This window comes from Podarcis tiliguerta, assembly GCF_965153285.1.
Source record: "Podarcis tiliguerta genome assembly, chromosome: 1".
Taxonomy (NCBI): domain Eukaryota; kingdom Metazoa; phylum Chordata; class Lepidosauria; order Squamata; family Lacertidae; genus Podarcis; species Podarcis tiliguerta.
In genome coordinates this window covers 25,384,194-25,498,570 of record NC_139534.1, presented here as the reverse complement: position 1 = coordinate 25,498,570, position 114,377 = coordinate 25,384,194, and the positions used below count along the sequence as shown (strand labels likewise).

Genomic DNA, 114,377 nt, shown 5'->3' with positions numbered 1-114,377 from the left:
CTAACGGTCAGGGGTCCCTTTACCTTTATATAGAGATGGGGCTCCTTAACCTGGGAAGGTAGCCTATCTAGGAGAACTGTGATCCTAAACCTCCGAGGTCTTGCAGGATATCTTTGGGAGAGGAAAAGGCTAAGGAGTAAACCCTACACAAATTCCTAAGATGGTGGGATGGTGCCTTGTACACCACCTTCCAGCAACTCCTGCAGCCAAGCTGGTGTCAAACTTATTGCTCTGCTTTCCTTTGGGCTACATCAGTGAGTCTGAGAGGGGGGTGTCTTATCATCTCAGCAGCCCAGGACCTTTGCTGTAGCTAGACTGGTGACTGGGAGTGGCCGCCGAGATCATATAACACCAGTCCTGAAAGACCTACATTGGCTCCCAGTACGTTTCCAGGCACAATTCAAAGTGTTGATGCTGACTTTTAAAGCCCTAAACAGTCTTGGCCTGGTATACCTGAAGGAGCATCTCCATCCCCATCGTTCAGCCCGGACACTGAGGTCCAGCACCGAGGGCCTTCTGGAGTTTCCCTCACTGTGAGAAGCAAAGCTACAGGGAAGCAAGCAGAGGACCTTCTTGGTAGTGGCACCCACCCTGTGGAATGCCCTTCCATCAGATGTCAAGGAAACAAGCAACTATCTGACTTTTAGAAGACATCTGAAGGCAGCCCTGTTTAGGGAAGTTTTTCATGTTTGATGTTTTATCGTGTTTTTAATATTCTGTTGGGAGCCGCCCAGAGTGGCTGGAGAAACCCAGCCAGACGGTCAGGGTATAAGTAATAAATTATTATTATTATTATTATTATTATTATTATTATTATTATTATTTATACACATTGCCCCGGGTTGTGCCCCGGGGAGGTCACTTAGGTGCTGCTAATGCAGTGAATTGACTTCAGCCAGGAGACACATTCCCTTGTCTCTCGAGACAGATGTATACCAACAACAATATATTTAAAGCATGCATTGCTTTTGTTGTTGCTGTTGTTTCAGCTGTCATTTAAAGGTGGGCACTCTGCTCAGAGACACCATGTCACAATCCACCCACTTGCCTCTTGACAAGGTGTCACTAGGGTGCAGTGACACCCTAGTCTCCTTGCACCCATATTGCTTACTGGTGTCCAAAACCTGCTCCTGCAACTGTTCTCCCACTCAACACGCACACTAGTACCCCATCAACATCACTTCACAAGGGGTTATTTCTTCAGAAATACTTACGGCCTCCTTTGATAGAGCAAGGAAGGTGGTTAGAAAATGGCAAAAGGATAGACTCCCCCACTGCTGAAAGTTCAATATGCTTCAATGGTGGTTTTTTTTTAATCATTTTTATTTGATTTTACAAATATAAGGTTATAACAATACCAAATACATATCCATATAAAGAGATTTTTCTGAAACTTTCGACTTTCCCCCATCCCTTCCATGGGTCCTAATGTGAACATTTTCACCTCCATATTATTTCATAACCTATATTTTATATTCAGCCATATTATCTATAGTACCTGCTATATTACAAGTGATATTAAAATCCTGCTAATGTTTTCCTCTGCTTACAGTGGTCTCCTAAGTAAATTATAATTTTTTCCCCATTCTTTTAAAAAGTTTTTGTCTTCTTGGTTCCTGAGCTTTCCGGTCAGCTTTGCCATTTCAGCATAGTCCATCAGCTTAGTTTGCCATTCCTCTCTGGTAGGGACTCTTCTTTCCATCTCTGGGCTAGTAGCATCCATGCGACTGTTGTCATGTACATTAAAAGTATTTTCTGTTCCTTTGGTATGTTGGTACCTAAAATTCCTAATAGAGGAGCTTCTGGTTTTTAAACAAAAGTTCTTTTCAACATTTTTTCCAATTCATTATGTATTTCCCAGAAAGCTTTACCACATACGATAAAAGATACCTTCTTTCTCTTTACCAGCTTCCTATGTTTCTATCTTGGTCTGCTTAAAAGCCAGGGCTGGGGAAATCTGTTTATTTCAGTTTCTCTCAGACCCCAGCTGCACTGTACCACATTAAATAGTCACGGCTTCCACCAAAGAATCCTGTAGTTTGTTAAGGGTGCTGAAAGTTGTTTAGAGGCCCCTACTTACCTCACAGAGCTACAATTCCCAGAATTTCCTGCGAAGAGGGATTGACTGCTAAACCACTCTGAGAAATGCATATATATATATTTTGCATGCAACTTTGACTAATATTTTTGCAAGCCGTTTCCCCTAAAATAATGCATTTTTGTAGGAATGCAAAATTATTTTCAGGAATGCACACGTCCTTCTTTGCATCTCCCCAAGATATGCATTTGGGGGGCGGGCCGGGTTGACTATGTTGTGAAATTTAGAGGTGGATCTGAAGAATACTTGTGTCGGTTTGGGAAGAGTGACTTCGGTAGGTTCTCATTAAAATGCAAAACAATTTTATTCCCTATCTATATTTAATGTTGGCTGATTCCTACCTGATTGACGCCTACATCTGCTCTCCTCCAGTGAGCTCTGTGTTTACAAAGTTAATCACAAATCGTTTGTGGGATGCTTTTACAGCCCGAGAAGTTGCTTTTCTAGAGAGGCAAAAAAGAGAGAGGCCGCTTCCAATCCCAATCCAAAGGCTTGTTGTATGTAATTTAGAAGGAATTAAAAGGGGATTAGAAAATTCATGGAGGGCAAAGCTATTAAAGGCATCACTACCTCCAGAATTCAATGAGGCAGGTTTCTGAATACTGGTCATTTGGGGGCTGGGAGTGACAATGGGAGCAGGCTATTGCCCTTGTGTCTGCTTGCTGGTTTCCAAGAGGCATGTGGTTGGCAACTACAGCAAACATGTTGCTGGCCAAGAGAGGCCATTGGTCTTGCAAGGCACTTCTTATGTTTAAGCACAAAATATTGGAGGATTTTCGAGGAGAGGAAAGAAGAGTTTTGCTGGGACATTCCTGCACTCAGCATTGCTCGCCATAGCTGCCAACTCCTTGGGGGCCTGAGCACCCACAAAATTCTGCATGAAGGGTCTGGGCACCCACAAATTTCGTTTCCAGGGCCATGCACGCTGCATGGCACCCATGGCCCTGGGCACCCACAGCCACAAGACAAAGCTGGTTGCCCACTCATTGTTGGCAAGTAGGGTCATTCTGGTGGCAGCAGAACTGGTGAGATGGCGGTGTCTCAGGGGGAAATGTTGCAAGTCTATTAGAAACCACGTGAAGACTTGTGATTTAAATTTAGTACAACAACAAAAGCCAGACTGTTTGTTTTTTTAAAGATTGTCCTTGTTTAGCAGTTGTACCTTGATCTTCCTTTTTGCAGCTCTTCATTTGCTTGACTTGTGTCATTATATTTCACCTGAGTTTGATAAATCAGGCATCCATCAATAGATTTCACTTTAAGGAGTAGGATGTGTGCCAGAGCCAGGGGTGGATTTCAGAGGGCAGGGAGGATAGAGAAAGGAAAAGAAGCATGGCCAGGTGTGTCTGCATGCCTGCCTGCCTGTTTATCTATGTCTAGATATCTAGCTATACCTAGAAACAGGCAGATATTCCTTAATATAAAAGTGCAAAAATTAAATATCCATCCTTCCATCAAACTAAGCAAATCATGGCAATTCTCCTTATATGCAATCCCCTCTTGCACACAAGACCAGCTTCCTCCTTGCACCTTTTCCACCCTGCACCCAGTTATAAAGCCACCATCCCCTCTGATTCTGCAGCCCCTTTTGTACCCACGCTTTCATCTTCATCTTTCTGGTCCAAATGGCATCCCAAAATCCATCCCTAGCAACCGCTTTCAGCATTGAGGTTCCTCAAATGAAGCAGGGGTAGCTGTGGTGCCCTTCAGATGTTGATGGACTTCCAAGTCCCATCAACCCCAGCCAGCAGGGCCAAAGGGCAAGGTTGATGGGACGTCTTTTGGAATACATGTGGACTACAGCATCAGGAGGGCACAATGCTGACTATCCCTAAAGTTGAGGCACAACAAAGAACTGAAAAGAGCCTTTCCTTTCCTTTCCCGGCGAGAAGCCCCAGCTTGGCCTCGGAGTTAAAAGGCAATTTTTCAAGACTGAAGACCCTGAGAAGCTCTAATGGCCTTCACAATCTGTACTGCACATGTAACTTTAAATTAAAAAATTGGTTTCTCTTGATACTTTACCCATGAGAGAGGCAATATGTAAACATTTGATTTACAGATAGGCATTTCTTTCTGCTCTTCGTAGAAATTGCAAAGCCTGCTTATAGGAAATGAGATAGATTAAAGATGCATAACCTTATTATAAATTGCAAACACTGCTGTCTTCTCAAAGCTACATACGGTTCAATAGAAGAGATAAATGTTTGGCTAGCTAACACCCAGTTCATAAACACGATTACATGGAAGGAAGCTCAATTGATTTCATTGAGCTTAGATCAGAATTCTGCTCTAGTGTATTTAATCAGGAAATCAAGTATTTAGGGCTGTTGCAATGATTGAAAATCAGTTGAGTTTCCAGGAACCTGCATTTGTGATATGAAGATTAAGCAACATTAAAAAGAATAATAATGTGGGTCATCTTTTTGTCAGACATGGTGTAAAAAATAACCATTTAAAAGAATAATAATGAGGATAGAAATTGACTTTTAAACTATATTAATTTTGCAGGAATATTTATAAAGGATTTACAAATACAACAAGAAATGAAAAGTTAGCATTTCCTGCACCTTAACAGCATGTTTTTTAAAAATGAGCTTTGAGTTTATAATAAATAGAAATGACAGAATCTCTTTTTAGATTGGGAAAAAGAGCAATTGTTTCAAAATATTCGGATCCTCGATTTAAATGTGCTTAATTCTGAGCTCAGCAGTGTGACAGCATTTTTATTCAACTTTTTCAATACTAAAAAATAAAATAAGGCAAACATTAACCCTACCTCCCAAACATTGCACGAGTACCACTACTCTTTTAGTGTGGGAAGTAGAAAAGTACAGAATCATACAGATTAAAATTGGATAAAGTATTAGTAATTGATCATAAAATATTAAAGACACTTAAAAGTGTCAAGTGGAAAAACAAAAGTGAAGACGAGAACCCATATTCCAATCCAGGCTTAAAAAATTTACATGTGAAATACAAAAGTTGTTAAGAAAGTGATTATTGACAAAGATACGTAAAGGTAAAGGGACCCCTGACCATTAGGTCCAGTCGTGGCTGACTCTGGGGTTGTGGTGCTCATTTTGCTTTATTGGCCAAGGGAGCCGGCGTACAGCTTCTGGGTCATGTGGCCAGCATGACTAAGCCGCTTCTGGCGAACCAGAGCAGCGCACGGAAATTCCATTTACCTTCCCGCTGGAGCGGTACCTATTTATCTACTTGCACTTTGATGTGCTTTTGAACTGCTAGGTTGGCAGGAGCAGGGACCGAGGAACGGGAGCTCACCCCGTCACGGGGATTCGAACCACCGACCTTCTGATCGGCAAGTCCTAGGCTCTGTGGTTTCACCCACAGTGCCTCCCGCGTCCCTATTTACAAAGATAGAGTGGCTTAAAACAGACGTCACTTGGCAACTTCAGTAAAGATACTAAAATTTCCAGAGGCCACCTACTACTTCCCGTGTTTCAATAATAGTTCTAAGTAGTGTCCATGTCTATGAACATGGTTTAGAAAACGGCAAAACATGTAGCTCAGGAGTGATGACCCTGTTGCCTTCTAAAAGTTGGCCTGTAACTCCCATCATTTCTGAACGTTGGCAATGCAGGCTGATGGGAGTGAGAAATATTTGAGCTATTTTTACGGCAACCGAAATGGGTTGCCAGATGTTTGGATTTCCCTGGACGTTTCAGCATTTTCTGCCCAGACACTGCTTCCGACTGCCGTATTCTGGAAATTCCGGACATATGGCAACCCTACCCTAGGGTCTCTGGCGGCGGTGTAGATGAGCAAAACTTGGTATCTAGAACAAGTGACGCTGTTTTATTCACTACTGGAGAACATAAAAGCTCTTTTGGAAAGACACAATGAGACCGTGAAGAATTAAAGAGACACATTGCACAGAAGGCCGCTGTTTGAATCCCATGTAGGCATGTACAATTAGTCGCGTGGTGCTTGGGATCCCAGCCAGCGAGCCCAATAAATTGCTTGCATTCATCGCCATCATAATGTCAGCCTGAAGGATTGTTTGTGTAGGTGTCATCCTCCTCAGTGCAATGAAAGCCATTTTTAAGGCCAGTTTGAGCAGGTTTGCTTCAGTGATGGTTGTTGCATGTGGCAGGAAGCTGCAAAAAAAACCAACAACAACCCTATACTATATGGGGGGGGGGGAATCATGTTATTTCCTATATACATGGACAACTTCTGGATCTATGCATCAACCAAATTACCGGTACACTCGAGGCTATGTTAATTAGCCAGGAGCATGGAGTCATAACTGTGGTGACAGTGAGTTGCTATGGACATGGGTATCGCCAGTGGCATAGCGTGGGGGGTGCAGGGGGGGCCGGCCGCAACATCGGGGGGGGGGGCGCGCTCGCACTCGCAGCTCTCTGCCCCTACCTGGCTCACTCTCTCTCACTGCAGTGCTGGTTGTGCGAATCCGATCCGAGCCGCCGGGTCGCTGCCCACTGTGGAGGGGAGGGTGCCAGGCGTGCGGTGCGGTGCGGAGCGAGAGCGAGGGACTATCTGGGGGAGGGACAGTGCAGCGGGGGGGGGGGGGCGCAAATTACTTGCCTTGCCCCGGGTGCTGACAACCCACGCTATGCCACTGGGTATCGCTGTGGTCTAAACCACTGAGCCTCTTGGGCTTGCCAATCAGAAGGTTGGTGGTTCGAATCCCCCTGACGGGGTGAGCTCTCATTGCTCTGTCCCAGCTAGCAGTTGAAAAGCACACCAGTGCAAGTAGATAAATAGGTACCACTGCGGTGGGAAGGTAAATGGCGTTTCTGTGTGCTCTGGCTTCCATGACGGTGTTGTGCCAGAAGCAGTTTAGTCATGCTGGCCACATGACCCGGAAAGCTGTCTGTGGAGAAACGGCGGCTCCTTCAGCCTGAAAAGCGAGATGAACACTGCAACCCCATAGTTGCCTTTGACTGGACGTAACCAGTCCAAGGGTCCTTTACCTTTACCTTTTATGTAGGTTTTGAAATGGTAGCAAGAAACCAGGAAGAGTCTGTTCCTTTAACACTAAACAGTAATCTATAGGTAAATAAGAACAGAAGAATAGCTTTGCTAGATCAGATCAAAGGTCCATCTAACCCAGACGTGTTCTCACACTAGCTAACTAGATACCTACAAGAAGCTCTTAAGCAAGACATAAGCTCAATAGCTCCCTTCAGCAGCAAATTCCTTGAATCCAGCCTTTTCTTTAGGTCAGGTATAGGGAACATTTGGCCCCACAGATGATTAATGAACTAAAACTCCCATAATCTCTGGTCTGAAGGAGCGTCTCCACCCCCATTGTTCAGCCCAGACACTGAGATCCAGATCTGAGGGCCTTCTGGCGGTTCCCTCATTGTGAGAGGTGAGCTTACAGGGAACGAGGCAAAGGGCCTTTTTGGTAGTGGCGCCTACCCTGTGGAACACCCTCCCAGCAGATGTCAAACAGCTATGTGATTTTTAAAAGACATGTGAAGGCTGTCTTGTTCAGGGAAGTTTTTAGTGTGTGATATTGTGCCCCCCCCCCCAATTTTTTGTTGGGAGCCATCCAGAGTGGCTGAGGCAACCAGGCTAGATGGGCAGCGTTGTAGCAAAAAGTCACTTTTTTTGCAGGGGTCAGTAGGGGGTAACAGATTTGTTGCGCAAGAGCTCCAGATCAACTTCAGTTGCACAACCTGAATGATTGGACATGGCTTGTGTGTCTCTTGTAATGTAAAGGAACATTCATACACGACACACACAAACACACACCCCACCTATCACCTGAGGTGGTTCAGTCCATTATACCACCTCAAGGTTCTAATATCTCATTTTGCTGCATGTATAAACCAGGATTAATATGCAAGCTGAATTCTTCTCTCAAATGCCTATGTAAGGATCTATTCACATAACTCTCCCAGCCCAGCCAGAAGACTCCAGTGTCTGAAAAGCAATGAAAATAACGAGTTCGAAACACTTGTAGGCAAAATAAATATTTTATTGGCATAACAGCCCCTTTTAATATGAAAGCCCTTATGTCCATTCCAAATGCGCTTTGACAGACTTTTCTCATAAAAGATAGTTATAGTTTTACTAGTTTTGATTATGTATTCAACACAATCTTGATTTTATTAGTTGAAAACATATTTAAAAAGCAAAAAACAAAACCACAGAAACATAAGGAATCCCAGTGGCAATAATCCAGACATTATTAAACTTTGACTGTCTAGCATCCCATTGACAAAAAAAACATGCAAAAGAAACAAAAAACCCTGGCAACATACAATGTCATCTGTTCTGATACATGCCATTTTCCCTGGGCCATAGTAAAACTTCAGAAAAAGGGGGAACAATTCCTTCCGATTCCCCCATAACATTATCCACTTAGAAAAACCCTCTAGTGTTTCATAGACTTTATTAAAAGGAGAAAAAGGCTGCCTCCTGATACCATTGAGAAGTCATTAATATATATTAAGGATTTTTAAAACAATACAAAGCACACCCCCAAGGAGAAAGATAAAAGAAGCAGAATTTTTTATTTATTTTTAAAAGGTGTCTACTGCTCAAAGATAAGGCTCTCGGTGTAAGTAGTTTTACATAAGTTCATTTAGCTCTCTAAACTCTTTGCAAAGAACAGCTTCTCCCAAGAATTACAGCATTTTAAAACAACAACAACAACAACACAACGGGTTACTCTCCTCTTTTGAAGTGGCACTTGGTAACAGCAGTGAAAATAGTTACGATAGTTGTTTCAAGCTCTCAGAGTGAATCAGTTATTGCACAGTTAAATACCTCACAGAGGTCAGTGGGTTTTTACACAGATATATAAAATAACAATGACAATCCTAGGCTATTTATAACTGGGGTAGATCAAGGAAGTCTTCAAGTTTTACGAGGAACACCTCTACACAGAAATAATTATAATTATAATAATAATAATAGCAAGGCACTATGCACAAATGAACCGTAGGAATGTACAAATAAATATTAAGGCTTGAAAGATGGTTCATGGGCAGTAGTAAGATGTAGAGTGTCCCAATCGTAGCAGAGGGAGCAGAAGTGGAACATTAAGCAGCACAAAACTACGGACTGTATACAGTAGCCTTCACTTCTGTCCTCCTGAGTGCAGGCAGACACATCCATCCAGCCTTCCAAAAGGAGAATTCCACAGTGTCCCTGGACCACATGCCAACCTGTTGTTATGGGAGGGGAGAGAGAGAGTAATTGCATGATTGTTTTTTCAAATCAAAAACAAATATATTTATTCGGTGAAAGCAGCAACATGCATCTCAACACCCGGGACTCACAACCTGCAGACTGAACACACATAGAATAAGAGAACAAGAAGAACAGACGTTTAAAGAAGATTGGAAAAAGTCTATTGAATATATGGGAAATAATTGTGTATAACTGAAAACGCTGGCAGCATTGAGATAAATTCAACAGTGTGAATAAGTTTTGATGGGTGCAATAATGGGATACTGAATGGTATAGTTTTTGTAAAATATGCAGGGATATATGATACATAAAATGAACTATGGAAAGAGAAGAAGGGAAGTCATTTATATTTTAAGGATGTAAAATGAGTATTTGAAATTGTAAAACAGAAAATTTAAGGGGGAAAAAATATTATATATAACACATGCATCTCAACACCCCAGGGCTAATGGTTTGGAATCCACCCACTGGTGGCGAAGCATTGTTGCTAGAGTCAACTTTGAGAAAGTGCACACAGTAATGCAATTCTGTAATATTCAGCCCCTAATCTTAATGGCATTCTTTTCTGATGTAATTTGCATGGTCTTTCCCCACCCTCCTGCTAGCACTTACTGGCATGCAGCAATACTGAAATATTTACCTGTAGTACCGATTCACGGTTGCGTTTCTTGCTTAGCGTTAGCAGATCTGCTAGGGGAAGAGACAGCTGCTAACAGTCCACTTACAATTTCCCGTCTGATTTCACCGACGATAGATTCTTTGATCTGAAAAGAAGACATTTCAGGTTTGCCTACATTTACCATACTTCCACTATATTTGTAGCTCACTGAAGCCGAAGCACAACTGCATAGGTTGGGCCAATCCCATTCATTCTTTCCTTGTGGAATTGGGGAAATGTGGCAGTAGGCAGTTTTCCAGGGTTATATTGCCGACAAAGGTCCGTATAGTTAAAGCTATGGTTTTCCCAGTAGTGATGTATGGAAGTGAGAGCTGGACCATAAAGAAGGCTGATCGCCGAAGAATTGATGCTTTTGAATTATGGTGCATGGACTGCAAGAAGATCAAACCTATCCATTCTTAAGGAAATCAGCCCTGAGTGCTCACTGGAAGAACAGATCCTGAAGCTGAGGCTCCAGTACTTTGGCCACCTCATGAGAAGAGAAGACTCCCTGGAAAAGACCCTGATGTTGGGAAAGATGGAGGGCACAAGGAGAAGGGGACGACAGAGGACGAGATGGTTGGAAAGTGTTCTCGAGGCTACCAGCATGAGTTTGACTAAACTGCGGGAGGCAGTGGAAGACAGATGTGCCTGGCGTGCTCTGGTCCATGGGGTCACGAAAAGTCGGACACGATTAAATGACTAAACAACAACAACTAATCTGCAACACCATACATTTGAAGCATATGGCTTTCCCCCAACTTATCCTGGGAACTGTAGTTTAAGGATGCTGGGAACTGTAGCTCTGTGAGGGGGTAAACTACAGTTTCCAGCTTTATTAGTGGGGAAGCCATGTGCTTTATTAAAAGTACGGAGTGGATGTGTCCTAAGTTCTGTACTGTGCTTTTAATCCTACAAGAATATTGTTGGAGGTCAACACTGAAGGAGGGGGGGGGGGTCAATACTGAGAAACACACCCACGAGTTCATGGGGCAGAATAACCTAGGAGCCAAAGATGAGGAATAAATTGGCAGATACCCAAGCCAGGATGACCATTGTTGTCCAAAAACTCAGCTCTAACAGAAAGCCTTTTATCGTCCTTCCTGTCTATGAGGACCCAATGGGCAGCAAGGGGCAGGAGGGGTGTGGTTGGAGAGTGAGCCAGTCTAGTGCTTATTTAATGCCCAGGAAATTGCTCCAAACTGCAGCCCTGGTTGTTGACCACCAGCAGCTGCGCTGTGCAGAGAACCAAGGGTTCTGCGTTCCAGTGCTGGTGGGATTGCCACTTAAGGGACGAATGCTATTCACCCAAGAATACAAAGCCTATAAATAAATTGGTTGCATTCCGAAACGAAGTGACAAAGGCTTCCCAAATTAGCGGAGCTAATGGATGAGCAAGGCAGAGAAAGGATCCATCTGTGTGGAAAGGAACAGGCAACTTGTGTTCTATTCCTGGCTTGGCTACAGCCAGGCTTCCTGTGTGACCTTGGGCAGGATGCTGTCTCTGCGTCCAAGTTTCCTCGCTGCAGTAAGGGATGTTTGCAAAGAATCCAACTTTGCATCTAGAAAGTGGCACACAAGAAAGAATACCAATGGACCTGCAATCAGTCTGATTTTAAAAAAATGTTTTACAGCTAAGTGGAAGACCTGCCACTCTTTCTAGAGAAGCTTCTTCATAACAGAGGGTGATGTCCAATGATTTCAATGGGTCTGTGCTGAGAATGATTAATGTTGCCTATCACCCAAAGGTGCCTTGAAATGCTCACACAACTTGCCCCTCACCAACGCATTAGTGAGACTTTGCAAAAGTGCACCGGTGTCTTGAAAAGCTAAAATGGAAAGACGATTCAAATCAAGTATTCCTGAAACAATTTGATTCAAGATACTATTCCCCAATAACCAGATTTCTTTTAAGTAGAGAACACTAGCTCCATTCTCATTTTATTTTATATTTTGCATTTATATTCCCTAAATAAGAAAGCAATCTGCATTTTCTTCAAAGCAAGAGAGAACAAAGTTAAGTATCTTGGCATTTTTGTTGTTTTCTTCTGTGGGAGTATAGAGAAAAGGATAGCGGGTTCCTTTTCATTCCAGTAAAAAGATACAGGTCAAAAGCTCACACACATTACAGTCTATTCTGGCATGCTCTGGAACACTGAATGCTGTTTATGCTGTTTTCTCCAACAAGCCAAGATAATTCATGTATACAGAGGGAGAGGAATTGTTCAGAATGCCATGAGTTTAACATTTGTGAAGAAATATCAAGAATGCATATTAATGAATTTCCCTGCAATGGATTCATTCTGCTTTGGGAAGCAAACAATGCAAGACAGATACTTTTGGTATTTATGAGATGCAAAGGAATATACTAAACAAAGTGGGTGCCAGCATTAAACAAACCCACTCTGTAACATACACACAATGTGTGATTTGGCAAACTTCTGTGTTTAAGGGACTAGCGACACAATGGGACTTACATCTGAGCAAACATGAGAAGAATTGAATAACCTTTATGGCATTAGTCCTTAGACCATAACAGCACCAGACTTTCTGCAAAGCCCAGCATTGAATATGAGACTCTCAGGGAAAGATCACATCCTCTGTATGCAGGAGGTCTCAGTTCAACCCCTGACATCTCTTGATAGTGTTGGGAAAGATCTGAACTAAGGCTGGGCCAAAAGAAGAAAGAAAGCTTTCCAACTGCTGCAAACAGCAACCTGATGGCTTCCCTCAAAGAATCTTGGAAACTATAGTTTGTTAAGGTTGCCAAGAGTTGTTAGGAGATCCCTATTACCCTCACAGAGTTACATTTCCCCATTTCCTGGGAAGAGGGATTGATCATTAAACTACCCTGGGGATTGGAGTTCGGTGAGGTCAATCGAATCTTCTTAGCCACATTAAGAAGAAAACATTGAGATCAAACGCTCCTGTCAAAAAAATGCTAGCCAGCCTGCTGCTCACCTCTCGTATGACTTGCTGCAGTTCATCATTCTCCACACTTCTGTGAATTTCTTCAACCGCAGGCACAAGAGGGATCTTTTCAAGTTTCTGCTCCACTTCCGATCTGGACGTTGTGGGTCCCTCAGAGCTTTCAGGAGGCTGCCCTGTTCCTGCTCTTGCCGGTGGAGAGGGCATCAAGGCCACACATGCTCGGTACATTTTTTTGCTTTGGGGCTTGGCCTTCCCCATCATCTCAGATGAGTGTGCACTGTCTTTTCTGCTGGCTTGGCTGGAACACACTGAAGAGGAGTCAGAATGTCCGTGATCAAAGGCACATTCTGAGCCGTCGGCCGGCGGAATCTCCATTCCAAATTCTCCCAGGCCCAACCTCAGCTCAGACTTCAGAAATGACTGTTCTCGAATGAGTTCAGAGACCTACGGAATTATGGGAGGTGGGGGAGGAAGACAAGACAACTGCTTTACTCACTGTCTTGTGAGACAGGCAAAACCCCAAATGTATGCTGGAACAGGAGCACAAAAATTACGCCTCATCCTTGGGCTACAAACGCACTGCATCTCAGAATAGCCAAAGGCCTAGCATGAATTTGACAGCATCCCCAATATCTCATATGTTCTGTATATACATTTATTCCATTCCATTCCATGCATGTATCACTGCCAATGAAACATCTCAATGTGACTGGAAAATACACTGCCTTCACTTCCAGCCTTTGTCTTGGTTACTTACCGGCTCCATCACATTCAGTGAAGAAGGGCACGACAAGTTATCAGTGCTTCTGCTCCCATACATGCCCTGGAAGAAAAAGAAAACACAGAAATTAGGGGTATTAACATTTTTGGGGGCTCTCAAAACTGCTTCATGGCCTGTGCCACACCGCCAACTTTCTGAGAAAATAAGGACCCAGAGAGCCTTTTATGCTACCTCTGCATTTATGATTCCAGGACATAGTAAGGAAGAAAAATATTTAAAGAGCTGTAAGAGTTTAAAGTTGATGGACCCTGTGAGTCAGGACTCAGAGACAACCAAATGAAATCAGTGGACTTAAGTAGCTTAAGTTCATCAATTTCAGTGGATCTATTTGGCACAACTTACTTGGTTCCTATTTTTAGTCCCCCCCCCCCCCAAAACACAAACACAAACACACACACACACCACACACCATATTTCCTTTCCCTCCTCAGACCCATCCCTGGGTCTTCCAAACCATCAATCTCGGCTCCCCTCTTGCCACGGACTTGAAAATTTGCTTAGCATGTCTGATATTGAATTCCATTAGCCTCTGGAACATGGATCCACATGAAAAAACACTCTGCCCCAAAACAAAAATGCTTAATGCAGCTGTTCTAATGCTTGGTGGCATAACAAAGCTCTGGGCGTTGGGGGAATAACTCACCCCATAGAAGCACCCAGTGCTTCTACAGCCCTTGCAGAGATATATCTGCACAGACGGACTGTGACAAAAGACATACCATGGGTGTTTGTTGCCTGTAAGGTGAAGACACGTGAATATTCCTAAGCTGCTCTTCGAGAGTAAGAAGGCGCTCCTCTAACTGCATTTCTAATTCCTGAAGCTCCATGCGGACAGATTTCCTCAGGGTCTGGAGCTGATCAGCTTCGTATCTAAATCAGAAGCAAACAAAATGGAAAGGGGAATGTACAATCCTGTTGGCAGAGCACAAATAGGCATATCGCCCAAAGCAGCGGAGGGAATGATAACATATCAGTCCAGTGTTATGCAGATATATGCACTTTGACATGAAAATATATAGCAACCAAGAAAAGGGAACAGAGGAAAGAGGGAAAGAAGGAATGTGTGTATTCCACAGGAGTGCATGGGGCTTTACTTTTGGTTTTGCAAACTAATGAGGAAAATCCACTGGAGATGAAATTAGTAAAAAAAACCAACTAATCCCTTAGGGCGGGGAACAAGACTTCCAGAGCTTAACTAGTATGTATTTAGCAAATCTGTAAATTAAATGCTATATATAGGTTTGGATGTGGTCCAGGTATTTATTGGGAGCAGTGTATTATATAAGCAAGGGAGAGAGCTGGCCGTGCAGATGGATGGGAGAGTGAAGCAACCCTTTTCTTTCCTTACAGAATCTACAGTGAAAACGAAACAGGATTTCAGTGGAACTAGTCTGGCTTGAAGGGCTACCACGCATGTAGCAAACATCAGACAAGGAACTCATGATCAGAGCCTTAGGCTAGTCCTGGGAAGACACACACTCAAATCTTCACTCACTTATGACTGACCTTGAGCTCAGTCACTATTTCTCAAGCAAACCTTTACCACAAGCATATTGAAAGACTAAGATGGGGTGGGGAGAAGAAACTCAGGGCACATTTATCTCTTTAGGAGGATGGCAGATATGTCTGTGTGTGTGTGTGTGTGTGTGTGTGTGTGTGTGTGTGTGTGTAATAAAATGTGTATCTTCAGAAACAAATAGTTCTACAGAACCTCACCACAAGGTGGCTATAAGAGTGACTGGTATGATCTGGAGGGAAATCCTGAGACCACCCCAGTGTGGTGAAGTGGTCCGAGTGTTGGACTAAGGTAAAAATAAAATAAAAGGGAAAGGACCCCCGGACGGGTAAGTCCAGTCAAAGGTGGCTATGGGGTGCAGCACTCATCTCACTTTCAGGCCAAGGGATCCAGCGTTTGTCCGCACACAGCTTTCTGGGTCATGTGACCAGCATGACTAAACTGCTTCTGGTGCAACGGAACACCGTGATGGAATCCAGAGTGCATGGAAACACCATTTACCTTCCCACCACAGTGGTACCTATTTATCTACTTGCACTGGCATGCTTTCGAATTGCTAGGTTGGCAAAAGCTGGGAAAGAGCAACGGGAGCTCACCCTGTCACAGGGATTCAAATCACTGACCTTCCAATCACCAAGCCTAAGAGGCTCAGAGGTTTAGACCACAGCACCACCCACATCCCATAGTGTTAGACTAGGACCTGAGAAACCAAGGTCTAAATCCCCACTCAGTCATTAAGTTCACTGGGTGATCTTGGGCCAGCCACAGTCTTGCAGTCTTAACCTATTGCTTCACAGGGTTGCTACGAGGGAAAAAATTGAAGGGTTGAGAAGCATGCCACCTTGAACTCCCTGAGGAATAAATAAAATGAAAAGCCATCCCTTTCAAAACATCTAAATGTCCTACGGAATAGGACCCTTGAAGTTAATGCCCAAATGAAATGAAACCCAAACATCAAAAAGGATCTTACCAAGAGAGCAGAGCAAAAGGGACGAAAGGTTGGTCTTGACAGAAGCACTCTGAAGAGAGTGGAGAAGAGGTGGCAGAACAGAAAGACCGGCATGGAGAAAGTTGCAGCAATCTAACTGTGAGTGATGATCAGAAGCAAAGTGGCAGAGTCAGAATGCAAAAGGCCAGTTCTAAATGCACAGAAGAGGAAGGAGAAGGAGCGTGCTTTAGGATTAACTGTAGGCTGCGCACCTAGAGGAAAAACAGTGCTTTTGAGAAAGAAAGAGAACAGATGCAAAAGGTTTTAGTAGAAATATAAAAGGAACCTGCATGTGAGCACAGATATAGTAAACAGGTCGCTTAGGTGAGAACAACCCCCTACCCCACTCACCTCTCTTCCTCTGTCATGTGCTGATAAACAGTGGTTTGCTGGCGCAACATGGACAATTCCAAATCCATCATTTGTGTTCTAAACAGGTTTAGGTTCCTTCTCACGGCTTGAAGATCTTGGAATGTATTCTAGACACATACAGTGAAGTATTTATGTTCAGAACTCTGCGTAAATACATAACAAGAGCTCTGCCAGATCAGACTAAAGGCCCCTCTAGGACAGCACCCTGTCGTCACAGTAGCCAAGCAGATGGCGACGATAGTGATGATTCACTTATATACTGCTTATGTCAAAATGCCTTCTATGCAGTTTACAACTACAGTTCCCCAAGTGTAAAAACCAATGCATAACTAAAAGAGACAAAAACCATTCCGTTGGGGCACTAAAACAACCTCAAAAATTAAAATATGCAATAAAACAAAAGAGATGTCCACAAACAGGACATGAGCTCTCTTCTCACTTACAATTCCCAGAAATTGGTATTCAGAGGCATACTGCCCTCTTGACACTGGAGGGAATAAAGAGCCACTATGGCTGGTATCTATAGCCTTGTCTTCCATGAATTCCATGAGCCCAATCTGCCAATGGAATGTCTTCATGGAGACAATCTGGGCTCTGGGCTGGGGCTCAGCAACTTACAGCCGATTGGTGGAGTCAGCCATTTCAGCACCACACCTGCGGCATTCCCATGACCCCCCTGTCCTTTGCCCTTGAAAACCACCCAGAGGGAGGGAGGGAGGGAGAGGGCCGGATACATGGAGTAGAGAACTGCTCCATCTCTTTCTTCGTCCCCATCTTCTAGAGATGGGAGGGGGAAACCCAGATGAAAGGACATTCCCATTTTATACATATATTTAGGTGCAACTTTATCTCAAACACAGAACATGGATGAAGAGAGAGAGAAATGCCATTTACTTCATAGAGAGGTAGAATAGAAGATCTCTGAGTACTGTAAGGGGCTGTAGTGAGGTCAGGGCTTCTCATCATAGCATTCTAGAAAGGGAAGAGATCAAAACAAATATACATTTTAACAACTTGGTGCATAAGACCAATAAGCAATAACATGTCAGTACAACAGTCATGAACACAACAAACTTTTCACGCTATTGCACCAAAAACGCCCAACAAATTTTGATTTTTACCTCTTGAAATATGGCAACCCTAACTCTGGGGAACTTCCGCAAAAGCTCAGCAACTTCGGCCAACTTCTCTGACCACCACTGATGTTTCAATATATGGTACTAAATATACCAGTACTTTGAATATTTAAGAAAAATCAAAGATGTTCTGTTTTATGTTTAAAATATTGATCTCTTAATTTTGAGGTTGTCTTATACATTGGGGCATCTTATACAAGAAAAAAATACTGTAGGTCATTTGCATTTGCCCTGTTTGCTCTGCTTTAACAACTTTGTGAGTAAATGGGCTGGCACTTCAAGCAAGGCCAAACTTTGGCTCTCATCCTCAACTCTGGGCCCAGCTCCCTCACACCTAAATGACAGCCACCTGTGTTTCAGCCAGTGTTTCTGGCAGTGATACCCCTGCCACCCCTCAGATATGGAAACACTGAAGCCCCAAACAATATCTAAAATCTGAGACTGGTCAGATTTGTTGCACCTCTTCAATTCTGCTGGGTATTCAAACCAGCAAGGCCCCAGAAGCCTTGCAAGGTTGTATAGTCCTATGGACGGCGGTATCATGTGTGCCATCTGAATTAGCTCTGTGCACCTGTGTGAAGAGCAAATTCCAACTAAGGAGAGGAATGGATTTAGATTCAAAAATCCAATTTGGCAGTGAAATTTCTGCAATTTGTGCAAGGCAAAACTTCCCACCTGCGATTTTTGTCCTTCTCCCAAAGGACTAAGAGCAGCCCATAGGAGACTGTCTACTCTGCAAAATAGACTGAGACCAAATGCCTTCTTCAAGGCCACTTAGTAAACTTCACAATTAAGCAGGGATTTGAAGCATAGTCAATGCAGTCTAAGTCCAATGCCGTAACCCCTGCACAAACTGGCTCATAATATTCTGGTTAAGATACAAGTACCAAATCAAAACTGTGCTATGATGATAATGATACGTGCTGCATGACAGACAAAGGAGCTTTTCCTCAGACTTAAAAAAGTATTTAAGAAGTTAGTGTGCAAGTAGCAAGGCTTCAGATAGCATTATCTACACAAACCCAAATATGTCAAAACAGAAACACACGGAGGCAATACCGCCAAACTCCTAAAGTATGGGGAAGTGTAGCAAGTCCAGTGTAGGTCTAGGAATTTTATTAACTATGGACACCATGGAAAAGAATGCATTTTACAAAATGGAATGAGTAAAGCTGTGTCAGATCCCTGGGAAACTCCTGACTGGAAAAACAACTATATTCATTCCAAACTTTCATATGATAAAATGAGGCTTCCGATTGTGAAAGCCTCTTCAGAAAAAAGGTGAACTTTCCCCAGCTCCAGAACGGAGTTTATTGCATCTGGCAAGCATTTTAGAACATGACAGGGCTGTTAAGTACCAAGTGGGGGGAAATCTTGGGATTCGTTCTAGGAGGAGGTTGCGAAAAGGAAGTTACTTAATCAAAATTTATTGCACAGCATTAAAATAGTCTGAGCTTTCAAATTAGCAGTTTTGCACATGAAACACATGGCTGCAAAACTTAAGCCGCCTAGCCTAGCTCTCAGGCTTCATGAAGGCTCTGCAGAAATATGTATGGCATTCAAATATTGTTGTTTCATTCTAATTTGTGTGTGTGAACGGGGCTTGGCTCTTATGCATACTACTCATTTCACACTTGCCTAAACCAGGCTGGCCCTCAATATAATGACATCTGAGAAATGGGAGACGGCTCAGATTCATAATCCTGCTCAAGGACTCCCTAGATGAGAGGAGGATAACTTGTGACCCTCCAGACAGCCCTTTGTTGTAACTCCCAATAAGCCCTAGCGATAATGGCCAATTATCAGGGACAATGGGAATTGTGATGCAACATCTCCACACAGCTGTACACGGCATGCATTAGACAATTAGTGGAGAGCAAACTTGCCCTTCTGCAAAGTTTACCTCCCATTACTTATCTTGTCCTTGAGGGGATTCTGTCAAGCTCCTGACCTGAGCAATGCCAACATTCCCCAGGGTACAGAATACCAATGGCTTACACTTCATCAGATGCACTAACAGAACAGAAATATCTTCTCAAGCCTCAATTTAATAATAATAATAAAAAGCAAGGCCTTTAAAACGTTTGCATATAAAAGATCCCGAGTAGGAAGAAATCTAATTCATGCTTCACAGAACTGAGTTTTTGTATGTCGGCTTTGCCATGACTGTATTGAAAGGCAACGTGACCCAGTTGATAAGAGCATCAAACTTAGATCTGGGGAGTCAAACCCCAACATAGTCAGGGACTCAATGGAATGTTTGGGCAGCGGCATCCAATGTGGTGCCTTCTAGCTGTGGTGGACTACAACTCGTATCAGCACGGCCAGGGGTCATGGATGATGGAAATTGCCATCCATAACACCTAGAGGGCCCCCTGTTCACAAAACCAGTCTTTGACAAGCTTTTCCCGTTTGCCAGCAAAATCAATTACATGTGGAAACACTAAATGCCACGGGGAATCCTAAATTTAAACAAACCACCGCACAACGGTTGTGCATGCTGTCTTTCTTTTTAGCAACCAAAATATGCATCCTCCAGACAGACACACCGGGGGGGGGGGGTATACAGACTGCAGCCATGAGCTAATTTACCTGCGAAAGGTTTTGCAAAGAGTTCCTGATGTCGTGCAAGACTCTCCTCAGCTGCATTTCGACCGTGGAGGGCGAATGCATGGCATGAGTTTGGCGCCGGTGCCCAGCGTGCCTCAGCGAGTAAGGGCAGCTGAACGGGGAAGGCAAACCACTGCAAGACGACCCAGGGGTGCTTGGGATGCTGTGTGTACTAAATGTTCTCATATGCGCGCATAAGGGCCTGTCTGGATAGTCAAACTGAAGGGAATGTAGCGAGCACGACGACTGAGACATAGGAGCCGGGAGGTGCAAAGGGCAGCTCTGTATTCTGCTCCGACACGGTTCGTCCGCCGCCTTGTTCAATGCAGGCTGGGAACCTTCTTTCCTAAGGGATGACGGTGCAATGAAAAGTGTGGATTTGCACCTGGGGGGACTGTGGTCTCTCTCCTCAGGGGGCTTCTCTTCCGTGTGCTCCTCCTTCCCCTCCTGTTCAGGAGTGTCGTACTTGTAAGTAAAAGACGGGGGGCTACAAAATGTCTGTTTTCCTGGAGTGAGCTGGACATTCACGGAGGAGACGACTTTCACCGGGTTCAGTAGTGCAGATGGGAGAGACTGGGAGCGCCTCAATGGATAGTCCAACTCAGAGATCCGATGCCTTTGCTTGAAAAGAAAGTCTTTCGACTTGAGCAGCGAGCGACCGGCTCTGGAATCAGACGAGCCACTTATCCTCCTCTGGGCTCTTTGCAAAGCAATGCTAACCCGCTCAGTGGACGAAGGAGATGAACTGCTGCTTTCTAGAGAAGACATCGATTTAAGAATGTGGTGCGTTTTATAGTGAGGAAATTCGTACTCGCTGCTTTTATCTGCGTCGCTCTCTTCACTGCCTTCCTCCAGCACTTCAGACTCGCCCTCCTGTGCAAGAGCATCTTCAGCTTTTCTAATATATCCTCCTTGGCCAAACTCTGTATCTCCTCCGGTCTCAGCCTGCCCAGTTTCGCCTTCTAGAACTTTCCAACCTTCTCTGGCGTCGCTCCCAGAAACCGCCTCCCTCTTCTGCTGCTCCACTTCTGTGCGGAGGAATTTCTCCTCATCAAGCTCATTAAAATAGGACTGCTCATCTATTGGGGTTTTGAGTTCTTCACTGTAAGATGTCACCGTTGTCTCACTGTCGCAGCTGTCAGCGCTGCTTCCCATGGCCTGCAACGACTCGTGTCCCTGTCAGGAACACAATGAGAACAGGGTGGTGAAGAGACAACAAAAATACCAAAAGATTGGAGAAATAAGCATTCATGAGAAAATAAAGCAAGGCTGCTCAGATCTTTAATCCACTGAATTCTCTATTATACAACACAATGAGGTCCAGTGTGGTGTAGTGATCACAGTGTCACATAAGGATAGATGAAGAAAAGGTAAATGTAAAGTGACCCCTGACCATTAGGTCCAGTCGTGACTGACTGGGGTTGTGGTGCTCATCTCGCTTTATTGGCCGAGTGAGCCGGCGTACAGCTTCCGGATCATGTGGCCAGCATGACTAAGCCACTTCTGGCGAACCAGAGCAGCGCACGGAAACACCGTTTACCTTCCCGCCGGAGCGGTACCTGTTTATCTACTTGCACTTTGATGTGCTTTCGAACTGCTAGGTTGGCAGGAGCAGGGACCGAGCAACGGGAACTCACCCCATTGTGGGGATTTGAACCGCTGACCTTCTGATCGGCAAGTCCTAGGCTCTGTGGTTTAACCCACAGCACCACCCGCGTCCCTTAGGATAGATGAAACCCAGGTTCAAATCTGCACCTAGTTATGAAGCTCCGTGCTGGGTGAGCTTGGGCCAGCCAGCTTAACCTACCTTGTTCAGACTGTACCAGGAATCTACCCAGCGCTCAGGGGAAAATGCAGCATGATCTCAAATGAAACTTTAACAGATGGCATGACAAAAGTCTGTAATTTTATCAAGACAAGTTATTTGTTGTTTACTGTTGTGATAATTGTTTTCTCAAAAATTATCTTCTTTACCATGAAAATAAATGAAGAAGGTATTATTTTTTAAAAATGGGGAGGGAAAGAGAATCATGTTTGCTGTCTTGAGCTCACTGGAGAAAAGGCAGGATGTAAACATGGACAATATATTTTCTGAAACTTAAAAAAGAAGAAGAAAAATACCAAACATCAGTGGCGTAGCGTGGGGGGTGCAGGGGGGCCCGGCCACACCGGGCGCAACATCTGGGGGGGGCACTCGCACTCGCAGCTCTCTGCCTCTACCTGGTTAGGGGGCGCAAATTACTTGCCTTGCCCCGGGTGCTGACAACCCACGCTACGCCACTGCCAAACATTATTCTACTCCTTAAAGAAAAATCTGCTTAACAGCAGAGGGCACTAATTTATAATATTTTGAGGTAAGTCATCTTTGGCAATTCAGTCTGGATCCCTTTCCATTTCTTACAGAGAAGCTTGTTGCTCAAGCCAGCAGAAAGGGCTGGAAGTGCACAGGAAGAGACCGGACAGGCAGTCTTTTAAAAACTTCATGGCACAAGCAAAGCTTGCTTTGCTCAAGCTAACATTACAAGTTTCCTGCCTTTCAATGCCTTCATTTACACAAGCAGAATGTAACTCATGACATTACAGCATTTTATTGCTTGTGAACATAGTCATATTTCTACAAAATACCATATTTTTGCCCAGATCAACACCAACTACTGTGGGGAGGGGGAGGGGTCTTGCACATCGATGTGATTTTATCCTGCAAGGCAGATGAGCCCTAATACTTATTTTATAAGCAGGTCAAAGCCTAAAACATGGACTTTGAGTTCATCTTCGGGCTGATTCCATTTCTTGATGCACGCAACAGGGACCAAAATATACATTTGCAACAAGGACTGAAGTAAACATTTGCAGCGATTCTTAGAAAGTTTTATGCTCACTAAAAGAAATACACCTACATATAACCAGCGTAGCATCAGGATAAAAATAATTTAAAAAATGTAGTCAAAAAGAAACAAATAGAATTGTGTAGGGATTTACACAAAATTGTGTAAATGGTGAAATAGGGTTGCCATGTGCCCTCTTTTTCAGGAGTAAAATTTATGTCCAGGTGGATTTTTTAAATTTGCCAAAATGTCTCTGGCTACTCTTTCTGGATGAGACATAGGCATAACTGGTGACTGAAGACTGGCTTTCCTCTTCTTTTCTCCTGCCCCCCCCCCCAGCAATATATCACAGCTTCTATAGCCTACATATAGTAGGGGTATTGAAAATGAGAGTCGTCATAGCATCTTCTTTTTTGCTCTTCAAAATACAGCAACCCTACAAGCAGCATTGCTATTTTCTAGAAGAAAAGGTGCCAGAACTCACCATGAACACCTCCTTTGTTCTCTTTAGAATGGCAATGGCACCCACCTGAGAGGGGCCGGAACTGAGTTCAGCTGAGTTTTGGCTGAAGGAAAAGCCCTGATTTGTGGCAATAAAATGAAAAAAGCTTCATGGCTGTAACATTACTGTTACTCAGTCACCAAGAGTCAATAAAAAACTTTAAAATATGCCTAGGACTTTATATATCCCACCCCCCAAACATGTACACATTGGGGTTTTTTGGTAAAAAATAAGGTTTGTACCTGCAACTGATTCAGCAAGAAGCAGTCTGTGGAAGAATCCTCGGCAAAACCACTGCTGTCAGAATGCTGACTTGCCGATCGTAAGAGCTGGTCTGCAAAAGCGAGAGAAACCAAGAGGTTCAAACAAACTTGTCTGCAGCAGATATTGTGAACCAACACAGACACAAATCTGCATTTAGCTATAAAGAGCAGAACTGTGATGTTTGGCCTGTTCCATCCCAAAGGTTGTGATTGGAAACCGTTTCCCCAAATCACACTGCCAGAATGAGAACTCAAAAGAATTTCTACGGTAGTATGAGAGGAGCCATCTTTTGTGTGAATTCCAGGACAGGCATTGTATAGTTTAGGTAGACGCTAATAACCCTCTGGGTTCCCCCTTCCCCTTCCTTCCTGGAAAAGCAGTAACTCTCCAGTCATAGCCTATATAGACTTAGAAAATTCTGATCCATGCACAGGTCTACACTATTTGTGACCAATGAAGCCAACAAAGTCAACCAGCTACATGGGGTCTCCCATCAGCAATTCAACCAATGTTTGCTGTCTGGGATACAGAAGCAGGGACTGCCAAACATTGGGCAGGCACAATATACATGGCTGGAGGCTGCTTTCAGCTTGGTACAACACAAGTGGTGCTGACCTGGTCTAGTAGGAAGAGCTTACGGATTTCTGCTGATTTTCTATATTTCCATTGGCTTCAGTGTGATTTGCTCAGTTTAAACAGGCCTACTTAAGTCATTTGCAGATCTGTGTGCCAGGTCAAGTGTCTTTCAAAACTGGACACATCTTGAAATTGAATTCAGCAGACAAATAAATAAAGCAGTCCAAAATATCCTGCTAAAATGATGAATTAAACCTGCTTCTTCCCCACGAGTGACTCCAACCATTAAGAACGTTATCTGTGCAGCCCCCTCCATGTTCTTAAGTCATTCTGGTGTATAATATAATGTTGAGATCGGCTTTTGCATTTATTTCCTCATACTTTTCCTCCCAATGGGAGCATGGGGCAACTAAACACGATACAAGATATCACAATCATAACAAGCAACAAAATACTGTTTGAAAACACATACATCAAATCCTGCGAAACAAAACAGCAAAAACAATCAGCAAAACTAGGGTTGCCATATCCCCAAAAGTGAAAATCCCAAAAAAGTAAAAATTTGGGGGCTTTTTTTTTGGGGGGGGGGGGTGTTAAGCTTTCTTTTTATCGCCCTACTTGCCACATATCTGAGTTTTCCCGGACATTTTGCTGATACATCAAAAATCCACCTGGATGCCATTTTTTGACACCCAATTCCCAGATGTGTCCAGGAAAAATTCCCAGATGTGTCCAGATATATGGCAGCCCTAGCAAACTACTGGTCTGTAGACAGGCGTCCCAAACTGAAATTCTTCTTGCAAAACTAAACAAAACTTTCATTGTTTTTAAAACTGCTAGACACACTGCATTCAGTGCAGGCTGCCATGCTCCCAACCATCTCTTAGCTTACGTAGAGTTTCAGCCATCAAGGAGGCAGTATGCTGAGTACCACTACCTACTTAGTGCAGACTGGCATTTAACATGCAAATGCCCAATTACATCTGGATGCAGTGGAGGACATCACAGAAATCGAAGGAAGCTCAGCATCCTTCCTTGGGAAAGTGCTGTAGCATCTGCTTTGCATGCAAAAAACCCTCAGGTTTAACCCCTGGCATCTCCAAGTAAGGCTGGTAATGACTCCTGCCCAAAACCCTGGAGAGCCATTGAGAGTTAGTATAGACCAGTGTTGTTGGACTACAACTCCATCATACCTAACTAGCAGGGCCAGTGGTCAGGGGTGGTGGGAGTTGTGGTCCAACAACATCCAAGTTTGAGAAACAATGGTATAGACAATAAGGAGCTAGGTGGACAGTCTGGCTTGATATAGGCAAGCCTCCTATGTTCAGATGCTGGCAATGGTCACATATAACTGCGTCAATGGATGTCGCAGGATTTAGTAGGTGTCCTTGCAGGCAGGCTGTGTACTGCACGGGGCAGACCTTTAAACATTTCACAAAGTTCTGTTATAAATAAAATAAGCCACAAAGAGGCATTTTACAACACAGGTCTCAGGATTCTATGGGGAATTAAAGTGCACAGTTAGAGTAAACATTTTGGCAGGATCCAACTGGAACTCCTCTTTCCCCCTCCCCACCTAAATCGCTTTAAGAAACTGTATAATTTATAAGGAATGGCTGAAAAACGGAGCAGCGCAGTTTCTTAAAAGGTTGATGAAAGGTTTTTAAAGGTTCCGTGGAGCTGACAGTCAGTACATTTCTTACAAAGTTGCACATGAAAGAAATAATAACAATTAATCCATCAGGAGCTCTCAAGAGTCTTACAGAGCAGATTAAGTCAAGAAAGCCTTTTAACATTTAAAGGGGGTTCAGCTTGCTGCTCATGAGTGTTAATAATTTGATGACTTCACACAAACGTCGTTCAGAGCAGCGGCTACTTTTAGGGGCAAGCTTTCCAGCTGAATCGGCTCTCCTGCTAGAAGGTGTTTTAAATTGACAATGCCAGCAAGTGACTGGACTTGGGAACTTAACTCACAAAAGAGATGCCTTATCACCAAGCTATGGCTCCTCCACAATAGACAATGGTTACCAAAGTATTTGGTGGTGTTTATTTTTAATTTTTAGAATGCTTATTTGCAGATATAACAAAAAGAAAGGGAGAAGGGGGGTATTTAAAATCTTTTTTCCCACCAGCCTCAATTTAAACGTTTAGATTAATATAAGCAGTCCATATGTCTGAATAGGTATCTAAATGAGATTGATTATTATAAGCCCTGTGCTCAAATGTAGAAAGGGCAATGAAATCTTCAGACCATTGAGTAATAGATGTTGGCCTTGCAAAGTAGTAATTGCAAGTTTTTATTAGGCTGGCCTTTGTGAACAACCAAATAATTTTTTTAAAAAGCATTAAGAACAGTAAAACTAATACCTGCTTTATACCTGAGGGCCCTTTGTGAGCAATGTTCAGAAACAAATAGTCAAAACATTTTCAAAAGAGAGAGAAATGCTCTTATTGGCTGCTTTAAAGGGCACACGAACTCAAAAACACACTGAAACTCAATCCAACAAATTCACATCAGCAAATTCCCCTTTGTAATAATTCTTATCATACATTCCTATCGACTAAACAAACTGGCTTGAACCTGTTACGCCTTAGTCAATTTTGCATTCTGCAGACTCAGATCTAACCCTGAAACCAGAAAAACAGGAGTGCGTTAACGGCATGACAGTGTCCTACTTGACCCTTAACTTGGTTAGCGGTGGAGGAGCAGGGTCTTCATTTGCAATTTGTTTCAGCCCCTGAGGAAACCCTTGGCCTCCAAGTGTTGGTGGAATCCAGAGTCCATCATCCCTAACTGCTGGCTGAGGCTGATGGGAGCTGGAGGGCCACAGGTCCCTCATCTTTGTACGTAAGGCTTTTGGCAAGTTGGCTCTTCTCCACTGCTCAACTAAAGAGAGCTATATAACGTTGACAATCATATAGACATTGTCTTCCAAAACGCCTCAGGGAAGCAGAGGGGAACAGCTGGTGGGCTCAGGAGGAAAGAGTGGTGGGTTGCTACTGCTGTACCCCAGTATCTGCTGGTTAGCAGGGTCAACTCTGATGGCATCCTCTAGCTGAGAGGTTCTCAGATATCTAGGCCATGAAGAACTGCTGGCCCTGCGTATTGACCTGTTTGTGTACTGAGGTCTGCACACATATCTCTAACTTTTGTATTAACTACCTCCCAAAATGGGAAGCAACTGCTAAAAATAAAGAAGCAACACCTCCTGCAAAACTGAAATAATGGTCAACAACAACAAATTGTGGCAATGAATTATTTCACATTTCCAGTGGACACACGCAAAACTTTTATCTCCTCAGCTGAAAAACACTTGTAAATCCATCCCGGAAGCTGAATACTGGTATAGTAGAAACCCAATGTAGTGTATGGTTAGGACTTGGGAGACAAGGGTTCATATCCCCATCCAGTCATGGGCTCATTTGGTGACCATCAACCAGTCCCCATCTCTCAGCCAAACATACCTCAGAGGGTTGTTGTGATAATGAGATGAGGAGGGGAGAACCACGTATACCATGACCTTGAGCAAATTAGTGGCAAGGCAAGATACAAATGTAGAAGGAGTACTAGTAATATCAACAGGTAGGTAGCCGTGTTGGTCTGCCGTAGTCGAAACAAAATAAAATAACTAAAATAAAATAAATAAATTCTTTCCAGTAGCACCTTAGAGACCAACTATTGGTATGTGCTATAGTGTCAAAAGCTCATACCAATAACTAACTTAGTTGATCTCTAAGGTAATACTGGAAGGATTTTTTTTTTTTTAAAAAATACAATTTTATTTATTGTATTTTGTTAGTAATATCAACATAAACCCTTTAAATGGATAGATAAAATAGGTGATGCTGGGCAAATGTCTTATCACAGGACGACTGGATTCAGTATAAGGCAAGTTCATATGATTGCATTTGACTTCTGAGCTTTCAAGACACTTGGGTGTTCAACTTCTCTCTCAATCTGCCAGAGACCTGAGAGCTGGGGTTCCAGAAAGAACAAACCAACTGTTACTTAAGGTTTGTTAAACCCACCCTCTTCTTCAGTGTCGTGCTCACGGTTCCCCCCAACCATTTTATCCCTACGACAACTCTGTGAGGTGGGTTAAACTGAAATGCAGCAACACTGGCGGCCCATGGTCACCTAGTGAGCTTCATGGCCAAGAGGGGATTTAAACCTTGAGCTCTGAAGCCTTACTCCAGTGATGACCAAACTTGGCCTTCCAGCTGTTTGGGGACTACAGTTCCCATCATCCCTGACCACTGGTCCTGTTAGCTAGGGATGATGGGAGTTGTAGTCCCAAAACAGCTGGAGGGCCAAGTTTGGCCATCACTGTCTTACTCCAACACTGGCACACTAGCCCCGCTAATACTCATGTTGCTCCAAGGTCAAGCCATCACAGAAGAAAGGGGTGAGGGGCAGGAAAGTGGTGCCTTCCCTGAAATGAGCTTCCTCCAATTAACTAGCATTGCACACGCTGGACATTTCAGCGGCACTTTCATTTTTATAGTGCAGAGCAAAGGTATCTTTTTGTTCCAGTCATAGGAAAGAAATCCAGAAAGCAAAGCATATCTCCATTCGGGTTACGTAATAACAAATGCCGGTGCTGAACACACCAGATAAACTCATTTGGGTAAAATGCATTACCTAAAAAGTACATCATATCATATGTACAGGAAGATTGTTCTGCAATATTGTTTTTTCAGCCAACAGAAGATTATGAAAAATGATTACATTAAGCTTTTTTCTTTTTAAGCACAATTCATCAAGAGGGCAGTGACATTTTTTTAAAAGCTTGCATTTAAAAGCTTGCATTACAACAGTAGTTGTAAAATGCAGCAGTGTTTAACATAAAAATCCTAAGAATGGGTTGCCCCCATGCTTGTAAAAAAAAAAAAAAAGACAAAGAGTATAAAAACAATCAGATATTGTACGTTTTACTGCTTGCCTGCTAAACATGTTTTTCAGACCGCAGTAAGTTACAAAAAGCACCAGTGACCTTCTCCTTGGAGGCACAATGCCACCCAAAATGTATTACAAGCGCATAACATTCTGTGCTGAAGAGCATAACACTGGTATGGGTATCAAAGCAGCCGTGTAAGAGTCACAAGCTACAAATATGAAAGGTGCATCTGGACTCCTGTTTTGTTATTAACGGGCTTTGGAAACAGGCAGTGGAAAACAGGTTAATGGAAGTGAGATAGCATCTTGCAATGCAAGGCTAGGGCTTTCATGTGAGCCTGAACCAAGGTTGAAGGACTTAAGGACTCGGAGAATTAATAAACAAAACCTAGGTCTGATAATAAGCTGATTTATTACTAAACAGGAGCATAGGGCTCTCAACTCAAAGTGCACACACTCACACAAGCATGTATGTACCTAAATTCTATTGTCAGCTGCACATGCACATGGCATCAGTGTTTTTTCCCCAAAACTTTTGAGATCAGTAGCAAAATGTTTTCTGTATTGAAACTGGAAGCACAATTCACTCTATATGTCTATTTTATTTATTTTGCATAGCAACTTCTAAAGTACATTCAAAAGTTACATGCATGCAATGAACAATGCATTTTCTTGATCAGCTCCCTGAATGGTGGGCAGATATCTTTGCTACACTGCACAATAACCCAGTTAATTTGGCCTCCCAGGATCCCACCCCTTTTTCTTGCTCAGACAAGGCTCAGGAATCAAATGGTGCTTTCCTGTGATGCATTCTGGGATTTCTTCATGTCCATCAGCTGTATAGTGCAGGCTGGGAATCCTACACTGCCCTTGCTTTCATCCTTTGGGCAATAGCGTTGCCCATACATTGGCAGAGAAGGTAAAGGTAAAGGGACCCCTGGCCATTAGGTCCAGTCGTGACCGACTCTGGGGTTGTGGCGCTCATCTCACTTTATTGGCCGAGGGAGCCGGCGTACAGCTTCCGGGTCATGTGGCCAGCATGACTAAGCCGCTTCTGGTGAACCAGAGCAGCACACGGAAACACCGTTTATCTTCCTGCCTGAGCGGTAACTTATTTATCTACTTGCACTGCGTGCTTTCAAACTGCTAGGTTGGCAGGAGTAGGGACCGAGCAATGGGAGCTCACCCCGTCATGGGGATTCGAACCGCCGACCTTCTGATTTCCAAGTCCTAGGCTCTGTGGTTTAACCCACAGCACCACCCACATCCCTTATTGGCAGAGAAAGAGGGGAATAAATGCTGCACCCTGAAAACAGACTTACTAGGGAAGAATCCCCCTTGGAAACAGTGGAACTTAACATGTGCAGAGGACTGCAGTGGAAGACAATCTGTGTGGTCAAAAGTACGAGGCTTCTGTACAGTCAGCAGTCTGAAGGGCAGTAAAATGCTGCATGTACCACACAATTCTGGTTGAAAGAGTTTGTAATTTTAAGGTTTAAAATTGTCATTTCAAATGACAGGGCTCCGTTATAAAAAAACAAAGCAAAACACAACCTTTCAGTTTCTCCGACACAGAGAAGCAGAACCATTCATTGAGGTTAGAAACGTGATTCATCCTCTCTCATTTGAAGTGCCACTTCACAAGGGGAACACTATGATTTGAAAGCTGGCAGAGAAGCAGACAAGGATCTTTTGGGTGGGCTGCAATTTAAGAAGCTCCCAAGTACTTGCATCAACATGTCAATGGGCACTGTCAGAAATAAATGGGGCTGTGCCAGAGCCGTTTCAGAGGGGGCCAAAAAGAAAGAGGAGAGAAACCTACTCACCTTTTTTAGTTTTGGCTAAAGCCAGCTGGCTCATGTTAAGAGCATGTGGAATCTCTCCTTCTGTACTTTGAATCTGCAGTAGGAATAAAATCAAAGCATTTTTTGAGTCATGCCCAACAGACAGTTATGCCCACTGATCAACATAACTAGCTACTTAGCTGATTCACAATCCAACGCAATCAAATTTGGCAATCCAAAGTAAACATTCATTGCTGTTTATCACTAGTATATCCCTTTCAGACTTCCTGCAGCAGAAAATAAGTACTTAAGCTGGAACATGCAGAACATGATATATGTGGAATAAAAAAGACACCATATCAGTATTCCAGGGGCAATTAAGGTTTTGGGTTTTTTTAAAAAAAGAGATATGTTGTATAGAAAACACAATCATCTCCAAAAGAGCTTTTTGTTTTTAGGCAAGAATGTTTAAAAAGAAAACATACAAACAACAACAACAACAGGTAGCTGTGCTGGTTTATTGATGCAGTAACACAATATCATTATTTAGACCAAACAAAAATAATAAAGTTAATGACAGCTAGCTTGTGAATTTCACTAAAGTCTTCCCCAAACGCTGTGTTTAAAAGGGTGGAGGGAAAGGGCGTAAAGGGCGTTGTAGAGGCCCCAGCGGCAAATCTTCTGATCTTAAAACCACTAACATGTTTCAGAGGTTTCTACCATGCCTCTAAGTCTGCAAGCTACCTCCTTCTCTCTCTCTCCCCCAGTCCAAACCACGTTAATACTGATCCTCAGAACAGTTCTGTGAAAGCTGAAAACTATCCCATTGCTTTAGGATATTAGCAGATCCTAACTAATCTCCCCTTGATACAATTCCATATGTAGACTTTTTAATATTATTTGTACAGGTTCATAGATGAAGAATTGAGTATTCACACATAGCTCAGTGTGTTAGAGCAGGGGTCAGCAAACTTTTTCAGTCCACTGTCCCTTAAGTTCCCTTCCAGCTCTATGGTTTTATGATTCTATAACACCACATGGTAGGTTTATTACCAAAGTAATTAACACCACAGACAAGGCCTGACATCACCTCAAAACACCATCCAATGTCAGCTGTCAAATCATGACTAGTCTGGCCAGTAGATTCAACCCAAAACATTTAAATAGGCAGCACTACAGGTTTCACAGCTCACATTTCCCTCTATAAAGTTCTATTTAGTGTCAGAGACTATGTTGCAAGGCAGGCTGGCCTGCTAGCAGGAATGGGGAGATGTAGCACAAAGCAGCTCCTTTGTTTAAACAGCATGAAAGCTGCTCTAAATTAATTGCTAAATAAGCAGTTCTCATGCAACTTCCCACCACCCAGCAACAAAGAGAAACTAGACAGGAAAGGTTTTGTTCAAGGGGGGGAAATGTCTCTTTTCTTGTTGCACAAAGCAAGAGAGCCACCTCATCAATAAAATTATATATAAAACCATCCCGGATGTAAGAATCAAATTAAAATTTCAAAATTAAGTAAAAAAGAAACCACACCACCAGTTGCAATCAATCTAAAAGATGAATGTGACTACTATTTATTAGCATTCAACAGGTTTTGCAGGTGAAGTTAGCTTTGCCCCAAGGTAGGATGAGACTGCAGTCACCTCTGTTTAAATTCCCCTAGTTCTAGTGAGTTATTGCTAGCCATTGTTTGGAGAAAGCCTTGTAACCAGCTACAACACAGCTGCCAACTTTTTGGTGTGGCAACTGAGGGAATAATTGTGCCTTTAAGCAAACACATCCTCCCCAACCCAAACAAGGAAGGAAGACATCCCACAAGCTAATCTAATCACCCCACACAAAGTGGCAATTGCCTCGATTGCAATAAGATTATTAATGTGCTCAACTGATTGGGAGATGCGTATCATCACCAATGTGGTATACATCACAATTCTTGTTTAATTCATATAAGAATAGGATAGTCAAGAGTGTGACCTAGGAACGACACACTGAGTGTCAGCCTCATTCCATCTAGAGTGCCAAACTAAAAGCACCCAATCCAAAGCAATGCAAAATGGAGACTAGTGGCTACGCTATAGCAAGCATAGGCAAATGTTTACTTTTCGAGGGCCATGTTCTCTCAGTGTTACTTTGTCAGGAGCCACATACTGATAAGTCAGTGGAGCCACAGTCAAAAGTAGCTGGGCTTTTCTTTCTCTTTAACCCTCCCTTTCCCCTCTGTTTCTCCCTCTCTTTGCCACCCACATGAAATTGCCTCTTCTGGTCTCCAAAAAGCTGAGGCTGCTGAAGAGACCAGAGACCATCTTGGCTGTGAGCCCAGGAAGACCTGCTCCCTGCCTTCTGGGCCTTTTCCACTTGGCCTGGGAAGGACTGACTCCAACTACAAAAGCTGAGGCTGCTGAACAGACTCTTGGGCTGGGGTGCTGTTGTGGGGTGGGGGTGGGGAGGCATTTCACATTTTTATTTTGGATCTTATTGTGATTTATGTGGAAATTGTTTGGTCTGGTTGCGTATTTGTAATGTTTTATTTATTTTTTTACAACTACTTCTGTTGTATATATATTTACATGTTGTAAACAGCCTTGATCATGGTTTAAACTGTGGAAAGACATGCATGCATGTATGTATGTATGTGTATGCATGTACAGTGTCTGAAGCTTTACTCCATGTTAACATTTTGCCAAAAGCAATACTAGAAGTAGCAGGTGCCAATTAGATGATGTAAAATTAACTGAGAGTCTTGTCCAAACAATTAGAATCCATGCCAAAACCATCTGCTATCCCCAAGTTTGCATATACATTGTTCATTCTAGCAATTTTCTCTGAACTACTCAAGCCCAGACTCTTGGGAGGGAGGGGGCCCCACCAAGAATAAACTTTTTTTAAAAAGGCTATCACACCCTCTCAGTCGAAATCTGCTCATTGCTTGCCAGAAAAACTGTATTGTCTAGTTTCGTCTAGACCCATTATGATGGCAAAGGTTACTCTATGCATGTGTTTGCAAGAAAACTACGTATCTGAGTGGCCTGCAAAGGCGCCTTAAGAGTGTAATCTTATCCGTGTCTGCTCAAGAAATAAGCACTACTGAATTCAGCCGTACTTACTCCCATTTAAGCACATATAAGATTGCAGCTTAGCAACAGCGCTACCTAAACACAAAAACATCTCTTCATTGTTAAAAAAGAACTCTGAAATCCAGGACACAGCAAACTATAAATAGCCATTCCTTAAATTACAGAGGTTATATGCAAACTGTAGACAAGCTACAAATACAAAACTTTCTTCTGTTACATTTCACCTAAAGGTAGCAAACCCTGAATATTGTAACACGTTTAGTCTGTGAGAGAAGAACCTTCATATTCTGGAACATAGCTTTGATAATATTCATATGAAAAGGTTTAATACCAATTCCTATTACCTGGCAGAAGATTCTGGATTTTTCCAGAAGTGGGTGGATTCCCCACAACTTCCAAATCCCCAAATTTGAGCTTATGGTCAACATGGGTTTGGGTAGCCTGTATAATTTTTTGCCACTAACAAACTTGTTATTTAAACATATCTGAATTAGTGCTTCAAGCAGCAACGTCATTCTATTCACCAGCCATCATTTTATGCAATATCCAGTCCTTCAGAGTGGCATTTCTTGCTCCTGACTACTTCCCTCAAGTGAGCAGGGCAATAAAGTAACTGTGCCCATTGCAAAAACCTCTGTGTCACACAATCGTCTGCAGTCACGTTCCCCAAAGTGATGCTGCCTATAAAACAAAGTGTGATCTTTAAATTACTAAGGCTGGTATTAAGAACTGCAAATATTTATGCCAACTTGTTTAAGTAAGAATCCATCTAAGTGAAGGCAGCTAGACTTGTTCTCTCCCTTCTCAAGTGGCCAGTCTCCACATTTCACAACTGACCAACTTTCAGACATTTCCTCAATTCCAAGATGTTCTTTGGTGATAAAACTGCTCGCTTTCTCTTTTCTCACACAACAAACTCTGACTTAATACTGGTTTATTAAAATAGAAACATCCAATATCAAAGGACTTCCTTTTAGGAAACCAGCGTATTTTCAAAATATCAAGCTGAGGCATTGTGTCCCTGTTATCACAGCTTAAAAAGAATGGATTAAATGCTATTGAAAGAAAACTGTTTGAGCTTTGTCCAAGGAAACAAAAGGGGGGGTTTTGTATGCATTTTGTTGTGTCATTCCCTCTCCCCACCCCACACCCCTGGGAGGCTAAAGGGAAGGACATTTTGAATCTTACAGCACTGCGCCAGCACAGCACACAAGACAAATTCCAGATGTGCCCCCAGCAGTGCCATTTAGTGAACCCACAGTTCTGGTGCAGGTCCTCACCAATTCTGTGGGTTTGCCATGGTGACAGAAGACAGTAGTAATGCCACTGAAATCTGTGGTGGGCACCTGCCGTTTTGACTTTTCCACCGTGCCCTGGCAGAACATGACAGGAAGACCCCAACTCAAATATAGCTGGGTGGGTCTCTTCCAGGGCCCTGAACTAGAAGCTGCCTGAGCATTCCACATGCTGGCACCAGCCCTGACACAGGGATTTGGCCTCTATTTGCCATGTCTATCTTGAAGGTGAAAAGAAGAAACATGTTCCCAAATAGATTCAGCCTGAAAGCACTTATTCGGGCCCAAACCACGTGGGAAAATGCTTGAAATGGCAAAGTCCTCAAAGAATGGCTTTACTGTAACAGTTCAGTATGATGTTAAAGTTGGACAACATAGAGGCTGTGATGTCAGAGATGATGCTGTTATGAGTAGAAGAGCTCAAATTTTCCAGCAGAGATACATGCAGATATTTGAAAAGAAATGAAATAAAGATGATCCACATGGATAGCTCAGTTGGTTACAGCATGGTGCACTTCTCGGTAGTGGTTATTTGTTTATTTTTTTATTTATTATTATTATCAATAAGAGCTGCATATTCCTGCATTGCAGGGAGTTGGACTAGATGTTTTTCAGGGTCCCAACCAACTGTATGGTTCTATGTATACCTTTCCCTTTCCATCAGTGGTCTCCAAGACAGTTTAGGGTCTAAAACTACAGCACCACAAGAAGCACACACACGATGAATAGGAAATGAATGCCAGCAAGATGACCACAGTTTAGCTAAAACCCTAATTTTTCTCTTCCCTGTTCCTTTCTATAATGAGGCTAATTGATCCCTTGATTCACAATACACATGGATTTCACAGGCACACAGACACACACACACACACACACACACACAAAATAGTTCAGCTTCCTTCTAGAAATCCTAGTATGGCCACTTCCGTTGACTGCCCTTGTCTAATCCTCATCCTAAACAAGATTCTATGCCAGAGGGAACTTTGATGTAGGTGCTTAGAACCTTACAAAGGCTTAGCCTGGGATGGGACACCTGTGGTTCTCTTTATGTTGCTGGGCAACAGCTCCCATCATCCCTGACCAGCTAGGGATGACTGGAACTGTAATCCAAAAACAGCTGGAGACACAAGTTGAGGAAACCCCAGACTAGATGATCCTCAGAGTCACTGCCAACTCTATGAGTCAGTGAAAAGAAGACGAGGGATGAAGATGAGAAGGAGGGAGCAGAGCTGGCATGCTTGGTTCCCCACTTCTGTGCCTCTCACATGTTTTATTAGGTAAAGGAATGCCTGACCATTAGGTTCAGTCGTGACCAACTCTGGGGTTGTAGCTTTCATCTCGCTTTATTGGCCGAGGGAGCCGGCATACAGCTTCCGGGTCATGTGGACGGCATGACTAAGCCGCTTCTGGCGAACCAGAGCAGCGCACGGAAATGCCGTTTACCTTCCCGCCGGAGCATTACCTATTTATCTACTTGCACTTTGACGTGCTTTCAAACTGCTAGGTTGGCAGGAGCAGGGACCGAGCCACGGGAGCTCACCCCGTTGGGGGATTCGAACCGCCGACCTTCTGATCGGCAAGTCCTAGGCTCTGTGGTTTAACCCACAGCGCCACCCACGTCCCATGTTTCCTTAATAGGATAATAATAGCATAATAGTAATGTCTGAAGAAGGCTTATGAAAGTGCAATAGTGACCTATGCAAATACTGCTGTGAGCTTCATGCAGAGCTGCTCCAGGCAGCCTCTTCCGAGCAGTTATTCTGAGGAACTGCACACAGAGGCAGCAGAACTGGCTTGGAACAAGACACAAACCTCTTCTGGGAATGGGAGATTTGGGCTTGCAACAGCCTTTAATCATGTAATCTCACAGCGTAACAGGAACTCTCTTGTGGTTATACGGCAGCCTGGATGAGAACAGACTCCCCCAACCCGGCAGCCTCCCCCCCCCCCCCAAATGCCTGAATCATAGCTCCAGTCATCTTCAGCAAGCATGGCCAGGGATGACCGGAGCTATAGTTCAAATCATCTGGAAAACACCAGGCTGGACTAGAACATCTAGACAGACGGACAAGGAAAGCAGAAAGAGAAAGCTGCTACACAAACAAGTCTCAAAATTCTACTCGTATTCATAAGTAACCACCATTTCTTTACCAAGGCACACTGTTGCAAAGGGCTGCCATAAGTCTGGGATTTCCCAGACATATCTGGGATATGTCCATCAAAAATAACGTCCAGGTGGAATTTTTGAAAAGCGGTAAAAAACAGGGCGTATGGCAACCCATGCCAGAAGTGTCAATTTTTCAGCAAATCTCCTTAAAAATAGCAGAAAACTTTCAAATTTTTTGGAGATTTTGCAAACAAACACAAAACCTCAACAACTTTGCCCAAAAAGGCTCAACAAACTTTTGTGTCCGGATTTTCACTTTTTGAAATATGCATTGCATTGCAAGCCAATAACCAGATCCAGCCACTTTTTCAACTTCACTGTGATCAGAGCCAAGTTCACAGTATGGCCCTGAGTCCTGCCACCCCATCTAATTAAAAACAACAACAGAATTCTATATAAATCTCAGTGTGCATCAGAAGCAGCCGTGGTGGATTTAAATCAGTGCCACCGGGGCTAATGGCAAAATGCTAGAATAGTCGGGAAAGGCAAGGTGCAACTAGAGCAAGTAGAGAGCAGAAAGCTCTCTGCCGACAGGCAAGACCCAGGTGAGTGAATTTAGTTCACCCTCAATATTAGAAGTGCTTCCCCATTCCCAGAGCCTTGCAGTTTCAGCAGCCACACAAACAAAATGAAGGTTAGAAACCTCTTCGCAAAAACAAACTCATTCCTGAATCTTCTAAGGAAAGTCACTTGAAGAAGCTGGACATCCAAGATTTGCAACCCTGGAAGAAAGCCTCTCCGACTGTAGCTGCACTGAAAATTCCCAGGGATATAATATGCTACATATCATTGTCTAGCACTAGTATCAGAATTTACACTGTGTTAGTGACAGGTTTACTTCAATGACATTTTTTTTAAAAAAACCACCACAACACCACACATGCACATGCACACACGCAAAACAGCTTAATGCAGTTTCCTACAGAATCAAATACATATTGAAAAAGCTCATCTCACAAGCCTTTCTGCTACGGTCTGGCTTTTCGGAGGCGTTGCCTTGGTCTACTTGCTCCCGGTTGGGTACACTTAAGCTTCTTGTGTTCCCACCTTTCTATTTTTTCCTGGTGGCATTTTTGGAGGGGGAAGGACCAGATCATTTGTCATCACCCGCCCTTGCCTGGACCCCAGGATCAAAGCCCCGCCAGCATTTGTACCCTGCAAACTTGCAACCGCCGCCCAATCCACCCCTCTGCGCCTCCTTAGCCAATATCAATATGGGACATAGACTTGAGAGAATAGTGATTGGCTGAGAGGGCAGAGGCCAGGGCTCCTGAGGAAACTTTGCCCTGACTCACTCCCACACTGGCTATCTTGACAGCAACAGACTTCCTAAAGGAGCCCCAGGATAGCACGGAAAAACCTGCAGGAATGTAAGCTTGCCATGCGATGCCTGATGAAAACATGCCAAAGCAATGCAGACCAGAAGGCCGCTGGGCACTCCCGGCACACACTCATTGTTTCATATGCAGTTTTAGAAACACAAATAATTTTTTTAAAAGGGAATTGCCTCATTCCTGTTGGGAAAAGCTGGATTTCCCACTCCTGTGGACTTAAAACGCCTCTAACCAGAATGCAGATGTTTATTTAGCAAGAATTTGTCATCATTTTAGCACATCAGCTGTACTTAAGCTCGCTGGTGCTTCCTAGTAGTCACGATGGCTATATGCTACCTCTAGATCGAAGGAGCATACAAAACTGGGTAAGGCTGGGCGATATCCAGTTTTCAAGATTGTGAAATATCACCAGCTAAACATTGCAGTACAGTGGTACCTCGGGTTAAGTACTTAATTCGTTCCGGAGGTCCGTACTTAACCTGAAACTGTTCTTAACCTGAAGCACCACTTTATCTAATGGGGCCTCCTGCTGCCGCCGCACTGCCGGGACCCGATTTCTGCTCTCATCCTGAAGCAAAGTTCTTAACCTGAAGCACTATTTCCGGGTTAGTGGAGTCTGTAACCTGAAGCGTATGTAACCTGAGGCACCACTGTATGCTGATATATCACGATGTCTCAAATAAGGATGGAGCTATGTGGAGGCATTGGCCGGCTTCACGGTTTTCCCCACATCATGATTTTTGCTGGCACCTGCTCTCGTGATTCGCTGCCCCCCTGCGGGAGGCAGGGGAGAGCCGAGTCGGCAGAGTTAACATGGGCTGCAGGAATCGAGAGAAGCACTGGCTGGCTTTACGGTTTTTCCCACCTTGTGATTTTTGCACAGCACACACACACCACAATTCACGACACTTTGCCAGGTCAAAAATTACGAAACCAGTATCACGATATGGACTTCAATCCGATTTTGGATGATATATTGATATTTCGCCCAGCACCTAGCATAGGAGACCAAGGGGGATTTTGCACATAGCCCAAACAAATGCCTTTCCACTTACCTCTTCCATCTCAAACGAGTCCTTCTGCTGCAACATGAGATTGGCAATGGATGGGTTGGCTATTGAAGCACAGGGCTGTTTATCCAACACGGGAGCAGGAGTTATTTGCAGTTCGGCGTTAACTTCGAGCCCAGAACTGGCTGGTGCTAGCGCATCACTCTCGATACTACTGGATGTTGTAGCAGCAGCTTTTTCATCTGAATAATCAACCGAGTCCTTGGTTTCAGGAGGCACAGTACCATCTCCTTGCTTTGCATTCGTGCCAGAAGAAATTCCCGAAGCATTGAGACCCTCAGCCGCAGTGGCCTGGTTGCTTGGCGTCTCCTCTTTTACCGTAGCCAGCAGAGAAGCTTTGAAGTGTTTTGGAGTTTTGGGCTCATTTTTCGCCTCCGCTTCTTCAGCCCCACTTTCGGCTTTCCCCTTCTCGACTGGTGAGGCGGCAGGGCTGCCGGCCCCTTCGCCTGCCTGCGGGCTCCCGTACAGATTGAGTTTAGACAAGGTCTTGATGAAACGACTCGCCGTGTTGCTCCGCGTCAGAGGCGGAGGGCTGGGTGCTTCTTTGCTGGAAGCGGTCGAATTCATGCTCCCAATTTTCTGCAGCGGAGTGCCAGAGACTTGGGAGTACAAGGAAGAGAATGCATTGGCCACCGTGGTGAGCACTTCAATTTGACGAAAGCGGCCTGGCAAAAGGACAAAAAAACAAAGAGATGACAAAGAGAACAATGGGAGGCATTGTAAGAGTCAATAATGAAGCTGCTTGGAACTTGCAAAGGTAAAAACAAACACATAGCAGGCAAAGGCCCACCAGATTGCTAAACCTCAAATGTCTCTGTCAAAGAGTACCCACAGCCTTGGGCTTTTCCGAAATTCAATTTTTTAAAAAGCCAATCGTTTTATTTTATTTTTAAGAACAGCTGTTTGTTACTTCGTACTCCAAACTATTGCATTTCATTATTAAAATGTCATTTTGACTATTACATGAAAAAGGAAAACACACACACATACAAAATGTTACTGCCAATAGGCTAGTCTTTAAATCACTTGTGCCTTTCAAGTTACACAAACTATACATTTTGGTTGCATCTAGCAAAGTTCTGGTGAAATGTTTCAGGAGGAGAGAGAGGTCAGCATCGGCTCTTTTCACCACTTTTGCCCACCCAGGTCCCTGCCCCCTTAACTCACATCCACCCCTCTCAAAGTGGTTTCATATCCTTTCCTCTGAATCCCACCATGCACCACCACCACAATAATAATAATAGTAATAATAATTTTATTATTTATGTGCCGCCCATATTACTGGGTAGCCCCAGCCACTGTGGGCGGTTCCCAACAAAATATTAAAAACACAATAAAATGTCAACCGTTAAAAACTTCCCCGAACAGGACTGCCTTCAGATGTCTTATAAAAGTCAGATAGTTGTTTATTTCCTTGACATCTGATGGGAGAGAGTTCCACAGGGCAGGCGCCACTACCGAGAAGGCCCTCTGCCTGGTTTCCTATAACCTCACTTCTTGCTGGGAGGGAACCACTGGAAGGCCCTTGGAGCTGGACCTCAGTGTCTGGGCTGAACGATGGGGGTGGAGATGCTCCTTCAGGTATACTGGGCTGAGGCCCTTTAGGGCTTTAAAGAACAGCACCAGCACTTTCAATTGTGCTTGAAAATGTACTGGGAGCCAATGTAGGTCTTTCAGGACCGGGGTTATATGGTCTCAGTGGCCACTCCCAATCATCAGTCTAGCTGCCACATTCTCGATTAGTTGTAGTTTCTGGGTCACCTTCAAAGTTAGCCCTACCTTCAAAGAACCCCATGAGGGTTCTTCAACTGATTCCTCTCACCATTCCTCTACAGCCAACCAGACATGACACATATTCTGAGTCAGACCATTGCTACATCTAGTTCCATACTATTGACACTGACTTGAGGTGGCTCTCCAAGATTTCAGATTGGGGGTCTCTCCCAGTCCTATGTGGAGATGCCAGGGACTGAACCTGGGGCCAAAACCTTCAAAGCAGATGCTCTTCACTAAGCTATGGCCTTTCCCCAATGACTCCTCACCCCTGTAGCCTGAACAAACTACAGCCCCTATAATTTAAAGTGGTGTGATCCTGCTTTAAACGTGCACTGTAGATGGGGCCCCAAACACTCGCTCCTGAGGCCATCAACATGACATCAGCAATTTTGAAACCGTGCTCTTAATTTAGTATACATACTGGTCAATGCAAAATTCGGATTTTCCACTTCCATGCGCTGCAACTGGGCATTCAGAAACACTTTGATATCTATCCCCCTGGCAAAGGACGACGAATTGAAAAATCTCGATGGAATCTTAGAAGCAATATCTGGTTCATCACGGCCAAATCCAAGATTGTAGAGGACCTCTTCAGGATCTTCCTCATACAGTTCCAGGAGTTCAGATACACTAGACAAAAACAAAAACACCCCATAATCGCTTTTCACCCCCTTTTTTTTATTGTCCTTTCAGACAAGTACAGTGGTACCTCGGTTTATTAACTTAATCAGTTCCGGAAGTCCACTCTTAAACCAAAACTGTTCTTAAACCGAGGTGTGCTTTCCCTAATGAGGCCTCCTGCAGCCGGTGCCCTTCCACCATTTGGATTCCATTCATAGACCAAGGTAAAGCTCTCAAACCAAGACACTATTTCCGGTTTTGTGGAGTTTGTAAACCAAATTGTTCTTAAATCGGACTGTTCTTAAACCGAGGTACCACTATGCAAGCAAGAACTACATCCTGCTTAAACTGAAGTCCTCTGATTAAAACAGATGTAGGCTACGGCTCTAAGCATTTCAAGAAGATGAAATTGTTTTCTGGGAGTCTGCAAGGTCTACTTCCAAGAACATGTGTTGAGGAATGAGGAACTGGACCTGTCTGAGACCACAACCCTCTTCAGGTGTTTCAATAGTGAGGACAAAGAAGAAGTTTGCATCACACTTCTGCACTTGTGGAGGCTGCCCACACATTTTGGAGCCCCGATTTTTCTGGGTTCTAAAGTGCACAGGGAGCCTTCACAAATGCAGGAGGCTACTCACTCCAGACCTTAGCCTTCCACAAGTTGGATGGGAAGCTTGCCTGCATTGCCCGCCCCTGTTTTCTGTAGTCTTCATTGAACTGGAGGTGGCATTCGATAGCCATCTCTGGCTTGCTGACTTGAGAGGAACTTCAAGATCAAAGCAAAACTTGCTTTCAAGGAAATGTGTCTAGGCTTGGTATGCAAATTTAATGCTTCAGTCCCCAGTATACCATTTCAGAGTCTTGAGGGTTTTGAACATGCTTCTGAGACAAGTGCTATCTACCACCTCAAAAGCAAGTTTACAATGCTATCTTGGGCACATCTACTAAAAAGAACATCAGATCAATGGAACCAATGCCCAGGGGTGAGGGTTATGTGACTACAGTTTCAACTCCAAACAATTCAACTTAACTGGTTTATGCTTTGGACAGCAGAAGTAGCCAAGGTACATAGCATTATCTAGTCACCACTACAATAGATCTTGTAACTGGTTATGTAGTAGTTCTAGTGTGTGTTATGCTGTTCAAAACAATGTACATCTTTCTCATTGGTCCTTAGAAAAAATCCTATGGAAACACAGAAGTATAGCCAGGCTCATGTGTAGCATCTCATTCAGGTACAAATTGGGAGCTATTTCATCCTGTAAATGGGTGTGCAAGTGAAGGGGCCTAATCCAGCTTCCTGTCCCCAGGTACTTTGCCCTCATCCCACCTCTGACTCAGAGAGGGGGAAAGCGAGAGTAAGATGTAAAATGGGGAGTCAATGAGAGGTTCAACTTTCATCATCTATGGATGTAAAAAATCAGGTCTATTTGAAAAGAGCAGATACATGAACAACAAATATGGCTTCCCTTATCACATTTAGTATTTCCCATAGCTTATAAAACTCCAGGGAGGTGCTAGTTTGTGAATATACCTCAAAAAAGCAGAAACCAGGCACTCAGGCCATCAACAGATAACATAGCTTGGTGATTTTTGTTGGCAGAATAGGGGGGAAAGAAGAAATTCCATTGAGCTATTAAAAGATTGACAGTGCCAGAGCCCAGCTCTGCAGAGACATTATCTCGGGAGCCCAGATGCATTATGGGGAATTAAAAATGGGAAGCCACCCAGGCTCCAGCACAGAGAAGTGCAAGAGGCCAGGTTGACTATAGCCAGCATTTTGGGTCAACAGAAAGGTAGACAGTGGGCCCAACCTAATGTCAGGTCTGTACCTACCCCTAGTCCCAGGGTTATCAATACTGCTTACCTTGAAACGGTTGCACTGCTTTTCCCCGAGCCAGTGGAATTCATACTTCTCCCCTTCTGATGAAACTGCAGCCTCTTGTCCTTTGCCAACATGCCGTTACTGACAACACAAATGAATCAGGCATTGAAAGAACAGCTTAGCTTCCTTCCTCTTTCAAGAACACTCCAAAAATCCAATAGTGTACCATTTCTCTTTTCTTAAGAATGCACGCCCTTCACTTAAGAGCAGACAGCTGCAATATTCGTACCTCAAGCATCAGAACTCCTCCAAAACAACAACAACAACAACAACAACCCTCACTCTCATCTCTGAGCTTCTGCTGTCTCCATTGTTGGAAGAAGACGAAACCACCCCTAAAGCTTTTACACTGTTCAGGGACATTGATGAATTCAACTTCTTTTCGAAAACAACAGCAAAATTGTATTTTGAAATACACAACAAAAGGGGAAAAAGGAAGGGGGTGCATTGCACTACAATATCACCCGCTGAAACAAAAAAACCCCCAAATGACTAATTAACTGTCTTCAGTATATTATTGGTAAGCTGGTGAGACAATAAGCATAAAATGACTTGTGGAAAACCTCATCAACTCCTGAAACAGTCTGGATGTGTAAGTTAAGAAGGGGGGAAATGCTCATCTGTATTTTATGTGATCAAAACCTTCTTTATATTCAATATAGAAGTATTCTATGCTGCACTTACGTCTCCTTCCAGCTACTGAATTCAACTGACTGCTTCACATGATGAACGGAACGCCTTCAGTAGGTAATGTAATCATGACACAAACCTCATCTTTAAACCAGACCTTAAAGAAACTCTGTGTTTTTATATTTGGCAGCAAGAGCCCTGTGCCTGTAGGGATCTGGGCTACCGCTGGCGTTTTTGAATTAAGATCACTGGATTTCAGTTTATTTTGCTTTAAATTCTGGTATTTACTTAATTCAGATTCCAAAAACATTTCCCACAATAAAGGACCTCCTTCAGTAACAACCCATTAGACTTTTTTAATGTTTTATATAGATTGCCTGGTAGCTTATCCCCTTGCCAGACATGACTCCCAAACCAGAAGTGTGAATATTCACCAGATTTCCATTTGCTCGCCGGTTTGATGCAGTTGATTAGCTAAAGGAGAAAGACAGGAAAAATAAATGGTTGGCACCAGACTATATGCAGTCACCCAAAGAACAATAGCCACTTGATAGGCAGTGACAAATTCTGCTGTTGTTTTTTTTTTCACCATATATGCTCTGAACACGTCTTGTGTAACATCTGCAGTAGACTCTACAAATCAGGTTAGAATTAGGGGCATGGCGGTTGCACACAAGCCTTTTCCAAGACCTATTTAAGACTATGCTCCAATACCAATGTATAACGAAGAAAGGGAACTGGCAGAGCAAGGACATTTGTTTCATCATGGCTGCTATGAGACAGCAGCAGCAGCCCTTTATGTGCAAAATACAACTGAGCAGGGGTACAAGAGAGCCCATAAACCTAGGAAATTCCTGGGCACAGTATATTGAGGATGACAGGTTGCCTTAAATTCAATTTTCAGTTCCTGCATGGTTCAGATCTGCTCTGCATAACTCTCAACCTCCACAATAGCAAAAGCTTCCATTACTCCGCTTAATACATGACACCTGCAGAGCCACTGGATCTTGGGTACAAAATATCAGCTGTGGGAAGCAGCTGCCATCCCTGCCTATGGTACAGCTATTCTTCTTCCCATCACCCTCCTGTGACAGCATCCAATCAAACATAATTTTGTGTAATCATTTGCACAGGTGCACACACAAAATCTGCAAAAAAACCACAAGCAACCAACCCCCAAACCCTACACTTAACCAATGTCAATAATGAGATGAACATACATATCTGATTTTTGGGTTCAGAGACCGATCTGTAGCTATACCAACAGATCTTTAAAAGGACTTTTCATGTTTTTCCAATCATCCTCTTTCTCCTTATTTGTCAACCAATGTAGCCCATGTAGTTTGACTAGGTCAGGGATGAAGAATCTATCGACTTGAGATGTCCTTGGACTTCGACTCGAAGCAATCTCAATGCTCATATATGAGTGCTGTAGTTCAGCAAATCTTGCACTACACACGGTTTTGCTTTTAACAAGCTGCTTGATTTTGATTTGGGGAGCAGGGAACAAGCATGCATTTTAACACCACACCTACCTTCGGCTCCCAGGGATAAATCATCTTCAAAGCTTCCTCCATTTCTTACCAGCATGCCTGAAAAGATGCCAATTTGAAGTGATCAACATCTAGCATTGTGGTTTCCCCTTCCAGTTATCTGGATTGCCCACTTAAAACCAAAGCACCAAATGACAGCCATGCATATAAAATCCTTGTTCTTGAAAGCCAAATTTGAGCTCTCCAAGCTCAAATCTGGGGACCAGACCAGTGCTCTGCAGTGTCTCAGTCTGCTTCAAGGTAAGAGATATTGTTATTTTCAATGCAGAGAGCAGGTCTTACAACAGACAGAAAAGATGCATTGAAGTAACTTCCATAGAGCTCCATGCCCAAGCTAAAGAAAATGGCCATTTCAGAGCCATGAGTACCACGCACCTTTGGTTACCGCTGCACCGCATAGAACACAGAATGCATCTTAAGCAAGCCTGCAGGTCTCTTACCAAGGAGTCTCAAGCCAAGGAAACGTCCTGGATCAAACATTCCCTGTCTCCCTTGCGCATTGAAAGAAAGGAGCTGCAACTACTGAAAGGGCTTCGGAGCTGCCCTGTCGCTACCTGCAGCGTCTTGTTGTACTTTGAACTTTTGCATTCTGGTTTGCGCAAGTGGTAACTTTTCAGGTGTGGCAAGTTCGGTCGGAGCAAGCCAACAGAGATTGTGCTGAAAGGGGTTGACCTACTTCTCAGTGTAATACTTAATATTCATTCTCTGCCTTTCTCTCTCTCTTTCCCTCTCTCTCTCACAAACAGCACAGCTTATCTTTATCACAAGAGAAATATTGCTTAAGAGTTCCTTCAGTTTAAAAAAACTGCAGATCCATTTGTCTCCTCTGCTCTCAGGCTTGCAGAAGCCCGCTCAACAACTTCTAACACCGTCAGCTGAAACCTGCATTTGAATTAGGATTTTTTTGGTCTAACAAACAAGCAGGAAAACAGAAATGCACTTAAAAGGCCTCGGATCCTTACCCTTTAGAACTGCGTTGCTCTGCTCATCCAGGGAGGCTCCCAATGGCGTTCTGAAACCACAGAAGAGATTAAAACATGCATGGCTGTCTTTTAAAAGTTGCTTCTTCATGTCCTTCCTTAAAGCCACACTTCTTTCACATCCGTCCCCTCCTCTTCCCGAAAATGTGCGCTCACACACACACACACACACACACAAACTTGCAAAGCAAGCTTTGAGGAAACCAGCCCCTAACCAGGCACCAGTTTGTGAAAAGGCTGTTTAATCAAATTGATACAGCTGCCAACTTAACAGACTGCTCCGATGCAGGAAGTAAGCTCTGTGGGACTTTATTCCCAAATGACTGAGCATAAGATTGTCCGTGCTGCCGTAAGTGTACATGAACATTAACGTGATTAATTAGTCTGTCAAAAGAAAAAGGGGGAAAAAAACCTTACTTTATTATCATCTTTAGCATTAATGCGTGAGTAAAGGAGACAGACCTACAGCACTATACTTAATTGAAATTCATTCTGCACTTTAAACATTTCTCATCCATATAGCCAATGCTAAAAGTATGGGCATAATAGCCCCCTCCTCTCCCACAAAGATACATACATTTCTGCTTGGCTAAAAGCAGAGTACGATCTATGATTGTTTCAGACACTCTCTTCTTTTTATCTTCTCTCAGCCCAATTTAGGCTGCAATCTGAAACCACTTTAGCGCGAGTTTAGAGTCCCACTGATCTTTGTGGGATGGGCTGCCAAGGAAATACTTACAGTATTTCACAGTATCATTACATGCTGTTTGTAGAGCTTCCAGCTGCCTGCCAAAAGGTTATGCCAGGACTTCTTTAAAAACTCGAAAGCAACGCAACCAGCTGTAGGCACCCAGGATCTCACACTCTGCTGCTCCAACAGCCCTGATGTAGCACACAATTTCTTACTTTTGACCCACAAACGGTAGGGCAGGCGAGAAAATGCAACAGCTGCACCCTCATCCTTTTGCCGTCGGAACTTTTAAAGGGGCAGGTACAATTTCAGGGTCTGGTTATTAGCACCAACCTCTGACCATTTGGGGCTTTCACAGCTGGAGTACTGGCCAGCTTCTTTCTCTGCAAAACCCCACCACCACCTCTGATAAATCTTGGAACACTTGTATATCAAAGGGTGAAGGTTCAGAGGAAGGAGGAAGACTTTCCTCTGCTAAACATTTTCAAGTGATGGCCTTTCAAAAGCTTGGGTTTAAACAACTGTGCTTATTGTTTACACCACGGGCTTTTAATGGCCCTTTTAAAATTCTTCTCCTCTGCTTCAGGTCACTTCTGAGCATCTCGCTGTGCTCCCAGATCCTTTCGAGGCTGTTGCCAACGATACACACATCAGCTGCTAGCACAAAGCAGTAAATGAACAGCAAAGCTGGCGCTGCAAGAGCTAACCCTTCACCTCTATAGCCGATTAACAGCTACCAGTGAAACAGCTTCGTCAAGGCAGCCCCGCCACTTGCATTTTCTACATACAAGACGTCACAGCAATTTAGCCCACTACAGCGGTAGCCTGGGAGGGGAAGGGAGATGCTTGTGTTTGAGCATAGGGCAATGGATCCGCACAACGTATGAAGCCCTTTGGGGGTGTAACTGAAGAGCAAACTGGGACAGTTGGAAAGAAACTATTTTGCGGCAGCAAGACCTCCTGAGTTGGCTGAGTCTGTTTGGAAGTGTATGATAATGCTAAACAGGAAGCTTGGATTCTGGACGGAGGCCACAGATATCTTGTATGCATTCAAAAGAATTCGTCAGGCAGGCACAGGAAAGAAAGAACAGAGAAAAAGACTTCCTTTGCAGTTGGGTTAAGCAAGTGCTTTGGGGTGGCAGCGGTGGGGAGGCGATTGCAAAATGGAAACACAGCTAAAAATGAAAACTAAAATAAGGGGCCAGCACGTCTTTGACACTACAATCCTCAAGATCTCCTATACCATATTTATCTTTGTCTCCTAGTAGATTTCTAAAGGATTTTCAGCAGGTTGTCATAGATTTCTGACTCCCAACTGTCTAACAATTAAGGTAAAGGAACCCCTGACCATTAGGTCCAGTCGTGACCGACTCTGGGGTTGCAGAGCTCATCTCGCTTTATTGGCCGAGGGAGCCGGCATACAGCTTCCGGGTCATGTGGCCAGCATGACTAAGTTGCTTCTGGCGAACCAGAGCAGTGCACAGAAACGCCATTTACCTTCCCACCGGAGTGGTACCTATTTATCTACTTGCACTCTGACGTGCTTTCGAACTACTAGGTTGGCAGGAGCAGGGACCGAGCAACGGGAGCTCACCCCGTTGCGGGGATTTGAACTGCCAACCTTCTGATCGGCAAGTCCTAGGCTCTGTGGTTTAACCCACAGAGCCACCCGCCTTCCCCCGTCTAACAATAGCAGCAGCAAAAAGGCAGACCCCTCCCTATCCTGAATTAAGCTGCTGAAACAAAGGAAGCATTGGGGGGGGGGAGAGGAACCCAGAATGGATCTTTATCCTGGACTGTGCTAAGAGGTACCCTGCCTTTAATTCTCAGTGTTTGTCCTCAGTCACTATTCTGCACTGAGGTCTGGTTCCAGTGAAAAAAATTAAATAAAAATTAGATCCCATAAGCCTAAAATTTTCCCATCCCTAATATACACTAACTAGCAGACACAGGCAGTAAGAGCAAAACCATGAGCTTCTGTTGACAGAGACGTTTCTCACTAGCTTTTCAGAGTGCTAGAGGTCTCTCCAGCTACCATATCTGTGGAGCTTTGACAATACACAATGTCTAAATGTCACAGTTTCCCATCCATAAAATGGGGACAGCCACAATGCACCATTTAGGTTTCATGGAAACAAATTAGAATCCAAAAACCTTGAAGTCTTTTGCCCATGAGAATAGCTATACAAAATATTGCTCTGTTCTAAATAGCTCACACACAAAAAAGCAAACCAGCCAAGGTTGTGCGAAAAGAAAATCTCTGTCTAGCCAGCTTATCAACTTATTCTAGCCATTTTAGCACCTCTTTCCTTTCCTTGAAGCTCCATCTTCCAAACAGCCTTGCAAACACCCTAGCCCTCAAAGGAATGCATACCAAAGCAGCTCACTTGTGGCATATGAACTATCTGGGGGAGAAGATAAAGAGAGAATATGAACCTTGTGGAGGAGATGTGGGAGAGAGAGGACACCCATCTCATTCCATTTGCAATCTTCATTTGCACTCTATAGCTGCCACAGGGGAAGAGTGCAACTACTGTATTTTTCACTCTATAAGACGCACCCGACCATAAAACACACCTAGTTTTTAGAGGAGGAAAACAAGAAACAAGAAAGCAACGCAAAGCCTCTTGAGCGAAGAGGCAGGAGCACTCCCACTGCGCTCAAGAGGCTTTGCGTGGCTATCCTGGAAGCCAGAAGAGCAAGAGGGATCGCTGCGCACTGATCCCTCTTGCTCTTCTGGCTTCGGGGATAGCTGTGCAGCCTCTTCAGGGCAGCGGGATGAAGGCTCCCCGCTGCCCTGAAGAGGCTGTGTGCAGCTAAGCCAGAAGCTAGAACAGCAAGAGGGAGCACTGTGCAATGATCCCTCTTGCTGTTCTGGCTTCAGCAATAGCTGCGCAGCCTGCATTCGCTCCATAAGACGCACACACATTCCCCCTTAGTTTTTTAGGAAGGGAAAAGTGCATCTTATAGAGCGAAAAATACAGTACTTGCATGGTGAACAGCTGAACAGCTACAAGGCAGGCAAAGGTAACCAAGTCCTCCATTCATCATCACCACATCTCCACTGCAGGGAGACATGAACATTTCTAGCTGTTGAACAGCTCCAAAAAGGAAAGCCCACCACGACCACCAGCCTCTCCAAGCACTTCTATTTCAGAAAGCTCTAGAAAGGGGTGTGCCCCAGGGCGTCTGTTTTTAAAGGAAAGAAAGCATCAAACTCAGGAGGGTCACCCAAGCAATGCATCAACGCAGCACATTTCCAGAAAGCTAACTCATCTACCAGACTCCAGTTAAGACGTCAAATCTGTTCTCTCTTCTCAGGCATTTTGCAAACTCCCTATCAATCAAACCAAAAGGCTTTCTTCTCCCCCACCTTGGTGCAATGAATATTCTCCTTACAGAGTGATGTTTACCCCAAAGTAGGTATTGCCCTGTTTTTGTGGCCAACCAAAAGTGACTGGGGAAAAGCTAGCCCCTGGGATCTGTGGGCGCCTCACACACAAACAAGGAAATCCTCTACCCTAAGCTTAAGCTGATTCTTATTGTCTGAACTTGAGTGTGTGTGTTGTTTATTTTTAAAATAATTAGTCTTTCCCTGCTGGCTAAATACTGCCCGCTTACATTTCAAGGGCGACGTTTTTGCACAACATCCCAGAAAAGAAGTTCCTTGTAAAACCACCAGCCTTATCCCAATTTTCTGGAAAGATGACTTTTCAAACTGATGGCTGTCTACAACAGCAGTACATATTTAGGAAACAAGAACAAAAAAGGGGGGTGTGGCCAGCCCAGATATCAATACAAGGAAGTACATTGTAAATGTTGATTTTTTTTTAAAGAGGCCCAATTTTCTCAGATTTCCCACAGAAAAACAGCAGTGTACAGTGGTGCCCCGCAAGACGAATGCCTTGCAAGGCGGAAAACCCGCTAGACGAAAGGGTTTTCCGTTTTTCAATGCGCTTCGCAGGACGAATTTCTCTATGGGCTTGCTTCGCAAGATGAAAATGTCTTGCGATTCTTGCAATTTTTTTTCGCTTCCCACCCCCTTTTTCTAAGGCACTAAGCTGCTAATAGCCTTTTAGCAGCTAATCCGCTAATCCCTTAAGCCTTCAATAGCCGCTAATAGCCGCTAAACCGCTAATAGCGCTAATCCGCTAATAGGGTTGCTTCGCAAGACGAAAAAACCGCTAGACGAAGAGACTCGTGGAAGGGATTCTTTTCGTCTTGCGACACACCACTGTAATTCCCAAACTAACCTCCTTATGGAAGGAGTGAGGAATCTGGTGCCCTCTCATCACCGCTGACTATTTGCTATGCTGACTGAATTATCTGAATGGCCACAGGTTGCTCACACCTGCATTATGGAGTCACTGGCTCCCATTCACTTCACACAGCATTATTTTTCTAGAAAAAAGAGGTGACAGAACTCCCCATGAACACCCCCGTGTTCTCTTATAATGGCAATGGCATCCACCTGAGAGGTGCTGAAACCGGGTTCTGGCAAGTTCCGGCTAAAAAAAGGCCCTGACTTCACTGATACCTGCTTGAACAAGAGCACCACAGATGATGCAAAACAGAAAACTTGGGCTTTGGAAAACAAAGACACCCATGCAAACCGTAGAACAATTCACAGATTTGTTTGTTTGTTAAAGACTCCTACAGGGATAAGATTTCTTTAAATAAGCAAACACCTTCTCTTTACCCCAGCAGCCAAAGACAAGCAAAGCAAACCCATTAAGACTGTCCATCTTTTGGCACAGTTGTAGCTTCAAACGCCAAGGATGTAACTAGGATGGGCAGCATTTGGTGGGAAAGGCAAGGTGCAAATTTCAGAAATCAACTGGATGATTTAATGCAATGCTACGTTTGTTTACTTGGAAGCATGTCAATGTTAGAAACTCAGATATATAAGCTAGGCGCCAAATGGCTCCTTAAACAGGGTTACAGTCGCCAAAACAGAATTCCTAGTTGCTATTTTTGGGCCAGAAGGCTCAAAAGTTGTATTTTAGCATGCGAGTTTTTGGTTCCTGAAATTCATTCTGATTGTGCAGATAAAATATGATGGATAGAATTCTACAGGATGTGTTCAGTGGCAAAGCTGCATGCTCCGCTACCGGGGGAAGAGAGCAGGCAGGGGCGTGGCTGGCGCCCCCGGGGTGTGGTGCACATCCTGGGGGCGTGGCATGCCACCCACAGGGGCGTTGCACGTATCGCAGGGGCATGGTATGCCACCCGTGAGGGCATGGTGTGCGTTCTGGGGGCGTGACACGCTGCCTGTGGGAGCATGGTGCCCGGCACATGGGGGGTGGGCAGCGCGTGTCCGGGGGGCTGCCGTGATGGTACCCTACCGGAATAGTGGTGCCGGGGGCAGTCTGCTCCCTCTGCACACCGTTCCTCCGCCAGTAGATGTGTTGCTAGAGTGCTAAGGCAATCAAGATCCAAGGATCCCCAGACATTCACCTCCAGAAGGTGGAGACGTCAGGCACCATTCTGGAGCCCAGGCATCTTCACCTGGGTTGTAAGTGGCCGATAAAGGTAAAGGGACCCCTGACCATTAGGTCCAGTCATGGCTGACTCTGGGGTTGCGGCGCTCATCTCGCTTTATTGGCCGAGGGAGCCGGCGTACAGCTTCCAGGTCATGTGGCCAGCATGACTAAGCCACTTCTGGCGAACAAGAGCAGTGCACGGAAACGCCATTTACCTTCCCGCCGAGCAGTACCTATTTATCTACTGTGCTTTCACATCTGATGTGCTTTCAAACTGCTAGGTTGGCAGGAGCAGGGACCAAGGAACGGGAGCTCACCCTGTCGCGGGGATTCAAACCGCCGCCCTTCTGATCGGCAAGTCCTAGGCTCTGTGGTTTAACCGATAGCCAGGTGCAAAACGCACCTGGTAAATTTTGAATGCTGTGCATGCCCCCTGGGACTTACACCTAAGCAAGTGGACACATGATAGCCACCTTAACCATGCTTCAAATTCCAAGGGAATAAATGAGATTTAAGAATGCTAGATTTCAGCGGGTTGGACCCCCTCAACCTTGTAAACACACGATTGCCTTGATTTAGCTAAACCAGGGGTCTGCAACCCGCGGCTCCGGAGCCGCATGTGGCTCTTTTACACCTTTGCCGCGGCTCCGGGGCGGATACTAGCGAGGGGAGAAGGTGCATTGTGCGCCCCGACACTCCCCACTGTGGCGGGCGCTGTACTGGCTGTGACGTCGCATGGGGGCAGTGCGTGCGTTAGTCATGCACCGTCCCAACGTCACCTTCCCACCCGCTGTCAGATCGCGGCTCCGGAGATATATTTGTTTTAAATGTCGCAATGGTTTTGCGGCTCCCAGTTGTTTTCCCTTCGGAAACGGGTCCAAGTGGCTCTTTTTGTCTTAAAGGTTGCAGACCCCTGAGCTAAACTAACAGCTCAGTCCTATATAGCGTTACATTATACAAGCCAATTGACACCAGGAGGTTGACACGTAGCTAACTCTGCACAAGAGCACACCGTACTATTTTTTTAAACTGGACATTAGCAGTAGTGACACACCACAGATGGGCTGTTGCAATACTAATATGCATTTACATTTAAAATGCATTTACATTTACCACAACACTGGAGTCCCAGTCCTAAAATGCTCAAATCAGTTATCTCTGGGTTCCTACATCCATCTGAGGATCTTTAGCGCAAAGTCCTAAAACAGATAGAAGTTACTTTAAAAGTTAAAACTCGTCCAGTCATGATCAACATTTCTCAAGAGGAAAAAGATTTAGACTAGGGAATCCCCCACACACAACCCAGAGTCATTCAGAAGACTTAAAATAAATGTTGAAAAATGGCAAGATGTTAAATACAGAATTGCAAGTTCCACCCCACCATTTGCAGGCCCTTGCTCCATGACAGGCAAAAGTGTGTCAGGCAATGTTTTCCCCTCCCCTTGGCTCCTTTTGTGCTGAGGAATCTAAACATGTTGAACTTCTACCTGTCATGCAGCTGTTCAAAGAAGCCCACACAACTTGCAGCCCACCCAGTGTGTGTTGTGACTTGCCAAGTGCTCAACAACTGCCTTTTTTCTTTTTTTTCCTGCAGTCAGTCCAAAAAGCAGGAAAAACAGGTTTATCAAACCCCTGTCATAGATGATTACGTTGGCCCGAAAGGTCACGATTTGGATAGGTAGGACGGAATCCCAACTCAAAACACAGAAACAAACAGCGAGAAGCCCTCTTTCAAAATATAAAGGCAAGAGTGGTTACAGTGACCAGATGCAAAAGAACAAGTCTCGCTACGCAAGAGACATTTCAGAGTGCTTAGTCTCTCTCACCCCTGCATGGCAAGCTATGCTATCCTCCACAGGCATCTAGCCAGTCTACCAATAGGTCTCCTGTAACAGGGCCCGGGGGAGGGCAGCCTAATCCTATGAGCGTTTACTCAGAAGTTCCACTGGGTTCAAAGCGACCAACTGCCAAGCATGGGTACACAGGGCTGACACTGCCTGGGCTGTCTCACTACTGTGCAGATCTCTCATGCCCTTGGTGCAATAAGAGTGCATAGAATCACAGAGTTGAAAGGGACCCCGAGGGTCATCTAGTCCAACCCGCTGCAATGCAGGAAACTCAGCTGAATCATCCATGAGCATTCTTGCAACTTGAAGCCATTGGTTTGAGTCCTACGTCCAGAGCAGGAGAAAACAAGCATGCTCCCTCCTCCATGTGACAGCCCTTAAGATATTGGAAGATGGCTATCGTACCTCCTCTCAGTCTCCTCTTTTCCTGGCTAAACATACCCAGCTCCTCATAAGGCTTAGTTTCCAGTCCTTTGATCATCTTGGTTGCCTTCCTCTGCACATGTTCCAGCTTGTCTACATCCTTCTTAAACTGTGGTGCCCAGAATTGGACACTGTTTTCTAAGTGTGGTCCCATGTACTGCTAGCAAGCCAGGTGTCCCCCATCCTGCATTTGTGCATCTGGTTCTTCCTGCCCAAGTGCAGAACCTTACATTTGTTCCTATTGAAATTCATTTTGTTAGCTTGTGCCCAGTTCTCCGATCTGTGAAGGTCATTTTGAATTCTGATTCTGTCTTCTGCGGCATTAGCTGCCCCTCCCAGTTTGGTGTCATCTGCAAATTTGATCAGCATCCCCTCAATTCCTTCATCCAAGTCATTTATAAGACGTTAAACAACAATGGACCCAGGAGAACCAGAATTGCATTGGCTTTTTTAGCGGCAGCTAAAAAAGCCAATGCAATTCTGGGCTGCATCAATAGGAGTATAGCATCTAGATCAAGGGAAGTTATAGTGCCACTGTATTCTGCTCTGGTCAGACCTCACCTGGAGTACTGTGTCCAGTTCTGGGCACCACAGTTCAAGAAGGACACTGACAAACTAGAACGTGTACAGAGGAGGGCAACCAAAATGGTCAAAGGCCTGGAAACAATGCCTTATGAGGATCGGCTAAGGGAGCTGGGCATGTTTAGCCTGGAGAAGAGGAGGTTAAGGGGTGATATGATAGCCATGTTCAAATATATAAAAGGATGTCACATAGAGGAGGGAGAAAGGTTGTTTTCTGCTGCTCCAGAGAAGCGGACACGGAGCAATGGATACAAACTACAAGAAAGAAGATTCCACCTAAACATTAGGAAGAACTTCCTGACAGTAAGAGCTGTTCGACAGTGGAATTTGCTGCCAAGGAGTGTGGTGGAGTCTCCTTCTTTGGAGGTCTTTAAGCAGAGGCTTGACAACCATATGTCAGGAGTGCTCTGATGGTGTTTCCTGCTTGGCAGGGGGTTGGACTCGATGACCCTTGTGGTCTCTTCCAACTCTATGATTCTATGATTCTATGAGAACATGATCACTTCCTCCCATGTTTCTGAGCACTTCCACTCAGTGGTGTAGCGTGGGTTGTCAGCACCCGGGGCAAAGCAAGTAATTTGCACCCCCTAACCCGTGGATTTTAGTAGGGGCAGAGAGCTGCGAGTGTGAGCGCCCCCCCCAGATGTTGCGCCCAGTGCGGCCGGCCCCCCCTGCACCCCCCCACGCTACTCCACTGCTTCCACTTCATTAATCAGTTCCTCCCTATTGGTGAGGACCAGGTCCAAGATAGATGACCCCCTTGTTGGTTCTTCCATCTTCTGGGAAATGAAATTGTCTGTGGTGCAATAGAGGAATTTGTCAGACCTTATACTCTTGGCAGAGTCTGAGTCCCAACAGATATCGGGGATGTTGAAGTCCCCCATGATTACTATTTCTCTCCTTTCTTAATGTTTGGTAATCTGCTCTAGTAAGGCATCATCCAAGTCTTCAATCTGACTTGGTGGTCTATAGCAGACACCCACAGTAAGGTCACTGTTGCGTCTCTCTCCTACCATTTTTACCCATATACAGTGGTACCTCTGGATGCGAACGGGATCCTTTCCCGTAGCCCCGTTCGCATCCTGAAGCGAACGCAACCTGCATCTGCGTGTGCACAGATTGCAATTCGCCACTTCCACACATGCACGTGACATCATTTTGAGTGTTTGTGCATGCGCGAGTGGCGAAACCTGGAAGTAACGCATTCCGTTACTTTCGGGTCGCCACTGAGCGTAACCTGAAAACACTCAACCCAAAGCTACTTCAACCCGAGGTATGACTGTATTCTCAATCCACTTTTCATTCTCCAGGTCATGGATTTCATCACAAGTGAAGACATCCTTTAAGTACAATGCTACTCCTCCTCCCTTCCTGTTTGGCCTATTCCTTTTGAACAGTTTACTGTTCAAAACGCCTAAATTCCAGTCTCTTCCAGCAAGACAACCAGCTTGCTCTTGCTACAAGTGTACTGCTGCTTGTTCTCTGGCAGAATGACAAACATGACACAGCGTTTACAGATCACTGCAGCAGCTCCCTCACCCTCCATATCTCTGGTCCTATGCATACCAAGAGAGAGAACTCTGGGCCTCCCCTTTAAACTCCCCCACTAAACGCCCATTTGCGAGGTCTGTTTGCGAGCTCCCAGGATCTGCACTGAGCTAAGTTTGACTGCTGCTGGTTGCTAACTCCTCCCTCAGCCTGGCTTCATCTCAGCTGGAACTCCTACCTCTAAGATCCTGTGTTCCCACAATCAGCCACACACACCCTCAGGCTCCAAAAGACACAATCTCTCTCTCTTCAGCTTCTTCCAGGGATCCTTGCCCGTGTTTGCAAGCTCTGTCTGCGAGCTCTTCATAACACATCATAAAGAATGACTGAGATGAATAGAAATGACCAAATAGCATTCTTGTACAACAAATCTGCTTTCCCAAAAGTTATAAGCTATATGATTTGTTATTTAAGGAAAGTGTGGATGCAAGTGATGTCCCAACCCAGGGAAGGGGGATGGAGATGCAGGATTGGCTACTGCCGGTGGGGTACAGTTTAAAATAATTATTACAGTATGAATTCCTTTGACACAAGTCAAAGATAATTTTCCTATTTAATTAGCTATCAAAAAATCAAAATTACCCATGTGTAATTAATATAATAAAATGAAACCATTATAAGCAATGCATATTAGTTTCATTAATCCTGTGTGAGTAATTCTGATTTTTCGATAACAAACTACACTGCTATCTGTAAAGGAATGACATTTGTTCAATTATGATGATTTTAGCTGATTAATGGATACTGTTGATTACTAATTGATTTCCTTGCTGCGATTTTGTGAAACTGGGATGCTTGTTAGAGCCTCAATTTGATTAGATCGAACTAAGTTGCTTCCATAAAACAACAGACAGATATCTGTAACTTTTCTGATTCAATACCAGTTTTAAATATAGGCTAACTCTGTTGCAGATAAAAATCCCTACTGGAACAGAAGGGGAAATGGACTCATTTATCCATTGCTTTGGGAAAGGGTGGTTATCAGCTTCATGAACTGCTGACAAATGTGCAGAACAAACAAACCTGAGGCCCATTCCTATGCAGACACACCCAGGACCATTTTTTTTTTAATAATAATAAAAAATCAATAGGGTTAGGCACTCCTAATATCTATGCTGGACTGTAAAGAGAGTGAAGCAGAGATCAAGACCAAGAGATGTTCTCATGCAGATTGGTTTTTTCCCTCAGCTGTAGGGAGCCTTCACAAATTCCAAATCCTTTAAAAGACCTGCCCACACTAAGAGTGCAGATTAAGGGAAATTGGGGCCCTGCTACTAGCTCCCACCACCAACGTTACACCCACCCAGTGGCAGATTGGGGCTCTGAAATTTCAGCAGCACCCTGTGCATTGCTAAAATTTGGGGCTCCCTCACCTCTCACGCTCTGTTCTGCATCATTGTTGCAGTGCCCCCTGCAATGCCAGCAGCCAGTGCAGCTGAACTGGTCGTAATACCCTATAACCACCTCTGTCCACCCCATTCCCTGGCATCAGTGTGTTGGAGGGGATCAGATTCAGCCAGGAGAGTCATTACTGGCAAGAGTCCTGTTTTGGGTGAAAGCACACCTGCTTCCATCCTTCTGAGCCTTGGACAAAGGAAAATGCTCTCTTATTATGACTGTGGAAGAAGTGACAACGTAAAGGCACTCTGACGTTCTCAGAGTCACTCTGCTTCTTAATTTTAAAGTGGGCACTGACAGAGGAAAAGGGGCACACATTCCCTTAATACTGAGAGCAAAGCATTCTGCATATGCTCAGAGGCACTGCAATTTGTTGTTGTTTAGTCGTTTAGTCGTGTCCAACTCTTCATGACCCCATGGACCAGAGCATGCCAGGTACTCCTGTCTTCCACTGCCTCCCGCAGTTTGGTCAAACTAATGCTGGTAGCTTCGAGAACACTGTCCAACCATCTCATCCTCTGTCGTCCCCTTCTCCTTGTGCCCTCCATCTTTCCCAGCATCAGGGTCTTTTCCAGGGAGTCTTCTCTTCTCATGAGGTGGCCAAAGTATTGGAGCCTCAGCTTCAGGATTTGTCCTTCCAGTGAGCACTCAGGGCCGATTTCCTTAAGAATGGATAGGTTTGATCTTCTTGCAGTCCATGGGACTCTCAAGAGTCTCTTCCAGCACCATAATTCAAAGCATCAATTCTTCTGCGATCAGCCTTCTTTATGGTCCAGCTTTCACTTCCATACATCACTACTGTGAAAACCATAGCACTGCAATACCAGATGCAGTTTCCGCTTTAAGAATTCCCTGCCATGGATTTGCTGCTTGTCCTTGGGCTCTGCCACTTACTGCTGTGTGTCAAGTCTTCTTCAGCTGTAAAACAGAACCAGCACAGTGGACTCTCCTTCACTGGAGATTTTTAAGCAGAGATTTGATGGCCATCTCTCATGGATGCTTTGATTGAGATTCATGCATTGCAAGGGGTTGGACTAGATAATTCTCCTCATGGTCCCTTCCAACCAGTTTATGATTCTATGAACATCCTCCAAATACTGTATTTTTCCATGTATAAGACGAGGTTTTTTACTCTAAAGTTATGTTCAAAAACTTGCCTTGTCTTCTCCATGGATAGTGAATGGGGTGGACAGGTGATTGGCAGGAGCTTGTCAGTGATGATTGTTGGCTGCTTTCAATTGGCTGCTGCTTCTCTAATTGGGCTGGTGATTGGCTTCTGCAGCAAACACTGCTGTCGATTGGCTGCCGCTGCCGCAATTGGCGGTGGCTGTTCTGGGATGCATGCGATTGCCAGTGGACAGCTTTTCTCAGTCGGGTAAGGATTTTTTTGCTGGGGAAGGATCTGTTTGCAATTGTCTGTCGCTGTGAGAAGTGGGCAGTTGTCTGCTGCCTGCGATTGTCAGTGTTGATGCTGCGTGTGAGCAATTAATGGCAATTCCCCCCCTAAAAAAAACACTGTAAAACTCTGGGCAATCCTCCGCAAAAAAAACTCAACAAATCTGAGCCATCTCTCCCCCCATTTTCTTAAATTTGAGTCCCCCCAAATATGGGGGGTCTTATAGATGGGGGTATTTTATAGATGGAAATGTACATTAGAATCCATGCAATGTGTGTCCTTCACATAATTTTAACTTTCCCTGCAACGTGTGACTTGCCTTGGTGCTTTTCTCATCTAGAGAAATCTTCTTGCAAGAGCCTTTAGTTCCCACTTTCTTCTGAGAAGCCATGAGTGTCTGGATTTTGCTGACACGGCCATAACACACCAGGCCACTGTTGGTCTGCTGAACTCTGCCCATAGTCTCAAACATCCCCCACCCCACCCCATCCATGCATAGGAGCGTTAATTATTTCCGTTTGTGAAATGTGGTAGGGAACAATACAATTATACCCTCGGCAAACAGAAACAGGCTAGCCACAGGCTGCCATCTGCTTTCCATCTGTCAGAGGGCTAATCACGGGGATCAACTGAGCTACTGTGATGTCATAAAATGTTTGCTAATGTAGTATTTGCTCAAGGGGAAATGGTCTGCAATAGAATGACACACAGCAGCACTACTCAAGAAAATGAAAGGTCAAGGTGGCTTGGGAGGGGAGGAAAACCCTCACAAGGCCAAGATAAGAGGACCAGCTATGCGGGCATCAACTTCCATTATACAACTGAAAGCCACCATTGGCCTTTATTCTCTGTAGACAAGCAACGCCATCACTGTAATCTCTTGGCATATCTACGGTGAACACCCAGGGTGGAAAACCAGTGCAACCTTTTATCAGAAGTGCCCGTAAGAACTGGTTTAAAGTCTGTGGGTGTTGGAAGAGGGCACAGGAAGTGGGACTACTCGAGGGAAGAGGTAGATGGGAGAGTGGTCAGAGAACGTCTGACTCAGTAAACTGCAGCCCCCTACAAAACGCAGGAGTCCAACTCAAAAACAGCAACATGAGAGAACAACTTACAGAGGATGCAAACGCGAGAGGAAAGATGGACACAGAAGGCATGCAGTGGAGCCTAAAGAACTTGCCTCATGGGAAGAGAAGAAATTATTTGTTATTATCTGGAATTGGAGGGGGGTAGAGAGTTTATATTCTCTAGGGAACTGCTAGCGAAACGAAGTCAGAGAGCCATGAGTGGTGGAGGGATGACACATTCTCATATGACAGGACATTTTCTAACATATAATAAGATGAGGCAGCCCTCATGCACACTGCTCAGAGCTCCTTGGAGGAAAGGGTGGAACACGACCACAACAAACACACAAGAAATGACTAACCAGCCACATTGTTGGCGGCAGTTTTCGTGGCTTCGGCTTCTGACTATACCTACTCTTTTTTATTTCCTTTTTGTTATTGTTGTTGTTTTTGGCATCTGCACATGTTCCGTACAAGTCTGCCTCATATACTTAGGTTCTTCCAGAGCAAAAGCTCGTGAGGTAAACTAACTGCACAGTGCCATTCTGTGTACAGTTCTGGTTGCGGAGCCCCCCAAAAAGAACGCTTCAGAGCTGGACAGAGGGCAGGAAAAGGGCAAGCAAAATGACTGAGGGGGCTGGAGCCCTGCAAGGGAAGGTTGCAACATTTGGCGCTGTTTATTGCTTTGTTTGGAAAAATAAGGCAAATGTCAGACACGACAGAAGTGTTTGAGATTATTCACAGAGCAAAGAAAATGTACAGATGTGTTTTTTTTCTCCCTCTCATACACACATCCAACCACGTTAAATGTTGGAAGATTCAGGGTGGGCAAAAAGGTGGTTATTTATTCAGGCAGGATATAGTTGGAACTGTGGAATTTGCTCCCATGCGATGTGCTGGGGGTTAGGCAAACTAATGGGTTATAAGGCTATCGATGGCAGTGTTGCGGCTCCACTGTCAGAGTTAGTGTGCCTCTGAAGAAACACAACTGGGGAAAGAGCTGCTGCAAAGTGTCCTCCTGCCTATGGGCATCTGGCTGGCCACTGTGAGACCACACTGGTCTCCAGCAGGGCTCAGATAGAAAGATAGAAAGAGATAGATATAGATGATAGATAGATAGATAGATAGATAGATAGATAGATAGATAGATAAGATAGATAATTTATTACGGTCGGAGACCAGCTTATAAAACACACTTGGGGGTACAGTCACAGAAGAAAAACAAACAATTAAAACAATGTACAACAATAAATTTAAAAAACATGTACAACAATAAACTACCGCAGGGAGTTGACCCTGAGTCACCCATGGAACTGAGTTTGGGGATTTTCATAACGAACTAGTTTGAGTTAGGAGATCGTCTGCGCCTACAGATCTGTACACAGAATCTGGCGACCATCCAGGTTGTCTTCTGATCTTTGCCTAAGTTTTCATATCCTAAATGGTTGCACCAGGGGCGATATCCCCGGGGAATATACATTCATGTCTGGGGTAAGAACCAGCACAATTGATTATATGTTGGCTGACAGCGAATTGCTATCAAAAATAGGGCTCTTATACAGGTGAGCCCACAGCAAGAATCATAGAGTTGGAAGGGACCGTGCGGGTCATCTAGCCCAACCCCTGCAATGCCCAACTTCTTGCCCAACATGGGACTCAAAGCCATGGCCCTCAGATTAAGAGTCTCATGCTTTAACCAGCTGAACTACCCCAGCTGACAAAGGCTTATGGATTCACTGACAAGTGAGACCTTATCAGGGCCTACTCAGAAGTAGGTCCTCCTGAATTCAGCTGGACCTACTTCAGGGAAAGTGTAGAAGGGACGGCAGCTTAGGGTAGTCAAGGTAAGCCAATGCCAAAACAAAAACACTCCACTAAATAGTATAACGAATTCAAACAAAGAAGCTTGAGTCACCTAGCTCAGTTGGTTAGAGCATTGTGCTGATAATGCCAAGGTTGCAAGTTTGATCCCCATATGGAACAGCTGCATATTCCTGCGTTCTTCAATTCTATGAAGAGCCAATGTGGTGTAGTGGTTAAGAGCGGTAGTCTCGTAACCTGGGGAACCGGGTTCGCGTCTCCACTCCTCCACATGCAGCTGCTGGGTGACCTTGGGCCAGTCACACTTCTCTGAAGTCTCTCAGCCCCACTCACCTCACAGAGTGTTTGTTGTGGGGGAGGAAGGGAAAGGAGAATGTTAGCCGCTTTGAGACTCCTTAAAGGGAGTGAAAGGTGGGATATCAAATCCAAACTCCTCTTCTTCAAACTCTATTGTAGCATAAGCTTTTTTTTTTAGTTAGCTACACAGTTATTTCTTACCCTCTGGTCTGTTTATACTCACCATAGGGCTGCAGTCCTAAAAACACTTAACTAGGGGTAAATCCCACTGAAGTACACAGACTAACATCTGAGTAAGCATGCTTAGGATTGCATTGCAAATCTGTTAGGACTTTAGGGTGACATACAATGGTTTTATTTTTATTTTTTGGGAGTAGCAGACTATTATGGCTAAGCTTTCAGAAATTATTGCTAATAGAACAAAACTTTTAAACATGTTAGAGAAGTGCAATTTTCATTTTCATTTTATTTCATTAACTCAAATGTCAGGTGTCCAACTACTGATTAGTCCACTGCCTTGGCGCTCCCTGAACACCGCAATGGAAGGCAGCAGAGCAGATTTACCTCTCACTGAGCAACTAGGTGATTTTCCTTCTATAAAAGTCTGTAAAGAAAGAATTGGGAGCTTAAAAAAAAAAAAAAAAGGAAGCTGAAGGGGCCAGAAATTTCCCTGGAGGAAGTGTGTTTATAAGCCTGCTCTCTGATAAATATAGAAACAGCTGCCCTGAAAATTCTATTCTTTGATGGTGCTATTGACATTGAATAGGGCTCAATAGGGCTTTACTCTCAGGGTAAAGGGGTATCGAATTGCAGCCAGGATCAGAGGTACCTCTTAGACCATTTACTTTTGAAAGACAGCAAGAAGCCACACTAAAACCCAGGTGTTTTGAAGTACCGATTCTAACAGAGCCCACAAACAGAAACCAACCAGACTGGACGGAAATCTGCACCTCTTTTCAACTGGGCTGTTGTGTAAACATGCACAATTGGGCTGCAGAACTGCCATATCCATCTCAGAATGAAATTAATCTTTGCAGTAACTTGTGGGCACCTCCTTAGCCTCAGGGTGGATCCAGAAGGGTTTCAACGGTATGCTATACGTTGTGTTTTACACAGGACAACAAAGCCTTGTACAGCATCAGGGGAGGATTTACAGCCGGGGCAAATTATTTTACATTAGGTACAAATGATAAAATTAGCACTACCATTAAACGAAAAAAATTAATGGCCAACTTTGTTACCTCCTTTCATTTTCAGAATGCATTTTGAAGGATTTGTTTGAAAAACACCACCACTTTGTACATGAAACAGGCAGTTTCTTCCTTTGATAACTAAACAGGATGAAAACGGGGGGTGTGCGTGAGGAGAAGATTTCACCCTAAAGTAGATATTGTAGGTGGGGCACCCGGATGTCTGATCTGACAGTGAGTGAATTTGGGCCCTGAAACTGTATGCCTCTTGCTCAGGCATAGGCAAACATGGCCCTCCAGATGTCTTGGGACTACAACTCCCATCATCCCTAGCTAACAGCACCAGTGGTCAGGGATGATGGGAACTGTAGTCTCAAAACTTCTGGAGGGCCGAGTTTGCCTATGCCTGCACTTGCTATTCAGATAGTTCCTTTGAAGATGCATCAGGAAGACACTAAGTCAGGGATGGCGAACCTGGCACCCTCCTAATGTCATTGGGCTACAATTCCCATCATTCCTGGCCACTAACCATTCTGACTGGAGCTGTTGAACAACAGAAGAACAAGGAGTTCCCCCTGCATCCCTATGCAAATTGTTGGGCATGGAGAAGGTTCTGTATGGATGCTCTGGAGAAAAGCAAAATGCTATCCGAATAACCCTGTGGCAAACGCTCATTTCCCAGAAGTGTCTCACCTCTCCTTTGTTTAATGGGCCTGGGTGGAGAAGACAAGCCTGCTCCTCTATAGGCTATTATTAAGGCACCACCACCAAGAAATAATTCTCTCTCAAACAAGGCACGGCAAAGGTAAACGGCATTTTAAAACCCCCACTTATTTTCATATTCTAGATTAAATAGCCCCTCACAGTATAAATAAATGAGATACACCAGAACTATAATATCCCATGCCTTTGGTGCACTGCAAAAATTAAAAGTAAAGGTAAAGGTACCCCGACCATTAGGTCCAGTCGTGACCGACTCTGGGGTTGCTGCGCTCATCTCACTTTATTGGCCGAGGGAGCCAGAGTACAGCTTCCGGGTCATGTGGCCAGCATGACTAAGCCGCTTCTGGCGAACCAGAGCAGCGCATGGAAACGCCGTTTACCTTCCCGCCGGAGCAGTACCTATTTATCTTCTTGCACTTTGACATGCTTTCGAACTGCTAGGTCGGCAGGAGCAGGGACCGAGCAACGGGAGCTCACCTCATCGTGGGGATTCGAACCACCGACCTTCTGATTGGCAAGTCCTAGGCTCTGTGGTTTAACCCACAGCGCCACCCGTGTCCCAACACTGCAAATATTAAGGCTTTGTTAATCCCAGACCTCTCTGTCGCCAAAGAAATTGTTTGATCATCAGCAACTTTGGATCTATTTGTAGATCTTTGGGTGATTTGTAGCAGATCAGCTAGGATTTCTTATTCCCAGCTGTTTGACAATGGCAAACTCTCTCCCCTGAAATGAAGAAAATCAGTAAGGGGAAAACAACTAGGAGCATTTATCTGTTTTAAACTATAACTGATGTTAGATGTTTTTGACTGTAGCTGCTTTTAGGATATGTTAACTGTTCTACGATGTTTTGGCTTCCTTTGGTTTTAAATTGTGTTATGTTTGCTGCCCTGGGCTCCTTGAGGAGGAAGGGTGGGGTACAACTCCAATGAATAATAAAATTCAATAAATAACAGCATTCTCAGAGAGTGCTGAAAAACCTTTCTCCAGCCGCCTTTTCCACACCTTACAAGAACAAGGTTGGCCAATTCTGAATTCGAAGGAGAAACAATAGTGGAATTTCTAGTTTTGCAAGGCTTCTAGGTTTGACTCTACCTTCCTGGTACCTCCTCAAAGAGTTTCAGATTACCTCTTCAGACTGGAGAACGCAGCGTATCAATCCCTTGTCTCGCTTTAGAGAAATGGTTCCAGACTAAACACCACAGAGGGAAACGATGAGCAATTTTTGATGGCCGTAGCTCAAACCCCCAAATCACATCTAAGCCAAAAGGATGAGGCAGAACAAAGGGGCGGGGCAGGCTGAGAGACATCATTCATTTCCCTGCAGTTTTGGGACAGGGTGAATAGCAGTCAGCATCCACACTCCAGCCCAGAGGAGAATTAAATAATGGTAGTGGCAGGGCTCACCTGCTGATACGGCTACACCTAAAAAGAAAACAGTAAGCTAACTGCTCAGAATGCCCTCTACATCAGAACACTGCAAACAGCCATAACCATAATAACCAGTATCCAAGACAGCTGATTCAGCTGGTTCATCCACAGGCTTCACTCAGCATTCCCTAGTGAGATTTTAATGATGATTTTCACCAAGCAGCAAACCCTCACATTATACTACAATCTGCATTTGAACGTTCCTTCCATTCAAACAGTGTTTGTTATGTTGTACAAGGAGCTGCCATTACAAGCCCACCCTAAGAATGCAGAACCGTGGTTCTTTGGACCCCTGGCTTATAAGAAATTAACTTCAGTTCACATAGGTGTTAAAAATGTTTGGAATGCTGATCATGTCCAATAGAGGAGGAGATCCTTAAGGACAGGGAATGCGATCTATGGGGTGTTCTTGAACCCCAGCACCCCAATTGGCATGGCCAGCGTTCAGGGATGATGGGAACTGTCATTCAACAACACCTGGAGGGCAGAAGATTCTCCATCCCTGGTTTATAGGGTTACAGTTCCTTCTCAAAAACAACAACAAAACGAAAGAAATATAGGAAAACCCAATCGTTGCTTTTCTGTGCTACAGTTTCTGGATCACAACCTCAAACTTGATACACTGTATATGGGAGGGAGTGTCTACGCCACAGCTCTGCTTTGAGTCTTTATCACAGCAAACCACACAGAAGGAAAATGGGAAAGGCAGAAAACGGACTGTGTGTCATTTGGAAGACTGATTGATCTCCACCATCATGCTCAGTAAATCCACTAACTTTAAAGCATTTAAGTTATATAAGTCCATTCATTTCAATGGTCAATTTGGAGTATGATACAAGTTGGATAGGACCCACAGAGGCAGCAAAAAGTATGTTTATGTTACAAATTATGTTACAAGTTACTGTATTTTTTGCTCTGTAAGACTCACTTTTTCCCTCCTAAAAAGTAAGGGGAAATGTGTGTGCGTCTTATGGAGCGAATGCAGGCTGCGCAGCTATCCCAGAAGCCAGAACAGCAAGAGGGATTGCTGCTTTCACTGCACAGCGATCCCTCTTGCTGTTCTGGCTTCTGAGATTCAGAATATTTTTTTTTTCTTGTTTTCCTCCTCCAAAAACTAGGTGCGTCTTGTGGTCTGGTGCGTCTTATAGAGCGAAAAATACAGTAACTGTCACCCCCCTCCCCAAAAATAATAATGCCCTACACAAAAGAATTGCTACACTTATTGTGGCTTATCCTGATCTGCTATGATCATGTTTTTAAAATACTCGTTTTTAATTTTACCTTAAAAACAAAAAAATTATGAAGTACATAGCTAGAGAAAAGGGATATTATAAAAGTCATTTCCATCCCATTCTTCTTCTATGGAACCTTGGGTTAGCATAGATGGGTGTCCATTTATATCCTGCCAAAAACCCTGTGACGTAGATTACATTAAGGAAGTGCAATTGAGAGTGAACCAGTGTTAAGTGACCTATACATTATTCTAATTTAAATTCACCTCTCTGGAAAACTGAATGAAGTGTTGTAAATATCTCCAGATGGTACACTGTGTTACCTAAAACACATTTATCCAGAACAAGGGTTCTCAAACTTTCTAGCCCCAGGGCCCACTTAAGACCGCTGAAAACTCACGAGGCCCACCAAACACAAAATGGTGGGACAGTGGCAGAGCCAGTCACAAAATGGAGGTGGGTGGAGGCAGAGTTTGGCAAAACCAGCTGGCAAATACAGGCATCATGTTCTATTGATATCTAATCTTTGGAAATTGCTACATTCTTTGACACAGCAGTTTCCTTGTGGCAAGGAGTTCCACAGCTCAGCTTTCTTCAACGTAAGTTACAGCCATTTGCTCTGGAGGAATTGTGACTTGGCTTCCCTACTTTAGGCAAAATTTGCTGATTAAGAGGCTTCTTCTTTTCTATTTTCCTTCCCCACCCCACTTGCTTATTAGAGTATTTTTACCCATTTCCTGTCATTTCTTTCCCCAGTTTCCTTTCACATTCCTCTTATACCTTATCCCATACCCCAAAACTGCCAATTTCTTTTATCCCTCCTCCCTGGTCCTGTTACATTCCCTTCTTCCTCCAGCGACAGCATTCCTCTCTTATCTCTCTATTTTCTATTCCCATTTTGTTTATTTGATTATTATTATTACTATTAAATACTAGTCTTGATCTCACTTTCCATTTCCCTTCAGTGCTACCTTTGGCCCTTAGAACAGGGGTCAGCAACCTTTTACAGCCGTGGGCCAGTCCACCGTCCCTCAGACCATGTGGCAGGCCAGACTATATTTTGGGGGGGAAATGAACAAATTCCTATCTCCCACAAACAACCCAGAGATGCATTTTAAATAAAAGCACACATTCTACTCATGTAAAAACACCAGGTGGGCCCCACAAATAACCCAGAGATGCATTTTAAAGAAAAGGACACATTCTACTCATGCAGATTCCCGGACCGTCCATGGGCCAGATTGAGAAGGCGATCGAGCCGCATTCGGCCCCCAGGCCTTAGGTTGGTGACCCCTGCCTTAGAATCATAGAATTGTAGCGTTGGAAGGGACCCCAAGGATCATCTAGTCCAACCCCCTGCAATGCAAGAATCTCAGCTAAAGCAGCCATGACAAATGACCATCCAACCTCTGCTTAAAAACCTCCAAGGAGAGTCCACAACCTCCGGAGGGAGACCGTTCCACTGTCAAACAGCTCCTACTGTCAGAAAGTTCTTCCTGATGTGGAGTCGGAATCTCCTTTCTTACTTCATTCCAAACACATGCACACCCAATTTCTCTGAGTCCTCTGGCTACCTTTACTCAGCATGCAAGGCATTGCTCAAACTGGCATCAATCCAACCAAAAGCCTACGAGATCAGCTAGGAGGCAATGCAAGACAACGAGGAGAAAGTCGCCCATAGCCCACTATGTGAGAAACCCTGATCCAGAAGCTGAATTGGTTTCAACACTCCTCTCTAATAAATAATAAGACTTCAGGCTAAAGCAGGTTTGCAGTTGCAGCAGGAGTGTATTTAAAACTTGTTTACAAACATGGGAGGAAATCCAACCGGTTGCAATGGGGCTTACTTCCCGGTACATCCTAAATGCATTTAAGATCACAGCTGAAATCGCAAAGCCGAGTCAGCATGGAACTTTCCCTTTGTTTCTGGTATGCAGTTATATTTTCAGACAACACCCCGGTCTATGCACTATGGGTTGTGTCTTTACAACAACAGGACCTGCCGTCCCAAAGAACAGCTGCTATTTCCTGAACAACATAATAAACTTTAGCCGAAAGAGCAGTTTGCCATTCATCTCTGTCTCTCGCACACAAAATATTCTGGCCACAGCCGATTCCAGCACAAAATAAAGAGGGCTTGAATTTCCTTATAGATCAGTGAGTTTAAATGCATGCCCAACTTTTGTCTAATTCTATGCAAATTTACTCAGAAGGAAGCCCAAGAAAGCATGCAAAGGATTAAAAGATGGTCGAAACACAGAGAGAAAATCCATTGCAATCCATGTGATTTACTACTAAGACACATTGGGGGGGGGGGGGAGAAGCTAAGGAGAAACCGATTTGCAATTGGTATTTCTAAAAAGCCTCAGGGCCAGAGAGGTTCTAGATATCTTACAAGATTCAGGATGGAGCAGATATATTGAACAACTGCATCATTCTGTACAAGAAGTACTTACCTACAATCTTTAAGCCATATTGCAATCTTTTCATTTGGAATAGAGCCTGCTGAATGGGGAGAGGTGGGAAAGGGCAGAGAGAAACAAAAGGGAAATGGGGAGAAGCAAGAAGTTACCACTGATGAATGATAAAAGTAGCCATTTGCCAGGGCATCTTTCCTGCTGGCTTTCAAAAATCCCACTGAACAAAATGATATGTAAACCAGCTAAGGCACAATATCAACAGTTTCTAGAAGGGAAGCCAACCTCCCAACATTTTCTTTAAAACGTTCAAGGACAAAGCAAAAGTATGAACAAGGGTACAATTGGGATTTTTGCAGGCTAATCCTAAAAACTGTTGTTGTTTTTTTACTAAATTTACAAGCCTACTCAGAAGCACGTCCTACCAAATTAAACAGGGCTGACTCCCTGGTAAATGAGATTAGGATTGCTGCCTAAAAGTTATAATATTGCATTCAACTCAGCCAGTAAACATGCCTAGACCAGCATGGTGAGCTCATTAGGATTTCCTTTCTAGTGAAAAGAAAGTGTGATATTGCAGTAGGAAGAAAGAGCTTCAGAGCTCGGTATGGCAGTTTAGGATAGCAGTCATAAAGTTCAGTTCCACCCACCAACAGTTATTTGGTCATCAGAATAAGATTCCTGTGAAACCTGAAAGGCATTTCTCTATCTTGGCATCAGTTTTTGTGGTCGTCATCAGACACCCAAGCAACAGCCTCTAGCCCACAGATGCTGATGCGACAATCAATCGGTTAACCTTTCAGGTGCCACATGACTCCTCCGAGTGTCTCTTGGGTAGCCAAAGAGAGAGAAAACCATGAGGCTAATAAGACAAACCTCCTTCGGCAGCCAAAGGCAACTTCCCCCCGGCGATCTCCTGCTCCGGCGCCGGCTCAGCTGCCTCTGGAGAGAGCCGCTCCGCCTCCGACGCTTGCCAAGAGTCTCTGCTTTTGGCCCAGGCCTTTCTCCTTTGAGCGACCCCTTGCCACTCGTCGCGCACCGAAGCCACCTCTTCCTCCTCCATCGGGAGCCCTTAGCCGCTTCTCGCTCTCAGTGACTCGCTCGCCGCCCTCACCCGGCTGCTGAAGAACGCCTCCAACCTACAGCAAGGAGGAAAGAAAGAAAAGGTCCGGAGGAGAGCTCGTTTTTGCGCGCGATCGAGTCGAGCTGCGGGAAGCAGCAGCAGCACCACCACCAGCAGGAGCCGTGCGCAATTACGCGCCAAGTCGGTGGCGATGGGCGACTTGTGCAAAAGTTGCGCAGGAGGAAGAGGAGGAGGTGGCTGCGGCAGAATCGCTGGGCGCCCCCGATCTAGCGCATCCGCTCCTCTGGGAGCCACTGGAATCGAGGGGGCCACCCCACAGCTGCCCACCAGCAGCACATCTGGCCACAGGCACCCAGCAGCAACCCCGTCCCCGGCTGCATGACCAAGACGACCCAGCATTTACTCCTCCCCCTCGACTCCCAGGGCTATAAAACAAAAAAATCTTGAAAGCGTGCCTCCGCCTCTCCGGTTGCAACCTAGTAGCAACAAGCAAAGCCGCCGGGGGAGGAGGCAGGAAGGAGGGAAACTGACTCTGCGTTTGGTAGCTCCCGGCCGCTGCGAAATTCTGCAGCCGCCCTTCGCCCGCCAGCGAAGCCGCCCCAAACTTCCCCACGACGCCACCCGAGAGTTGCTGCGCCCGCCGCGCCCGGGACTAGCAAGCAGCCGAGGAATGAAGCGGCATTACCGGCAGAGGCGAAAGCAGGCCCGCCCGAGCCTGATCGGACGCGAAGAGCACGGAAACCGGAGAGTTTATATCATCAATCAGGGTGTTCCTCTCTCTCTCCTGCTGTCTCTCCCCCCCACCACCCCACTTTCCCTGGGGAGGGGATTGCAGGCAGTGCTGGGAGGCAGGATCCGGCTCCTCCTCCTCCAGCGTCCCGGTGGTGACAAGGGGGAAGAGGGCACTTAAGAAGGCGCGGTGTCCTAACCCAGGGGAGGGGAAGCCACGGCTGCCAAGGAGGTCCCCTCCCCCGGGCGCCTCCACCGCGATCAGGAGGAAGGAAGGGACCCTGCCAAATCCCTCCTCACACACCCGCACTCCAAGGACAGCGCGGTACTCACGTCCTCGTCTTCTCCGCCCTCGCTGCTCTCGGGATCAGGAGAACAGCGAGGCGAGCGCGCCTCTCCCCGACTTCCTCATACCGCAGCTGTCGGGAGGAGAGTTTGACTACTGCTCCGGCAGCGGCCCACGTGATGGGGACCCGAGGCGAGAGGCGCGCTCATCTCCTCCTGCTGGCGGTGTCGCTTGAAAAATAAACAAAGCCTGGGGCTGGGACAAGGGTGCTTGTAGTGGCCGGAGGGATCATAGAATTGCAGCGTTGGAAGGCACCGCGAGGGTCACCTAGTCCAAACCGCTGCAATTCAGAAATCTTTTTTTTTACCCATTTGAGCCTCGAACCCACGACCCTGTGATTAAGTCCCACGCTCTCCCGGTTGAGTTGGAAAGGACCACGAGGTTCATCTATTCCAAGCCCCTGCAATGCAGACATCTTTTTTGCCCAATGTGGGGCTCGAACCTGGAATCCTGAGAGTTAAGAGTCTCATGTTCTACCAGCTGAGCTATCCAACGCCTACCTTTCTGTGCTGTACTTTTCCCTGGGTGATTTGACTCCGTTTTCCGCACCCGGGCTTAGTCAGTCACCTGATTCAAACAAAACTGGGGTGGGTGTGTTGCTTATGGACTGATTTGAAGTAGAGTACTTTCCATGGGAGTCTCCGAAAGGGCCAGCCAGAAGATAACATCAAGTAAAAAACGTGATGGTGACATTGCAACAGTAGCCGTGTGACTTGAGTTTCATAGGTGTGACTGGGGTGTAGATGGCTGAAACTTGGCTGTAAAACCTCGGAAAACAACAGTAACCCAGAGTAGACCTGCCGCCATTGAAGCATGAATGGGGAGACCTTCAGCTGGAGACCCAAGCTTGGGAACACTTGTTTTAAACTATTGTAATTCCCCCCCCCCGCTTGGTTTTGGGTTTTTTTGTCTCCCCAACCCTACCCCACATTACAATCAAGCAGTGTAGAAATATTATGAAATAAATAAACTTGTGGGGGTTCTTTGCTTCAGGATTGCCTCATTGGGGTTGTTGTTGATGTTGTTATGTCACACATCTGACTGGGTTGCCATAGTCACTCTGGGCAAATTAAAACATCAAACCGAGGTGGACTTTGAGGTGGAGTTCTTCCTTGTTTTGCCTGCTTTGTGTGGGGGGGGGGGGGAGGTCCTGAGCATTGTTAGTTTTTCATCTATGAAATGAGTACAGTGGTACCTTGTGTTAACTACTTAATTCGTTCCGGAGGTCCGTTCTTAACCTGAAACTGTTCTTAACATGAAGCACCACTTTAGCTAATGGGGCCTCCTGCTGCTGCCGCACCGCTGGAGCACGATTTCTTTTCTCATCCTGAAGCAAAGTTCTTAACCCAAGGTACTATTTCTGGCTTAGCGGAGTCTAAGTGTATGTAACCTGAAGCATCTGTAACCTGAGGTGCCACTGTACTGTATTTTGTGGTGGCTATGACAGTTTCTTAGATTTCCAAAGGTTTCCAAAATGGGGGAGGGGGCAGGGCCCCTGAAATGTCTTAAAGCAGAGGTTTTCAACCTTTTTGGGTGCACGGCTCCCTTGACCAACTACATTCTTTTTGTGGCACCCCTGTGGGGCTCAGGAGTCCAGTTATGCCCCCCCTTGCCTGCAGAGCTGGCAGCCCCTCACCCTTTTTTGAACACCCTCGCTTCTGCAGTGCTATCTCCGCGTTCTCTCCCCTCTCCTTGGGAGTCCTCCGGGCAGCCTGTGCTGCCTCTCGAGTCTCCGAGCTGCCTGCCCCCCCATCCCATAGTGAGGTACCTCCTCACATACCTGGAAAGAGGATGCCTCCAGCCTTAGTGGCCCAACGGAGAATGGTCAAAGGTGAATGTGTGGCCAACACCTTACCTTGGGTGGCAGCAGCAGGTGCTGCCAGGCCTGCATGGTGAAAGGCTCCCTTTCAGCCCTGGGCACTCAGCTCCCAGGCAGGCCTTTGACCCAGCAAGCACAATAAAGGCCAGTGCAATGCCTGCCTCCCACTTGTCTGTCCATTCCCAACCAAAGGGCTGGTGGACTAGCTGGCTGGGCTCCCTCACCCGCTTGCTTACTCTGAGGCTGCCTCAGCTCCTGGCAACCAGCACTCCCTGGCCAGCCCCAGAGGCACCATTTGCCTGGGGAGCTTGTAGCCAGGGCTGCTGCAACAAACAGCTGTGCAAGTCTTTGGGAGGCAGAGGTGCAAGAGGGCATCAGAGGAGGGAGGGAAGGAAGGAGGGACAGAGGCCAGTGTTGCCCACGGCACCCCTGACCAGCATTCAAGGCACCCCAGGGTGCCACGGCACACTGGTTGAAAACCCCTGCCTTGATGCTGCACTCTATGCAACAAAATATCTCAAGCTAGTCTACAGAGCGGTCGACTCCACAAAGAGAACAAATTGATTTATTTTTTTTAAAATAAGGGGGAATGAGTGTCACAGTTTTGCCTGAGTCATTCTGGCTTCTTCTGCATGTTCACTGCTAAGGGCAAAAGTTTGATAATCCTCTTCTGGGTTTTATGTCAGCGCTCCATAAAACTGCTGGCAATGGGAACCTTTCTAGATACTTATTTGAATTCATTTGCGACACTTTTAATATTTCTAAGACTTGCAGTTAAGCAGATTAAAGTAGCTAGTGCTTTCTGAAAAGCCAGATCAGGGCAGAAATGAGGCTTAAGGCCTATGAAGACTTGGTTATAAAAACCAAAGCATATTCTGGCTCAGGAATTCCTCTGCAGTTCGTATTTCTCCCTTCACATCCCAAATAATCAAAATTCAACCACTTACTGATTTATAGGGTTTAGGGGTGTCGTCCGCCCCAATCTACAACGATAGAAATAGGGACAGTTGGGTGGGGACATGAAAACAAATGTGTGCTTCATTTCGCCCTGAGCATGCAAAGGCCCTTCAGCTGTGAGGACTTGGAATTATTTTTCTCTACTTCACCCACACAATAATAGGCCTCGTTTGTGCGTGTTTGCCATCCCCTCACTTTCAGAAGATCCCCAGTCATTTTGCTGGCAGCCTTTCCATAGTTGCTCTGTTTGCAGGGGAAATATGAGAACTATTTAGCTGGCAAGAGACTATTGTGTCACTTCTGTCAGGAAGACAATTGCTTTCATTCAGAGGTGTGGCGAGTGGTGTTTGAGACAACTGACTTCCCCAGTCAACAGCCAGAGGATGAAAGGTTTCGCTGAGGGATCTTCGGTCCTGAGATAATAGGCAGAGTATTCTGCAATTGCTAGCCAAGCACATCCTTAGACAACTGTTACAACATGCATATGTGCAACCACTGAGGAAAATGAAGCAAGCCCAGAAACCCATTTGCCCAATCTAGTACCCTCCATGGACTTTGAGGTACATGATCAGATTCCGTTAGAGAATAAATGCTGCTTACGTCTGACACCTGGGACTTCCAAACCAACACTACCATCATAATATAACTGATTTCTTATGATAAGTCCCAAGTTAAATATCTGACAGTGTCCACAACAACTTGGCAGCAATGAAGATCTATTTCTAACACATACACTCCACCCTAGCAGCTAACCTCTAGAGGCTGAGGTCTTTTCACCCCCCCCCCTAAAATATTTGTGGTGACTGCCCCCCAAAGTTGATGGGCAATGCCATTCAAATGGGGTGTGTGTGGTTGATTGTGTGGGGTGGGGCTTATATTTTATTCAAGTTGGTACCCTTGCACCCCACTGAACCTGGCCCCATGGCTATTATTTAGAAGAAGAAAACCAGGCAAATTCAATGAGGGCAATCATTCCGACTGAGGGGGCAGCCATAGATATTTTAAGAATCCCAAGAGCTAGCAACAACTGCAAAAGGAACCATAGCTATCAACACCGTGAGAGAGAATTCTTATGGCTTTGGATGGGAAATGTATAGAAACGGGTGGGTGTTATGGCAAAACACCCCATTAATCCTTGGAGTGTGTCTCCTGCACGTTGTAGTTCTAGCACTTTCAGAGAACAGAGAGATCCCAGGCAACTAGGGGTAAGAGAGAAAGCTCTGCCTGAGGTGGAGCAGCAAATGGAAACCCCAAATAGGTTCTTAAGACTGCACGTTATTGCGGCAACTGAGACACAAACTCCCACAATTCCTTCCCTCCCTCCCTATAACTAACAGTGTGTTGCCCTTTTGTGACACCCCAAATCTGCTGCCTGGGGTGGTGACCTCACCCTGCCTAGCAGTTCTTCAGCTCATCCATTTAGCCTGAAACCTTCTTAATTCACTGGAATGAACTTGATAATTACTACATCTGTGTTGTACTGCAGCCACTTTGAGTGGCAATACACCCTGCAAGGTTGGGTCCTGGCTTTGAGCAACCTATTTGTTATGTACTGAGCTGAATAGGATCCAGAATTCAGTAGTCTGATTGGTCCACAGGAGCCACCCAATCCAGCTCCAGGTGGAAGTGAATCAGTGACCTGATTGGCCTGCAGGAGCAGCCAATCAGGCTCCTGGATGAAGTGAATCAGCAACCTGATTGGCCTGCAGGAGCAGCACGGAATTAGCCAATCACGCAGGGCCCATTGTGTAAATAATGTATATATAGCTAGATGTTTTGGGGAAAGATCCATTCATTGCTACTATGAGCTGAATAAAGAGCATGAAATTCACACTCGACTCCAAGTATATTTCACTATTTAAATATTCCACTTCAGAATTTGAACGTTTGCTTTTTAATCCTTGGGGATTTGAAAGTTCATTTAGAAACCCTTCGTTTAGAAAAGCATGAGACTGGAATGCAACCAAGAACCGTTATAATTTATAAATAAAATCTGTGTTCCATATTCTGTCTATTTAAACAATTCAAATATTTATTATTATTACTTAATTCTGTTTACAATATCAATACAAATCCTATGGTGCTTACTATTTCAATAATAAACATTTCCTCAATATTCTTTTGATTCCAAACAGTGTCCAAATCTTTTGAAATATCTCAGTTGCCTGACTTCTAGCCTCCCATAACTATATATAACTTCATAATTTTATTCATTACTGTAAAATTCCAGGTCCACTTCAGCCTGTCATCAATTGACAGGGCTGTTGGGCTTTTCTGAGTTTTTTTGCAATCATAATCCAAGCAGCTGCTAACATTTGGAATATTGAAACAATCCCCATCCATTAAATCTAATACTGCACGCACTCATGCAAAATCTGTTCACTTGTAAAGTGCTACCAGACTCTTAGCTTGCCAGAATATAGTCCGGGCCCCCACAAGGTTTGAGGGACAGTGGACTGGCCCCCTGCTGAAAAAGTTTGCTGACCCCTGGACTAATTTGTTACTTTGGGTCTCCTGTTTTCCCAGTCTTCAGCTCAGTTTGCCACATTTTTACAACAGTCTGCACTTTATTTATTTTTTAGTACAGGTGAAAAGTCATCAGTATTTTAGTGTTCATTTTTCCCAGTACAATTTTTATGAATGCATACACACACACAAACACACACATTGTGTGCGTGCGTGCACATCATATATATATATATATATATATATATATATATATATATATATGGAAAAATTTGGTTTACTGCACCTTTTACCTAATTTGTGCTTCCCCAAAGCATACGAGCACCAAAGTGCTGCAATTTTTTTTTTTTTTTTTAAATTCTCACTTCAAAGTTTGCAATGCAGTTTTGGGTTGCAGAACTGCATTGCAAAATTTGAAGTGAGAATTTCAAAAAAATAAATAAAAATGTGGTGCTTTGGTGCCCGTATGGTTTGGGGAAGCACAAATAAGGTAAAAGTCGAAGTAGATCACATTTCTCTCCTGGTTCTGCGTCAACACACAGAGCAGCCACATTCAGAACCAAAAGATTCCTGACATTGCATGTATTCTGTTGGGGCTTGTAAAAACGGAGGAATGAGTTTAACAAGTGGCATGCAGCATGCAGAAGAAGAAGAGGAGAACCTGCTGTGATTAAAATGAAGAAAAATCATAGTTGAGCACCAAGATCCGGGGTGTCTGCTTCTCTGGACTATGGCCAGTACGGCTAATGAATTCAGTATGTTTTACTAATTGAAGTACAAATAATTCTCCTTTTCAGAAAATGAACAATGAGCTCTCCCAGCGCCAAGCAAACTACAAACCTCTAAATGACTCACAAAAGCATTTCAATATTGCATGTGTATAAAAATAGTAACCTGTCTGGCAAGTGAAACCCTAGAAGGATATCATCTAGTCAGTCCAGTCTAGCAGTGGGTCAAGTAGTGGGTCCAGTAGCCTAGTAGTGGGTCAATTGAATCTGTCGGGTGGGAAGTATATTGATCCTGCTCTTGTAAAAATTTCAAGCACTTCTTATGGTCAGAAGAAGAGTTTGGATTTGATATCCCGCTTTATCACTACCCTAAGGAGTCTTAAAGCGGCTAACATTCTCCTTTCCCTTCCTCCCCCACAACAAACACTCTGTGAGGTGAGTGGGGCTGAGAGACTTCAGAGAAGTGTGACTAGCCCAAGGTCACCCAGCAGCTGCATGTGGAGGAGCAGGGAAGTGAACCCAGTTCACCAGATTACGAGTCTACCACTCTTAACCAGTACACCACACTGGCTCTCTAGTGTGGATGACTCATCAGCCTGACCACTGCTAGGGTGTTTATAGTGCTCCTCAAGAACAAGACATGGCATGTGCAACAACTAGTTATTAAATGTTTATTTCCCTTCTTAGGGATACTTAATGATTGCCAAGAGGGACATTCTCTGTACTGTAAAGCCAGGGCACAGCTGGCTCAAGAGGAAGGAGCCAAAGGAATTGCTCCTTAATTGCTCCACAACCACACTCTTCCATGGAACACCCAATAGATTCTGAGACAGCATGAGAGAATTCTCACTTTTCAATCCTCGCCTCTTCTAGATTAAGGTTCTTGACCAAGGATCTCCAAAATCTGGCAAGGAACCAGAACGTCCATCCCTAGGTTCATGTCCTCTTCCCTGTGCCATGCCTACAGAACATTTTTGCAGGGATGTCACTGTGGGACTGGTTGCTGGAATTGACCTGAGATATGGAAAACAGAGTGGCTGGTTTACAAAGAAATACTGTATCCATTTCTGGCATAGTTGGCACGTAGTTACATTGCTTAAACCAAAGCCTATTCGTCTTAGAAGCCTGTACTCAAAGGAGTAATTGGTTGATTTGATTCAGTGTGTAAAATTTAGGCCCCTCTCCCTGCTATGTGGCTATTGTTACCTCATCGTGTTACATTGATAACAAAGAAAAAAAGTCATAAAGGATGGTGCTACTTTGTGGTAAGCTAAAGATGGTGCTACTTTGTAGTAAGCTAAAGATGTTCTACATAGGTTGACCCATTGTGTACTTATCATTAATTGAGGGGGGGGGGAGAGAGAGCGGGAGAGAGAGTGCTATACTATACTTGGGTTTTTTAAAAATAAAATACATTATTGTTTCATTTTTGTATGTACAATTTCAGCATCCTCAAATTCAGGAGGTTAGAACTGTGTAACCTCTGATGAAGTCATTATCTCATGTTTATTACCTGAAAGAAAGTATGAATTAAAAAAAAAAAAATCAGGACCAACCATGGGCGTAGCCAGGATTTTTGTGGGGGGGGGGGAGCAGGCTTTTGTTGCGGGGGGCAGAACTTCAGATTTTTATTTCTTTTTACAGTATTTCTTTTTATTGATTTAGTTGGGGCAGCTGCCCCTGGGACACCCATAGGGCCGACCCACCACTGTTTCTTCCTTCTAATCTTAAAAGTTTATGGATTCACATGCATTGAAAAGCCCTTGATATCTGCTTTTCCTCAAGAGTGTTTTTCTTGCCATGAACATAATACAGTGCTGACATCCTGCGAACAGGGAAGAAAGATCTCCCTTTGGCTCACTCGCTTTCTAATAGGCTAACACAGGCTGCAAAAACCTGCGACTTCTTTCAAGAGATAATAATCAGTTCCTGTGTGAACTGTCCTCGTATCACAACTAGAAAATTCTAATCTGTAGTTGCAAAAAGGCTGGACGAGCTGAATTTATGAGCTCCTGGCTCTGCGGACAAATTGGTTTCACTACATTACAACTATACCTGAAAGAGCAGTGGCCAAGTTTCTTCTAAAGGCATCTGAATCCAGCTGTGGCAGATTCCCAGTGACTGAAAGGCATCTTTGCAGCTTCATAAGCTTGTGATGCCAGCAGCTTTTCTCCATAATAATTATGCCTTATAAGCCTATTTTTAAAATCAGTATGATGAGGAACGATCTTAATATGCAAAGTCCCCTCCCCAACACTATTTTTCTAGAAAAAGAGGCGCCAGAACTCACCATGAACAGCTCCCTTGTTCTCTTATAATGGCAGTGGTGCTGTTATGTACTGAGTTGAATAGGATCCAAAATGCAGCAGTCTGATTGGTCTGCAGGAGCCACCCAATCCAGCTCCAGGTGGAAGTGAATCCACAGCCTGATTGGTCCACAGGAGAATCCTGGAATTAGCCAATCACGTGCAGCCCAATGTGTAAATAATGTATATAAAGCAGATATTTTCGGGGAACATTCATTCCTCCTCACCACTATGAGCTGAATAAAGAGCATGAAATCCACTCTCGACTCCAAGTATATTTCAGGTGCCCACTTGAGAGGGGCCAGAACTGAGTTCCAGTGAGTTCTGGCTGAAAAAATAAAAGCCCTGCCCTTCCTTCTGGCTCCTTATGGGAGAAAGAAGATGGTGGAAGTCAGAGTCTGCCATCCAGTTAAGACCTTTACATTTGAATCTCAGCCCGTCTCCATGTGTGTCTTCCTGCAGAAAATGAGCATGCGAGAAGCAGGGTGGTGACAAATGTTTGTGGCCAGAATGTGGCCGGGCTCTCCTTCAGGTTTTTCCAAGTCCCACCTATACTGATGATTTATCATTACAAACACTGTAATAGATGGACCTTTGGTCTGATCCAGGCCTTTTTCTCTGCCTGAACTTGCTGGAACTCAATTCTGGCCCTTCTCAGGTGGGTGCCATTGCCATTCTAAGAGAATGAGGGAGGTTTCATGGTGAGTTCTGGGACCTCCTTTTCAAGAAAAATAGCCCTGGTCTCATCCAGCAAGACTCCTGACATCCATATGCTCTCCATCTTTGCTCTAGAATCGAGTGACGTGTTTGTCTTTGTAAAACAAACCTTAGTTGGAGGGTACTTTTGCTGCAAAGCAATCCCTGATTAAGATGCCTGCTGTTTACCAGTGTGTTAAGAACTGTGTCCTATCTGACATCTACCTCTCATTAAGAAAAACAACAACAACAGGTGCCAACAATGTACCTGTATATAGGCAATCATCAGATTGGCGTTATGAAGCCAGTATGCTGCAGTCCTGAAGTATTTTCCCCCTCCATCCCTTGACTTGCCAGTTATTGTTTGAAGAATAAGTCCTGAAGACCAATGACGCAAGTGTCTCCTTCTTTTCTTTTCTTTAGCTGAAGTTGGATCTAATCCAACTTCACCTTTTCCCAGCCTCCTGATCCATTCAGACTGTGTACATCAGCCTTTGGAATAAACCTGTTGAAATGGTCCTATGAAGAACACAACAAACACACCAATATCAATGCAGATTCTCTCTCTCTCTCTCTCTCTCTCTCTCTCTCTCTCTCTCTCTCCCCGGGGGTATTATCTGATTGTGTGGCTTGTTTAAACAGTTAAGACTCGGAGCTTTCTCCTAGCCATGGGAATGAAGAGTTCCAGAGTATGTCATCTCGTTGACTTTTTATTTATCCAGAACACTTCTGTGCCACCCATTCATGATCTCTCTCCCAGGACAGATTGCAAAGCAAATTTAAAATGATAAAAAGCAACAAGGAAAACCTAACAGGAATACAAAAATCTCTATATACAACAACAACAACAACAACAACAACAACAAGGCAAATTATATAATAAATCCACAGGTATATAAAGGTATATAAGAAGTAATTATAAAGCCAGGGAAAACAGAAAATATAACAGAGTTGGCAATGGGTATGCTTCAATGGGGTGGGAATTCCATAACTAGGGCATCACAGCTGAAATATCTTACTCCCTAGTCATCACCTGCCTGATCTTTAATGACAGGGTACCCAGAGAGGGCCCACAGTAGGCTTATCTTATCACCTGGGCGGGTACGAGATGTGGGAACAGGTGTTCTTCAATGACATTGGGTCTTAACTTGGATCATTTCCTGGAGCTCTGTGGTTCTTTAATGGAACTGTCAACATAGCATGCTCTACTATCATTTAAAATGATGGTCCCAAGTCTCTGGATGAAAAATAGTTCACCCAAGAGCCCTTTGGATGCTCCTTGTAGCTCCTCCTTCATGTCTCTTCAAGCTCTGATTCACCACCTGAATCAGAGGAGCTAAAACATTTTTACTTATGCAGGGATTCAGAGGTAGCCCTGCCAAGAGGCAAGGTGCGGCAATTTGCTTCAGGTGAGCTATTCTTGGTGCCATTAGGGGAGGCAAAGAGGGAGATGGTGAGAGATGACAGACATGGGCCACAAACTATGGGTCCCTTTTCCAGTGGAGGGCAAACCCACCTTGGATTTCCTGCAGCTGTGTTTCCTGCTTTCTACCCCCTGAGTCTGCTTCCCATGCCCTCCTTTTATCTTCCTATGCCACATTAGCCCCCTGCCCTGAATGTGGTGCCAATCAAACCGGGTGTCAGGTTCAGACATGTGGTCACAGGACCAAGGCACTTTCTCTCCTGATCTTTCTGACCTCCTTTAATCCATAGAAGTGAATGTGAGCAAAGTTTAGCCATAAGGAGAAAGTGGGCCAAATAAACTCAACTGCCATCTCACGTAAGTACTAGATTAGGAAAAGGCAAAAAGGGAAAAGGAGCAAGGAATGAATCACCTGAATGAATGCAAACACCTCTGCACAGCAAGAGCAGAAGGTCCTGAGCACCCAATTTGGCTTGGAATTTAGCCATCTCAGTGCAATGAAAAGGAAAGAGCATGTCACTATGCAACAGGCTTCTGGAATCCCAGGACAAAGCCTACACCTCCCCACTGTTTGCAAATAACATGCCTCTATATACACATGAGAACCCAATGTTTGCATAAAACCACTGGCAAGGTGCACGGTCTGCTGATAGCAAATTGTAGCGGCATCGCCAATTTTCTAACAGGCCCTGCATCCACTGTCTTCCCGCCCATCTGCACCACCAATGTGCTTCTTCTGCACAAGGCTATCTTTGTGTGAGAAGTTTTAAAAGATGCAGCTCTGACTCATTGTCTACTTAATGAGTCAGCTGTTTCTAACAGTTTGCTATGACTCCAAGGAAATGTACTGCTGTGGGCGTGAAGCAATTCCCTTGCCTTTCAAATTTAATTATTTTTTTTTTTGTATATATAGTTTAGCAGCCTCGGCCTTCACAGGACTGCACTCAGGGTCGTGCACGTTCCTTCAGCAACCCATAGTGTCTTTTTGACAGTGAGGGGCATTTTATAAACTTGCACCTTGGTATGCTAGTAAACTGTTATAACCAGGGTTGAAGAATCTGTGGGTCACCAAAGGTTGTTGGACTCCAACTCCCATCATCCCCAGCAGCATGGTCAATAGTCGGGAATGATGGGAGTTGTTGTCCAATAATGTAAGGAGGTCCACAGGCTCCCCATCACTTTGTTACATGTTTGTGAGGACTTCTCCCTAGCACCCACAATTTTAACGATAATCTAATTCTGCTCATCTGCCATTTTAACCATTTTGTTTTAAGTTTATTACTTTGTTATACCTCTTTATTTGCAGTTTGCATGAGAGGATTGTGGAGGCCCTAATTCTACCTCAAGATGGTGCATGATGGTGCATTAAAACAAGGAGTTCCATTATGTACAAAATTATAACCAGAAGTTCCCAACCCACAGTTACGATAATTGTGCTGTGTTGCTGTTAGAGTTAACTCTCCTTTCTAAATATTCTTTGAACACAATCATGTTTTCCTTTGATCACAAGAAAACAGATTTCGCCCTAAGGCAACTCCCGTAAGTGCTACTGTAAAGCAGGGGTAGAGACATTGTAGTCTTCCAGATGTTGTGGGCTGCAGTGCCCATCATCCTTGAACATCAGCTGCCCTGGTGAGGGACGATAAAGTCCAGCTAACCCTGCTGTAGAAAACTAATAACAACAACAAAACCCAAACACAATGACCTTTCAATTCTGCAGAGGACTCATTCAGCAAAAGAGCAGTTGATTTTAATAAAAGGTTCGATGGTGAGATTTAGTATTCGGGTACATGAAAGCAGAGACCACTTGACTCAACATGTCATGGCTAATTGCTGTACCAACAGAGTTACAAAACCTGATTAATGATGGTTCAGAGCTCCACCTTTCTGACTTGGCAGCGCTGCCGTTTGGAAACACCTTTTGGAGAGGTGTTAGTAAGCACTTACACCATCTTTCAGATGCCAGCGAAAGCACATTGGAGACATTCACTTTTTATTTTCTGTGATGTTGGGGAAAGTTTCAGGAAAGTGTGGCTTGTCAAAATAAATGCTGAGATATACTAAGGATTCCACCTGGGCTTAATTTTCTTCCTAAGCTCCCTGTGTTTGCTACGTATTTCTCTCTCATTTTTATTGCTCAAAAATATGTTTCTGTGGCTGGATCTAGACACATCAAAAAAGCATTTCAGGAAAACGTGTTCTAAACTTTGTAAAGGAAAATCACGCTGGCAAAAGACAGGACTCTACAGCACCATCTGGTGTCACAGTGTTATAACACATATAAAGTGCTTTTTAAAATTCAGTGTTGCTGAGTTCCGTGTTGTCAAGCAATCAGAAAGATATAGTAGTATTATCTCATTGCCGCATTGTGAAATACATATCTAATCAAAAAGCTGAAAATAAATGAAGAGGGAAAAGAGACACAGATCACAAATCAAACAGGGTCATAGAAACAGGTATCATGAATCCATCTGTTAGAATATAGAATCATAGAATCATAGAATCATATTATAGATCTGTTAATAACTGAGAAAAGAAAAACATATAAAAATACATAAAGAAGAAAAAGGAGAGAAGTGAGGGAAGGAAAAAACCTTTTAAATAAATCAATTTTCTTATTTTATGAATATATTTAAATCTATAGATACTTTTGGCCAGCTATCTTGGTGTACTAAGCTACTGATTTGTGGCCTAATTTGCACTTGTTTTATGAATGTAAAATATCACACTAATGAACAGCATAGAGTCAAGAATAAAAATTATTGATTCCATGCTGTTCACTGGCATGTTCTTTTCTTCCTAATGTTGGTGGTATAGACATTTTTGCAAATAAATAAATATAAGTAAGCAAATGAGAAAAGCTGCTTCTCTGGTCCTTTGCATCATGTTGAAAGCAACAGAGAGAGTTGTGTTTTTTATGATTATTTAAGGGAGAAGAGGCAACTCCTTGGAAATCAGAGGAGCAGACCGTCTTCTCAGTTCTCTAAACAGAACTAAAAAATAAAATAAAAAGCAGTGGAAAAAATAAACATGCCACAGCTCTTGTTCAAACTGCCTTTCCCTTGCTTGACATGTTTACCATTTGAGTCATCAGCTAATTATTTCCTTTGAAGTCATTAAACCATTTTTGTGTGGCAACAGCATATCACTGATAGTATATTATTAAAACAGGTGTGTTACAGTTGAAACACTTAGCTCCAGAAAGTAAACCGCCCGAGACATACTGGTGGCTTCTCACCATAGATACAACCGATGGACCCATGAGTGAAGCCCCATTTTTTTTCCAATGACTACTCTGACTCTCGGACACTGATGCTAAGATGACCAAAGCAGAACCGTTTAAATCAAGGCTGGTCTGCATCACAAGGATGTACTGAGCAGGTAGAATTCCAAGCCCTTTGGTGGAAAGACAATTGTGTCATTTGTCATGCTGATAACACATATTGCAATGAGTTTTGCCATCAGATTCCCATGAATAGAATTGTGAAACCAAACAATCACTCCTAAAAGCCTATGGCCCTCAGCCTTGGTCTAATTTTAGTTCAGACCTCTGGGAAAGTGATCTCCTTCCCTGGCCATTTGCTGGGTAGGGAAGAAAAGGATGCGAGAAAAGTCAAGGTTTGTGCAAATCCTTTTTATTCTCTCTCCCAAACCCCCACCCACCCAAACCAACATTACATGGGCCTATCTCAGACCTTCCAAGTATCCTATTTCCAGGGGCAGTCCCAGGTTTATAGAAGTCATCCCAGTTTCTTATTTGATCCCAGAATGTCCTGCTTTTCCTTAGAAGAAGAAGAGGAGTTTGGATTTGATATCCCGCCGTTCACTCCCTTTAAGGAGTCTCAAAGCGGCTAACATTCTCCTTTCCTTTCCTCCCCCACAACAAACACTCTGTGAGGTGAGTGGGGCTGAGAGCCTTCAGAGAAGTGTGACTGGCCCAAGGTCACCCAGCAGCTGCATGTGGAGGAGCGGAGGTTCCCCAGATTACGAGACTACCGCTCTTAACCACTCCACCACACTGGCACCCCTATTTTCATTGGGAGAAACGTTGGAGAGTATGGAGTTATGCGACCCCCGAGCCAAGGAGATAAGTAACGTTACAACCTTTAGAAGACATCTGAAGGTAGCCCTGTATAGAGAAGGTTTTTTTAATGCTTAATGCTTTATTATGTTTTTATACATGTTGGAAGCTGCCCAGAGTGGCTGGGGCAACCCAGTCAGATGATGCTGATGATGATTATGGAATAGGATGTCCTCATTTTCATCAGAGAAATGTTGGAGGATATGCAATCTCAAGAGTCAAGATGGCAGCGGAAGGACAGGGAGGCTAAGTGACTTTCCCCAAAGCAACATACTGCAGCGTGTCTGTGTCACTCATGACTAGGACTGGAACCCATTAACTGCCTTTATTTATCCTTTAGGCTATGCTGACTCTGCATGTTACAGCAGCAACCTCTAAAAGTCATCCTGACAGTGACTAATACTAAAGCAGCTCACATAGAGCAGATTATAATAGTGTCTCAAAACGCTGCACTCAAGGGCAAACATCCCATGCTATGGCTACCTATGCCAAAATCCTGCTACCCAGCAGTCTCCCTGTAGGATTAAAGTTCAATTCAATAATCTGTTTGAAGTCCTCTTCCCATCCCCCTGCTACACAGATAATTTAACTCCTACTAGCTTTGTGCCCAACTGCCTTTGATTTCCCAGTTCCTAGGAATATACACTTGGTTATAAATACAACAGATTCCAAGCAGCTATTCAGTATAATGATAAGACTGGAACCTACAGCTTATTTTAGAGTTGGAGTTTCTCCTTTGCAAATTGGATGTCCAATAATCTTCTTTAAAGGAGGTGCTTAAAGGATTGGGCATTAACCTCCTGCTAGCCCACTGCCCTTACCCCTAACCTTCCAAGGACTGGCAAAGGGGAAAGAAAGTATGAGGAAAGAAGAACGTAAATAGAAAGCCATTTCCATAAAACAGAAGAGCGTATTCTGCCGAAACAATAATCTTGTGTGTTTCTTTCCAGGAGTGATGCAAATTCACAGTAATCATTAACTAGCTGTAATCGACATGGTCCTGGGAATGGCCCAACTGGAAAAACATTCCGAGATATGTTCCTGCTATTAATGGCTTGTAACCTTCTGAGAAATGAATTATGATACCTGAACCAATATCAAGGTGGCCTTGGTTTTTCTTTCCCCGGAGCTACAAAATGCATCAACTATACATAAATACCATTACCAAACAGTTTAATATGTCAAATAAAAGCCAGAGTGTTTTTTTTTAAAAAAATTTATTTTAAACAGCAACAACTAAAGCAGTCAGTTACAGCAAAGGATAGGTTGAAAGGAGTGGGAGACTAAAGAATACAAATGTCATTTAGATGTCTGCACCAAGCATTTCTCCAGCACAGCTCCCATCTGACTGATTAATCATCACACTCAGAATTTATATATGGTTGGAGGCAGTAACGATTCTCAATACCAGTTGCTGGAAACTGCAGGAAGGGAGAAAGCTCTTGTGCTCAGGTCTTGTTTGTAGGTTTCCCCAGCCATCTGGTTGGTCACTGTAAGAACCGGATGCTGATCTAGGTGGGCCATTGGCCATCATCCAGCAAGCTCTTCTTGTGCCCTTATATAGACTGCGTGCACATGGCAGTTTATTCCATGCTCACAAAGATTTCCATACTACATTTGAGCTTTCACACAATGTGAAAGCCACTTCTGCAACTACAGTGAACGTCCAATGCTCATTTCCTTCAAGGGAAAAACAAAACTGTTTGCAAACAATATGGAAATGAGTGCTAAATTTGCACTAAATTCTACTATGGTTCCAGAAGTGGCTTTTGCATTACATGCAAGCTCAAATGTAACACGGAACTTAACCGTTAGGGAAAAGTCATGGAAATAGATTAAAATCCCATATGTGAATACACCCACGGACTTTGCATGGACTGTTCAAATTACTCCAGAGGGCATTCTTTTTGGGCTCAAAATATTGGCTTCCTGTAATAATTAAAACAACCCTATAAATTAGGTTGTCTCTCAACATGGTAAATGGACAGAAGATAGTCTGAAGGTAAGAGTCACTTGACCAAGCCCAAGTCAGGAGATGTTGGAAGAGGAAAGATTCAACATGAGGAATTTCTGATTCATTCTCATTCAAGGCCAGACAAAGACATGATGTGCGAGATCTGGGTTTGGAAGTCCTGACATACTGTATTTATATTTCTCAATATATGCAATTTGGATAATGGCGTGAAGAGGTGAGGTTAATTCTTTGCCACTGCCCTCCTCATCATTAACCAAGAATGCGGAACTGGATCCGACTGATGGACCTGATCCAGAACTCTCCATTCTACTATAGTCCACTTTGACAGGAGGGTGAGGTTAGACATATTTAAAATTGCACCTTGGTTCAGATTAGATTCTGGGATTTTTAAACTAAAAAAACAAAACCACCACTGTGAAGCAGAGACTGTTTTATGACTAGCTACTATATACAGAAGTGAAAGCCAGGTCTGATGGTGACTGTTTAACCGTGGAAAGGGGTTAAAGAGAATTTGAGGACAAGGTGACTTAAATCAAACAGAGCCTCGTAACTAGATCTTAGCATTCTCAACTGAACCTTCATCTACAATGGGATGTAGGAAGAGAAGGACATTGATTATTATTAAAGATCTGAGGCGCCGTCTTGTACCCAATATTAAGGGAGCCCAGTGCCAGGGAAGGGCATAAGAGATATTCTGCGGATGTTTGAGAACTCATGGAGATGAGTCTAGCTTTGTTCAGGAGGCACTGTAAGCATTAGATGTCTGTGTGCTTTCCTTCATGCCTGCTTCTAGCTAAAAATAGAGCCAGCATTGCAACAGGTGTTTCCTTTCACGAATGCAGATATATGTATTTTCAAAGACTGATCATGGAGCGCAAGGTAATTTTGTTTCATTTGTCAAACCAGAGGTAATTGGGTTCTTGGAAATGCAGGAGGAGAAACAAGCGAATAGATTCTGTACAGTTCACCTTTCCTGTTTATATTATTCGTGTCCATTAGGGAGAACAGAAATTTCCTTGCAGGCCAGTGTACTTGGAAGTGTGAGTACAACTTTGACTGGCCATTTGAGCCTCACACGTTTCAGTTGTTCCTTTTTCTGAAACAACACTCTTGCAGAGCTTAAAACATGTTGGCATCTTGGGCAGAAAATCGAGACCGTGCTCTGCTGACAGGAGAAAAACATATATTTTAATTTCAAGTGGAATAGGAGGTTGCAGTTGCTTAGTTCTTGCCTTCTCACTGCCCTTACAATCTGTGTCCTGAGGCACTTTGCCTCAGAGGAGAGTGAGGAAGTTGACAGACATGGGATTATGTGGCACTGTGGGTTACAGTGAACTCCCCAGCAGGGGTGGAGGAAGGGGAATGTGGTGGGGGCGGGCTGCCCCGGGTGTCCTCACTGAGGGGGGTGACAAAATGGCGGGCGGCACTCACCACGGGGCCTGCAGCATGCCCGAGCCACACCTCTCTCCTGCGAGTGACGTGGTGGCTTGGGCGCACGCAGGCTCCACACTGCCCCAAATGGTCTGCCCGCTGCCTCCCCTCAGCTGTAGGGCAGCTGAGTGGGAGGAAGCAGGTAGACTCCTCAGGGACCCCGCAAAGCATCCTGCCCTGGCTGGCCCCACCCAGTGGCCCCGCTTCTGGATGCAGGGCTGCCCCAGGCACCTGATCGACTTGCTCCGTCGCTGCTCCCCAGACCCCAGTGAGAAACATCAGGAGATTTATGCCTCATTTTCTCCCTATCCCCTGCCTGAACATCCCCCATCATGGGTGTAACCAGAAACCCCAGGGATAGGGATTATAGGGAGGTATTGTCTTTGCTTGTTACTATGTTTGTTACTATATTTGTGTGTTTTTATATTGCAAACCACCCTGTGATCCTTGAATAAAGGATGGTATACAAAATTAACTAACATAATAATAATATATCTATATCTCTTTATTGCAGTCCATAGACCCACAAAACAGTTTCAAAACAAGATACAGTTAAGACAACCAAACAACAGGTGAAAAAGACTGATAATGATAATGATGATGATGATGATGATAGGGATCAGGGAGAAATGCAATTCAGTTTGCATTTAAAGATGAACCTACCTAATTTGCACCAGAATGGTGCAAATGAATGATGGTTAAAGTATGATTCAGCTGCCAGTCTGGTGGGCTTCTGCATGTGGCATTGGAAGGGGGGTGCCATTTTGAGTTTCACGTCATGCAGCAAAATAGTCTGGGTTGGTCCTGAATCAGCTTTGGACAGCTTTATAGCCAATATCACTATCTAGGGTGGCCTCCCTACAAGAAAGCTTGCAGTCCTCTCTTCTACCTCTTCCCAGTTCTGCCTCATGTTGGCGTGTGGATAAATCATTTGTTTGCAGTTGTTAGGCAACCGTGGCATGCAATCCTCACCCATATCCAGGTCAACACAAACCTTTGTTTAAGTAACATACTAGAACAAATCTTTCTGTTTTCATGGCAAGTGCCTGAGGCCTGCTCAGCCTGGGGAGGAGTTAAACATCTTAGATTAAATATGGCGGTGCCATAGCACAGTGCTGAAGAATGTGTTCAATATTTACCCTGGGGGGGAGAGACCAAATAATCCATATGTTTAAGTTCCCTGGGAAGCACACTTAAAAATAAAAATGCTTTCCCGGGACAACCCCTTTTTCTCTTGTAACATTGGTATAGACAATCCCAAACTAGATGAACCAATGGTCTGAGTGGTCAAAGGCAGCTTCCGCTGTTATTACTAAGAAGGTCACTTATGCGTTTAAAGGCTTCCTTTCCTTGCCCTCTTCCCCTCAATCAGTTTGATGTGCCTGAATTCCATTAATGACAAACAAGAGCATTAAAGAAACGAAACACTGAAACCAGCAGGATCTTCAGGAACAATATTTGTTTAAAAAGCCTGCCAAACTCTGGAAGTTATGACAGTATGTGTTAAGTAAGAAAAAGCTGTAACCCAAACAGATAAGATTCTGGATAATTTCACTGGAAGGTGCAGAGTGTCCAAAACAGCTGTAAGAAGAAAAGCCACTTCAGTCTGGTATTTAAAAAGGCAGATCTTCTCATTTTAATGTTTTGTTCTCATCAGGCCAGAGGAAGGAAGCAAGATAGAGTGCCCCTTTCCCATACTATGAAAAATGTTACTATTGCCATATAGGGATGCCAAATTGATTCATCTTTTTTTTAAAGCAAATCTAACAAAAAGGGGTTTTTGAAGTGTCTTAGGCACATCTGTTCAGTGTACCTGAGTCCCATAAGCAACACTTTGCTGGAACACCTTACATTTGAATTCATATATGCATGTTTATGTAATAGGCGTAGATGAGGTTCAAAAGGTGGCATCCATCCTGCAGTCAGAATAGCTCAGTTGGTAGAGCTTGAGACTCTTAATCTCAGGGTTGCAGGTCTGAGCCCCACATTGAGTGAAAAAATCCTACATTGCAGGGGGTTGGACTAGATGACCCTCATGGTCCATTCAAACCCTACAATTCTATTATTCAATGCTACTTTTTTGTAGTGGCAGGGCGTTGTTGTTGTTTAGTCATTTAGTCATATCCGACTCTTAATGACCCCATGGACCAGAGCACGCCAGGCACTCCTGTCTTCCACTGCCTCCCGCAGTTTCGTCAAACTCATGCTGGTAGCTTCGAGAACACTGTCCAGCCATCTCGTCCTCTGTCGTCCCCTTCTCCTTGTGCCCTCCATCTTTCCCAACATCAGGGTCTTTTCCAGGGAGTCTTCTCTTCTCATGAGGTGGCCAAAATATTGGAGCCTCAGCTTCAGGATCTGTCCTTCCAGTGAGCACTCAGGGCTGATTTCCTTCAGAATGGATAGGTTTGATCTTCTTGCAGTCCATGGGACTCTCAAGAGTTTCCTCCAGCACCAGAATTCAGAAGCATCAATTCTTCGGCGATCAGCCTTCTTTATGGTCCAGCTCTCACTTCCATACATCACTACTGGGAAAACCATAGCTTTAACTATATGGCCCTTTGTTGGCATGGTGAAGGGTCAGAAGTACAGGCATGTGAATGCACAAAAACACCAAGGCACTATACAGCTTTTCAGGTATGTGTATCAACTATTGATAACTACCAGGAGGAGCTGGGTCTCTGCATAGCTTCCCTGCAGCTAGCTCAGTTGGTTAGAGCACAGTGCTTATGACACCAAGCTTGCAGGTTTGATCTCTGTACGGGATAGCGGCATATTCCTGCATCGGAGGGGGTTGGACCAGATGATCCTCAGGGTCCCTTCCAGCTCTATGAATCACTAAATTGCAGGTTCTAGTTCTGGACTGACTCCATCCACCCAGGCTGGCCATTGGACCTTCCTGGATAGGAAGAAGACTTCCTGTTCCAATTGAGCTTTGCTTGAGCAACAAGGCATACTCGAGCTCATGTAGGATTGGGCGATACATAGGATGTTGGATTTCAACTCCCATCAGCCCCAGCTAGCATGGCTGATGGTCAAGTTTGATGGGAACTGCAACCCAACAAAAGCTGGAGGGACGCAGGTCCCCATCACTGAATCTGGGTTGTTTTTTTTTACCTGTCTCCTGGTTTGTCCTCCACTCCTAATTCCTGTCTTGCTTCTCAGCCTTGCTTCCTGGTTCAGACACATTCTTTAATCCTGACTATATGGACATGCTCATCCCAAGCTGCTGCCCACCACAGTCCAGCCCTAATGGTAGTGGATTGTGGAGAAATTATGTTTTTTCCCTTAGCATACCTGTAACCCCAAGGGCGAAACCATCCTGGGTTTTAAATGAGTGAATGGGAGGCTGCTGTAGAGTAAATGAATGCAACATACAACAGAAAGAGGTCAGTTTTTAGCTGGCAATAATGTGGGAAGAGAATCATTGGGCTAGGATCCTTAGTTTAAAAACAGGGATGTTGCATCTCTCTATTTTCATCTGGGAAATGTTACAGGGATATGATGCATTCATCCAGAGAAAAAGATGAAGCAGAAGTGAGAAGTGAGTGCCATTCTATTGAAGGTAGTTTTAAAGAGGGAAACCCTCCCTATTTAAACAACTGAGACATAACTTATTCCACACAGGACACACCCAGCTGGCATGCAGAAACATGGGAGTAAGAAAAGCAATAATTATGGTTTGTGTTCAGCTTACCACCCGCAAATTTAGTTCTTTTTAGGCTTGATTTTTGTGTTGAAACCAGTCCTTCCTGTAATGGACAATGTAACTTTGGACATAGCATGGAATGCTATGAATGAATGGATACAGGAAATAATTCCATCTCCATCATTTCTCTCCTCTCCTCCCCCCCCCCCCAATTTGCAAGTGAAACAAAGCATGGTACAGTTGGACTCTTCATATCTGTTTGTTTTCTAATCAGCTTTGCATTCTGTTGTTAGTATTTTCATGACTGGGAATTAGGAATGGGGAGAGATTCCACTCAGTACACATTTAAAAGGAAACCTACAAAACTCACATTTTCAAAAACAGCGCACAAACTGAAACATAGCCATATTTTGAAATTTGCACTTCTCCGAATTTTGCAATGCAGATTGCCAGCCAAGCAATTCGTGCCAAAACATATATACCAGAGTTAAGTGTGCAAAAAAAATTCCATAAATTAGAGAAAAATGCATGTTGAGGGAAATTCCTTTGCAAAAATGTGTATATTGTGGCAAAACTGCATGCAGAAATGTGTGTAATTGGAGAAATTCTCACTAAAATGAATTTTCATGTGGAAGTGTGGAAAACTGATCTGAAGACTGGAAAAAACGAGAAACTGTAGCCAGTGGAAATTGATAGAGTCACCCATCCCTATACGGAAAGGATGGATTTGAATGGATTCCAAGCAAAGGCAGTGGAAGACAGGAGTGCCTGGCGTGCTCTGGTCCATGGGGTCACGAAGAGTCGGACACGACTAAACGACTAAACAACAACAACACCTCTGACCCTACCCACAATTGGCAGGTGGCTCTTAGAAAGTAGACCTAAAGAGAATGTGGCCATCATTACTGCAAACAGGTTCTGCGCCTCCTATTTAGAGGAATGAAAGTAGATTCATTCTACTTCTGAAAATTCTAAGCCTTCCCTTTAAACCGGGCAAAAAGAAGCTGGTGGTGCTGTTCCCCTAACTGCATTTCCATGCTAGAACGTTTAAACACACACACAAAAACCCCAAAATGTTTTAATTCCCCCCATATGTTCCCCAAACCAACTGTGTTTTCCAGTGGTTTTAATGAAACAGGAAAATAAAACAGCACCAGGCTGAAATAATAACAGATCCTCCCCCATTTGATTTTGCACAATACAGTACAATTAAATAGTTGGGGATTTTGCAGAGTTTGGGATATTTTGACTATGATGGTAGTGGTGAGAGGCAACCTGACTTTTAACTATGCCTCTCTGGTCCCATGACGCAGTAAAAGTGTTTTACTTCCGCTTGCCAAAGGGTGGGGGGAATCAATCAATCTCAGGAAACAAAGGGCAAGAAGGATTCGTTTTGCATGGTTATTCATTCATATTTCCATTGAAACCCTAGCACATTCCCAATGAAATGCTGACTTGCGTAAGCATGCATGCAATAATGCTAGAGACTATGCTAGGATACAGCAGGCATGTCAGTAGAGAACACGTCTGCTTAAAGAGCATTTGTTGCTCATTCCAGCCCGCAGTCAGCCTAATCTGGAGCTACACACTTGTAACACTGCGTAAAAGCTTAATGATTATAGGTGGGTTTTGCTCAACAGCCTTTTAATACATACTTCGCATTCTTTCGCTTTGTGGGGTTTTTATATATAAAGCTCTTAGAACTTACAATACTGGAAGGAGAATGAAGCAATTGTAAATCTCATTTCACCCTCTGCCACTTAAGAGCTCTTGTACGAACAATGCTAAGACTACCTGCTGACGTCACACTTTGACACTCAGCCCTCAAAGAATATGAAACAGGTGGATGAGGCATGCTCACCTATATTCCATAGGTGATACACTGAGCCAGACCTGGGTAGCCACCGCATTGCACTTAGCCAGAGATTTCAATATGAAAACACGTTTGCACGTTTCTTGTGCAATTTGTACATTGGCCTGGTCAAAAGGAAGAGCTGTACACACGAGGCTGGTGCAGCTTGTCTCACCGTGGTGAGGAAACCATCATTCACCCAAACTCCACCTGCTATGAAATCTGTATAAATACTTGAACCCTATCCACTCCTTGGATTTTTCCATCAAATGCATACATAGTGAAATAGAAGCACTATATCCAGTTGTTGACTTTGCCTTAGGACAGCGTTTCCCAAACTTGGACCTCCAGCTGTTTTTGGACTACAATTCCCATCATTCCTGACCGCTGGCAGTGCGATCCCAGTGGGTGCCATCACAGCTGCCCCCTCACCCGCACTGGGCACCATGCCCCCTCAGGTGGTATGTCAAGCCCCCAGGATGCATGTCACACCCCCAGGATGCGCGCCAGCCCTGCCCCCGCCTGCTCACCGCCCCCTGGTGCTGGAGCATGAAGCTCCGCCACTGTTCCTGACCACTGGTCTTGGTAGCTAGGGCTTGAAACCTAAGTTTGGAAAACAATGATTTAGGAAAAGTCATTTTCACTTCCACGAGTTAGAATGCCAAATTTCCACAGGTACTCCATCTTTCATGTAGTTGTCCATACCATATTCCAGAGGCAACTTCAAAACTCTGGAGGAGCTGTTGTGGGAGGCAAGGGGATCTGCAGAGGATCATTAAAAATCAGGTGGAAGTCATTTCCACAAAGGTAAAACCACTCAGGTGATTTGTCACAGTAAATAGGGCCCATGAAGGAATATCACATATGACATGCATTCTGCAGTGGTACCTCAGGTTACAGACGCTTCAGGTTATAAACGCTTCAGGTTACAGACTCTGCTAACCCAGAAATAGTACCTCGGGTTAAGAACTTTACTTCAGGATAAGAACAGAAATCGTGCAGCAGCAGCAGGAGGCCCCATTAGCTAAAGTGGTGCTTCAGGTTAAGAACAGATCTCCAGAACAAATTAAGTTCTTAACCAGAGGTACCACTGTACATAAGTTCCTAGACAGAGGGAAATGTATAGTTTATGAAGTGTTTTTTGTTTTTGTTTTCCAACCACACAAGTTGCAATTTAACTCACAACCCCACAATCCAACTGAACAACAGTCCATTTCTTAAGCAATTCTAGACCCTCACGTTTGTCCAACCAGTTTGCCCAGTAAGAAGGTCTTGTGAGCTCTGAAGATGCATTATGATAATCTCAATGTACATTATGCTTTTTTTAAAAAAAATCCTTATTCAACATCTTGTTTACTTTCACAAAGGAAATTCCTAAAAGATAAAAACAAGTCAGGGCACTCATTAGACACTTACCTCATGCAATAAAAAAAGAAGCTACAAGCTTCTCCCTACAAGCCAGTCAGTCGTCTTACTTAGATTCAAGTCGGTTCTTGTCCGGATCATTCACTACAGTGTAGCTCTCAAGTTGTTCCAAATTTAGACATGACCTCGCTACATCCATTTTTTAAAAGCAGGAAGTCGAATTGGGTCTGTTTTTCATCATTTCCACTCACAACTTTCAAGATATTCTCCCCGCCCCCTTCACAATCAAATTAAGAGCGACTCTCTTTGCAACATAGTTGGCAGAAGCTCCACCCCACCGCCACTCACCCAGCGACCACAAACAAGGAATGATGGTTGATAGTACAATTAGAGAACCAGATTAGTTGTTGACATTCCTTGTGTCTTCTGGGTGGGGTGGGGATCCAGAAGGCTTTGAAGTGCTTTGCTAACAGCTATGTTATTGCTGAACTGATAGGGGGGAAAGGTTTTTCATCCAGGGAACAATATTAAATTAATCACAAGTTTTAATCCCTTTTTTTGTGTTTCCTTGCCAGGGCTCTAGATAAGAATCTGCAGATGTATAGAAGAGAAGTTTCTTTAGAGAGGCCCCAAAGGGTTCCCCCATGGTGTTTTTCAAAGACAAGATCACAGAAGACAAAACTCAGTCCATTCCACAATCTGGCCTAGCTTAAAAATTTATTGGTCCTGTCACACTGCCTCGACTGAGATCTTTGCCAACACTAGAATGAATGCACTGCCATGGCTCATGTAAGCAGATAATTGCCTTTCATGCCCCAATCTGATAAAATAAAATGGCTCTTCCCCAACATTATAATTTAACTGTGATTTGCCCATGAAATATGCATACACTTGTCATATTTTCCTTGATCTCTTTGCCAGATCTGCTTCTGCGTATTTAGAAGCAATGTGACATGCAGCTATTGGCTGATGAAAGCTCCCCTTGTGAATAGGGTGGCATACACATTGACAGGGGAAAAGAAAAAAAACACATCTCCCTGTCCCTTCCCCCAAACAGAAGTGATTTGCATATGCTACTTGATATGTGTGGATGCAAGGGAGGCTCTGCTCTTGGTTTCAGCTGTAGGCACAGTCCATGGGGCAGTGGTTTGAGACAGAGCCTTCTCAGTGGTGGCCCCATTTATGAAACTCCTTCCTCAGGGAAGGATGGCTGTTCCCCATACTGCCATTATTTGGATGCCATATTGGGGGGGGGGGGAATCTGTTTGCCTGACCATTTGGGACATAAACTGGCTCTGGAGATTTAATAGTTCTGTTCTAATGCTGGTTGTGTAATTCTATTTTCAAATGTTGTAATTTTTATATATTTTATTCAGTGATTGTGCGTTTTATGCTTTCTTAGGTGTAAGGGTGGTATATACATGAAATTATACTACTACTACTACTAATAATAATAATAATATTTGCATTATTATGAATAAATAACAAAGTAAATTTGCAGGATACCACAAACAACAAGCATAGCTATGGGAATTTTGGCAGGCAGATTCAGCTTCTTGGAGTCATAAGTGGCTTATTGCCCTTTGCTTATGAGTTGATGGAAATGATTCAACTACTGTTGAATAAAATTTATATTCTAGAATTTGTGAAATGTTTTTTTTAAAAAATTGTGAGCTCAGTACTACCATAAATGCTTCCAGCATACTATTTTACCAATATTTTTCTGTACGCCATATGATTGCATTCTGTTAATAGTGATAAAGTCTTCGTCTGAAGGAGAGACGTTCTCTCTCCATATTGCAAAGAAAACAAAGGGGAGGGGGAAGGACATGCTGGAGTGAGGAAATCATTAAAATGCTATTGAAATTGGCTGAAGCAAAGGTGTTTAGCCAAACATTCATAAAAAGGAGGGAAGTGTATTTTGAAGACACAATAAAAGGTTGAGCCAAGGTAGCCAGAATTATGAGGAGGAAGTGAGCAATACTGTATAATGCTTCAATTAGTCCAGTGAAGGGTAGTTGTGCGTCATGCAATGCTAATTTTTGTTTCAAGGAAGTGCAGGTTTTATTGCAGAGTGAAGGACGTAGACCACATGGCTACTGTTCATTGCCTCAAAAAAAGATGTTGTTTTATGCACCTGGCAACAGAGGCTTCTGAATGCCAGTTTCTGAGGAAGATCAAAAGCAGGAGAAGGTTTTGGGGGGGTTCATGCCCTCCCCTGGGGATCCCCTGAGATATCCAGTTGGTTGGCCACTGTGGGAAATAGGGAGGTAGACTAGATAGAGCCCTAGTTCATCAAGGAGCTTCTCATGAAGGTAAAGTTGCCTCATTTCAGACACAAGAAACAGACAACCTGTCTTCATGACATCACTACAACCTTATACTAATATAAAAAACAACTAGCAATTGCTGAACATACATCGAAATTTAAGTGAGCATTGAAATCACCAATAGGTCAAGTAAAATATCCAGTAGCTTGATCTCTAAAAGTAGCCCCAAAACCGCATTAGAAATTGACTGCCTTGCCCCTCCCTACTCAGTCTTCTGCTTCAGTCAACTCTTCTTCTGGAAGCATGAACCTTTGCTTATGAGTTGTAAATGGTTCAACTGCTGTTCAATAAAATTAAAGCAGCTCAGTTGTGTAGGCTCTTAGGGCTGGGGGGTGAGGTAGAAGCAGCTGAGAACAGCAATGCACTGATGGCAAACACAGAGTTGTCTAGGGAAAGGAGAGCTCTGCAGCAGCAACAGCACCTCTAGTGGCAGAAGCAGCTAGCCGGGTGAAATGGCCACCTCAATAGCTTCCCAGCAAGAGGGACACTGCTGTTTACCAAGAGAGAGATGGGCAAGGTAGCGGGGAGGTTGAGGGAGTGCAAACACACTGGCAGAAACACTGTACTGGCTCTGCCAGTGGGTTCGCACCACACCAACCTCCTTGCCATCTCCCTGCAAAAATCAGTAAGTGATCTGCCAAGGCCCTCAACAATTTTCTTTTTTTTCTTTTTAAATTGCTTTTTATTACATTTTCACAAACAGAAAGCTTGCCACTTTCATTTGAAGCTTGAGACAGCGCAGCTCGGGGGTGGTGGTGCCTTCCCTTTCGTGTCTGCAGCTCTATCCCGGAGATAGAGGAGATCCACTCCGACGCCGCTGGGTGCCCCTGTCCCTCAAGGATCACCCCCTTGAGGTTTGGGGGTGCTCAGTGTCCTTGCGCCCCCCTAAATCCCCCAAGCCACTCGGAAAAGCTCCGGAGAGGTTTTTCCACACTTCAGCAAACGTCTGCGGCAGAGCCGGAAGACTGTCCCTCAACAATTTTCAAGTGGTTCATGGGGAAAAGTTTAGGAACCATTGTGGTGGACAATACTGAGCTGGGTCTCTCTTGGTATAAGGCTGCTTCCTGTCATTGCATAAAAAGAGGAGATGAGGAGTGTGGCTCCCATACTTCTCCAAGGCACTTTTGAGGTAAAGTGGCAGGTGGCTTTGCTAGGAAATAAAGGGCGGAGTGCATGAGGAAAGTAATATTGGGACTTCTATCTCTCCTCCCCCCTCCCACCACACACATGATCGAAACCTGAACATCTTGGTTCTCTGATGAAAAGGTCCTTGATAATCTCGCAACACTGTTGTTCCTAGACTTTTGGAGTTGGCTGTGCACCTTCTAACCAAAGGAGGTGATAAAAAACAGCTCTCACTGTGAAGAAAAGAGAGGACAGATGGGGCTAATCAGCCAGGATGTAATTTGATCCAAGGTCATGCAGAGATCTTCTTCAAGGGCGGTGAGGTTTGCCTGGACAATAAATTGTTGAGTGGCAGATGGGAAATGCGCTGTTGCTGACTGAATCGTGAGACACCAGTATCAGTTTTATGTTGAGGGAAATATTCTTCCCCATCGTTCTGCCAGGTCGCTGAGGTCCTGTGCTGAGGGCCTTCTGGTGGTTCCCTCACTGTGAGAAGCAAAGCTACAGGGAACCAGGCAGAGGGCCTTCTCAGTAGTGGTGCCCAGCCAGTGGAACGCCCTCCCATCAGATGTCAAAGAGATAAAAAACCAACTGGCATTTAGAAGACATCTGAAGGCAGCTCTGATTAGGGAAGTTTTTAATGTGTGAGATTTTAATGTATTTTTAATCTTTGTTGGAAGCCATCCAGAGTGGCTGGGGAAACGCAGCCAGATGGGCGGGGTAGAAATAAATTATTATTATTATTATTATTATTATTATTATTATTATTATTATTATTCCTATGATAATTCAGCTGGAAATACTAAGTGCTGCTCCCTCACTTATATTAAATCTTCTCCCACTTCTTTTCAGCCATTCTCCGCTGATTAATGAGAGAAGAAATCACATTCAAAAATTCATGAAAGCAAAGAGAAAAATTCAGGAAAATTTTAATGGGTGGGGTATAGGGTTGGACTTACTTTTGAGGGGTTCGTCTCATTCTTTTCAGCTTTTATTTCATACTGCAAATCTTCTCACCAGCCTTCCTGGACACTTTGAGGAGCATTCTCAGATCAGGAACTGTGGCAGCTGGGGAGGCTGCAGAGTGCTGGAGAAGTGTTCAATGAAAAGCAAACACCAACCATCCTTAGCTACCTTGCAACAATGACCCCATATCCACAGAAGTTCTAATGGATTTCTAAAGCACCCCGACAAGGAAGCAGAAAAGCAAAGGCCTCTTTCATGGGAGAAGAACTGTTTGTTTGTTTTTTTGACAAAGTGGAGGAGAGGTTGCAGGCCAGCACAACCTTATACAGTGGTACCTCAGGTTAAGTACTTAATTCATTCCGGAGGTCTGTTCTTAACCTGAAACTGTTCTTAACCTGAAGCACCACTTTAGCTAATGGGGCCTCCTGCTGCCGCCACACCGCCAGAGCACGATTTCTGTTTTCATCCTGAAGCAAAGTTCTTAACCTGAAGCACTATTTCCAGGTTAGCGGAGTGTGTAACCTGAAGCGTATGTGTCAGGGAACTGCCATCAGTGCCAGAGGGAGAGAGCAAAATCCAGAAGGTTCCAGAGAGCGTCCCGGGATTGGGAGAGGCAGCCCATCTTCTGGGGAAGAGAATTAGCGTAGCACCAGTGGAGAAGGGGGGCAGATGGGGGAAGCAGCGAGGCGGTCCCATGACTCCTTGCCGGGGACCAGCGGGGAGAGTAGGGGTCCTCCGCTGCCTACGCCCTCCTTGCGCAGAAGGCTTTCGCGCAGAGAGAGTAGGAGAAGACTAGGCGTCAAAGAGCTTCTTTGCTGGAAGAAGTTTAAGAAACGCCCACTGACGGATTCTGCCAGCGATTGAGACGGCCACGGGTGAGTGGCTGTCCGGACAGAAAAGGTTCACTCAGGCAACCCAGCCAGGTGTTTGCACCGGCTTACGCACGAGCAACCCCTAGAACCATTACAGTATGTAACCTGAGGTACCACTGTATAGACTTTTCTAAACAGGAAAATCTCAGCAGGGGACTTTTTGACTTTTTGCTGGACTACAACTCCCATGACTCTTAATCATTGGCCATGCTGGCTGGGGTGGGTGGGAAATGGCGTCCAATGACATTCTGTTCTAAGCAGAAATTCGTATTTGTTAGTTACGAGAAATCAGTTGCTTCAAGCTATAAACCTGTATGCGACGTACAATGCAAAACACAGCCTGCCTTAAAACACACCAAAATAAAAGTGACATAATAATAAGGAAGCCAACACCAAGAAAAGCAGAAATCAACACTGGCATATTAAATATCAGCAAATATAATTGACTACTCCTTCACTTTGTTCTTTTCAGCAGCAGACAAAAGAGAAACAAAATGATACGTGCAATGCTCCTATCTCACCCTCAGAGCAGTTAAGAAAAACCATTTGGCCCAAACACACAATGCTTTCCAAAGTCCTCCAAGTTCCCTACAGCATAAAGGCTGCCTGACTCATAGCTATGACTCATCAGGAGGAAAGAACAAGGGGTAGGCCTCACTCTATCGGTTGTCACATCAAGGGTGGGGGAATGAATGTTGAGGTCAAGTGGAATTATGTGCTGTGTGGCCACTGGGAAGGGCTGAGAGAGTGGGTTGAAGTAGGACATGGATTGTGTCAAAAGCGCTTTCCTGAAGGGAAAAAGGAAACTTAAATCATGCCATTCTTTGGCCCTGGTGGCAATGGAGCTCTGCCTTTTGCAGGAGGGCACAAAAAGAGCACTTCAGGTTAGCCACTTTGTGCGAGAGCCTTGTCTATTTGACAATTCCAAGCTGGAGAGGGATAATAGTTTTTAAAGGAGCTGAAGGCAGTATGAAAGAGCCACTCAGTATTTGAAGGAGCTTGTTCTGGAGATGGGAGAAGCATGGCAAGGTTTTAAAGTGCTACTTTTGTTTTTCAGTTTCAGTTGTGAATTTTAGGTCAACAGTATCACACTTACTAATACTATTTGTTGTTGATGATGATGATGTTGTTGTGATTGTTCCTATTCAAAGAGGTTTTGCAGGTTTCAGAAGCTCTCCAAACTATGGTCCCATCTGCAGTGTATATTTAAAGCACTATATATTTAAAGCAGTACAGTGGTGCATCAGGTTAAGTACTTAATTAGTTCCAGAGGTCCGTTCTTAACCTGAAACTGTACTTAACCTGAAGCACCACTTTAGCTAATGGGGCCTCCTGCTGCCGCCGCGCCGCCAGAGCACAATTTCTGTTCTCATCCTGAAGCAAAGTTCTTAACCCGAGGTACTATTTCTGGGTTAGCGGAGTGTGTAACCTGAAGTGGATGTAACCTGAAGCGTATGTAACCCGAGGTACCACTGTATCATGAAGTGTTGTTTGTTATGGGCTCTGATAATTGTTAGGAGCCCCTATTCCCCACAGAAAGCTACAATTCTCAGAGTTCCCTGGGAATAGGGATTGACTGTTAAACCACGATGAGAACTGTGGCTCCGTGAAGGGATTTGAAGTCTCCTAAAAACTATCAGCAGCAAATAACAAACCACCGTTCCCAGGATTCATTGGGGGAAACACTTGACTTGGGGAAAGGTGCTATGATATTGCTTTAAATGTATAGCTCAGATGAGGCCTATATTGGACCAGAATATATTGGGGGGGGGGGGGAGAGAATCTAGACCACTACAAGAACATTGAAATATGCCTTGTACCAAGGTCAGGCTGTTTGTTCACTTTGCCAAGTACTGTGTACTTTTGGTGGGTGGCAGCTCTCCCAGTTTAACGCAGGGTCTTTCCTTATTTATTTTTTTAAAATAATTTTTTTATTAAAAGTTTTCAACATAGAAAACAAGTCAAACTAATCTAAAGAGAAGGAAAGAATAAAGAAAGAGCAACAGAAAGTATGGGATAAAAAAAGAAGAAAGGAAGAAAGAGCAGAAAGAAAAGAAAAAGGTAAAAAGGACTCCCATCTGTCAGCTAAATGCACAATAGTTCTTCAAAATAGTTCAATGTTCAGTCTGAATTAGTATTCAGATGCTCGCTCTCTGCTAAGTGATTTTGCAGTCTTCGATCTGGGACTCTCATTAATTCTTTCAATGCAAGAACTCCAAGGAATATTGTCCAAATAATATTACAATAGTTCTTCTCCGGTCCGGCAGCACAACGTTACCTCCAATATTAGGAAACAAGGCAGAGGTTTCCCCCATAATCTTCTGCTACTTGCTCCTTTTAGTTGCAGATGCCAGTGGTAGAACCTGGAACTTCTGCATGCAATGTGTGTTCTCCACCACTGAGCTAAAGGATTGAATTTCCCGGCATACCAGCAACATGGGCGAGCTGAGTCAACATGCCTAAGGATGCTTTTCAGACAGCCACAATTAAAATAGCAACTATGTTAATCCCCATGGTGATTGCTGCTAGTTCAAACAAACCAGGTGGCTGAGAACATACAGTGCCAACCATACCCCTTTGCTACCTGTTCTGTGAGGTACTTGTTCTCACACGTCCAGTTTAGTGTTACCATCACTCCCTAGAACGGGGGAAGGTATAGAAATTCAATTCACTTTGCATCTGAAGATGAATCTACCCAATATGTGCTTTCTGAAATGGCAGAGGAACCAAAACACAGTCATCCTTTGAAATTCACACTTTTCTGAATTTTGCAGGGCAGTTATCCAGCCAATGACGTGGTATGTTAGGCAAATTTTACATACAAAAAAATGTGTATATTGGGAGAAATTCACCCTAAAATGCTAGTGAATATTCACAAGGACTTTTATAAATATATAAAATCGCAAACTGATTTGGAAATAGGGGGAGAACTGAATTTAAGTTTGGAAAAATGAGAAAGTGAAATGGAGAGATTTTCCCCGTCCCTACCAGAAGCACCCTCTGCCCTCGCCATCCCCACCATGAAGTAACTTTGGCACAGAATTACAACAGGGTCCCATTCCTTCAGAAATACGCTGCTCTGGGTTTAATGGGAATTACAGTCTCATCTCCCCATGTGAAAATGTAGATTGTAAACCTGTCAAGATAGGATTATATAGTAATTCTGCCTTGGCAGACTTACAATCGAAATTTACAATCGAAATTTTATTATCCCACTCTGTAAAGTGCCGTGAATGCTGATAGTGCTACATAAGTAATAACCACCATGATAATAACCATTGGCATAGTTGCTGCACTTAACTGCCCCCCAGGTTCCTCTTGGCCACTGACAAGGTCTTAGGAAAAACTTACCAGAGCTCTGTTATGTTGGAGGAGGAATTGTGAGGGAATGGTGGGTGCTGAGGTGGGGGCACCATGCCCTTATATGAGACACTTTTCCCTCACCCCCAGTTCTTCAGAATGGAGTGGCCTGGGAAATCTAAAATGGCAGCTACCAGCCCAACAGAGCTTTGAAGAGTTCTGATGATAAGCTTTGCCCAGCACACCCCAAAACCACCCCTAAAACCCAAAGGGCTTTGCAATGAGTGTTTGCGTGTTATTTTTCCCAGTGCTAGATGAAAGGCAACTTAAAACAATGACTTACTGGTAATGAGAACTGGGCTTTGTGAGAGAGAATATGCCATCCCAGAGCTATGCTGTGTGTCACAAGGGGCAGGAGGAGTTCTATGGTGCATGTATGTATTTATTTTAAAAGTCTTTCTATACCTTCAGCTCATGTAAAATATCTAGGCAGTGTACAACAATACGTCCAAGTACAATAAAAGAAAAAGCATAAAAAAACCAATACAAAATTATCATTAAAATGACTGGCAATTCAAAATTCTATTATTTGATGTGCATTACCTTGGCGATGCTTCTGGATCAAAAGGCAGGATATAAATCAAATAATTATACTTAACATTGTAGTTTGAGGAACACACAGGTCTGGTGGAAGGACAGAAACTCTCCGTCTACTGTTTGAACTTAACAGTTTTTCATGCAATCATGCAGAAGTTTAGATTCCTAATTTTCACACGATCAGATTGAGTGTTTCAAGACAATTCACGTTTTTTTTTTTTCCTAATTAAAACACAGTCCTGTAGTTGCCTATTATCTTCAGTGTCTCGCTTTGCTGACTCTGTCGTCATGCAACCCAGACAAGCAAAATTAGTGCTTTCTATCAGTGGAGTTGGTGCTCTATCACTCCCTCCCATCTCCACCTTCAAAACACAAGCATACAAAATAAGCACAGCCCTGAGAAGAAGCCCCTTTGTTCCTGCAAAGGCTCCCTATCACAGGAGTGTTCTGTGCAAGTTTGGGGCACCACCTTTCCTAGCCACCCGCAATGCTAACAATCACCACAGCAAAATCAGCAGCGGCCAAACAATGGGAGCCATTATCACAGATCTCTGACTGCAGCCGTTCCCAGCTGTTTTGACGGCAGAGGCTTTCTGCAATCCCACAGAGAAGCCAAGGACTCTGAAAATGTGCTGATGGAGAGTACATAACTGGATTTTCAGAGGCATGATCTAGATCTGAACTCTAAACAGCTATTTCCAGCACACAGTTTTCCCATGCTTGCCAAGAACAAGGATAGGAACCTGAAATGAGAAGGTCGGAGGAATCCAACAAAAGCTACACTTTTTGACTTGGATGCCCAGCCCCTCAGAGGTGCATAAGGTCATCAGGTTGCACCCCAGAGAACTGCTTTCTACCATTACATTTCCCTACACAATAGCCAAAGAGGCAACCACCTGTTTATCTCCTGCTCTTGCTCCACTCTTCTTAAACTGAACATACAAAGCTTGGACCACATCTAACCATTAGTCCATCTAACCCAGAGATGGTGCACCATTTTTAGTCTGAAGGCCCAGCCTTCTAGGGACCACATGCCTAGTTGGAGGTTATCTTCTGTTTTAGTTCTTTTCCATATTTTGTCCTCCATGCCAGCAACTTATTTTGCCAGCAACGAACACTCTACTGCTCATCTTGCCTAGGTGAGTCCTGAAAATCTGCTCGAAGGATAGTAAGAGTAGCAATTTTCAGAAGTTTCTCTTGCTTCATTTCCTCATGCAATGCCATGATTGCTGAAGGCTCACATTTTTTGGCTTCCATTTTGAAAGCGCAAAACAACATTGGGGGAATATTTAATACTTCATACCACCAAATACTAAATTCCACAGTGTACCACCTGTTTAATAGTGTCAGGCATAAACTGTTAAATATATAATATTGAAATAAAATAATGATTAGATGACATATTTGGTGCATATTCAGCATATATCTCAATATTCAGAAAATATCCAATTAATGATTTCAAATTAAAAAAATCCTCACAGGAGCATTTTATAGGAGCAAACTCATTTGGGCTTTCAGTAGTGAGTCATCTGTGCTGCCACAAACTCTGTTTTCCATGTGTGTTTTGTGACTTATACTGAGTCAACTCTAACAAAAGCACCACCCTAAAAAAATGGGGCCTTTCCCATAACCACAGGTTCTGGTGTGTACAAGCAATTCTAAAAGGCTCATGTCCTATACGGAACTGTTATAATAGTCACCTCAGAGGATGCCAGATTCTTAGCTCAATACAAGCATTTCTCTGCAGCACCATAACTGTACACCTTCTCATGCTACGTAAGTCGGTGGCCTGGGACATTTCCCCCCAAACTGCCAGGACAATGTGAGAATCTTTGGACCATATAGAAAAATCCAGCACATACCCCTAAACATTTTGTGAACCTAACGGGAGAAGAACCTAATGGGAGAAGAAACTAAAATTTAGTTTCTTCTCCAGCATGGTGAATCATCAGTTCCATTGAATAGCATGGTGAATCGTCAGTTCTGTTGCTACGCCCAATGGGGGTCTCCTTTCCTGTCACAGTGTTTCCTGAGTCTCAGACGGAAGCAAGCGTTTAATGTGTGAAGTAGAGGTTTGAATCTAGCATGGTGATTGGTCAGTTTTGTTGTTACCACCTCCGATGGCGGCTTCATTTCCTTTCCCGGTGTAATCCATGTTCTTTGTACTTTTGTCCATTTACTGTAGTTCTTTTTCTCAATTTGAACTATAAAATGGAGATTTTCTTGAGTCAATATGAGAGTACCCCTAAAGATTTTTTTAAAGAAAAAGAGCACTGGAAAAATCAAAGATGGGTCATCCTTCCCACACCAACATCACCCCAATTTCCAAAGCAACAGTTTTGGTTCCATGGTGCCCTTGAGGATTTCCCCTGCTGCACACAAAATGTCTGAGTCTCTACCTCCTCACTGCCCTTGTGGTCATAAGATGGTGAGGTTGGTCACCTCGTTTCTCCCTTGAAAGTTGGAAGAGTGATTCTCTTCCCCACTTCCTCCTCCAGCTCTATGTACTTTTCAAGGCTCAGAATAATTCTGATAGAAGTAGCCCAATGGGCCTTAAAAGGTTGATGACCCCTGCTTTAGTTTACATTGCAGCCATTCCTGCACACAGGCCCCGTTTTTGCTCATTCTGTGTGTTTGGGGCTTTGCACAACTGCAGTCGTATGCAAAGGAGCAGCATTGCAGTGGCTCCCATAACTCCACTGAAACAAACAAGTTTAAGATACAGTGTTACCTCGGGTTAAGAACTTAATTCGTTCTGGAGGTCCGTTCTTAACCTGAAACTGTTCTTAACCTGAAGCACCACTTTAGCTAATGGGCCTCCTGCTGCCATCGCACGATTTCTGTTCTCATCCTGAAGCAAAGTTCTTAACCCGAGGTACTATTTCTGGGTTAGCAGAGTCTGTAACCTGAAGCGTCTGTAACTTGAAGTGTCTGTAACCTGAGGTACCACTGTACAGATGCTTGCTATGAATATGCTTTCTGGATAATGCTACTCATATTATACCACTGAGGATAGAATTGTTACTTCGGCTTCAGCCATGTCTAGCGGCCGTTTATCAAGAGGCAGGGCTGGAAGACCAGAAGGTGACTCTCAGTGAATAAGACACACAAGCAAAATGCCATTTGGTATGTTTTTGACAGCCATCACACAGTCATTGGGTGGGAACACTCTGAAACATATGAAAAGATTTCCTAAGACTAAGTCCTTGGAATCTTTTTTGCTTTACATTTTGTTTTGTCCCCCCCCCCCCCGGGTCTTTTACTCATTGTGCTTTGGACTCCAAAGAAATGTAACAACAAAAAATCTCATCAATCATAAGCATAATTATTCTTAATTAAAAAATAAGAAGCATCTGAACCAAAACAAAAGAGGCCATTCTTATTTCAAAGTGCCTCGGCATTGTTAACAAACAATAGAAGGGAAAATGCTTTCTGAAGCATTTTTAATCACAAAAGTAGAGCTTAAAAATAACCTTCACATCATTTACACTTTTTTTTCCTTTTTTTCTTTTTTTTCTTCTTTTTTCTTTTTTTCAGGGCAGGGGAGGGAGCCCCGGTTATTAGCATTTCCTTCCTTATCACTGGTTTCTATCTCAACTTGAGTATTTCCCTACCACGGAAAACACAGCAGGGAGAGAGAGAAAACACTGGGGAAATACCTTGTTTGGGTTTGAAGATGAATCCCGATTCACAAAAGCTGAACCCTCGAACCTGATTAAATGCCAGGCGTCTGACTTAGGACACGCAAAAGAATAACGCCACATCTCTGAGAACGTGCAGAGTATACCCTCGCCTCACCACTAAGAAGGTGCAGACTGAGCTGTTTCAGACCTAACCCACTAATGTTGCACCAAAGTACATACAGTGGTACCTCTGGTTAAGAACTTAATTCGTTCTGGAGGTACATTCTTAACCTGAAACTGTTCTTAACCTGAAGCACCACTTTAGCTAATGGGGCCTCCTGCTGCTGGCACGACGCTGCAGCACAATTTCTGTTCTCATCCTGAAGCAAAGTTCTTAACTCAAGGTACTATTTCTGGGTTAGCGGAGTCTGTAACCTGAAGCGTATGTAACCCGAGGTACCACTGTACTTAGATTTAATGGAAACAGGTTGAGCTAGTGATCCAAATCCTTTCCTTCCAATCTGCTATGATCACTTGTGCCACAGTTGAGCATAGAAATATTTGAAGGAGGACAATGTGGAATCGTCCTCTAGCTAAGCAGGTACTAACTGTGATTTCTGGTCAAGCTGCAGGGATGGGGGCTCAGCCTTCATAGCTTTGCTTTGTATGGGAAGGGTGTATCAGTTCTCAATAATGGGTTAAGGAAAGGAAATAGTGGCTTCTCCCAAATTAACTAGGGCGCATTCCCCTTACTCTCCCATTCTTTTTAAGGTACCTCTGTTTTTCTTCCTCCCTCACTCTCCCCCCCCCCCATTTCCCCAAATTTCCTGTCTTTCCTTCTTTCCCTGTGTTTCCCCCCCCCCTTCCTATCTGCTTCTTTTCTCTGCTCATTTTTATTTTCTTCTTCCCTCTTTTTCTTGGTTCTTCCTTTTGGTTACAAAAAGTTGGGGTGGGCAGGCAGTGTGCTGGCTGTCTCTGTGGTAAGGGGAAGAGGTCTTAGAATAAACCCTGGCCACCTTAAGCCCAGAGGAACAAAATACGTCTTAGCTTAACTCCCAAAAGAAGACTCCCACCCACAGAACACATGTACCTGCATCTCTGGGTGTTTCGGGATACATGTCTAAGTGGGTGGATGTAAGAAATGGCAAGTGTTGAGGCACGCTTGTCAGGACTGGGTGTCATTGTTTCTGAAATGAAAATATTTATCAAGGTTTTCCATGAGTCACTCCTGCTTATAGTCCTTTTCTTTGATACAGACAATAACGCTTTCCAGTGTACTTGCTGCCGTAGTTGCTAAAAGGGTTGCATGGCTTTGCAACCCTGTTCAAACAGGAGCTTAAGAAGTGGAAAGCCTGGATGTTGTCCCCCCCACCCCATAAGCAGAGTAGTACAGTGGTACCTCGGGTTACAGACGCTTCAGGTTACAGACTCCGCTAACCCAGAAATAGTCCCTCGGGTTAAGAACTTTGCTTCAGGATGAGAACAGAAATTGCATGGTGGCGGTGCGGCGGCAGCAGGAGGCCCCATTAGCTAAAGTGGTACCTCAGGTTAAGAACAGTTTCAGGTTAAGAATGGACCTCCAGAATGACTTAAGTTCTTAACCCGAGGTACCACCATATCCTCATCTATGCTTTTAGGACCTTTGCAGATTAAATCAAGACAGTTATGATTATTGTTGTTTAGTCATTTAGTCATGTCCGACTCTTCGTGACCCCATGGAACAGAGCACGCCAGGCACTCCTGTCTTCCACTGCCTCCCGCAGTTTGGTCAAACTCATGCTGGTAGCTTCGAGAACACTGTCCAACCATCTCATCCTCTGTTGTCCCCTTCTCCTTGTGCCCTCCATCTTTCCCAACATCAGGGTCTTTTCAGGGAGCCTTCTCTTCTCATGAGGTGGCCAAAGTATTGGAGCCTCAGCTTCAGGATCTGTCCTTCCAGTGAGCACTGAGAGCTGATTTCCTTAAGAATGGATAGGTTTCATCTTCTTGCAGTCCATGGGACTCTCAAGAGTCTCCTCCAGCACCATAATTCAAAACCAGTTATGATTAGGTAAGAGTAAAACCCTGGAGGGTAGTTCCAACATTTCTCCAGTGAAAATAGGGACACCCTAAGCAAAAGCAAGACATTCTGGGATCAAATCAGAACCTGGGACAGGTTCTGTAAATCTGGGACTGTCCCTGGAAAATAGGGACACTTGGGGGGTTCCCAGTTCACCTACTTTTTTGTCCCCAGATCCCTACAAAATAGTATACATTGTGCAGAATAGTTTTCACATTCAGAGTCCCTTCAACATTAAGGAGAGCAATAGGTTTTAGGGTTACTTGGTTTTCTCTAGCTAATGTGGGGGACTGAACTGCATTTGACAAATGTAGGCCACATTTACAGCATACTCTTAAAGCACTATGATTCCAGCTTAAACAGTCACAGCTTTCCTCCAAAATCCTGGGAACCTTAGTTTGCTGAGGGCACTGAAAGTTGTTAGGAGGCCCCTATTCCCCTCCCAGAATTACATTTCATAGAGTATCAATCAATCACTCTTCATGAGGAACTTTGGGGTATTCAAACACAATTAAATTATTATTAAGGGACGCGGGTGGCGCTGTGGGTTAAACCACAGAGCCTAGGACTTGCCGATCAGAAGGTCAGTGGTTTGAATCCCTGTGACGGGGTGAGCTCCCGTTGCTCGGTCCCTGCTCCTGCCAACCTAGCAGTTCAAAAACACGGCTAAGTGCAAGTAGATAAATAGGTACCGCTCTGGCAGGAAGGTAAACAGCGTTTCCGTGCGCTGCTCTGGTTCGCCAGAAGTGGCTTAGTCATGCTGGCCACATTACCCGGAAGCTGTACGCCGGCGCCCTCGGCCAATAAAGCGAAATGAGCGCTGCAACCCCAGAGTCAGTCACGACTGGACCTAATGGGCAGGGGTCCCTTTCAGAATGCTCAGAGCATTTTTTTCTAGTCCACAAAAGTTAATGTAATAATAAATATTTAAGATACTTCAAAACGTATTTTCTGGTACTTTAGTTTATGCTTTCCTTTTTGGGGAAAAGGACAAACATTTTTTGGGAACTGCCCCAGCCCAGCCCAGCCCAGCCCAGCCCAGCATCAACTTAAGCTAGGCTTGCTTTACACAGGGATGTCGTATTATTGAAAGAACATATGTGACACATGCTCAAGCACTACATAAATGTCATTCACTTACATAAAACCAACATATGAAAGTCAACTCCTTCCCCCACCGAAAGGAGTTGACATTTATCAGACATCGCAGGATTTCCCATGTCTTCCCCCTCCCTGCGCTGCTTCAGACTGCAGTACCCTAAAATAGAATGGCTTATTAACCACAGATCAGAAGGTTAATAAGAACATCAACAAAACAAATGTAGTAAATTAGAACAATGCATTAACATTCATTAATAGTTCACCGCTGATTCCTCCAGCACGCTGCTTTTGCTATTGCTTCAGCATCCGGCAATAATTGTCATGTCAAAAGACAAGACCCACATGGCTCAGCTAGAACCCTCTGGGAGACATCCTCATATGAAAGTCAATCAGAAATGGGATTCTGCGAGGAAACACTTTAACCACCAGGGAGCAGCTGT

The 114,377-nt window shown here is 44.2% G+C and overlaps 1 protein-coding gene and 1 long non-coding RNA gene across 7 annotated transcripts; both read right to left on the bottom strand.

Moving 5' to 3' along the window:
• Nucleotides 1-8,048: 8,048 nt before the first annotated feature.
• On the bottom strand, nucleotides 8,049-74,258 carry ITPRID2 (ITPR interacting domain containing 2). Of its 6 annotated transcripts, none has more exons than XM_083406041.1 (19): nucleotides 72,830-74,258; nucleotides 71,937-72,199; nucleotides 71,100-71,148; nucleotides 47,497-47,546; nucleotides 46,517-46,573; nucleotides 45,416-45,455; nucleotides 44,334-44,432; nucleotides 42,267-42,475; nucleotides 40,055-40,734; nucleotides 31,172-31,244; nucleotides 23,851-23,942; nucleotides 20,264-21,457; nucleotides 17,430-17,507; nucleotides 16,515-16,642; nucleotides 14,379-14,529; nucleotides 13,636-13,701; nucleotides 12,909-13,322; nucleotides 9,930-10,053; nucleotides 8,049-9,264 (listed from the first exon to the last, which is right to left on the bottom strand). In XM_083406041.1, the coding sequence occupies exons 2-18, from the start codon at nucleotides 72,121-72,123 to the stop codon at nucleotides 9,943-9,945; spliced, it is 3,678 nt and encodes a 1,225-aa protein (XP_083262167.1). In that variant the 5' UTR covers nucleotides 72,124-72,199; nucleotides 72,830-74,258; the 3' UTR covers nucleotides 8,049-9,264; nucleotides 9,930-9,942. The 6 variants fall into 6 exon arrangements, with proteins under 6 accessions (XP_083262167.1, XP_083262169.1, XP_083262166.1 ...); XM_083406043.1 differs by having other exon boundaries at nucleotides 71,100-71,145; XM_083406040.1 differs by having other exon boundaries at nucleotides 73,207-74,258.
• Nucleotides 74,259-79,971: 5,713 nt separating this feature from the next.
• Nucleotides 79,972-82,693, bottom strand: LOC310665554. Its single transcript, XR_014505519.1, has 2 exons — nucleotides 82,460-82,693; nucleotides 79,972-80,203 (listed from the first exon to the last, which is right to left on the bottom strand). It is a non-coding gene; the product is annotated as an uncharacterized lncRNA (long non-coding RNA).
• Nucleotides 82,694-114,377: the final 31,684 nt, after the last annotated feature.

Coding starts and splice junctions, on each gene's coding strand:
- ITPRID2 (XM_083406041.1), bottom strand. CDS start 72,123: ATGGAGGAGGAAGAGGTGGCTTCGGTGCGCGACGAGTGGCAAGGGGTC. Junction 14,530..16,514: donor CACATGACAGAGGAAGAGAG/GTGAGTGGGGTA, acceptor CTTCTGATTTAG/ATACGAAGCTGATCAGCTCC. Junction 10,054..12,908: donor TGCAGCAAGTCATACGAGAG/GTGAGCAGCAGG, acceptor TCTTCTTTTCAG/ATCAAAGAATCTATCGTCGG.